At 39.9% G+C, this 144179-nt stretch overlaps 1 protein-coding gene across 2 annotated transcripts; it reads right to left on the reverse strand.

Moving 5' to 3' along the window:
* Window positions 1–9801: 9801 nt before the first annotated feature.
* pcdh1a (protocadherin 1a) lies at window positions 9802–100662 on the reverse strand. Of its 2 annotated transcripts, none has more exons than XM_068601356.1 (5): window positions 100141–100662; window positions 91878–92692; window positions 88776–90962; window positions 30759–30978; window positions 9802–13822 (listed from the first exon to the last, which is right to left on the reverse strand). In XM_068601356.1, the coding sequence occupies exons 2-5, from the start codon at window positions 92670–92672 to the stop codon at window positions 13452–13454; spliced, it is 3573 nt and encodes a 1190-aa protein (XP_068457457.1). In that variant the 5' UTR covers window positions 92673–92692; window positions 100141–100662; the 3' UTR covers window positions 9802–13451. The 2 variants fall into 2 exon arrangements, with proteins under 2 accessions (XP_068457457.1, XP_068457455.1); XM_068601354.1 differs by lacking the exon at window positions 100141–100662 and adding an exon at window positions 99771–99843.
* Between the last annotated feature and the right edge of the window lie 43517 nt (window positions 100663–144179).

Consider the following 144179-nt stretch of genomic DNA (forward strand, 5'->3'; position numbering starts at 1 on the left):
CAGTAATATAAATTGCTGAGTGTGATCAGACTTAAAGACTTGTAGCCGTCATTCCTTCCACTTATATTTCTGATATTAATCATTTATATAGAAATGGCCTTGAACGGATGAGCAAAAAAAAAAAGAGTTTCGTTCTCTGGTACTTGAAATTGTAGTGCACACACAAGGATGCAGATTTGGATTGATCACTCAGGCATTTTTCTCCGGCTGTGAAATAACCGTGACAATGTCTGGAACATTGTTTTGCTTTTTCGAGCACAGAGCAAGCTTGAAAAAGCATCGGAGTAACAAGGCATTGTCTGATCCGTGTTGCATTTGTATTCACGTAACTAAAAGACATGCATTTTGAAGTCATTCATCGGTATGGGAACCATAGAGCAGACTTTTAGAAGCATAGCTCCCAGGTGCATGTTGTATTATATAGAGAGCAGATGCAGTTTGAAGAAACATTGCGGTTTGAAAGTGTGTAATTGGAGACTGCATTTCCAGACAGCCATCCTTGCCGCTGGTTTTATTCTAATTGCCAGCAGCAACGCACTTAATGAAGCGAGTGGTGAAGAGTGTGGGTAAAAGAGTGAGAGTGACCAGGTTTCCACGGCAACAGCAGCGGTAGCCGAGTAGTGTTTTCATCTTAAGGAAAGGGCTACAGGAGAGCAGTGATTCCCTGCAGTGCTTCCTGGAGCTCTAAAAGAAACTATATTTATACAGTAATACATATATTGGTGGTAATGCTACAAAATGTAGCTGAGAAATGTATGCAAACCTGTAGAGCGAGGCCTCTGCAACCCACAAGAGGAACTATTTCCCACCAACCCGCAGAATCAGACGTGTTTGGGCCCCTGCTGAAGCACAATAGTGCACTGCCTTTAAAAGCTATTGGAGGACAGCTTTGCAAAGATCTGAACATCTGAAGGCCAGTTTTAAGGAATCCAGAGGTTGTCCTTTTGCACTATTTCAACCACAGGGGCCATCAATGGATCATCATTGGCCATGCAGTACAGTTGTGCAGACTGACGCGATTGCTGCGGCAACATATCATCTTTGGCGCTCTCCAGCCTTAGGTCACGTTCAGGTTTGGTTATTTTCAAATACCATTTTGAAGCAAATCGCTCTCCCTTACTTTTTGCCAATGGTCTGCATCTATGTGTGTCATGTGTTCCAAGTAGGACACACTATGCCCAGCAGGAAAAAAGAGAGGCAGAGCGTAGCCGATGTGTTGTATTAGCCTAACGGTCAGTAATGGATGAAATAAAGCAACAATGTAGCTAAATGGAGTGTCTCAAAATCCCCAATGATTCAGGGAAGGCTTCTTTACTGTAGGAACATCATGACCTCGCATGATTGACTATGTATTAGGATTTTATAGTTTTACGTGGATTTCTGTCTGCTTTAATCCACAAAAAATGACATTTTATTGTATTTTTTTGCCACTTCCTTTCTGATTCTCAGAGGATTGTATAAATCCATAATCCATAGTCCATAAATCGTTTGGCACGACACTACTGAGTTTAAGATGCTTCTCATAGTAGTAGTGCAACAGGTCATGTGGCTGTCAACCTCTGAAGAGATTCCACAGATGCATGCAGGTCGTTGAATAGGTCATAGCATTTGAACTGTCAATCATTTGACAATCCGTCCATCTTTCACCTCATCATTTTGTTTTTAGCTGTTGATGGAAAAAAACACATTTCTTCATCATTCTTGAGTTTAATGCTTATTTTTTTTAATTTAGTTTTAGTGTCATGTTTTAGGCTGGAAAAAAAGGTCATCAATAAATATTCTTCATCATAGTTTCTCCTGATGAAATTGACATCATACAGATTTATTGATAAGCCTGAGTTTGACATTCACACTTGACATTCACTCTTTAAAACAAGCTCAAATGTTAGCACAGTTGATGCCAACCTACTGTACTACAATGTTTAAAAAAAGAAGATCCGTAAAACTGAATTATAAGTCAGGCTGCACATGAGATATGTACAGAGTGATTGATTCAATTTAACGTCTTCAATTCATCATCTTCCTGGCCCATCTTTATTGCATTGTCAATTACCACATGGTCTCGGGTCTCTCTTGTCCAATTCTATGTGACTCCCCTGAATAGCAAAACACTTCCATGAGTCAAAAAGCAGATAATAACCATAATACTGAGACAGCATATCCCTCAAGTAAGAGGGTCTCCAGCAGAACATAGACATATTAATAATTGATAGACAGAAAGCCAGGCCTACATGGCAATTCTGTGAAGCCCAGCGCCTGCCATCGGAGAAATTTCCAGCAGCAAATAGGTCTTGAAGGTGCCAGTTATGTCATCTTTCACTACAACAGTAAAGTGAAATGCCGAGCAAGTCTAATAGAGTAATAAATTAAAAATTGGAGCCCCTTACCCTGGAGTTAAAATTCAATGGAGAGCAGAAATGTTGTAAAACCTCAGTACCAATCTAACCAGTATTACAGAGGCAACAACATATCTGCCAATTCTAATTACACAATTTAAAAATTAGCTGACAAAAGCCTTTAAAACTTGGGTAACTTGGTAACAGTTAAGCCTTTGAGCAAGTAGCCCAACACATGCCAGCACACTACTTAACCTCTTGTATGATATAGAACTGCATCCTCAGTCTACCACTCTCTTCCTGCAGTTCGGCATACAACAACTTGAATTGGGGTGGATGATGAATGCACAGCAGGGGTCCAGGTTATGTCCAGGGTTACATGCTATTGATAATATTGGCTTCTTCTCACTCCCTGTGAGGCAGGGTGGGCTCAAACTAGCAGCAAGTTAAGCACAGCATCAGAGCTGATAAACTTAGTAAAGTAACTCATGCAGTTTTCTTTTACAAGATATCAATTGGAAGAGCGCCTTGGAGTGCACAATAGTGTCTCCTTAATCTCTAGAGATTCTTAAAACTCCACTTTGCTGTTTGGAGTGAGAGCGAGGCAAACTAATGATGTGAGCTGAGCTTTCTTTTAGTGACTATTATTAGTGAGTTCACATACGTGAATAAGGAAGAAAGTAACAGTGGATGATAGAGTTGTCCCAACAGCACATACAGAGACTACAAAGAGCAACTTAAGATGCAAATGTTGTATATTTTGTATAGTGGAAATGACCGAGAATATTGTACTGAAGTAAAATATAGATGTATCTGTTTCACTCTCACAGTGAGGGAGTTGAGAGACATTCATTGTTGGCCTCTGCCATACTTCAGGAGATGTCCTCCAAAGTTGATAAAAGCAACATGATTATTTATTCTTTTAGATTGTTGGAATTCTGGGTTTAACAGTTCTGTAATATTGTTTTTGAAGCATTGGTGGCATTTTATGGAGGACCTGATCAATGCCAATTGCGTGATATCTAGTTCTAGCATTGTAATCATATTTAACAATCTTTTCAAAATAATTGTTCTTGAAGTAAAAATTCATTTTTTTTATTTAACATTACGGTCAATTCAAATTCTTATCTCCTCAGTTTATTATTATTTTCCTCTGTGGGGTTGTAGCACAAGCATTTTCAGTTCCAGGTTTCAATATATTGAATACTTCAAATTATTTTTGTGAGATGAGAAATTATTTTCTTCCTGTATTACTGTTGTTGCAGTTCCCCTAAGTACTGCTGGCGAGTTGTTCGAGAAAATCATTTATGTCTATGAAGGATGCCCACTTACCTGAAGAAGCTGTCAAAGTGTGGATCTCTGAGGAGGGAAACATTACAATGCCATCTGGGAGTCTGGAAGTTATTGGAGAACTAAGGAGATGGGGGCATGGTCATTATTACAATTGAAGGGATCGGTGTATCAGTGATGTCCTGTAAAACTGACTTGCTCGTGAGGGGAAAGTCAATGCTGGAGAATGAGTGAGTGAAGTGGCAGTGAGAAATATGAATATTCATCTGCTGTTGGATTATTCATACGCCAACTGTCGCTAAGTCCTAACTCCGCCATGTACTGGTTCATTGTCTCAGTGGATTGCAATTTCCTGCTAGTTGCTGTGGATCGGTCTATTGTTGGGTTAAGAACTTGTGTTCAAATCTCCTTCAGTGATGATTTTAAAATCTCTGAAAAGGATGTGAATAAAATCCGGTCATCCATGTTCAGTCCAAAAATATTTGCAGTGCTGTTGATTGGTGTGTTAATGACAATGAATATGCCCTCTGCATCCGCAATGGGTGTATTCCCGTGACTGTTATCTATAGTTGTTGAAGCTTTAAGTGCGAGTTCCTTGAAGTAGGCAATAGGTGTTACGTTTCCTTAACTGGATAAATATCATATTTCAGCATGGGAGCCAATCCCACGTATGTTCCATCTTAGGAATTTAAGTGGGGCAATGATTGAGGGTGTTTGGGATGACACGTCCTGGTGAGTATTTGCCATGAGTAATATGTGTCTGTGTCTGATTATGCAGGCTTATTATGTTGAATGTAAGTGTGTGTGTGTGTGTGTGTGTGTGTGTGTGTGTGTGTGTGTGTGTGTGTGTGTGAGGTTTAACAGTTCTTACTTTAACATGCTGTCAGCTATTATTATAATGTCAGCTGAGAGCAACAGACAGAATACCAGCAACTAAAAGCGAATCAACATATACAGCAACTATGGAAGCCCATTTAAGCACAAAAAAAAGTCTGCTCCCTTTCACTCCACAAGCACCTCACTCGCTCACAGCAACACAGGTCATGAGATCTTAACTGGCCTTCTGTAAATTTCAGATTGTACTCTGACTTTAGGTCTACACAGGTATAGAACATATCTTCATCACATGGAAAATCATTGAACACACTCTTCAAGGCAGATTTAAAACTTCTCCAGGTCCACAGGGTGCAAAAAAACTCTGCCTCCGTACACCGAGGGACTGCATGCAGAAAGTGTTTACAGGAAGAAGTTATGGTTAAGATCGGTTGTTGCAATTACTGGGTTCAGGAGGTCAGTAAAGGTGTCATGACCTGGATAGCTGTGAAACTATCATCATAGCTACCTATGTCAGAGCTACTAACTCACGGTTTCCCCGTGTGACACACACTTTTGCATGTTTTCACACGCACTCAACCAACACAACCAACTTTTCTCGGCAAAAAATAGTTCTGATTTTGGGCCGAGGCGCGTTCGTTCCTTTTCAAACTCCCAGACGATAGATGGCGCTAATGAGGGCATCTGTAAACCTATTTGCTGCATAGACATTCTATTTACCCCAAAGAGTCCTGAAGTTAGCAGCAGAAGAAGATTGGAACTGGAGCTGTCCGGCGTTGCGTATTTGTCGTCGTCGCTTGAGACTCACTGTTGTTCTTCATTCTCTATTTAAATCAGCAGTCTCCAACCCCCGGTCCGCGGGTCAGTTGGTACCGGGCCACACAGAAAGAATGAATGAATTTTAAAAAAAGTTAATTTTAAAAAAAAAGTTTTATTTTGAAAAAAGAAAAAAAAGTTTTATTTTGAAAAAGGACCGGGTACATCCATATGTGCGTCTGAGTCTCTTGACACAGATGCACGGAGACCTCGAAAACAAAATTTAACAGTCTGCTTCAACTCTGCCGGTATTCTGGTCTAAAATCAAGGCAGAATATCCTGAGATTGCCAAAAAAGCTCTGAAACCTGCTTCCATTACCAACATCATGTCTTTGTGAAGCGGGATTTAAGATAAGCAGATCATGACAACAGAAACAATACTTTTTAATATTCAACCCGATTCTGGGGCATCATTCCTATTGAGAGTCTGTGGAGTCGGCAACCAGACTCTGGCCGACGTGTTTTTTCTGGCGTGCCGGTGCTGGGCCCGGTTAGTTTCGATTACGGCCCTGTGACGGAAATGTTGGCCGCCGGAATCGAGCCAGTGTGTTCTGCTTGATTCTGGGGCGTCACTCATGCCAAGTTGGCAACGGAATCCCCAACCGGACACGGGCCGACGTCTTTCTCGGGCGTGCCGGACTCAAGCCGGATAAGTTATAGTTAAGCAGTAGACATTAAGTAGTGGACATAAAGGTCTAAGTTACGGAGTAGACCGCGTATAAAGTACACACGTCGAGTGTCTCTCATCACCCTGACCCCGCTCCTTGCAGAGAAACCAGCTCAAGGCTCCCACTAATTCAGCATAATGGTGAGTTGTATATGTATGCACTTTATAATTGCTTTATGCCGGTCGTATCATTTTTTTACGTCATATTACGTCATATTTTATTGCCCACACCGTGAAGACCGGTCTGTGAAATTATTGACTAACACGAAATTGGTTCGTGGCGCAAAAAAGGTTGTGGATCGCTGATTTAAATGGTATTGTGCTAACACACTTTCCACCACAAAGCGCCTGTCTAAACAACAGAGGACAACACGGTGCATAGTTACAATATGTGTGTTACTTTACAACACACTGCATTAGCGTTAGCATGACATCACAGCTGTGATGACACCACTTCTTGTTTTATGTGGAGTCTGTGGTACCCCTTTTGAGAAACACAACACAACAACAGCTACATTTAAAGCAATGCTATTATTTGTTGAGCTAAAACATCAACAGTTACGCTTGCATAGTTTGCATGGTTAGACCAGCGAGGGGATTTTTAAGCTCATAATTTCAACTTTTCTTTCTCATAATAATGATTTTTTTAAATTATTTTCATTTATTTCTGTGGCGGAATTGGGCTTCAATAGGAAAGGTAGATGACCATAGATACACATTTGAAGGGTTGCTGTTCACATGAGAGGCTGCCTTGTCATAGGCACTGTAGGCGTAATGTAAGAGAAGCCAGTCTGAGGTATTGTGGTCACAGTAAAGCTTTCCTTCAATGTATAATCTGTACAGAATCAAATTTGAGTGTTGGTTGTTTAATCGGCCATTTTCTTGATGCGGGAACGAGTCATTAAGTCCATATTCAGTACCTTTCAGTTCCTTTCTTTTTGTTTTTTTGAGTTTGACGTTTTGTGACAAGCAAATCCTGTCCATTACTGACATATTTAAGGACACTGACGTCAGTTATGGGTTGTCAGCAGATCGCTTGTGTCTGTGGATGACATCTTCTGCTTGTTTGGGATGAATGAAGTTTTGCGGTGGAGTGACAAAAGTACAGTATGTTATGTACCCTATTTCCTTCAATATCCGTCATAAGTGTTGGTTGTATATCGGAACACTGAAATGTCCTAATTGTTCTCAAAAGTTTAACAGTTATAAATTGTTCGAAAAAAGGTTAATCTCAATGCGCAATCAGCTTGAATTCGGTGACAGGGTGCTACCATGATCGATTTTACCTGTGTGTTAGTTCTTGCAATGCTCACTGACGTGTCCTGTCAATATATTCATCTGATGAACTGATGTTTTGGCTTGGTGTCATGGTTGCTGTTGTGTGTGAGTAATGCAACAGATCTGCTGGTATAAGGCAGACTTTTTAAGTGCACCTGTTCAATCTAATTCATCCAAATATACTTCCAATACACTTTTTTTTAGAGGTATTGCTTAAACAATTTTTAGGCTGTAATTAGTGCAACCCAGTGACTAAAGGGCTTCATAATTGTCCAGCACTGCAAATCCCCTCCTTCCAAATAGGTAGGGGTTGGCTAGAGTCTCTCAAGTCCAGGGTGGTCCACTCGGGTGCTTTTCACGACAGAAAAACATGCATCATAATTATGCCCCGCACTTGCCGATCATATTATGTGAAAGAACAGGTGCGCACCTCTTTGTTCGCTACGCTGTCAGAAAGGTAAGGGTGCTGGGCGACGGCATTTGGCAGACCTGTGTGGAGGAGCTCGAGGTCAGCATCCTCCTAGGTCCCTTTTTAATGTCGGTGACCTATGCGCTGTTATTTCCGGCTGGCCTATCCTCACATTTCTACGTAACTGGATCTAATGTTGAGCTGAATGTGATGTTGCATTTGGCGTGTATTCACTTCGTATTGAAAATCTTAACTAGATCCAATTTACTGTGATGAGCCTTTTTCTTTGTGAAACCATTTTATACCCAATGTCACTTCATTCCACTGTTCACCGAGATAATGCAAAACAATTGACAGAAATCTTTATGTAACAAAGACATACATTGACTGGAGTCTTATCCATAATGCTTACTGGCAGCCATGGCTGAGGACAATGTGCTTAATGAGTGTAGATTAACAGGCTTATACAAGGGATATTGTTGCCTTTATCTATGTTCAGAAGAATAAATACCGTTAACTCTATGTATATATACGTCAGTTCTGTGAGACATTCCCGTGGTTTCAGGGTGCCTATAGCATATATTTGATCTTTGAACCACATATAGTGTAGGTACAGTAGGCTGATCCAATGTTACAGGGCAGTGAAAGGAATTTCAAGGTCCTCAGTGCTGCATATCCAGCACCTTTGAACTATCTCTCCCTGCATGGCTGCAGGGATGGAAGTAGGTGGATCCACCACCTAAAAAATCTCAACAGCTATCAGGTGGGATTGCCCTGCCATTTTGTACCATGACATTCATGTGTCCAAAAGATGGATTCTCGTGACATTGACTATCACCTGATTTTTTTCCTCTGGTGGCACCAGTTCCTGCAAGTGAAATCTTTTGGCATTTGGTCAAGATATTCATCGTCGGTTGTGAACCCTGCTGATCCTCTCACTTTTGATCTAGCAAAATCGTCGAATCAAAATGTACTTTTGTCTTATACTTTGGTTTTTGAGCAATTCATGTACAGAACAAAACTACAGGTGTGTATATATACTGTATTTATTTCATCTTTCTGGTTCATTCTTCACGTCTTTGCTCACCCAACACTAGATCTATCTCAAAATCACACAAGTGATTCGACATGATGACCTTCCTGCTTGTACTACCTCTTGTCATCTTCACACTGGATTTTGAAAGTGACCATGAGATTTAGGTAGTGTCCCTCTGTCTGACTTTAACCTTGACTGATACATCTTTTGGGGTTTAAGAAATGCCATTTTGATAATCTTAGAGGACAAGGTATTTCGTGCCATTTTTATACCCCAAGTGCAAAATCCCTTCTCCTGCAGAAACTGCAAGCAGCCATAAGTAAAAGGCATAATGGCATAAGGCGCTATATTCTCTTTAATCAGGGGAAAGAGAAGATACTGAAGGACATAATTACTAAAGAGTGACTCAAGACCCGGTCTTGGGTATTGTTTGTGAAAGAGGACTAGAATTGCTTAATCGCTCATGTTACATTACGGTAGTTCACACATTATTAAATAATATACTATCAGTGCAACAATGATTAAGTCAATTAAGTTCACAGCTTATGCGCTAATGATCAAACACAGAAGAAATGCATTGAGCGTGAACATCAGACATAGAAAGAGTTTTGCTTTCACTAAATGCCTCGAACCGTGGATCATTGTCCATTAAATACATTCTATTGTCCCTTTTAAGAAAAGGCTCACAGACATATCAAAATAACATCACAAGACAGTAGTCGTGTAAGCCTAGCACTAAATGTGTAGCAATGGGCAGCTCATCAATGCTTTAAAGAACTGTTCCGTATTAAGCTAAGTGCATGATGGGGCTGTGTACTTCTGGCACATTGTCTGTCAGGTTGAAGTAGTGAACACAGGTCCTGTGACTCTCCTACTTCAAGCTGTGGGATGCTTTCCTCTCTACATTCTGGGGTTTCCCAACTGAGAAATGAGGCGCTGGTCCACACATGACAAGAATACTAGTTCTTCTTAATGAGCTTGGGTCCTAGAGTGAAACACATTATACACAATGTAGCTCCAAGGCTGCAAAACCTCTTATAAAAATGTAACAGCCAAATCCTTGTTTAACACTCAAAAGCGATGAATAATAATAGAAGGCAAAGAAAACACTGACAACATTCACTTTTTCCCTGAAGTGATTTTATTACAAAGTTCATGAGGACTTACAGTATTACAAGAGAATTTGTCAACATGCGAAAACAGAACGAAGCAGAACACAGGAGTTTAACAAACTGGTAAGATAAGACAATCCACTGTTCACGATAAACATAAAAACTGATTAAGTCCTCTGGAGGTGGGAGCCGGTGAATGACTACAGTGCAGGCATAGAACGGCCACATTCACACTGACTCAGCAAAGGTCAATCCATCCAAGGCAAGATGTGCACATCTCAAGAAAACATGTTACAATTTTTATATGCCATCGGCTTTTCTCAGAACTTTTAGAAAGCTTCACTTGTATGTACATAAAACTGTACAAAAACATGGCATCACGAGCATTTTATCCTATATAAATATACCAACAATTAGGATAACAACTAGATTCTCTCTCTCGTAAAGACATATTTTCAAGGCAATTGTCTTTGTTCTAGATATGAACTGTGAGAAAACGTGAAATGTTCAGTTAATTTCGGTTCCTTTTGGGAGAGGGACTTTTTGAATATGAACCAGCACTGACATTTCAGAAAGTAAAAGAAAAGAATAAAGAGTAAACAGTTTCTACCAATTATCTTTGGAATTCATGCTAAAATCACTGCCTGCCTGACAGCAGACCCAAGGTTGTGGAGATCTATGTACATGACACCACCAAAAGTTTTTTTTTGTCTTTTTTTTTTTTTACGCACAACCAGTCAAGAGTCTTTGATTAGTAAGAAAAAAATCCCTTGCCATTTTCAGTACAGTAATTTGTCCATCTGTCCACAGAAATGATCACCATACAATACACACTACAGAGAGGCAAAAGATACTCAAGTGAATTCAACATTAAATCAATGTTAGGTACAAATTAAACATTATTCCACATACTTTTGAGTGTATCTAGGTGCTTCATGATGTCCTCGTACTATAATCAAGGAAAACCATTCTGTGTTTGAGAGAAGTAAACACAGTTCATTCAGCATGAGTTCAAAAGAAAGGTCAAACCTGGTGATAAATTGTTCCAGGGGTGAGTAGCAGGAGGTCATTTTTGGCTGGAGTGAAAGAGTCCAACTCATTAAAAAAAGGGCATGGGGTGGGGGTATAGGAGCAGGCTTGATCTCATTATTTTGCAGAGGACTTAAATCAAACTCCTGTCATTCCGTTCAGAGCAACAACAGATGATCACGACTTATCTGCTCAGAGTTACCCAATTTATTTCACGTATTGGTGATCAAAGAGACAAATCCAAAGATACCAGATTCACGAAAGCGATAAATGTACTTAGGCTGCAATCTGGCTAGATTTAACCTCAGATGAGATAAATCTGATGCAAAGCAGTTGTGAATCTGAATCAAGTCAAAGCGTTTCAATAGATAAAGTTGTGATTGAGGCTATGTGCCATTGGTTTCGTCACTCATTGCGAGCTTTCTCACTTGTCATTAATTCCAGGTCAGTGATCCTACCCACTGCTTTGAGTGCGTGAGGCGGCTAGCCACAGCTCTGAGAGGGGCGCTTGGAGGGGCGCGTGGGGGTTTAATCACAGTGTATCATGGCTGTTGTTTGAATTTTATTTCAGTCGCTAAATGGCTTTGAAAACGGCATAATGTGCTTTCTCCCCCTCAAGGCAGGATAATCACCCACCTTATTTAATCATGGCCATGTCCAGTAATTTCCATATGTTTTCAGTTTAATTATTTTAAACGCAGTTTCCAATGGCAGCATGATGAGGTAAGTGCTGATAAAAATACCCCTTTTAACTGATTGTAGCTCTGCGGGTGAATTTGCATTATCTGGTGAATGCCTTGTCCTGAGGGTGTGCTCACACATGCCCTAGCTCAGGACTCATTACTCACCCTAATTAGGAAATGTCCATTCAAGGCTCTTCTACTCTTACTCAGACACACAATCTCACTATGGAAATACTCTGCCGGGGTGAAAAGTATCTACAAATCTAATCAAATCAATGATCAAAAATCAAAGACACCGGCCAGCTCTGCAATGTTGTAAGGCAGGCTAGTGTTGTCATCATTAACACCCAATTACGGACTAAAACACTGTGTCCTTCAGACATATCCTTCAGATTCACTTGGAAATTCTTTGTAAAGATAAATGAAGCCCACGGGCATGCCCTAATTTTTGATTCTCTGTTCAATAGCCAGATGAGGAAAAATACCTAATAATTTATTAAGCATGTTGTCCTCAATAGAGGGGAAATCATAATTAGCAGGAGTTGCAGTCGTATCGGAACCTATGTTTATACTCAACAATAATCTGCATTTGCAGATATTGATCACTGGCACGAAATTATATATTTCTCCAAAATCCCCCTCATGCTTGACAATAACACCCCAATTGTCTTAAATTGCATCTATTCAATATAACTTCAAGGTCCACACTGTGTCCCCCTCTGAAGAAGTTTCTATCGAGTGAGACCTGCGACTTCAAAAAAAAAGGAAGGCGATACTCTCGACCCGATATTAACTTCTGCGCATGCTCAATATCTCCCATGGTTATCCTCACTCAAGTGCCCTTTTAATATAAATACCTCTTTATGCATCCATTAAATCTACAGATGTTCCTTTAGATCATGAAAGGGAGAGGGCTATGAGCTTCAGGGTTGTGAGAGCCCGTCTGATTGTCATGACACAGAGGAGCTTTTCAAACTGGTCCACTGGTGTGATTTCATCAACAGAGTGTCTCACAAGGTTTTATATGAGAACGCCAATCAGAATGTGCCTCGCGATTGCTCTGCATTTGGTCATTGTTACTCCGGGGTACTGTGGCCAAGTCAACCGTTTTCATGATGAACCATAGGTCAGAGTGTTGGGACTCAGTGGCGCATGATGTCAGTTTAAATGTTGGCACATGGCTTTCTCCACCAGTGGCAGAGCTCTACAGGGAGCGGAGGTAAAGGCCATTCTACTATGATTAGGGGTCGGAGATGTGTGTGTGTGTGTGTGTGTGTGTGTGTGTAATTGTGAAGAGCGGATAAATGCCTTCCACAAAATCTGTAGCTCCACTTCTGGACAAGGTTTCAATCAAGTTTAAACAGCAGCAGCAACAAAAAGCTCAATATGTAAAAATTCTGAGGCCTTTTTTTTCTTTTTTCTTTATCTTATGCCAGACAAAAATATATGTAGAACACACCATTGAAATGTATTTACAGCACTGTACATTAAGATAGACCGTTTCATTTGATTGTTAGTCGAAAGTGTTATGCCTTCTGATAGGGCCTGACTAGCTGTCTATTAAATTATATCTAATAATGGCACAAGAGCACTGATCACAACTTTCAAATTCAAGAGATCACTTCACAGAATGGGACTTGGCTAACTACAACAATAATTAGTCACTACTAAAGTAGCAATTACCATCTGCATTTCCTTTTTATCTGTTAGAATCGTATCCTTCAGGATTTTGTATAAATAAATGAGTGAGTGCATCAATTAACTTTGTGGAATTCTCAATAAATATGCTAATAAATTAATAATTTAAGAAGGAAATGACAAAAAGCAAGTGTTCATGCCAGTGGTTGAATGAGTCACAGCCTATTGTTACCTACAAAACGGGCATTGGCTTTAGCATGTGGACAGCCTGTTTCTCCTCCTGAAGTGGGTGTATCTCTCCTTTATTCAGATGACAATATTCCTCACAGGTAGATTTCTCTTTTTGGAGTGTGGGCAGAAGGGGAGGTGGGCGGGAACTCCGAGGCTACGCTCAGGGGCATCTCCTCTAAGGGGCAGTCCTGACCGGCGTCGTGACCGCTGTTGGAATAGGCACTGCGGGAGGGCGGAAGGCGCGACCGGTGTTCCTCGCCACCCAGCCTGGCGCTCCCGTTAGCCAGGCGACCCAGGCTCCCTCTCTCCTGGTAAGGCACGAAGGTGGAGAGCTTCGGGGGGTTCCTGGTCTTGCGTACAGGGGATGGATGCCCGGGCATCCAGCAGGCGTCCGAGTGGCCCAATTCACTGCACTCGGTTGTACAGTTTCCGGTCATTGCCACATCAGGGAGGGAGCGGATATCTGAGGAAAGAAGAGAGAAAACTGCAACATTAGAGAAAGCTTTTACAGTGATCAACATTAACATTTATAAAAAATTAAATTGTAAAAAGGGATTTGTGAACAGAAATGGTGTCATCCGAAACACGCCAGGGCCCCCCCGCCCCCGTCCTTGATGTCTTTGCAGCTGTTGCTAAGCAGTCAGCAGCAGTTGCTATGTAGCTGTTGCTATGCACTGTGTAATGATCACTACTGTGTGTGTAGTCCACTCGCTGATGTGATGCATTCGGGAGATGGCATCCTGTGTCTAAGTCGTTTAGAAGTATCCAACTGCAGTTTGTCTGGTATGTTTTGTCATAAATCACTGTATTGTTAACACGTTCAATACAGTAAATGTATTGACCTCTGTACTGTGCAATTTGTATGCTGTAAATGATGCTTCCCATATGAGTCAACATTAAAAAAGACATAAAGAAATACGACGGACACACATGCTGCAGACAGTGTTCGGTTAAAAGGGCGATGGCTGAATTCCTTTGGGCAAAGCCATTGCAGGATGAGTTATTGATTGACAGTGCTGAAATGAGTTCCCTGCCCTTGATTATCATCCATTTTTTATTCAACTGTCCCTAATTAAATAAATGGGTCCACGACCCAGTGACCTCATTTAAATGTACAAGCTGTGAAAGCTCTGAAATGAGTTTGCTTCAATGATCACTCAAGAGTATGACACGGTTTCTGAGAGCAAAATGGCACCAAAGAACCCATGGATTTGTTTACCAGAAATGTGCAGCTGGCAGCTAATAGACTTGTTAAGCGGCCCACCTGTTGACAAGCTAAACACACAGCCCGGATTGAATGGAAATACCACTCAATTTATCTTAGTTATCCTTCAGACTCAGACTAGGACAGACAAATCAATGTCTGTGAGGAGGACAGCAGACAACGAAGATCTGTGAGTCTGAGACGTCAACCCTTGTGTAAACTTTTGATTGCCATGATGAATGCATTACTGTAAAGCCCCGACGCTGTCCGCGGCGCCAAAGAACATGTCCATCACGGACGTCTTGTTCTCCGTGGTTACAGAATGGTGTGCGAAAGGGAGTAAATGTATTCGTCGGGATATAGCGGAGGGCCCGGTGCTGTACGCGCAGCGAGGAGGGAGACGTTGCTGCATGTGAATGATGCAACTACGAGAGATGACGTATCAGAGGCAGTAGTAAGGGTTCACAACTAGTGGAGCGAATGCTCCTTGACAGTAAGTCGATGAGACGCAGTATCGTCAGTATTGTCCTCGTGACCAGTGGCTATAGATGATTACTTCACAAAATGTCAGACCTCTTGACAACGGAAAAATAATTGTGTGATGGAGAGGTATGATTTGACATTTTTAAACTGCTCAATGAAAAGCAGTGGAAGGTATTTGCTTGCATTTTCCTTATTCATGCCTAGAATGCTCATTTCCCATGGGTAATCCATACACAATTGTCCCATTGTTCATTAAAAAACGCATAGCTCAATCTATTGTTGCCGTTAATCTCATTGTTACAATAATCCGAATTGTATGTTTAGGGTTAATACGTTTACCTTACAGTTGAGCAACCCTCACTCTTTATCTCGTTTAATTATATTATTATGCTTAAGTGGCAAATTATTCTCTCTGTTTACAAGGCCAATGTCAATGATTCTTTTCAAATGAATGAACGACACTTTTATGCCTGATTAACAAACCGAACGAAACCGAATTCAAAGCTCAAAGAGAAAGACAAGGCAAGAGTGTGCCTGTGTGCGCTGCCTCATGCATGATGATTGGAGTTTCATTTTCTCAGCTCCGCTAAGAGCGCTGTCTGTATGCATCACTGCAGCGAAGTGGACTCTTGATACAAAAGATGTTCATGGGAAGAGAGTTGGGGGAGAGGGTTGAGGAGTACGCTTCTAAGCACAAGCACAGTCGTGCAGGCATCTACTCCAAAAGGATTTCACACTTGATTAAAACCTCTCCACAGCTTCCAGGAGGTTTATGCCACACCAAGCGCCCCAGTGTAAAAGTCTGCATCGCTCCAAGACTAAAGATCTGTGTGCGGGGGAGGGAGAAAAAGGTACATTTACACATGTTTTTCTTAAAGACTTTTTGTCCCACAGCTGGGCATTTTTCTTACTTTTATAAATAAGACATTGCCAGTGAATGCGTGTATATGAAAGGGCTTATGCACATAGTCCTTACAACAGTTAGCCAGCAATGTCTCACATCTGCCCGTTGAATGTGTCATCTCTTTTAACTCATTCAATCTCACAAAAACGTGGGATAAAAGACATGAAGGTTAACACTGGTTGCCACATCCTCACAGACTGTCAGGTTGGTAATTGACTTTTGGTAGACTGTGTTTTTAGAAAATATAATTTGGACCTAATGTAATAAAATGCCAGCTGAAAGAAAGCATGTAATGCAAAATGATGGCGTGCACCACTGACAGGAAGTAAATCCCATTCTGAACCATGCTCGTCATAATCAAGAGCCAGAAAATCAACATTGACAACTAAATACGCCGTCTAGCATGCCAAAGTCTGCCATTTTCCCCGACAGTGCCAAAATGCATATCACTCGTCATCAACAGAGAACATAGATGCTCTAATGTCAGCTATTTAAGTCGGCCATTACCTTGTCTGTTGGTGTTTCATGAAAAGGTTATATGGTTGTATTTATAAAGGAGCTCTGACATATTGTCTGTTCTGAATAGACAAGTTAACAAATGAGATATATATTTAACTGCAACTTGTCGCGTTGGAGTAATTGTTGCTGCATGCTATCATTAGCATTCTACAGTGCATGTAATTACCAGTCCCACAAGTGAACTCACAAAAACATGAAATAATGATGAATTGGTTGTCCCGTGGCATGTGATGTGTCATTTGTGAAAGTATATGTTTTTACATTGGCTTGCACTAGAAATCAATACTGTAAATTAGACTTTTGTGCTTTTAGCTGTGGCTATTAGCCATCTGTAGCTGTGGTGCCCACTTTCAGTGGGGCCGAATTCCGTCTGCTCTGCGCAATCAAAACACACTCCCACACTGAGTCGAAACGACCATTGTGTGAATATTTGGTCGGACATGAGGAAGCAAGATGAGTCAACACCGGGGTGAAAGGAGCAGCCAAAGGCACGGTGGGAAAATTGGTATTTTCTCACCCACTCAAGCCTGCTTTCTCCTGTACTGTACCTATACCTGAAATAAATCTGCTCACAGTCTGGAACAAACCCTTTAAAGACTATAGTCTTGTATGTCATGGATGGACAGTCAAGGTGGACAATGGAGGACGGATGGGGAAACCACAGCACTATTATGCCAGTGGCTGGAACAGGCTGACTAGGTTTAGAAAGCTTGTGATTTGGTTTTGAAGAGCAGTAAACTCAAAGACTTGTATGACTCTGCACAGCAGAATTCTTTTCCTCTAGACTTGGAGATAAATTACACCTGTAGCTTTCTCCATTTTATATTAGGTCAGACCGATCTGCTTGCTTAAAGCAATATCGTGAAAAAAAAGGGCAGTGTAAAAAAAAAAAAACCTTCTCCCACCATTCAGTACCACATCAACGACTCACAGTGAACCTTAGCAGAGCTTCTAAAAGCATCACCGCTTCAGTAGCATAACATGCACTCCACAGTGCAGTCACAGAGTTGGGGTACACAGAGCTTAACCCTACCCACCCCCTGACAGATACATGTGAGGGGTGGGTTTGCATGCTGCTTGCATCAGGCTGCCAGTGGGAGGTGTTGAGTGTCTGAGGCAGGCTTCCTCATCGTCTGATCCCCTGCCCACGGGCATGGGGGAAGCTGCCTCTTCCTGAGATTTCACACTGCTCCTCTCTGTTTGATTGCAAATGCTGCCTCCCCCCACCGGCTGCTTTCCAGCGTGCACGGCACACCGCTATGATCGATGCCGAACAAATATATATATAAGAGACCAACAGCTCATAGAGGGATAACGTGGGAAAAACAGCTACTATCGTTTGGGAGGGCTTGAGTGATATTAATAGTATATTTGAGGTCCCTGCAAACAGTTTCTTTGGTAAATGACTAAAATGTTCCAAGAAACCAAAGGAAAAAGAGGAAATAGACCACATCTGAGGAGATATTAGCGTCTGGTGCTGACTATCAGTGTAATAACTGGGTGTGAATGCATTCGGTCGCTGTCACACTGTGAGGAAAAAACAACAAGAAACCGGGGTTTTGTATTGCATTTCTTTAGCTATGACATGTCAAGTCTTGTTATTCAAGTGTTCAGAACAGTTTCTCACTCCAAGCAGAAGCTACCAAAAAAAAAAAGGATTTTTTTGTTTCCTCCAGAGGGGAGCATTTTTAACAGAAGGAAACTTTGCTACAAGCACGCAAACATAGTGTTGACGTGCACATTTCCGTGCTCATTGTTATGGAATGCAAAAGAACAATGGCGGAGCTTGTAACCTCAGAAGCGCTCTCTCACATCTCACGAGCAAAATTAGAATGCCTCGGCTCGAAGGATTTGTCACTTCGCCTATAGAGGAAGTGGCATGTGAGATAAGGCTGCACTTTACCATTTATTTACAATACTGCGGCGGTAGTCTGTAAATGATTGGTGCGCAAATATTTAATGCAGCGTGCTTTGTGTACAACGGTTCACATACAGAGCATCGCCTGCTTTGTTGGAAAAGTTTATTTTTAACGGTTAGAAAAACAGCCTCACTTTACACCGCCATGGGGATTGTTCTGTCTCTGTTTGTTCTCCAAGTACAAATGGTTAAATGTTTCGGTTTATCAGGTTAATCAGCTCTTGTCTCCACGGAAGGCGATGCCAGGATGAGAATTGGTAGTGTGAGTTTAAGGCCCATGCCTCCTTTTACAGATTCTGTGAGGTCTGAATCGCGGCAACTTCCTCAGCAGGCGAACCTCTCGCTGACAAAGGCTGATGAGTGGACATGTTGGCCGGAGGCATGTCAGGAGAAGCTGCTGTCGATGCTTCAGTGGGTGACGGTACACCTCCTGTCAGTTCTCTCACCGTCCACCATTTTTGTCTTACAGTTCTTTTATTCGAAGACTGCCTTTTGTATCACTGCATTTGACAAAGCCTTAGCACCTGCTGACAGATCACGTTATGCACTAGCTCCTCCAATTGAGAAGTTGATATGCAATGTGATATGTCAACCAACACTAAGGCTTTGTCAAACTGTGACACGCAAAAGGCATCTCTAGATGAAATAGATTCTAAACATTGGTTGGAGGACAGGCAGGAATCGGCTGTAAATGATGATGTAGTTGCTTTTTTGTAAGTAATATAATCGTTCCTCTGCCTGCACAGAGGTGTTTGTGAAATGCTTGTGTGGAGAACAGCTTCATGCCTCTGCCCACAACAATATGTTCGGCTTGCTGGCCAATTACTGGCGGGAAATTGCCTTCTGAACCTTGACAACACAATATTGATCTGCAACAGCTGCCAATGCAAAAAAAAAAGAATATATATATATATATATATATATATATATATATATATATATATATATATATATATATATGTATGTGTGTGTATGTATGTGTGTGTGTGTGTGTGTGTGTGTGTGTGTGTGTGTGTGTGTGTATATACATATGTGTGTATATACCACAAACATAAGTGGTTCAGGTTCATGATTATCATACGTAATTATCATAAGTAATACAAGTTTTATTTTTGCAGTCAGTAAATAGACGCGCACGTCCACAAATATGGAGAGGGTTGGTCCGCAGATGATCAACCTCTCCATTGCATTAAAACATTATACAACCTACAGTCCAGAATGTCTTCAACAGAGGCGTCCTGTTCCTCAAGTTAATGTTGCCTTTAGAAGAAACGATGCCTACATCATTTTGCTTGAATCTTTTATTCGAGCAGTCAGCCTGGATAATAAATAGCAGTACTCTATATGCTGTATTCAATCTCATATTCATGCAGAGAGGGCTTCAGGGGGAGCAGAATGTGCATGTTGAGTTTGAAAGACATTAGTTAGACATCATTGCTTCAATTTAAAAATGTGCATTTGTTCTTCGGGCCAATGCAGGTATTGTATTGCTGCTCATTTAAATCGTCATTGAGAGCAGCTCCCTAGTTGATGTAGGATATAATACTAAACAGAGGGATGCTGATTAGGATTAAAATACGATACACATGTTCAGTATGATCTAAATACAATTGAAAATGTAGTTTTTTTTTTACAATAACAGCATGTAAATGTAAATAATGAGGGACATACTGCATAGACACTTCAGCCGTCATAGGTTTATTGGGAAACAGAGGGAAAGGGTTACCGAATTCTATAATCTTATCATATGATAACCTGCTTGCATAATTACATTTACGGCCACTCTGCTCCCTCTTCTCTTTCTCTCACTCCTGAAATAGGAAACCACACACTGCCCATTCAGTTTTCTGTGCAATTTAATTAGAACAGCTCAAAGAAATGTAGACTAAATCCCTGTGGCATGGGGGTTGTGACTGGACGCTCAATAGGGTGATGTTCTTTCTTTCTCTTTGGTGCCACGAAGTGTAACTCCATTACAGATTCTGCACAGGTCAAGGAAGCTTAACCAAACTCGGTCAGAAAATGTTAAGAACACATTTCCAGCCGAACGTCTTGATTGACTTGGCTCCCGCTCACTTCAATGAGTGGAAGCAGAAGTCGGGCTTCTGGAGCAGATTAGCTAATAAACGTGCAAGACTTTATTTGGCTTGATAATTGGAGACGGCGCTGAGGTGGAAAGTAAAGATGGAGCCGAGAAAAGAAAAAGAAGAATACCAAAAATACTTTTTTTGTGAAGTTTATGACGGATTTAATGAAAACTATTGTCATGATAATTAGACAGATGGTTTTATTGCCCAACCCTTCTCTGATTACTGTGACATTTACTTGAAGAGTCACTTGTCTATTCCTGTCTCACACCCAAACACTCTTTCTTCTCCATGTCTGAATGTCTCTTTCTTGGTCCCGGCCTTTGAAGCTTTCTTCCTGCTTTCGGCTTTCACATTTGCACTCTGTGGCCTCTTCTTAGCACAGTGGCAACGCTCCATGGCCTCGTTACCAGCAGGTAGGTGATGTCTCATTTTGAAACAGCAGAAAAGACAGCAGAAAAGGAAACAGGCTAAATGTTAAAATGTCCGTCGCATTCAAGCTGTTTATTTTTCTTGAACCGAATTTTCCACAAAACACTTACTGTAATGGGTTTTTTCTACTCGGGTCGCAATATGTTACTGTTATGTTTTATCTTTATTTGTTGCCCACATAAAACCTGCCTGTAAGAGCCTCCAGTTAACACACTACAAATTTGTAGAATTTTTGTAAAAATATTGTATTAAGACCAGGAGAGAGGTGATACATGTCCCAATATGTTGACTGGATTTTAAATCACACATAATAATGTGGATATAATTCATTTGCAATTTCCTTTTCATCAATACTAAAATCAAAGTCTCCCTTATTTGTGATCTACAGCTCTAATTATCAAAGAGGGAATTGTTTTCCTCGCATGACACCTGGAGTTAATTCCTATGCCCACTTTGATGCTCACTATCTTTCACTCATTGATCTCATTGACATGTAAAACGGATGTCTTCCATGATCCATTTGTTGTCGTTTTCCTTCCCCTTTCGATCAAGATGTTATCTCCTCGCTAATTCGGCCTTTGATTTACAAAGTCAGTGTGCAATGTGAGACATAGGTTAACTAGAGGGAGCTACGCATGCTGGAGATAGAAATAACATGAATAAGCCACTTTGAAATGGTTGTTTTACTCTGTGTGGTGTCATTCTCAAGATTTGTCGTATGTCTTGTGTGCTGTATAGTCTTGCCTATGGCCATTGTTGTTCCAGGACAACTTATCATTCGATCATACATCATATACTCGAACCAGAAATCAAGTGGTCAGCCTCAGGTTGCTATCAGAGTGCAATGAAGTCTGGGTGCATTTCAGGAAAAATGCATATATCAGCCCACATGATATGAAGCGATAACTGTATTATTTAAATTTGTGTTTATTATTATCACAGTCACAGGAGGCACATCATTTAAATGCCAAGTATGGACAAACACCAGCGTAATCTCACAAAATCAGATCTTTAGAATCATGTAAGCGCTTCATGTAACAGTTAAATAATAACCCTGGAGAGGCAGAGCTTTGTTTGACCGTTTACTAGCTGGAGAGTCGCTGCATGACTGACAATTATCTGGGAAAGTCAAAATACTAAACCAGTCGGATGGAAAGCGCTGTACCCGCAATTCTCTGAACAATACAGCCATGTGTTTGGAGCAGGACAATTCGAATTTCATAACATGATGAAATATGAAAATTGCCTTTTGTGTAGCAGATAGGGAAAAAGGCAAAGAACGGCAGCAATTTCCCAATGCTGCTCTACTCGTTCATACCCTATGCCAGGCGGTAGCTTCTCTGACAAGGCTATGCTTAAATGAAGGGGAAAAATCACACTGAATCAAGAACATGATTGAATATATAATTATTAAAGGAAACTGCAGTTTTCTGTCTTTAAATATAAACTTAAAGAGAAACACACAAGGCACCAGGGGGTCATCATATCGGATTTTAAGGCCAGCGTGATTCCACTCCCCCCTGTTGTTCCACACTGATCCACTGCGTTCGGCTGCATGTGTTTGATTGACTTTTACAAGCTTCGACATGGTGAAGATGGGTCAATGTTCATGTTCATGTCCTTTGATGTTGTGGAACCCTTGCAACAGAAAATAACAATCCAACGCAAGAACACAGTTGACCTAAGATTTGCTCGGTTGTGGGAGTAAATGTGGGCGAGAGGCGGTACCACTTAGTATTTTGATTACTCCAACGAAGACCACACCTGCACTCCAGTGCTGTCTGGTGTGTCAAAGGGACATGAAAACGACAATATAAATGTTTTATCGCGTTTAAATAGCATAAATAGACAGGACATCCACTACATTATGGTCAGATGAAATGAAAATTTAATGAATGGGCAAATTGGGTCAAGTAAACGGCGCAGCAGCTGGGTCTGTGTGTGACCCTGGGTGTGGTTAGCTGAAATGTGGAGACTTCTCAATGAGAATTTTTAATAATGTCGGGCATATCCGCCGCATGTCTTTTGTGCCTTGTGAATGTGGCTTGTGACAAGCTAAATTGGGGCTATCAAGTGCAAAGGAGCCAAAGCAATAATAACAATGAAGTGGGAAAGCAGAAAGAAAATTACAAAAAAAGAGACACCGAGCAAATGCACAACAAGAATAAACATTGCTGTCGTTTTTTTTTTATTAGAGTGGATGCACTCGCCATCTGTTTTTTCAGTGCCTGTGGTGGCTGCGTGTTTGATGGGTACCTCTTCTTTAGGCTAGATACTGTTTCAAAGTAGACAGCTCATCAAGATGAGTGACAAGTGTTGGGACCTTGCAACACGACCATCTGAGAGGGAGATAGCCACAGGGAAAGTGAACTAAATCGTATGATTGCTTGGGATAAAATGGTGATGGCCAAGGAGTTGCATTAAGATTTGTACATCTCTGTTAGAGCTCCTTAGTTTGGAACCAGCAAAGAAGTCGGTCACAGTCTCACAATGAACACTTTACAACGCGCTCTAATTAGAGCGGAGATCCAGCAGAGATGATGGAAAGAAGCTACATCATTGTGCTAAATTCTGTCACAATTACTCTACTTTTGTCTTGAGATTAGAGAAAGGAATAGCGTGTGCCAGAAAATGACTTTTAAAGTGACTTTTGAAAGCCAAATGTATGTTTGTAAATGTGCATGTTGTACTGAATGTCACTTTAAATGCAAAACACGGTTACATGCCTTGGCCCTGAGGTTAAGCAAGACAAATTCAAGTAATTTCTCTTTTAGCTTAAGGCATGTAGAATATTGACTGCATGATATACCATGTTAACACAAAACTGCAAATTAAGAATTGATCCTTACACCTGGAGGATATTTCAATTTGTGGAGAAAAAAAAAGCACTGCTGTTTTCTAGTTAGTGAAGACATTTTTCACAGTTTCACTGGATGTAGTTCTCATTGGGTTTGCAAGGTCCTTGAACTGCAGTGAATCCTGAGATATCTTGAGACGCCTCAAAACGAGCGCCACTCCATTCCTCTGTAACTCACTGGAAATAAGGAAATGCGTGTCAGACCCATACAGTACAATTCAACTCCCTCAAGTGCCATCCATCATTGAAGGGCAGAACACTAGTTAGAGGGAGGTTCAGCGGCTCTCGGTCCCCATCACACTGTGATGGAGAGATGACCCCCGGGGCTTTTCTCCGATGCCGGCTTGAGCTGCCCGACCAACTGAGGTTGAAGAGGCTCTGGCCCTGAGCCAGCATTCCCTCCCCGATGCACAGCGCTCTACCTGCTCTACGAATCACATTTGGGGTGAGCCCGGGTAAGATCCACAGAGAGCAACAGAGCTCTACCGCCACTTTCTATTTCTGCCTCCATAATTATCCTTTAAGTTTCAACTGGGGGTCCCATGGACATGCCAGTGGACACTCAACTAAAAAGGAGTGTCTCTTATAGCCACAAGCTACAGCAGGCTAATTAAGACATTTTTCTCCATATGTCTTTATAAACTTGTACTTTAAAGACTGCATTTACACAAACACGCACGCACACACACACACACACGCACATAACCACCCCCAAACCTGCTGCTTCAGCATGCTGTTGCCCAGATACACTGGCGTAGCAGGAGCAGGCAGCGTGCTATCCAATTTTTGCCTAAGTACAGAAAGCCATCCACTTTTGTTAGAGTAATACATGAGCACATCTAAAGCTTAGGGATACTGGCTTAGGCATACTGGCTCACTCATTCATTTTACAAGCTTAGTGCTAAAACCGGACATTTTCTGTGGTAGCATGGTGTTAAAAGCACTATTTATGGAACCTAATGTGTGCTTATATGCGTGGACTTTTCTTTCTGTGCATAATTCAGGACACTCATCTGTTTTTTTTAAAAATCCATGTTATATATGCTACATGTTGATAAGAGCTGAGGAGCTTGTGTAGATCTCAATTAAAATGTGAATCTGTCCTGAGAAAATATTCCAGAAGTCTTCTACAAAATCACTTATGATTATTGCATTCTTGTTCTTTATTATTTAAAGAACATTTAGATACACATTTTTTATTATTTAAACATCAATTTCCTATTTTCTCAGTATTCTCGCCTACTCAGAATAAATCTAATTACGACACATATTAAAACTGTAAGAAGAACAGCTTCTGAAAGTTCTGAAAGAAACATGCTATTATCACAAAATATTTCAGACAGTTGGACACAGTGATGAAACTACAGAGAAATCACTTCTATGTGTAAAAGAAGGTAGAATGAAATTAAATGCAAGATTTATTGGAATAATGGGACTTGGATTTCACATGTAGCTGCAATCTCTGCCAAAGAATAATATGCCAGTATACTCAAAAAGATATTAAGCCAATTGCATACTTTGCTACAGTTAATGGTCAAAGCTGTGATACCATGTCCTTTCTCTCTCAAAGGTCTGGCCTGTCTGCAGTCATTTGACAAACACTGTAGTGTGTGTGGCAAAAGTTTTGGATGAGTGTGTCGGCCTCATTGTTCGTGACCATATGAGCGAAAAGCACATTTTCAGATTCAAATTGGGTGAAGGGAAATCTAGACACATTCAAAACTGTGACATGTTGACACATCATCAGTTCCATTTTGAATTTAGCTGCATTCTCCGATCAAGACATTTGTTAAAGGGCTATAGTTAACCATTGTCCATGGTGCCGTAGAGTTTAATTCTGCTCCAGTTAGGCTCTTCTACTGACCTATTTGCTCTGAAATAAAATTACAAACAATTGTGGTGGTGGTGGGGAACAAATAGCGGCGACTGATGTGTGCAAAGCATAATGCGTGTGCTAAAGTGAGCTCAGAATTATAAGCGCATTACTCATGACAACTTGCCTCGGGGGACCACTTGCAATGTTCTCCCCCCAAAGATGCTACCACAAAACTGCCAGTCCCATGACCTGTCCCTTCTTAGGTGGCGGTAGTTCCAGCAGTGTCTGGCATACATCACTGCACTGGTACAGGCTGAAGTGGTCCGCTTCATTCTGTAGTACAACCGGCAGGGACTCTGACAAGGCACAATGACATCTGTCGGAGGAAACACACACCCCTGCTTTAGCACTACTGGCACCCGGGCAGGGGCCAAACCTTACACCCACAGGACAAACCAGCCCCATCATGCTGACGATCTGCCTCTCCTACTGCACATCATCTTTCTCCACATCTTTCTTTGATCGAAATGTTTCCTTTGCTTTGTACACTTGCAAGCCACACACCAGACATTCACAGGGAACTCATGATGTCAACGCAGTAACGGCTAAACCTGTATGATACTGATATGGCAAGCGCTGAAAGCAGAGGAAAATCCCTGACAGGAGTTCAAAAAGAACAAATACATGACATGCATCAGTGAGGAGATCTAAGGCAGGAAAATCTGACAGTATTACGAAAGAACCTTATCATCATGCAAACGCCATTTACTCTATTTTATCTTAGCCCTCTCAATAGCCCATATGGCAGTGAGTCCGCACAGAGGAAGAGTCAGGAAGACCTCACGCTGGGCAACCGGCCACATTAAAATTCCTCCATCTGTGTTTAATGAGTTATTGTTCTGGGCGTGTGTGTGTGTGTGTGTGTGTGTGTGTGTGTGTGTGTGTGTGTGTGTGATGTGTGTGTATGTGCTGGTCTTTAATCCACCTGTGTCCCATCGGTGCTAACCCTCATATCACAGCCAAGATGCCTAACCACTAATCCCCGGAAGACTGATTATTGTCTAGGTTGGACTGGACATGACGGGATTGCTGGTTAAACTTGCGTCTCAGGGGGAAGACGCCTATCGAGGGTCCCAGGGTTCCTGGGCAGCAGGAGGTCAAATCATTTAAGGTATGTGTTATGTGGCTCCAGGTGTGTGCTGGGGCTCAAAATACGCTTAATGGCAAATAAAAATAAACTGACAATGTTCATTTTTGCTATGATATTCAACTAAGGCAATGACGTGAGAAACAATGTGAAACAAAATCAGACAAGCCAACTCAAGGATTAAAGATAATACATGTTCAGCGTCAGCAATATATTGACTGTTGATATTGAGTGTTAAACACAGTGATTGATCCTTGATACCTCTAAAAGCCCCGACAAGAACAGTTTGGGTGGTTCCCTGAAACATCTTTAAAAAAAATAGGTATTGTCGTTTGTAATTGGCTCTAAAATATCTGAATAATGAACATTGCTGGACATTGTAAAGTTTGGTCAAACTGCAACACATAACAAGGTATGGAGCACCGGGTATTAGGCACACTGTCGAAATCACTTTCAAGCACTAATCAAAATCTGATCAGCAGTGCCTGCGACTGGTCTCTGTCCCATCTGTCCCTTCATCGTGTCTCCCTCTGATTTCACTGTGGAGGACAAATCATGCATCTTGACAGCAAGCATGCACACAAGATAAGCAGTTTTCATGATGTTTGAAGCAATCAATTTAAAAAGAATTAAAGAGCTCAGTGATTATGATGAGAGTCTATTAAAGTAAAATAGCACTGTAATCAAAGTGATTTAGAGATTCGGGGTGTGCGGTAACACCCCCCAATGCAAACACATACGCACGCTCGCACGGCCAATGGGTAAACATTTCTGACGAGATTAACCAACAGTCGAGCGATGTGCACGCTGCGCGTGCGAACATAAGAGTGGAAAATACACATGGGGAAACTGAAATGGAGTGCACTCTAACACAGCCTGAAGACAAGAATTAGAAGGGAAAAAAAACAAAACGGGAGCAGCTGCTCAAGCATACGGAAAAAAGGAACTCAAGAAATTAATAGCTGCAGATCAAGCCGCATACACGTCATATATTAGAAATGTTATTACTGTAGTTTGAATCTTCTCTTAATTCCAATGCCTAGAATCACCGGGGAATATATTGATGTCTTCAGTGAACCAGAGACTGTTAGAGACCACACACTCTTCTTTCTCTCTGTCACCCAATCAATTCCAATCCAACAAAGGTCATATGACATCGGTCTCCAAGGATCTTCAAAAGACATGATATATAATATAATCAACTATGTTAATCTATTATTTGCTGATACGCAATCACTGGCATCAATATCCGTCATGTGACCATGTCTTAACTGTATATAAGATGAGGAAGTAGTTGTTGAAATGTAACCCATTTAGCCATTGTCCTCTTGGATTGCGGCCATCGCCATCTTGTTTTTATGCAACCCGTGAGAGGAAGTGACCATGTTTGGACTGCAAAGACGTGACGTAGCGATGCCATATGGCTCTGGTAGTGACCTGTCAAATACAAGGTAGCCCCGCCCTAAAGCCTACCCTGCTGTATAATTTATTGTTCTCTAAATGGGACCATCATTTACTAAACGAACATCATGCTGAATGGAAGAAGATTTGAAATGAACGATTGAGACCATAAACTCAATTTTTTTATTGAGGGAATAAATCAAGTAAGAAGTAGCATGATTTTCTCTTAGACTTCTATATCATCAGTCTTTTTTTGCATCCAGAGGAGTTTCCCCCTGATGGCTAGAAGAGGTAATGCAAGTTTTAGACATTGGATTTACTTTTGAGAACTCCATGGACTGAGATGTAGTCACACTAGAATGCCTGCTAAGCCCTGGCTAACAGAAGACACAAAGGTGTGACAGACAACATCATTTCATAAACTACATCATTCTTCGCTGCAGACCGGTGACACACTCTCACAAGGTGGACTCCCCACTGTCAAAGTTCAACTTGTACAACAAAACACACATCCATGTTAATATTTCTGGGGCCCAGCGACGCAAAGGCAGACAGTCTTTGGGTTCATATATTGCGTTTTATCCTACTTAAATGGAGTGACACATCATGCTCAACTCTCCATTTTTAGCCTGTCAGTCATCTCTGCTGCAATGAACAAAGCTCTGCACCAGTACAACCTGACACGCTGTCACTCAAACGTTTAAAAAAAAGACTTTATGCCACCATTCAGGTGGAGCCGGAGAGGAATTCCTCTTTCGCGTTTCATTTTTCTGTCTAATCCTTCATTTTATGTGGGCTCTCTGTTATCTCCCTGAAGTGGGAATCACATTTTAATTAGGTCTATCCTTGGTTAGCAGTTCATCTTCACATCTCCCTGGCCTATAAGCTCATCCTATGGGCTTTGCCTCCTTGTCAGACACTCTTAGTCCCCGCTCCCTGCCACAATCTAACATCTCCCCCATCTTGTGCCATCTTTTCATTCTTTAACTGCTCCATCTCCACTCACAATCTTGCTCTCCTGCTGCTCACAACAAATAGCACACTGTCTGACAAAACCTGTTTTTCTGCAGATGGAAGAAACACAATAATCAGCTCCAACAACAGGAAAAAAAGAAACAAAAATGCATATATTACACATCTGACGCGCAAAGACCAAACGGAAATAGTCAACTGTTGGCTGTTAACAGTCAGCCTGTATATGGGTGACTAATTATATGTCTAAACCGGGAGGCAATCTCTGACCTCTGAAGAGCCAGAGGGAACTGCGCTAAAACCAACCCTCCCTCCTCTCTGTGAATATAGTGTCACTAATGACAAAAATAAACAATAAACATTTACAATACAGATGAATTTGCTAGCTAATGAGTTCCAACACAATTGTCTAGTAGAGAGGCAAGACATCACGACGCAACACTCCTACACTAATAATAGAACTTTGTCATCTGCTGTTTTTGGCGTGACGGTGACACATTTTAGCCTTTGATCCTGCAACGTTTTGCAACCCGGGAGTGCTAGAGATTGAAATAGTTTCTTTTCCTTGCTTGAAAAAAAATGTATTTCTTCATTCTAAAGATGTACAGCCCCATTGACAAAAGGTACGCCTGTGTCTTTTTCACTGACGCTCTTGACAAAGTGCCTGTCGATGCTGATCAACAGCTCTATCATGTCTTTGCTGATACATGACATATTTGCACGGGCAGTAAAAGCCTTATTACTTCACTTTAAAATCCATGTGCATAAGAAGCATAACCACTAATGAACTACAATACGAGGAGGCCGAGACCATCACTATGTAAAAGTCTCTAATCCAGAGAGTGGTATGATGCAAAATACTACAAAGGCTGGAAACAAACCATGTGAATCACTTATCGTAGTGTGTTATAAGACACATAATGGATTCTATTTGGCAGCTTAAGGTGGTAAAATTAATTTACTGATACACAGTTCAGAAAATATCAGTGACAGCATTGGTTATGATTTTCTTTATTTCTGATAAAGACCTATGCTGCGAGCACCGCTGTTCAGCCTGTGGATTGATTACTGTGCCTAAAAACGATGGTTCCCGCACACCTACAGTAAGCTGCAGTGTAACATGGGTCCAGCTTGCGGCGAGGAAAATGTTTCGAGTAAACACAGTGTTGTCTGCACAGATGTCATGGTTCAGATTTATTTAGAGGGCAAATGCTCCATTAGTTGGGCTTTTTAATTAGCACACTTGTGAGAGAGGGTCATTAAGGATGTCTGACAGTGGACCTGCTGATGAGGAGGATAGACACACTGCTAACACACACACACACACACACACACACACACACATACGTATGCCCACACACCCACCTACACAAACACAAGTCTGCTTAAAAACCAATAACATTCACACAGTCATCGACAAACACAGCAAGTCAACGTCATGGGTGCCACAGCATTTTCACTTTAAGATGGCCACAGAGCAACAACAACAAATCTACCACAAATGTCTCTATCGTAAACACACACACACACACACACACACACACACACACACACACACACACACACACACACACACACAAAGAGCCTATTAGAGTAATTTACATTTAAATGCATATTCATGGAGAAGGTCGACAGAACGGAGGGGGATTGTCAGCGTACCATTTTCAGGGTGCTCGGTCTCTCCAATGCTGCCATCTGGAGTGGTCCTCTCGTAGTGGTCCTCAGGCAGGGTCAGGGGTCCAATGCGAGGACCAGATGATGACTTGCTGCTGGGAGTCTCCGATTCCTCCAAGCCGCTGTCATAGTAGCTGTGCTGAGAGGCGTCCTGCAGGTCCTGCACGGGGTTGGCGGTGGAGAAGGTCACTCGCCGATGGGGATGCTGAGAAAACGGGGAGAAGACAACAAATGAATGTCTTTGACGCAAGGAAAGTATTTTTTTCAACTTCACTCCTCTCTCATTTGATGCCTCCATGGAGACTCAGCAGGTTGTATGGTAACAGTTACAGCTCACAACATTACCATTTAAGACTACCGTCTAAATTGTGCTGGCCTCATAAAGTTCACTCTTCAAAAGTTGAAAAAATAGTATTAAATATTAAACACTCTTAAATATTAAACAGTCGTTTGCACTGTAATTATTCTGCAGATTATATAAGGTAGAAATATATGAACACAGTGAGGATCCAGACTTTAATAATGAGTGTGCAAATTAGCAGCAGCAGAATACATTCAGAATACATACACTTTGAGACACCCCATACTATATCACATAGTTTCGATACCTAAATATGGGACATGTTTAAATATGCTGTATGATACAGTCCTGTAATTGCAATGTGGGACAGATGTGTATGACAGAAATAATGAAGAAGATGATGTACTTTTCATGTTTTAGATTGTGTCTTCTAACAAATAGTTGTTTTTTTTTCACGAATCCTGGCATGTTAAAACTGATTGGGATGTAACACTCCTCAAACATGAATAACATAGGTTTAGACCCAAGGTACAAATTATGAAGAATTGTGCTGTTGTATTGGTTGTCCTTCATAATAACAGCTCAAAATGAAAGTGGAGGACAGTATGTACAGGAAAAAAAAAGATGGATGAGTGTATTATTATTAACTATGTATACAATCAGACCCAGAACCTGGATCATGGATAGAGGTGGTTTATGTGTAAAGATACATAAATATATTATGTACTGGAGACTGTAAAGACGTGAAACGCACATATTATTAAGAAAAGTATCATATGGTGCGTGAATAAAAATTATTACCGTTATTATCATTATTAATCAGACAAAATTTTCATTTTTCGAAATCTTCCACTGCCAATTTTCTTCTGATGACAATGATTGGTACACTAATCAGTAGCCCCAGTGAGCTACTTCCTATCTCCATATTTTAATATTGATGTTTAACCGTGTAGAAAGCCAGATAATAATTTCTGCAGTTTAACTAAAAAAGGAACACGGCTAACAAAAAGACCAAAACAGTGTTTTGGAAATACGGTCACTATTTCACCAGTGTTGGGATATACCATTATATCGGCTTTTGTCCTTCTGCTGATGAGATATTATAAAAGAATAAAAGAGTACATGAAGGAATAAAAATACTGATGGAATCCAGAATGTAATAGCTTGAGGAGGACCACAGCACCAAATAATAAATCATTCAACATCACACCCTTTATCAAATTGAATGGCTTGTAAATACAGTTAGAAGACCATTAAATTTCCTCTTCCAAAGATCAGTTTACTAATGGCTACTTGCCACCGATCCAAAACAGAAAGATGACTCCTTACGGTGCACGTGCAGGCGCAGTCCTCCCCCCGCACCACCGCACACGAACACCTCTCGTAAAAGTCAGGAAAGCACTGATACAGCAGAACGGGGCTGCCTCGGCTGCACGAGTCAGCCCAGATCAATACCACGGGTCTGTGCTTTCTACCATTCAACCACTTTTCTGGCAAACAAATCCATTCTGGAAATCACTGGAACCATCAGCCTTTTAGTACGTACACACCAGATATTGAGAAATGCTTTTAGGGCTTAGGTAAGTGCTATCAACACTGTGTTCTTCATACTGTTAGTGGGCTTCAAAATATTTCCAGAAACCTGTTCTTCTCCCCATCACCTCAGCTTGTCACATTTGCTTCCACTTCACAGATGCATCTTTTGGGCTTTCATCTATATCATGATTTGCTTGATATGTATGGTGCATCTTATCTTTTTTTCTCCTGCAGTACTACTACATTGCTACGTCCATAAATCATACATAGTATGATTTAAAAAATCTGACTTGTATTTTTCTGTTATCAAAACTAAACATACAAATAAACACAAATATATCAGAACATAAGGACTTTGTCTGTGATTTGTAGGCCTGATGGACAAATGGAAAAAAAGAGGGCAATGAGTTTTGGGGGATGAAAACGTCACGTGTTTTCTTTCTATTGCACTTGCTCTTTGATTGGTGAATCTATACTGAGTAAGTAAATACGAACACACTGTTTATTGTTTCTCACAAAAAAAATGTAAATAACATTGATTCATCTTATTCAAATTCTTACAATACAACAGAACAAAGTGTGAAGGTCGCCCATATTTAACATAAACTTTGGATAGCGAGTTATTCTGCTTTTGTTTCTATGATACCACACTTGCTTTTGGCTGGGTCACCGACACGCTATATTTCAATGGTACATTCCTAAAATATGATTGGGGGTCGCCGAGGCTCCACGGCTATTTCAATGTTAGGGGGCATTTAGTTGTTTAAATATGGATTCTTGCTTAAACTTCTCCTTAAGGCATCACTCCAGAGAGTCAGCATGTTTCCTGGGTATGATAACTAGCTAAGGCTGCAGAGATGGGGAAATAGATTCTCCTTTTAGTCAGAGCACAAATCCTTTGCCAGGCCTTGGGGGCTGCAGGGATGCGGCAAGACAGAAGCATGGAAGGGGAGCCTGAGCAGGAGTGGGGAGTTGGTCAGGCAGACACGAACGGCGCTTTGGCTGGAGGGGACAAGCAGAAGGATTAGATTCTAGGAGACTGGAGGCGGGAGATGGAGATTGTTTGGGCATTGTGGTAGGAGTAAGAAGCTACGGGGCTGAGAATGAAGGAGGGGACATTTACGATGACATCTGAATTCATAGCCCCATTTAGATTGGGCTAAAATGGCCTCATTTATATGCCTTATATTACAATCCCAACGCAGATGGAAAGATACAGCACGAGTCTATCTTTACAAGGCTACCAGGACACATTTCAAAGTAGCAATAAACAGCAATCATCCACTCCCTACCTAGAGCTCCTTTAGCCCTTTGGAGACACTTTTTTTTTCTTCCTGTCAGCTGGCCAGAAATATTGTATACAACCTACTGCCTCAGAATAATTCAGAAATAAAGTCACCTATGGATACAGTTGAATATTCCCACTGCTGATATGCCAAACCCAAACAAGCTCGAGAAAAGCTGCCAGTTAGACAAAAATGCCATTATATAGTATGAATGATATGACGAGGAACAGTATTTCACAGTTAGTGTGAAATGTTTTGTCCTATAAATTGTGTCAACTTCCCCTTTGTACTATTAAAAATCAGCTGTCTTTAACTACATTACATATTTAAAAAAAATGAGAACGGCAGCTGCTGTATGGCCTCTTTTTTGCCTCAAGCTATTCAGAACCATAGATCTTCCGCTTATGTACACACCATCGACCCCATCACCTTAGAGCTGCCATCGTGTTGCTTTACTGTCTTGAACATAACACACACAACAAGAGAGAGCACTGTTTCCCTAAACTGAATGACAAGATACGCCTGTATTTCCTGACTGCAACCTTGTGGTTACACAACAGTTGTATTTTAAAAACACGGATCAGTACCAGTCGTCTTGGAATGACGTACCACGCATGAATCACATTTATGAACAGTTTGCACACACACAAACCTTGAAAATGTTTGGCTCACCAAGTTTGTATCTCTTTAAAAAAAACAACATGTTTTGGGTATTGTTTTTATTCAAGTTTCAACCATTAAGCACTTTGTATCTTTGGTTTCAAATGTTATTGTTAACAATTAGAATTTGTATTGATTATAATAATCATCAGAATGTTTTGGTACCTTATGGAAAGTATACTCTACACAAAGAGAACAGAGTTTAAATTGTGATTGCAACACGTAATGGCCTAGATATTACCATCCAACTGGATGCTTCGAATCATATGTTTTGGCTGAGACATCAAAATAAATATTGTATTTCTCAAATCAGATCCAAACCAGTCATGGGTGTTGGGATCTCTCATTTAGAAATTGCCCTTTCCATCACCTGCAAATCCACACATACAGTAACAGTGACGTCACGTGCAGAAAAGCCCTCACTCCTGTTAGCTGGCTGCGACTGCTGCAAAAAAAACAACATATATCAACCACCGCTGTCACTAATGTTGTCTGCTGTGATGGAGGACTTCTGCACAGAGACTAGATATTGCTATGGTGTGAAGAGTGAGAGGATGCATCTCCATTATTCACCCAGCCTGCGGCTTGCTGTTTAGTGTCTGTATTGGGAAAAAAACAGCACCAGTTTGTGAATGTGCTCACGCCTATGTTGTTTCACAACAACTGACGCAGATGGGTTATTGTTAATGGTTATATCTAATCACTTGCAAATAAAAGTCTGGGTAGTCTGTCCTAAAGATTGGATTTGAAATAAAAACACAAGTAACGCATCTGCCCGCAGCTTGAATAAAGGAATAAAAAAGGGATTCCTGGGGCAAATAGCTGAGACTGAGCAACAAGGATAGGATGTTGGTGGCTGTGGAGCATCAATATTGCCGTTGCAGATTTGCACCACTGAACCCTGATGGGACCGCGAACCCTGGTTCTGTTGTGCTCTCACATAGCACCCAGTTCCCGGTCCACTGTAAAAGCCCTGGGGCTACCTGACACCACTCCGCTGCCAGGCGCCTTGTCATCCAGCCAAGTCTCACTGATTGCTAGTGCACAGGGCTGCCGGTACTTATGCAGATGGGAAAAAGCTTTTCCATCGTCCCTGCCACATTTTGAGCAAGCTTCCAGCAGTCGCAGGTGAGTTAGATTTAGTGTTTGAAACTCTGTCTGATACGTCCAAGTTTGCGTTCATGTTTTGACTGATCCGTACGCGAACGTTTGGTGATCAAGCTGGCGACCGCATTGTCTGTACTTTAACTACCTTGTAGAGAAGATTCCCCGGCGTACTGTATTTCACAGCAAGTGGCGGCTTAATGGTTGGTACATATGGTGGGACTAGACAATCCATATAGTGCAAAGCAAGATATTACAGAATATGTATAAAAACTCAAAAGAGGATATTATTACTTCTATTAATACTATATTAAAATAGTACTCTGGTGATTCTTCTACAAAAGTACCTCTATTTGATGTGAATTTGAATAATAGTACATTCTTTAATACCTCGCCTGAGATTTAAAGCTTGCAGTAGCATTTAATCTTCGATGAATTACCTTTGAATTTTAAACCAAAGTGGTTGATACTCCATTCATAACATTTTCTCTATTTATGTATGCTACCTTGTCTGCTTGCTAAACATGTCAGGATAAAAGTCAAATATTGCATAATTTCTTATTCTTAATGATTAAAAAAGATGTTCAATCAATCCAGTTTTCTCTCAAATTTCAGAGACAAATAAAAACAAGCAGTAGATTGGCGTGGAACAGGGGAAAAAATATAGAAGATGTGTTTATTGCAGTATTTTACATATGTCCCTCTATATTTCATTGCTATGAAAAGAAAATCACATATTTACAGTGATTAAGTACTCCAACACTGTATTCAAATCAAATACCATCTTACTTTTAATGGCCAATGGTTACATATTTGTTACAGTTCTTAAAATGTTTATGAAACAGAAGTATCGTTTAAAGGGTTTCACAGTAACCAATGAATTATGCTGAATATTCAGAATTTTGATTGGAGGCACAAAGTACAACAAGCGCCCGGGTCGCAAACCTTTGAAGAAGACACATGAATGGAGATAATAAGCACCTAAATATAATCATTGCTATGCAAAGACTGTAACAGTGCGCTCTCTTTTTTTGTCATAAAACTAAACTAGTACAACTTCCGAGGTTATGGGATGTCTATATATTTCATTACAGAGACAGCTGGAGAGAGAGCAATCTGTAAGGTTATGAGTGGGAGCTGAATTTCATTTAGTTTACAATGGGGTGCTTTTAACCGGTTCTGAAGCCAAACAAGGCGAGTATAATCTACTAGAATACCCTCAACTTTTCAAGCTGCACGAAACCTATGTTGCCCTGTTTATGAATCCTGAGGTATATCGTATGTGTACTGGAGATGGAAGCCAGACTTGTGCTATTGAATCACAGCTATGTGTCTCTCAGATATTATGAAATGGGTTTTCTGCCCATGTTAAAGGAAACGGCTGATGTCTCAGTGCCCCTGTGATATGAAAAATTCAATTTAAAAGGATGAGAGAAAGAATGGTGCACGGCCTATTTTCATTCCCCCACATTGAGAGATATGAGAATGATGTTCTGTTGTGTGGAGGAAATGATGCCAATCGTACTGCAGAGAAATTCCTTCATAATTCAATTCAATTTCGTCTAAATCCCAATGGCAAGCTGCTCTGCCAAAGAGCGGCAGAATGACTGAGACAAAAAGGTAGGGCTGAAGACAGAGACAGAGGGAGAGCGGCTGAAGATTGAGACTGAAACAATGGAGAAATATAGACGGAGTCGCAGAGGTAGGAGAGAGCAAAACGAAGTGGAGGGGATGTGAGGAGGAGACGTCTATTTTAAAGTAATGATTAATTTTGATTACGGTGGCATTTTAAGTAGTGGCAACTAATTTCCTTTATCTCACTGCAGCGTCTAACAGAAGCAGAAGAAGTAAAAGACTTTTTAAGTTGAGATTTTAACATGAGGTAAGGAGGTGTTCCTGCTGGTAGACAAGACCGGTGGTTCTCAAATGGGGGCACTCTAGGGGTACGTGAGATTCTTTTTGCAATAAAATATAAGTGTACATTCATAAACTGAATTATATATATTCTATATTAAAATCAGACACTCAAAAAAGGTTGAGAACCACTAGTCTAGCATATAGTAAGCCTATAGTAGAACCATTTTTTGTTATTTTAACTCTAGAATTAGATACAAAATGTTCATGCAAACTCTTTGATAGCCCATGAGAATTGTGGGGTGCAGCCTTTCCATTTAGTTAGAATCTGTGAGTACATCCTGGCTCTGGCATTTTGGGCGTGTATGCAGGAATCAATGAGCTGCTGCCTCTGAAGGCAGAGAAAAAATGAGCTGCACCAACAAATATGACAATGAAGAAGTGCACCTCTCAGTGTATGCAGCAAGCATAAAACCATAAAGACTGAAACCGTTGCAAAGGAAATGCATATGGAACTGTTTTTATTTTCCTCTCCACCATTATGTCCTCCATTCTCATCCCATCTACTGCTCTCTCTTCTCTCCCTCTTTCTCTACACTCACACACACACACACACACACACACACACACACACACACACACAGTTGTTTTTGTAGGTGCAATAGCTCCAAGGCAAGCAGCGTGGAATTGGAGTCTTCAAAGAGTCTTGGATTATCAAAGAGACACAGCTACCAGAAAACTAGGGGACACGCTGGAGAGGGGGAGGGAGGAACATAAGCGAGAGGCGGGGAGGGGGAGAGCGCGCAAAGGAGTCAGCATGGGTTTGGGTGGAGGATGAAGTGATCAGACAGGGGAGGGGTGGGGGTTGAGTTGTGGATAAAGACCAGAAGTCCCTTTGTTCGCCGACTGTAAATGGAGAGAAAAAAAGGCCGGAGTGAATGCATTAAAAAACAATCAGATAGACCTTAATGGTCTTGATAGGCAAGACTGAATTCGCATTCTTCACTGTCTGCGCCGCTGCCTATTCTTGAGTATTTCCTTTTTTTCCTTCCTACACACAGGATTTCATTTCAATGGGAGCACTGGCCTTGAAATACCATAATGTTGTCACAGTAAAACCAAGTATTACTGCAGCAGGACCCACCATGTGTGAATATGGCTGCCACATCTAATGACAAATCTGACTGTTCACGCCATTCCGTATGACAGGACGTGGGAGTGCTGGTGTGAATGTATCACCCTTCGACAAAAAGCTCTCTACAGCCCCTCTGTCCCACAATGAGCTATGATGTCTCCTTTTTACCCCATTACAAGAACACCTCTCTCTATAGGACACATTTCAAGTCAGTGTATGAAACTGATTCTGGTCGGTTTGCTGCCATCGGCTGCGGGGCATTATCCGGCAATGACCCTGGCTGTCCCACTGCGCAACACACACACACACACACACACACCCACACTTACCCCACCCTCACTGACCTGCTTTGAACTAAATTACTCATGATGAGAGCGGAAAAATGCTCCAAACACACAATGTCAAAAACAAATCAAAGTCCAAAAAGTAATCTTCCTCTCACTGCACAGCTCTTCTTGAAAAATGTGGTTATTGTGAAAGATGGGTACTTTGGGTGTGAACCAAAAGTGTGCCCGCTGCCTTCATCCATTTCGTAATTTTGGGGAATGCCATGGCATCTTTCATTCCGACAGAGGAGTATGAGTGTGTGAGAGTTGAGTCTGTGCAGCACGGAGTGTTGGACTCTCAGCCCCTTCGATTGCACAGACTATATTTGCAGATGTTCTGTACTGGTTTAATGGCATCAGTTAGCTAAGGCACTTATCTAACTGTGTACATGAAGACCCACAAAATCCTCAACCACATAAACATAATGGAATCTTGACAGCTGTTTCTAAGCTACAGTTTGCTTACATAACGTGCGGGTAAATGCGTGCAAAATTAGGAATATAAATGAATTATATTAATTCTACAACGCTTTTACTCATCTAATCATCACGTAATCATTTGTGTGTGCTGCAGTCAAATTACGATTGATCCATCCCTGAACAGGTTTGGGTGGGTGGAATATTAATGTTGTGAAGCTAATATACATAGTGAGCCCAAGTTGTTTCATAATACGCAATATCTTGTGGTTAATTGGTATTTTCTTTTTTTTGCCATTATGCAAGAAGATGAATCACAAATGAAATATTCTTTGGTGTCATGAGAGATTTAGAGGGGAGGGAGGAGCTTTGGGGAAGCCAGAGAAAGGATCAGTGGTAGAACTTAATTGGAAAGGGCACAGGATTATAAATGTGATTGGTTTAGGGGTTAGATGGTGATGTCTTTCTACCGACACTCTTATTGTGTTAAACTGTGGGGACTATATATGTTAATATAAGCTCATATGGTCCAAAGAAATGTTTAAAAAGGAAAATGTGCTACTAGACACCATGGAGAATAACGAGCCCTGCTCACAGAAAAGCAAGAAAAATGTTGGAGGAACGGAGGACACAGAAGAAAGAAGAAAAGGGAGTCAGGAACAATCTGTTGAGATGGAAAGGAACTACAGAAGCGATTTTCTGCCAAAATGGAAAGCAGTGAAAAAGAACGGAAAGTAGAAGAAAAAAGATGGCAAAGTTAAAAAAGATTTGACCAAATACTAAGATGTGACGAAGAAAGCCAACTAAATAAAGTGAAAACAGCAGGAGAGGAAAATTCCACAAAAATAATACAATTAATATGATGGCAGTGGAACTTAATTGAGGGTTATTCTTTGGGCCAGTCTGAAAAGACTGAAGATGATTTTTCTACTTTTAAGAGTGTGACCTTTTGACCATTGAATGTAATAATGTTTTCTAACGCTTAACAAAAGTTTTATAACATCAACTCTGGGTTTTAAACATTAAATGACTATTAAATTTGAACCATGTTCCTCCATTCCCCTCCAGGCTTTAAAGAATGTGTTGGCATTTAGTGAAATGTTGGTGGATTCTAATATGTCTTTTACAATTATCTGATTGATAAATTGTGAGATTGTGACCTTCAATTTACATTCACACAGCTGTCCTCTGTTGTGCTTTTATTATCTAATATACTGTATAAAGCAATGTCTTAGGGACGCATTTTGCTTTATTTCCCCAATGTATGTATGTATAAAGGTTCACATTCAGGTCGACACATTCAGATTTAAAGTTTCATCAGCTTGCTCTTTGAGTGATTAAAACGCTATAAAAATCTGTTCATTTTAGTTGCTCCTTAGACCCCAACATTAGCCCTCCCTTGGAGGCCAAAGTATATTTGCAGCCTAATTTCCAGCGACCGTAACAACAGTTGCATTTATAGGACTGTTGTGAATTAGAGTGACTATATTGTACCTTGGAGTCAGGCCAGCGCGATTCAGGGAAAGAGGGAAGCAGGAAAGACTCTAGGAAGTAGACATATGATTAGAACCCTGTACTATTTATCGAAGACAGGCCCGTCTTTGTCCACGTTACGACAAAAGGCGGGCTGTGGTTCTGTGTGGAAGGCAACAGTCTCTTATATGCATGCTATGTTTGCCTTTTCCATTTCACATACATAGACATCATAATGTATAAGATGTGACTTTCATGCTCACTTAACAACAAACAAACTGCATGCACCATTGAAAGGCAAAGATAGCAGAAGTTGTTTTTATATCATGCAGTCATGACCATAACTATGGATTCACATCAATGACACATGATCAACATTGTGACAGTGATTTTAATACTTCCAGAAATGGGGTTTCAACTTTAAACATGACACCGTCTGACCTCAGTAGGATATTTTCGGTAGGATATATTTGCACCGTGTACCTCTGAAGCACAAACATCACAAGCTCCTCCAGTGAGAAACCGTCACTGCTGCACTGGTGTTGAGTTCACTATTTTTAACGGGAGTGATTTTAAAAAGGAGCTGATTTAATTGGTTATGATAGCAGACCGTTCTTACAGCAACTATGATATGTAATTCATCCTAATCTAGCCACTATTACGGCACTGCAGGTTAAAAAAAAGATATATTATGGTCAAACTAAATGATCCAACACTGCTAACTTGAGCCAGCATCTGGGGTTGAAGTTTGAAGTCTCTGATTTTGTATGCCAAAAGCAAGAAAAAGTTTTACATAAATGTCTGGAATTGGCCCGATAGTTTGTCAGATCACATCTGGTCATGCTCCATAATGCTGCAGAGCAGACGCTTTGGCAGCTTGGCAAATTGCGATATCTGTCTGTGTTTGGCCTGTATGGGTTCTGAGCCCTCCAATGGTCAATTGCAACTACATTTGCTATCTAAATACAGTCCCTGGGGCAAGTTTCCAATTCAATCTCCAGCAGCTGCAATACTAAACAAAACTGAATTAAAGGCAAGCAGAATTTAAAGGCAACACTTTATTAGAAAGAAGAGTTCTAGTCAATATGAGAGTTCAAACTCATTTGGACTAATTGGGCTGCATGCTTCTGAATTAAACATAATTTTCTACCTAAAAGTTTGGCTTTTCTTGCATTCATTCACATTGTCTGATGTGAATTGTGGCCAATATCCGTGGTTTACAAAACATTTTTCACTGTTTTAACCTACCAGCAGGTGCTTCAAGTTCTATGGAAGCAATCAATATTTACAGTTTTCAAGCCCAGAGCAGAAGTTGCCGAGTCACCACACCTTAATGGCTGTCTGTGGGCTAGTTTACTTGTTGTCAGTGTACCCATGTCAGCAGAGTGGGAAGCTCAATTGAACAAGGTTTACGTCATGTACCAAGTTAAATGTTCGAGTGCTTCTTGAATCACACACCCACAGCAGATTGCCGATTGCCAATTAACTTGTTTTCAATTATTTTGTTCCATAGATCTCCTTTCCCCATTTCCTGCAGTATACTGTAGAATAAACATCTAGCAAACTGTCTCTCTGAAAGACATATCAGCAGTTATTAATGTCAGAAGGGAAAGATAGACAGAAGAAGATGGGCTAATGGGGGGAAGTAAAGAATCAGACATGAGAAAAATTAATCCTCAATATCCACTCCCTGCTGGGTACCTTATTGCCTCTCAAACTTCCCATCCTCAGAGTTAATATCTCTATTGCTGTAGAATCTGGCTGAGAAGCATGCATATACTTCCATTTGTTTGAACTGGAACATAATTGGATTGGGGAGAAGGATGAAAAAGCCTTCAACCATACTTAAAACTTTTTTTCCCCCTCCCTCTAATATGTGCATGAGAGTGTGAATGCAGCGATGCAGCGCGAGTGTGCGTGAGCACGCACACTTATGTGATGCTATTAATAGCATCTCTCATGGTCTCGCTTGTCTCGATTTGTTACCCTACATCCGAGATGTCCCGATTGGCAATATGTTCCCAGAGCTGGATGTTTTTGGGGGAGTGCATCTGCATCTCCTTCTTGCACTCAAACTAATCCTTTCGATGCAACTGGATGGGGAGCCCATCCATGCTCCTCCATCTTAGCAAGGAACAGAAAAATCATGCTTGATTAGATTCATAGTGACCTTTTTCATCTCCCAGTCACTGCCAAGCCAAGATGTGTTCTCAACATTGATCTTTCTGTAGGCCCGTGGATTGAGAAGAGCTCAGTGCAGTGAAACGAGGCAGAAAAACGAGGCAGAAAAACAACATATCAAAAATCATCAGATGAAGAGATTACTCAGTTTGAGTGCTCTGCTCTGTGTTATGGGGCCTTTAGGAGTTAGGTAGTTTTTTTTGTTAGGAGAGCTCCATAATCCACCTATTGCATCTCAATCATAGTGCAAACAGATTCTCACACAAGTATCAAGTCCCTGCACTCAGTCTCACCGCCCATTTCACATGCACATGTAATCCTCCTGCCTCCTCATTACCCGACCCTACCTCCACTTGCTTCTCCCTTTTGTATCCCACCGCCCTACGTTCCCCCTGTCTGCAGCAGCAGCCTGCAACTGAGCAATAATCCTGCTGCAGGCATCAGACTAAGGATGACTTACAAGTTCCAACCTGTAAAAAAAAAAAAAGTAGAAGGCCTGCTGATAAAGCCACTGCGGGAGAAGGCTTCAACATACAGATGTGCATGCATCTGCAGCACATATCGCCAAGCTCAATTACGTCGTCTCCATCCTGAGGATCATTGCGATGCGGATGTTGACTTCTCTGCATCGATGCGGAGACAGAATATAACTGGCTGTTTGGTTTGATTCCAGCTCAGTGTGAGAGAATTTACTGTGTTTTGCTGTCATTTACAGTCACTCTTGTTTCTCTCTTCGGCTCTCCTTTGATCTCTGTGTGTGCGGGCTTCGCACACACCGGATGTGTGTGTGTGAGAGCAGAGAGACTGGCAATCAAACACTCAGCAGTCCACATACTTGTTGCTCTCCCTACCAGTATTGGCTGCTATGTTTAGGCTAAAAAAAAATTGTGCGTGCAGACTGAAATTCTAACGTGGTGTTCCGTCGAAAGATGCCGGAAGAGTCAAGGAGCTATGATTAAGGAATCATCTGCTAGCCGCTAGGCTAATTCATGCAGTGTGAAATGCCATAAGGATCCGGGTTGTGCCATTTCTTAAAATGCCGCTGTGTAAAAACCTTATTTTTGTAGATCACTGCACAGAATTACGCTTTGGCACAATGACAAGGTTTTTCAACTGGATAGTGGTTGGCCCCCGAAAACGGTTCTCACGTGTCCCACGGTCACGGAACGATATTCAATTATGCAACGCCTGTTATGATTGTTACATCTCTCCCTTTCTCTTTCTTTCACCATGCTGCACCACATTGTTGTAGCAGATAAAACCATGTTTTTAAAACATGCCATGAATAGTGATCTAACCATGAGGGGGATTCACACCTCTCGTAAAAAACACCTGATTTCTCATTTCCAAAACTTGAAACGTATGAGCAGACTTCAAATGCTTGTCACACTCCCTTGACAAACACTAATACTACTGTGGGAGAAGAGACACATTTGATACAGATAGGGTATGATATTGATGACAGATTTGATTAATCTGCTGATGAGATTTTGGTGTGTGTGCTCCACAATGGGCATAAGATAGAGCCCCACAGCACCATTTCTAGAATGTATACTAGAATGAATATTGCCATATCCTTTCAGAGCTCATTTGAGTCAAATCTGACATATTTATGGCTCATCATGTCATATCGTAGCCATCAGAGTACAAGCACCATGAACCATTTAAATACTGTGGGCCATGCTGTCATCTCCTGTTAGAAACATATGTCTGATAGATGCATAAGAAGAGGCACTCAACTGGATACTTTCATAGTGCTGCAGAGAATCTTGAGCCTCGACTTGGTGAATTTACTGGCAGGAATGATTTCGTAAGGAGACCCATTTAGCTGAATAAAGAGAATTGACAACTTGGTATCAAGGCGATTGTATGAGGGTCAGAGCTACTGAAAGCTTCGGGAAATACAACAAACAGGCTGCAGCCTCATCTGGATACAGAACGGTACAATATTCTTTTAAAGAAGTAGAAGTTAACGGTTGGACCCAAGCGATCTATAATGGTCCTTTGTGTGCACCTTAACAGAGTTGCCTGGCAACAGAACTCCAGCTCTTCAGTGAATTCAAGTGTCAAACAAAATACATTTGTAATCCAAAGGCTACGAATTAAATTTCAGACAGTAGGAGTGCCTCTCGGACAAGATTTCAATAGCTGAGGTGGGCAAAGTGAATTGGAAAAAGGCAAATGATTTTCTGCACCTTAATAACTTTCACCGCGCTGACTCTACATGAATACGGACAGTCGAAGGTGCGCAAAATAAGCACAATTAATTAACTGTGTCGTTTTAAAATGGTCCGTCTTAATGGACGCTGTTAGTCATCTGCCTTCAACGGGAATCCATGAAATATCACGAGGGTGGACGCGAGGCTGATAAATCATGATAGCATATAGATCAGTGTCATATCTTTTCCTCTGAATTATTGATTGACTCAGACACAGAGCTGTTGCTTGAAGACACATTTCCTCTCTGTATTTGACCACTAAAAGCCACTTGATAAACAGCGCATCAGAAATGTGCTCATGGAGAACAACGCTTCTAATATGCTTTATGTATAAACAAGAAAAATCTGAGAAACCCAAGTCCCCTCCTCTCAGTCTCAAAGGCTCCAGAAACGCTCTCTCTCTCTCTCTCTCTCTCTCTCTCTCACACACACACACCTCACACACACACACACGCACACACACACTTACAAAAAAATAAATGCAAATGTATTATAAGCAGACTGCTCATTTTTCTGCTAAACAATGTTAAGCATTTACACAAAGGGACCCAAATGAGCCTCTGATTGAAGATAAATCAGTGCCCAAGCGACCCATCACAGCGCCTCTCAATCCCACATATACATGATTAATACATCAAACAACGTCAATTCTCCTTCCTTTTCCACTTGTCAATGAGCACACACGCACGCACGTGCACATACGCACACACGTGCACACACACACACGTACACGCACATGCACACGTACACCAACATACACACACCGTGTACGGACACACATGCACATACTCCCACATGCGCACACAGACAGAATGTACCCAAATCCTTACAGGACTGCGCATGAACAAGACGCTGCCCCCTCCATCATGGTTAATACATCAAACAGCATTAGCTTCCTGGATTCCTGAAGCTTAGACAGACACGGTTCTGACAGCCCATGAATCCTTACTGGCTGCCTCCCCCTCCAGCTTCCCCACTTTCTTGATTCCCTATGAAGTCTGTTTGGGTGGTTACAGAACATGCTGCCAAAATAGATTCACTTACATATTACCTTTGCTTTTTGTAAGCGTGTATAATGTCATGTTAGAAAGCCATCTCCACAATAAGATGACACTGCCGAGGAGCTTTTCAGGCTTGGGAGATGTTACAATAATAACCGCGAGCCCCGATCAACAAACTCTATTATTTCACATTATTTCCATATTATTCTGACATCAGCAGGTATTTATAACCACATGTATCCAAGGGTTGCGTCTGTAGCAGCGGTTCATGGAAATTAAATGGGGTCCCAGATCAGCATACGACCGACAGGCAATCAAATGCATTCATATCTAACCTTTATAATTCAAATGTTTTTTTATTAATATTTAATGTTTTTGGCAGACTGTAACATCAATGAGCAGGTGGTCTATTGGATGATGGTCCAATAAAATGGACACTCATTAGTTTACTTTAGCATAAAGTCCTCTGTAATTACCTTGAGAGGCCCGCATCCTTACAATAAAGTCCTGCATAGATCTCCATTTGATTTCACGCTGCTTTCAGTATGATATTGATTGAAACACAAACAAAGTATTAGTCCCAATATATCTCCGATTATATTATTGGCAAGCAGTCAACTTTTGAGATGTTTTCAACATCAAATGAATCAACATGCTGTTCCCTCCAATCTCCATCTGTTTCCATCTCCCTGTGTACCAACTGTTTTACTATCACAAACACTATAGCAGGCCTAAGCTATTTGAAGGCCTTGAAAACAAAGTATTTACCTTATTCCAATACAAACCCCGCCATACTGTTATCTGTAAACTGGCGAAGTATCTTTTGTTATTTTATCTCTTTTTATTTTTCATAAGTGAACAGGTGATTTACAAATAAGTTTCTTGGGCACCAAAGACTGACGCAGCACTGATATTTTGCCACAATACTTTCATTGGCTTAAAGTAGTAACGGTAAGGCACTTAGCAGATTGCCTCATGATTCTGAATGGTATCCAATGAGTATAACTCCTCAATAAATACAGCAAATCTAAATGAAAAGGGGTTGTGTGTGTGTTATGGTTAGCTTACTGGGCTGTTGATAGTGTAGCTTAAGTGCAGAGAGACTCACATGTGGTCCGCTATACTGCAAATCCTCAAAAAGAGGATGAAGAGGCTTTAAAATCACATTTACAGCACAGGAACAGCCTCCCGCAGATAAATACAGATCATGGTATTTGACCCTGTCCATCAGCACGTTGAAAGGCTCTACACTATAGAGTCACAAACCAGGCTTTGCTACTAATAGATACAGGGCAACACTTGCTGACTCTAAATAATAGCAGCAGTTTGTGAGACCAACTGGGGGTAAGTCAACTATGGCTCCGGAGTTCTCCAGGAATCCGTTGAATTACTTGAACTTTCGTTTGATCCATTAAATTAAAAACATGGACTTGATGTTAACTCTCTGTTGGAAAAAAAACAAACAATGCAGAGCCGGTTGTGAACTACGTTGTACGTCACACAGATCGATAGGCTTCCTAAAAGCCAGCGTGTCATATTTGTTCCCTTGTGACATTCCACAACAACCTTAAATGTCAATACTGATCACCATCTGCCCAACATTTTCTGTCCGACCTCAAAGGAATTAACTTCATAAGATTACAGGGGTCCAATGGCAGCAGGAGCATGCATCATGCCCCTCTCGCCATGCAAGTATTGTTCTACTGAAACCAATAACCCAAAGCATTCCTCAGGTCATATGAAACCTGTGACCTTGATTGGGTCACTGTGTCATACTAGGCTTTTACGTTACAAAAATGAAAGTGACTGTGCAGATTAGCTGTGCTTTTTATTGCACGTAAAAATAACCTTCAATTCATAAAAATATTTGATATGTATTGATATTCATACCGCCAGATGGCTGAAAGTGTATTGTAGTTAATTCAGTTGTTCTGTTTTCTTGAACCTTTATAGCCCCATGCCCCACCAAAACCTGCTGCACCCATTATCAGACATGGAAATGATGAAAAAAAAAAGGTCAAGTGAAGTTTCCTACAAGATCTCCGGAACCACAATGTCGATTAACTTCATTTAAATTGCTAAAATACAGTAAAGACTTGTGGGAAGAGATCTATCCGAACAGAAAAATAAAAAAATACTGTTAAGTTTATGTAATTACGTAAAACCCGTAACCCCGGATTTCAATAATAAACACACCTATGTTATTGTGCAAGTTTGTACAAATCTAACAAGGTATGGTAGAAGCTTAACCCATGTGTATTAGTACCTGAAAAGTCCAAGTTAAGCCGGGATGTCTCGTTTTCAAATGCCTTCACTCTTGTAGACTGCAAACTGGGGTGAATGACTTCCTGGTTTTTCTGACGCTTTTCAAACGTGTTACACGTTTTAAGGCGGGATTTTTGCAGATTTTTAATACAGGCTTCAACCAATCAGAGCATGTTTAAGCATAAAGCTTCTAACTTTTCCATTTTTGAACCAAACGACACAGTTTTTTGACGTGAGTAACAGGCCAAGGCTTTGTTTTATTGAGAATTCTCCTCAGATTCCGGTTCTTTAGGTCATTAGCTTTCCAAAGAGAGGTGTTTCAACTCTAGGTTGTTGTTTAGGCCTTTCACCATAAAGTTGAAAACACTCAGAGTGGCTCGAAAACGCATTGTTGGGAAATCTTTTTTTGGTCATGCTAGGTGTTAATAATAATGTTTCAGATTTTGTCAATTTTTTAATTTTTCTTTTAAATCTTTTCAGAAAGGAAATCTTAAATGATATAAAATAACACAAGTATTAGAACTCATTTGGGGTTCATTTCACTACTTGAACACAGATGCGCAAAATTCTCAAAGCTCATGTCCCGTGCAGGGCACTTTGGGGCTCAATACACTCAACGCTGTAATGACAATAATAAATGGGTATGATAGTGTGTTTTAACGGTAAGTTTTTGTTTTATCAGCATTACAGTTTCATTCAGCAAGAATATTGTATTGTTCCAACAATCTAAATGGAAGAAAGAAAGCTGTCTGTCTTCCCGTTTACTATGCACAGTAATTTATCTGATTTTGACCACCAGAAAATAATGCATGTCCTAATTAAGAATTTGAAAGATACAAATGTGTGGCCTGAATACAGGGCATATTTCCAAAATCTTACCAACAGCTACATCTATAGAGTTAATATAATAAAGATCCACATCAACTTGTCAGGGGGGAATTAAATAGTTGAATTGGATGGGGAAAATCATACGTGAGCTGAAATCTTATGTTTATTATTTTTTAAAAGAGACAGACAGCAAAGAATAGTAATTTATAGCATTGCAACTCTTGTTCTTCAATGTACTTTTACATTAAAATGCTATACAGTGCAAAGCCATGAACAATATATATATATATATATATATATATATATATATATATATATATATATATATATATATATATATATATATATATATAACAATGAAAGAATTGGAAAGAAAGTTGCCTGATAGCGCTTCAGAAACAGTTCCAATCTAGCTTTAAAATGTCCCCTGGTAGGAAGGAGTTCTACATATACACCTGGTGGATAAAGAGAATTGCCAAAGTAACTGAGCCAGTAAACCTGAGAGGTTTCACCATGTCACTGAGCACACAGAGCAGTTAGATGAACATTTATGGATACAGTGAGGTTAGTATTGCAAAGTCAACGCGAAGGTGTCGTGCTTAATGTCTTGAGAATATTGTAATAATGAGGTCTTATTGGCTCGCCATCCAAAATCTTTATAGTATGAGATCTGCTGACTACTGATAGTCTTAAGAATCTTGATTATCGTAGAAGGCGCTAGGAAGAACTTACTGGCACACTAAACTAAATGCAACGACAGGCATTGAATGCTGTTAACATAGTGAGATTAATAGTTCCTGATGAGTCTAACATTTACTAAAATTAGCTTTTGTAACTTGTTCACCATTTCTACATTCAAATGAGACTCAAACATTCCCTCGAGATGTCAGTTTTCTGAAACCTGTTTTTAGACTGTAAAAAGCCTGTCCACAGTTTGGCGTCAAGTGTTAGATCTGAGTTTTGAAATCTTGCTTTTGCTGATTAGATTACAGAAGCTGCCACGGTGGTATACAATATGACATGCTGCTACTTATAAACAGCTTCTGCTGCACAGACAATGAAGCAACATTTTCTTTTGAATCTAAACTTATTTACTGCTTTTGGGATTCAAACAATGTGGATGATCAGGAAGGGCTAAGTTGATAGCCGTGTTATTTGATGGAGATAATGAACAACCACTCCAAGACAGTTGTGTTTTCTTCCCTCAGACATTAGAGGCATATGAGGAAAAAAGCTCTATTTCCCTGGTGGCATTTTAGTGACATTTTGATGTGAAGCGTCTCTGGTGAGTTGGAGAGAAATGTTGTGATATATATATATATATATACTCTATGTTCAAATAAAAAATGGTATCTGCTTGATGCGACCTCATATCATCTATCAAATCGATGGCTGGAGCCGAAATCCAGCTGACCAGCCTGGATCAATGAGAGGAAATTAAATGTGGCTGCTTTATCTAATCTTCATAGCGCTCCTCTCATATCTAAACCACGTTTTCACATTGCGCTGGTGGCCACCGCTGCTCATGTGCCGATGGCAGCAGGGGGCGGGAGGTCAAGTTTTACAGTAAATATATCCATGGCAGCTTTTCATGAGCGTGAGAGGTGGTTTGTCATGCTTTCCCCCTTTACCCAAACTGAACGAGAGCAGACCTGGATGACTCATTGGCACTATACAGTAGTAGGTTCCTGCTTTATTTATGAGAACTGGTGGTTTTCTCCTGTGTGTCTCCTAGGCCCAGTGATTCATGAATGGACTAGACAGCCTGAGACTGCAATTGTGAAGGTGCATTGGGAGCAGTGGATATTGAGGATTAATTTCTTTCGTGTCAGACAGTTATTCCCAACCCCCATCAAATCCATCTCTTTCCTGCTCTTTATCTACAATGACTATCCCCATTTCTTAGTTTAATAGAGTGAAGCACAATTATTTGTCCAATGCCTGACAAATAGTCTGAATATTACGAAAGAGCAACCCTGTGATATACTGTAGTATACGTTATGTTGTTGTTTGTGGTAATGATTTAGACAGCAACGGTCAAATTCTAGCTTGTTTTTCAAGCTCATATAGGGCTTCATTACTTTCATAGATGAGTAAGGAAGAAAGAACAGTGAGCCTATTATTCTGTGTATTGTAATTGGAGGTTCAAAGAGCGAATAAAACAGAATATCTGCCGGTGCTAAATAAGCTATGCTCAATTATGTCCCGGCAATAGCAAGATCTGGGCATTTTCCTCCAAAACTGCATTGTCTTGGTGATCAAATAGGGAATGCCCACGAGTTTGATTGGCTTACATGACGAACATCACGCCACATCTTGTCACAGTTGAAACTGGTAGACAGTTAACTTGAAATGTAGCCCGTGTCTCCAGTTTCAGTGACACAGTAGGTGTCCAGAGGAATCTTTGAAATAGATGAATATGTCCTGGTTTCAACAGTACGTGTCCCCAGATATTCAGTTTTGGCAGATTGTTAAATATTCCTTTCTATGTAATGTTCCTTCTGCATCCTGACCCACAAAAATCAAACCATAAAACAAACAGCTATAACCCCATGTGGGGTTATTTCTGCAGCTGTTGATGGTTGCTCTGCCGCTGACATGCCAGTCAATCACAACAGAAATAGTTTGAACCGTTCGCACCACATTGATTCTGAAGCAAACTCCTGCTGTCTGACAGGAGAGTTTGCTGACATTTTGCATTTCACCCCACCAAAGACAAATTGTTCAACAAAGACCTCAAAAAGCAACTATTCCTCTGTCTTTGGTTGATATTCAGGGAACTTATGATATTCAGAAATAACTGTGAGTATATCTCTGTTGCAAATAAAGACAATTTCAACCTATTTTCAAGTCAAACGTGTTTGTTAGTAAGTGAATCTGTCATCCGCAGCAGTACACATCCATGATTTGACCTGCATCGTCAGTTATGCATACGGGCGTTCAAATATTTCATGTTTGACTCAACCTGTGAGATCTACGAGCACAAAGGATTTCTAAAGCCAAAAGAATATTTGCATCAACAACAAAAGAAACAAGTGGTGCAGCCTTCTAAAGACTGATGACACTATTTTCTACTGGCCGACTCAGTGTTGTTATTAGACAGAATCCTGACCGATCAATGTGTTAATTTGATTTGTAAAGAACAAGATGTATTGAACGTACTGAGGGTTGTGCAAAACGACAGCAGAGAACCTTCAAGCAAACCCATTCACTGCCACACTAGCTTTGATCTGCGAGAAAACAGATGCAGATCGGAGTGCATCCTTTCTATTCTAATCCAATTTTATGGCTTAATCTGTTCTCTCGTAGTCAGCACCCATTGTCAAGTCTTCCTATTTTGACTTAAGAGCATGACATACGGTGAGTCTTCCTCAAAGTTGTTCACTCCCGCTTCACATTATCATTTTATTTTCTTAAAAAAAGTAGTGAGGACTTGAAACTCAGTTGAAATGGAGTTTCCAGGCGTTCAGATACATCTCTTTGGCATCGTTAATATAACAAGATAAGCTGCTGGCTTGCAGATAGCTGAAGCTAACAACCCTGAAAACAATCCATGATGTGCCTCTTTTCTTCTGCTGTCACGGTGAAAATAGACTGGTCAGTCCTATGTTTTATAATAAATGAGTGCAAAGGCAAAACTCCTCACAGAGATAGACACCGTAAGAAAGAACCCTGAAATGCAATGTTACTTGCAAACTCCTTTACCAGATGTGATTATGATGGCTGGTGGTTTGAAGGCTTGTAGCTATGAGGCAGCAGACAATATACATTTCAAACTGTCCCCAGACAACCGATGTAATATACGTTTCTAGACTTGAACACATTAAGTAGTAAATATGATACTTTGCTGAGGATAAAGAGAAGGGGGGGACCTAGTCAAAGCTTTGGCTTTGTTTGCTAGTAATACAAAAACAACACATTATCAGTGTTGTAGTTTGCAAATCACAGCTTCATATATGGATTGACATGTTGCTACTACAGCTCTGTCAGATTAGCCAAGTATCTTTAAAAAAAAAAATGGCTTTTTCATTTGAGAAAGATAACTCCCACTGGAAAGAATGAGAACGGCTTTCCTCCGTCTGCAGTCAGACCTAACTACACAGCCAGGAGGGTTATGATGAGAACATAACCAACAGGACTCGGATAGCCCTGGAGCTAACAGTGGGTTTATTATAGGATAAATATTAGAAGAAAGAAATGGAATAATTCCATGCAGTTTGATGGCAGCCAAACAACATGACCCAGCCACTCTTTCGCGTCGTGATATCTTCTTTTCTATAGCCGAGCAAATAATAAGACAGAATTTCTTTTCCGCTTCTTTCCATGTCTCACTCCCTTGCCCTGGTGCTCCGTCACTCAATGTCTGCGGTCTGCTGGGTGTAAGAGCATGTCTGACACATTTCCATTAGTGGGGAGACTATTCAATTACCATAGCTCAAGATATTTAAACCTTGCCAATTACTGAACATCTCTCCTTTAAATTATGCATACACAGAGCTGATAAGGTTGTGTGTAGTGATTTCTGCTTTTGACACGTTCTGCTGTGTCAGACTCACTTCTTCAGAGATGGAGAGAAGTTACATATTTGTAATTCACACGCCCGTTCAGTCAGATTTTTACAGCCACACTGTGGCTCGTATCCACAAGTGTTGGTGGCCGAAAGGTTGTAGTCAACACCTGGAAAGGGTTTCTTTCTGTGTCAAAAATGCAAGGGTGGTCAAATTTGCAAGGCTTTTACAATATACATGTTTCTTTTTTTTGTGGGTGGTAAAACTGCTGATTTCGCAAGCGGGCCTCGCAATCACAAAATTGCCAATACTCTGTAGTTTTCTCTAACACAAGTAATAATCATTGGCTCTAATTTTCTTGATGCCAAATCCAGTCGACAAATTGTGTGTGCTCTCAACGAGCCTTTCTGCGTATCCTAGCAACGCCCTCCATATTAAACAATACAGTGACATTCACACATCCTCCTACTCAGCAATCCCACATACCTCTCCCTGGCCTCTGTCTCTGCACCTGACCCAATCCCCAGGTGAGCAGCTACATCCAACTGCACTATTTCTTCAACTTCACCCCAACCCACTCATCATTGCACTTTTTTTTCTGCAGATACAGATAAATAAATAAATAAACAGAAACCTTGATGCCCCCCTGTTTTTTCTCTCTGTGCTCTGCACATAAACCGTGTAGTTCTGCATTTATATGTTGCGTACACTTTGACACATACCGGGCCATGCTGAAAGCTGCTGCTCAGCTCTCATTCACTGCTCTCACTTGAAAATACACCTGCTTTAAAAAGACATCCCTTCTATTTATAATGAAGAAGAAATGCCCATGCTGCCTTTAGATCATGTGATGAGAGTAACTTGAGAAATACTGGTGTACACACAGAATCTACCCACTGCGATGAGTTTAAAGGAGAATATACTGTGTGTGCTGTGGTTGTGAAAGACAAACTGCTAATTAACACATATTGGGGTGGTGGTATGCCCCAACTGTAAAGGATCTGCTGAAGAGTGCAGATAATACATTTTATTAAGAGGTTTCAGTGGTAGCGGAGACTTTCTAGCCCAATGGTCAATGGATTGCCTCGTTTAAATTGGGCTACGGATTGTGCTTAAGGGTAATATGAAACAAGTCTCTCAAATATTTGTTCTAAATCATCAATTGCAATTGACATGTTATGCTTTGTGTGTGTGTCAGTGCTCAAAAAAGTCTATATTAACAAACTATATACCTTCCAATGTCATGAATCACAAGTAACGTATCACACAGTGCCATCTGAAAGTTTTGTTGCAGATATGTCTGAATATGAAAATATAGTGAAAATGTTGAATATATTGTTGAGTATATTATACCTCCGCGATAGCCTTAAGATAGCAACCGTCTTTGAAAAAAGTATTTTTCATCACAAATGAACAAATGTCTCTCCTGCCAAACATAATACAGCCGGTGTACTGTTTTAAAAATTAAAAAGTGTTTAAAAGTGAATATTATCAACAACAGGTCTAATTATACTGACTCGGATTATAGATTCAACAGAGGTGATTTTATTAAAAAAAAACACTTCAATGATGCAAATATCTAATAATTGGTACTCAGTAAAAAGCTTGGTTAGATTATATATATTTGGCCGCACAAAGGACATTGATACAGCCAGCTCTCAAGCACTGAGTCAGATACAGAACAGACAAAAACCAGATGATCTGTGTCATTTGCACATTAGTCTTTATGAAACAACCGTATTTATAAAATAAAATTCTGCAACTAAAAGTCTCTTCTTTCAAAACAAAGTTTATAGAGAGACATTGCAGCAGCAGCGTACTGCCATTTAGAAATGAGCGTCACGTACAAAGCAGCCCTGATTGGATCAGGCGTGTTTCAAAATGTCAAACATGTTCAATGTGTCGCTGCCACATTGCTGTCCGAGAGCCAAAAGAAGAAAAAAAAGGAGATCACCTTTTGGGTAATTCCTTCTTGATCCATTTGTTTCTGTGAGATCTCAACATCTCCTGGAGCGCTGGGTGCAGTATGAGCTTGACCTAACTGCTGAAAACATTACAGAGACCCTTCATTATCAGAGAAAACGACTAGCCCCGAGGAAGTAGTGGAATCAGTCCTGAAATGCTCAAGGAAGGGGAACAATTAGGAATCCTCTGCAAGATTCTTTCCAACAAGGACACGCTTGGTAGCGGAACTGTAAAAAACTGGGGGGCATCATCACCTCGCCTCGGATCTTATCTTGGGAAAAATTACATACCAAAGGATCATTTCGATAACAGGAAAAGGCAGATTTCAGGGAGGGGAACAGGGAACAGATGGATTTTTTTTTTTTGCATTTTGTCAAATACTGTGACAAAGCCCTGAATAGCATTGTTTCATATAGACTCGTATTACAATATTCAGGTGGTATAGGAATCTTGACATAACAGCAAATGTCATCCAGATGTAGATTAGAGGTGTCAAGTTGTCTGCAGTGGGGTTGTGGCGTATTATTAAATACATGTCGAATTTAAACAGGATGTGTGAGGCGCATTTTCTCTCCTCCACCCATTTAATCATCACTGTTGTGAATGGCAGCAGAAAAACACTTTGAAAGAGGTTGACAGGGGAAGAGGACGAACACACGCGAAGACTCAAAGCATGCTCATTTTGTCATCCTGCTCTTTACTGGACATTTTGATAAACAAAGTAAGGCCTAACTACAAAGCCATGAATCATCTCAAATGAGTGGAGAAGATTAAGGACTTTCATGGAACTGTGTCTCCAAGAAAGCAGAAAAATAGAAGCCAACGGCAATGGTATTCTCTTGTGAAAACCTTATGTCTTTCATAGGAACCCTGTTATGCGTTATTACTTGTGAAATGAAGGAAATTAATTGAATTATATTCAAGTCATAAGGGTAATTGTTTCTGAGTCAATGACTGTTTCCGACAGTGAGGCAGACAAGCCGAAAGACACAAACAAGCTCCCAGCTGGAGAGATGCATGCACAGATTCACAGAGTCGGGCAAATTGCAAATGGCTATAATCAAATGCATACCCTGGCAGTATTAAAAACACTCTGATCTCCAACTATGCTTTTATCTGATGAAGTTATTTTATCTAAACTATGAACCAAATGAACTAATCCGGCCCTTATTATCACAACCAGACATCTTGAACACCTGTGCAGCGAGTTGACATTTTGGCTGAACCAGATATAAATACGGGGAGAATGGAAAAGGAATAGTTATTATCAAAACCTTAGCTTTTCCCTTGAGGGAATAAAACGTCCAGTTTGCAATGCTGAGCCAAGGGCACCGCTCGCATTGGGAAAACTTTCTTCAATTAGAGGTGGCTCGTCACCGAGGCATTGCAGGTGTCACATAGAATTGGCGCGCTTGGCAAAACTTTGGCCAGGTTCAATGTTATGCCACAAGGTGTGGGGGCATTCGGGTCCACGCAGCATAAACGCAACGCACCTCAGTACAAAGCACAGTTATGATACTCTGCCACCAATAATAACCCGTGAGCTGAAAGAAATGTACACAGTTAGGATGACTTGTTAAATGCACGGATGACACAGCATCAAAAGACACAGGCTTTACAGGGAGCTACAGCCAAATATAAGGCTTATCACACACTTGCAGCACTTTGATTTTAGACTTATGCTTATCAAGCACACACTGAAACACTATTCAACACAAGAACTCTTTCTGACATTGCTTTGTCAAACAGCCGCTGAAATTTTCACATTTCTGATATATTGTATTCGACCTTATCCATCTCTGCAGACGGTCTGCTACCCAGTTAACAAGGTGGAAATAGTCAAAGGAAGCACACAGCTGAGAGAGGATTTAAGGAGTGGCGTATTGTCAGATAACAAATACGCCAGGGTGAGTGTGTATTCTTCACATAGAGTATATCACCTGTAAAATCGAGTAATCATGGATCTGTTTTTCATTTATTTATTTGTATTCACCACGAGCCCAAAAGCCGAATACTTCGTTTCAAGCATTTCTGGCTTCAACAAGCCGCACGGGGAGAACAGCAATACCTGCCTTTCTGTTCTGCTGCAGGTAGTGGAACCTTTCAATAGCTTTTTTGGAATCATCAAAGTGCTGATTGAAACTGCCTCTGGTAGGGTACTGTAACTTAGCACCTGATGACCGGTGATACCTTCAAGCGCTCAGTAAAACTACAGTTCGGTCTGAGTGCATTCAACATGAATGGTCACACAAAGACCAGGGTTTTGTTTTTCATGTAATTTTTTTTCTCATGTCTCAAAGTTCTAAGTCTGGTATTTGTTTGGGGATCGATACAGGGGCACATGGAGCATCACTTATATTTTACTGCAGAATCATTTGACCTGTAGCAGGCATGGACAACAATCCTGTTTGTCCATAATTGTGTTTGCTTTTATAATGGCGCAACTGGAAACAATTATTTGAATATTCAAAGAATGGTTTTGTTGCTAGTTTCACTAAATTCAGAAAACATTAGTTAATTGTTCAGGTTGCATTTAAGGGAAACAACCTAACAGACACTTTACCATTTATAAATAAACAGAACAATAAATAAGCTTATTTAAGAATATGGTATTAAATATCCAGCTCTTTTAACCAGAGTGTGGCCCACAGTGCTTTGCTCTGCCTAACGTGCATCCACAGACACAAGCATTCATGCAGCGGCCATGCCAGGTGTTGGCCCGCTCTGCCACCTGAGCTCCTGTCACCCCACAAACGAGTGCATCATTACTCATGAAAAAAAAACGGTGACTGCCAACATTCAGTGTGTCAACAAATGTGAGTTTGACATAAAAAACACCTATTTTGTCTGTCCGTCTGAGTGTGTGTGTGTGCGCCCTTCGAACTCTACATGTTTTATAAGAGTACGATAAGGAAAGGTGTTTCCGACTCTCCACTCCTTTACCACTGTCAATAATGCTTTTAAAAGGAGATGCAGGCGTCAGTGAGCTATTTTTCTTGCGCCGTGACTCGTAAAATTAGCGCCCTATAAGTTAACATAAGGTGGATAGATTTACATTGCAGATTTCCACCTTCATCTCAAGGGGCCATGTCTTCCTACTTTAGCCTCTGCATGCTGATGACACAAGTACTACAAAGTGAAAATAGAACGTTAAGGCTAAAGCCTGTTTCTTTTTCGGGTGATTAATGGTTGAGCTAATGAAAATGTAACTCTGCCTTGCCCCAGTGCAATGCCTCTACAACGATGGAGCCCTTTTTCGGTGAAGCATCATTGATAGGACAAAAGTCAATTCAGAATATATCTGGATATATTTGGTCTGTTAAAATTAAAAGTATTATGCACATTTATTTCCATCAATTATGTTTCTATCTTCATCTCACCCATCATCTGTTTTCCTCTTAAAGAGCTCTGGGGCTAGTTTGACAGTAAGGGATTCAGGGATTCACTTCCACTGTGTAAGCCTTTGCAAAATGATCATTTTCTACAATACAGGGTGAGACAATCCCATAAACATGCTGCATGAGAGAGCAAAGAAAAGTAAACTTGTATTTTCATGGTCACATAATATGCATTATTTATGATGGCTAATCCTGTACTAAACATACCATTCGGGATTAAATTATGCTGAACTACATAATGTGGCAAAAGTAGTGTCTCCATGTTAACGTCATTAACAACTTGATCCTCGGTTGTGGTGAAAAAGTCTTTCCACGTTGAGTCTCCGTACAAGCTTTTCACACTCACTAACATGTGGTTTCATTTCAGTTCACATCATGAATGGCGTGAAAGTGAGATTTTTTTTCAGCACCATACGAAAGAAGTAGAAAACTGCTGATGTGGCAAGCTGTTTTGTGGTAGAATTTCTTTCTCCTGGTGAGTCTCCATTTAACATGAATTTATTGAAACGTAAGATGCCTGAATACATTCTGCTGGCGTCCTGAAGTTAAAAAAGTACCAGTATACTTTCCATGTTAATTACATGCAGGCACACACACACACACACACACACACACACACACACACACACACACACACACACACACACACACACACACATGCAATGACAGCATAAGCTTGCAATGTCAGTAGAATCTCAATTTGACAATGTGAGATGCATAGTTGTCTGATTATAACGGGGGGATTCACAAATGTATCTTTCAGTACGCAACAGTGACTGCAGCTGCAGTGGATGCATATTGTTTGAACTAAAGTGGAGGCTGGACAATTGTCCTAGTGTAGAATGCCCTGGAGCTCAAACTGTGCAACCATGGAAATGTCAATGTGCTGGGCAAAAGAAGCCTTTAGATGCAAACCCACTCCAGCTGTGCCACCGAACCTCTCAACAGCTGTAACCCAAAGCTCGAGCCTTAACTGGCCTGCTTTTTTTGGTGTGTTTTTTGATGCTTATTTCCTGCTGTATACGTACGACTAGTTCTTCTCGGGGGGCAGGATAGTTTGTGAGCGCATGAAGAATACATTATTTAAACAAATACAATAAAATAATAAAACATTAATGGTTTGAACGCTGGAAACTATTGATCTTTCCTCTGTGAACTATCAAGAGAATGCTACAGATGCATTCATCAAAGAAATAGCAAGCAATGATATGATATGTGATATATGATCAGGGCTCAAGCTCCTGCTGAAATGTAAAGCACAAATGTGAGCAAGACTTCAAAAGAGAAAAAAAGGAACGTTTCACAATTCTAGTTGTTGGGTAGATTCTAATTAGATTGAACCACATCTAGTCTGTAGTAACAACAGGGATAGAAGAGAATGGACAAAGTTAATGTTAAAGCTACTTATCCATTTTCCTTTGAAATGGTAAAAACAAATTCAAAAATACACAATCTAGCTCAAGTTAGTGTAACTGTGATACAGGAGAACTTTTTTTAACTTTGCTTTTGGAGCCACATTCACATTGTGAGAGGCTAAAGGAGTGCTCTAAAAAGACTTGCAAACAAAACATGAGCCATGAGCAAGTTGAAGAATGTTTTACATTGCAATGTTCATAAGGAGAATTATACAAATAAAATGTTTGTTTTTTCAGTTTTCTTTGCATTTTACAATGGGAATTTAGAGCTGACATGAATAAATAAAAAATGGAAACTGCTTGGCTTTGTGATCAACTACACTAACAGCACACATTCTTGGCCTGTATGATCTGTTTCATAGTGTACAAAGGCTACCAGCTATTCTGACCTCAAGACAGCACACTGCCCATAATAATTCTTTGCCAAATAATTAGTTTTATCACACAATGACATGGGTCACCCATAAGGGCTTGATTATAACAAGAGAACAATATAAGAAAATGTGCGCTTCAGTGGAGCTCTCAAAAGGGATTGCTTCTCCATATCTTGTCAAGTTCCAGATGACATTTCATATGACTGCAAACCAGAAAGAGCCCTTCCCTGTATGAGCCGCTTCAGCCTCTGAGAGTCATTACGCTGAGAGCTGAAATTCCACACTGCAATGCTTTAGTCCTGCGCTCTAAGTGCTTTGTTTGTACTGACACTTAGCAGAGAGGAAGGGGAGACAGCAATCAGATTTTTAAATGACTGTTGTTTGAGTGAAATATGCAGATATTATATGAATATAGAAACAAAATATAGAAATAGTATAACGGCAATGAGGGCAGCCTCGTTTGTTATTAATCCTTATTTCTAACTGATTGACCGTACTTATTCGTGGTTGTATAATTCATCACAGATTCCATTACCCGTGGCGAGCTGTTCTCTTAATGGCGCTGCATATTGTGCCTGCCCAAAGGAAATGGTGTGGCAAACATGCACATTTTGCTTTTATTTCACTCTCGACTCCAATCGGTATGGCATTGACCATATGTTGAATAATATAGCCTACTATTTGTTATTCCAATTACATTCGGTACACAGTATTTTTTAGCTCTGCCTGATGGATTTGCACTCATCTAATGTGCACAGTGTACTGCTGCTTTACAGACTCAGAATTTGCATTATAATGATTTAGAACACCAATGCATTTTTAATGCTCATAAACAAGAGTGGGCACTGTGGCTTTTTTTCACGGAATATGTTTACTCCAGCATTTAACTGTGTGTATAGTCGAGACATTTGTAGCAACTCCTGGTATGAAATTGTCTTTGCTTCTGTATGAGACTAATCATTATGAAAATGTGTCTTTGCTGAAATACAAAGACATTTAACTAGAATTTGAGGTGAGCCACAGTGTTATAATTACACTGGCTTTGGCAAGAGTGACGGAGCAACTGTGATCGCCTTCAAGAGAAACTTATAATTATAGTGCGTCTTTACACACACACACACACACACACACACACACACACACACACACACACACACATATATATATATATATATATATATATATATATATATATATATATATATATATATATATATATATATATATATTAGTTCTTCCCTCTTAATATCTCAGATTCCACAAACGTATTTACATTTTTTAAATAAAACTTAAGGAAGTGATGCATGTCGACACTTCATTTGAGAATTTTAAAAATATGTGGACAGATTGGCCCAAGGGTGGGTGTTATGCTTTCCATTTGGCTATCCATATATTAATAACCTGTCACTGAAGTACATTTATAAAGATTGCACAAGGAAGGACAGAGCATGCATGATACATTCACCCCGATATCAATTTTGTGCGCTACTTCCGACATTAATATTCAGAACTGAATCTATGTGCACTGAGCGGCAAAGACACACAACTCAACCAGTCATATCATATTATTTTGTTATAGCAAATGGTGCTGTAGCCTTATACAAAATATTTCTTGAAATTGTGATTGTGTAAAGTAAATCTCCACATGAAAGTATACAACGTCTATTCAATAAATGTTCGTGTTTTTCTTTTTTTAATGTTCGCTATCAGTGAAAAGTACACCTGACAGGAGACTTCAAATACCAACACAAGGCAACTTAACTCAGACAATACATCCACAAGAAATGCATGATAGTCACACAAGTCTCTTAAGGTATTAGGGTGGCCTTAAGCCTTTATCTTATCAGGTTTCAGTCCAATACACAGGAGGATGGGGGTGGGGACAAAAGGAAGCCAAGCAATTAATTGTCTTCTCTGCTTGGCATCTCATTTCAACACCCCAGAAGGTCTATTACAGGAGCAAGACAGTCATTAAACCTCAACAATAATCACTGCTGAGCTATGCCTCTGTCCTTCGTGCTACTTCAGTGTCTCCTGCTTAATGGCAACCAGCTATGACAATTCCACTCAAAAGCGATAAAATGTTGAAACATGTGAGGCAATTTATAGTAATTTATAGCAGGTTCGTCGCATTGGTGACATGAAACAGAAGCAGGGAAGTAATATCATTGCGTGCTTGAATCAGTCTATTAAACAGAATACACACTCCACTACAATGACCTTATAATTGAATGCAGCAGGACCTCCTCAGATGCAAAACCAACACACTCTCAAGCCACCAGAGCACAAAAGATAATAGGAGAAAGAAATGGTGGGAGGAAGACGAGACAAGTCAAGTGAAAATGTAGGACAGAGGACAGTGAGGCTGAAAAAGAGCTTGGTGGATAAAAATGAGGAAGATAGAGGTTGAGGGCGCTCAAAAAGACACTGGTGGGGGTGGGAGTAATGGGAATGGGAATGAGTTTGAGGGTGAGAAAGAAATTTGAGAGGAGGAAAACTGGCAGTTGGGAAAGAGGAGATGGTTCATTTGTCACTGTCAGATCAGTTTGTTTCTCCTTCATAACAGCAAGGACGAGATCTGGCCTACAACACAGCTCCCATAGCTCCCAGTTCTTTCTCCAACCACTCATCACCATCTATCCTCCAACCTCGCCCAGCACCTGCCCTCCCTCCAATTGTTGGAGATGAGGGAGCGATGCAAACCATGCTACAGTGCACTGCGTACACACACAATTCTCTCTGCCTGCGTGGGCATGCTCACTGAGCTTAATCCAATGTATGTCCCAGTAACAGTGGCAACCTATAGCCTGGAGTAAAATCAGCTATCCAGAGGCATGTCTGAATGATATTAGCCTTTCCTTCAGAAGCTAAATTAATAAGGCATATCCAAGCAATTGTCTTTTACAAAGCTTGCATTCTAGATAGAAGATGAATGTCTGATTTTGCCTGAATATTGTAGAAATAAAGAGCAGCTGCTCATAACTCAGTTTGACCATGGCCCCTCTTTCTTCTCTCCATGTACCTCCTGCAATGAAGCGGAGGCAGCATGCTGATATAGCACTCCTGGAGCATCACAGGCAGAATTCGACAAACTTTCATTGGCTGAGTGTCTGCTCCAACCTGAGCCCTGTAATGAGTACCGTAGTGGTGCTTCCTCAGTAAAAAAAATATCTCAGTTGGAGGTTAAAAAACACTTTCTTTGGCTCAGGAAGCACGGTGTGGTAGGCATTCATATTGTTCAGTCCCCGGTGGGTAATGTGTCTACGCATCCTTCACCAGGTGTAATTAACCTGAATTGTCCGTGGTGTGTAGGTAAGTCGGCAATTACTGCACCTAAATGCGAGTTGCTTCTGCTTGCTCATGCAGTTATCTGACGAGCAAATCAGTTTTAAAACAGTAAGGATACACTTTCTTACTTTGGAGTCTTTTCTTTTACTACAACTGTTTCCAGCCATGTTGGGTTTACGACTGCCGGGCTATTTATGCCTTTCTTTCCTGCTGTATATTATCTGCCATCTCCCTTTCCTTATTTTTATTTTTTTATTTTTTACCTCCATAATGTTTCCATCGTGCAATTTATTCATCTGTCTTCCGCGTATATTTTCCACCCAAACAACATGTGACTATACCAATCTTGACGAGAGCAAATGACTGTTAGAACTACTGAAGCTATATTTAACAATGCCAAAGCCGTTATCATTCAGAACATATTAAGTAATTAAAGGAATATGGACTATTTTCAGACATTTGCTTGGTTATCGTGAGTTAGATTAGACAATCAATAATATTCAGTGATTGTACTCTGTGTGTGATCAATACGTCGAGTATATAGGTGTCCATGGTGTATACACTACCCTCCCACAATGCAATGCACCCGATTTTTATAGCGAATTTTGCAGCTGTTCTTGATCGATAAATAGTTCCATAGAGTCTGCTCCACAAACTTTACATTTACTGTATCTACACATGCTCGATCAATCATTGTGCTGGGCCACAGATGCACCTCCTGGTGCTTCCTAAACACATGGAAGTGACACATTTCTTTGTAAAGTTGAGAAGCTGGAGCAAGTTAGAATGATCACAGGGGATCCTCTGGCTGTTGTTACGATTCAAAAGCTGTCAGACGTGTAGCATGTGTCAAAATGTCCCGTTAAAGAAAAATTCACCATAATTGTAATTGTCATAGAACATAAGAAATGTTAATGAAATCTTGACTATTTCAAGTAAAATCCTTCTTTAATTGAGAGATTTTGACCTTTTTGATTCAGATTTAAAACGCCTAACACATCAAACCTAATGAGATTATTACCGTTTGACACTGTTCTTTTCTTCCTGTGAGCAGTGAGGTCTGTAAACAGAAATGTAAATGGCTTGGCCACATTACTGTTGTCTTAGCCCCATTCTTTTGGCTTTCACGACTTTACAATGCATTTCAAAACAATTTTTATAACTCTAAGTGCTCATCTTTTTTAATTAGACGCTGGTATGAAGTCAAACTTGTCAACACTCTTTTCACAGAGCCATCCACATTATTCTTACTTCTCACTTTGATTGCCAAACCCCATCATTCCTCTATTTAGTCATTTTTCCACATCACAAGATACACTGCTAAATGCCTTTATGAAGGTATGAAACACAACATTGCAGATTCATAATGATTTAAATGCACAGGAAATATTTCTCTGCAAATGACACTGCAAGAGAGTGTGAAAATAAGAAGGTGATACAATAATGCAAAACTCAGAGAGCATAAACACGTGTGATGTAAAAAGAGAAATTAACTCCTTGTAACACTTCAGGTAACGTGTGGCGGCTTCTTTTCTCAGAAAGTTCCTCTCAGTTTTTTTTTTTTTTAAAGAAATTGAAACAATGATATTGATATAAATATGAGAATATATGTTTTATATTGTATTAAATTTAGAGGGTTATAAATGGAATTGTTTTACTTTGCAACCTTTTTGGGGCAAATTTTACATAACACAATTGCATAATCCTGCAAGTCAAATATATAATTTTATTCTGAGCCGCTGCCGTGCTATGAAAAACTAAAGCAATAGAAGTGCATGACACGCAACATGTACAATAATCAGATATAACGTATTGCATAATGTGTGTTAAGTACATAAATACAATTCAAGAAATGCCTTTCATTTTCATGTGTTCATGGATCATTCATCATTGTAAACAATTAAATTAAAGCGATGTAAAAAAGAAAACAAATGCACTTGGAAGTGAAGCTTTAGAAATAAAAAAAAAGATTAAAAAAGAAAAGAATTGGGACAGATGTTTTCAATGTACAACTTTTATGTTATCGGGGATATTGAGAGAGGTTCCACCTGTGAGTATCAATGGTTGAAACTGTGACTAGAAATGCCCTTAAGGTGATTTCATTCAATGTGAAGGGGATCTTAAACCCAGCTAAGAGAAGTAAAATATTGCCAAAACTGAAAATGGAAAAGGCAAATCTTGTGCTCTTACAAGAGACACACCTCACCCCATTAGAATATGAAAAAAAGAATGGGGTATATTTTTCAAGGGTATATTGTTCATCTTATAAATCAGGCCGCAGGAGAGACGTAGCAATTTTAATATCACGAACAGTATTATTTGAACTACTTTCAAAAGTAACATACAATAAGGGGAGATATATAACAGTCAGTGGAAAAATAGATGGTGTTACAATAACTTTATGTAACATTTATGCCCCTTTGGAAGTGATTTTGGTTTCGACAGAAACATATTTGATTTAATGATAGAGGCCCCAGGAATTGTCGTATGTGGTGGAGATTGGAACATCCGGCTTAACCCAAAACTAGACTCTTCAAAAAATATGAAAAAAATAATAATAATATAAATATAAATTAGTGTTCTAATGACAGAACTGGGCATATTAGATCTATGGAGAGATATGTACCCATCAGTCCGTGACTATACATTCTACTCATGCCCTCATGATACATACTCAAGGGTAGACTATATTTCTTTGTGCTAAAGAGAGATCGCCATAGAATGCATAGTTGTGATATCGGTAGTATTGACTTATCTGATCATGCACCTCTGTCCTGCACTGTGCATATTAGCGATAAAATGGAAAAAACATTGTGGAGGTTGAATACAAGTATCTTAAACAACCCGAAATGTAAGACCCAAATGAGAAAGGAAATAAAAATGTTTCTGGAAGAAAACGATAACGGGGAGGTTGACTCAGCGATAATATGGGATGCCTTAAAGGCAGTCATCAGAGGGAGAATTATATCTTTCTGTGCCCATGAAAAGAAAGAGAAACAATTACGACTTGTAAACCTTAAAGAATTAAAGGATCTCGAGACACAACATAAAAGTGAACAAAAAACAAATTTATTGACAGAAATTAAGAAAGTTAGAAATGAAAAAAATATAACATACTCACAGGAAATTGAAAAAAAAGATGATATTCCCAAAACAAAAATTCTATCAGTCGGGCTCAAAATCAACAAAGCTCCTGGCAAAAAGGCTGCAAAAACAACGAGCGGATAGCACAATATACAAAATAAGAGATCCGGTTTCTAAAACTATATAAACAAGATGAATTGCAAAATGCCTTTAAAAAAATACTACAAATCTCTATATACACAACCACAACCAGAGGGCGATCAACAAATTAGCGAATTTCTCAATTCTCTCAACCTCCCTGTATTATCAGAAGAACAAAATCGGATATTAACAGCAGCAGTAACTGAGACAGAACCAAACAGCGCCATCTCCAGACTTAAAGCCAATAAATCACCTCGTCCGCATAGCCTCCCTTCAAAGTGGTACAATGCATTTCGATTTTAGCTAACATCAAGCCTGCTTAGGGCCTGCAATATAACTCTAAAAGATGCCAAGATGCCTCCATCTTGGAGCGAGGCAGTAATCTCTGTTATTCACAAAGAAGGAAAAGATCAACTAGAATGTGGATCTCAGTGTTAAATGTTGATTACAAATTATATACAGCCATCCTGGCCAAAAGACTGGAACAGATTCTCCCCCAAATTATACATAACGACCAGACTGGCTTCATCTCACAAAGACAGACTTACGATAACATCAGGTGATCGCTGCACATACTAAACCACATCTAACAGAACAACCTTGAAGTCTACCTAGTCAGTCTGGATGCTGAGAAGGCCTTTGATTCAGTGACCTGGCCTTTCTTATACAAAGTCCTTGAACGATTCGGCATGCACAACACTTTTATTAGGGGCATTCGTACACTATATGTTGAACCTTTGGCCTGGATAAAAATAAATGGACATCTCTCAAATACCATTATATTAGAGTGTGGAACAAGACAGGGATGCCCAATCTCTCCACTGCTTTTTGCCCTCTACATAGAGCCTCTTGCGCAATGGATAAGACAGACAGAAAGCATCAAGGGCATTTGTATAAATGAATCAGACCACAAAGTGGCCCTGTATGCTGACAATATCCAGATCTATTTAAGTAACCCCTCTAACTCCTTTTTTGAGTTAATGAACCTGTTAAAAACATTTGGTAGATATGCAGGATATAAATTAAGAAAAAAGAAAAGAAACATACACTTTTATTAATCCCCTTGGAAAAATTCTTCTCCGCATTTGACCCATGCTTGATTAAGGAGCAGTGGGCTGCCCTGTAAGGCGCCCGGGGAGCAACGAGGGGTTAAGTGTCGTGCGCAGAGACACTTTGACGTGTGAACTCTGGGGGACTGGCGATCGAACTGGCTAAAAACCTGCAAAAAACACAAATCTTGACCTTTAATTGTACACCTCCTAAACACATTAAAGATAAATTCCACCTTAACTGGGACCAGAAGTCCTTGGAATACCGAGGAATACACCTACGAAGAGATATCTCAACATTGGCAGAGATCAACTACACTCCCCTCTCAACAAAAATTAAAGAGGATATACATCGATGGAACTCTATTTCTTTCCTCGGATGAAGCCATAGAATTGACTGTTAAAATGAACATTCCCCCACGACATTTGTTCCTATTTCAAGCACTCTCTGAAGAAATTCCCCCGAAAAACTTCTCTGAATTGGATAAAATCATTTCAAGATTTATCTGGCAAGAAAAAAAAACAAGGATTAAATTTAAAACTCTACAACTTCTAAAAGAAGAAGGAGGAATGGCCCTACCCAACTTTAAAGATGACTTCTATTCTGTCCAGATTAAACCCAATTAACATGTGTACCTCATCTTATTGTGCCAGGTGGAAAGATATTGAACTCTCTATTATGAATGACCCCTCCCCCCCCCCCCCTCCCTTCACCTCCCAATTCAAGGAGTATTGGCCCACAAAAACCTGGGAAAACTTATAGACAATTTACAAAACCCATGGATCAAATTCAATTTAAAAAATCTGGAACATGATGAGAGGAAAATATAAACTAGATCATAAACTACAAATACTTCAATGGTCCGCCTATGACCCAGGGTTCAAGCCAAACGAAATGGATCATCGATTTAAAACTTGGATCCCAAAAGGTATAACAACATTATATTCTCTGACAGAAAGAGGACAACTAAAGGACTTTGAACTCCTAAGGGAAAAATATTGTCTTGAAAAATCCTTTATCCCTCTCTCTCTTGCTTGTCCCTCCTTATCTGATGTATTCCTCTGTTTAAGTATACACTCTCCCAAAATGTACAATGTACATAATTTGAAAAACTGGATGATATATATTGAATACTACACTTGTGCTGATGTATACTTTGTAAATTAAGCTACTGTCCAAAAACAAAAATTAAAAAGAAAAGAAAACATGTAACACAGGACATTAATCATAATTCCACAACAGTTTGTCACAAGAAGAAATAATTCCCCAAGGGTAATTAAAAAACATTCTTTTGGCAATGCTTCCAAAACTGTGTGTGGCTAACTTTTAGCTTGATGTGAGTGTTGGGTTGTGACACTTCGGATTGCTTTAAAACCTGAAGTACACATTTAGCTGTTGACTATGTTTATTAAACGCCATGAAAATGTGCCAAAAACACCAAATGGTTTGTGGGGATTTAACAGCCGCACAAGAAATACACCAGAAATGGCAATTTTAGCCAAGTCAGGGATTCACCTTTGACTTGATCTTGGATTTAGAATTTCAAACTCACTGTGAAAAATGTGCCACTAGAAAATTTGGGTCAGACTCATCAACGTAATAAGCAGCGCTCTGATCTCATGAGAGGCAGTATGCCGAATCCTCTCAGCTGTATGCAATTGTTCCAATCGAAGAAGGGTGAAAGAGCCGCTGTTTGCTGAAAAGTGTTTTCAGGCGGGCTACAAAAGACGAACCGAAATCTCAGCTAGGATCCGCTTTAGCTCAATAACGCTTATGCCAATTCATATTTCTTGTGGTCATTTGCATTATGGGCTAGTTTGCTCCCTTGAATAATGAAGCAATAACTGTATAGGTGAAATGGCTGTCACCAAATTTGAGGATGATTAACACTGACACATGACAATTGCAATTAAATGTCTAAAGCTATTTAACTATGTCTCCTAAAAGGCCCGACACCAAGACCTTTTTTGTGTAACAATACGTGACACATGGCTCTGAATGACAAATCAAATAAGTTTTACACCATCTGTAACTGTGCACCTTTGTGGCTGACTGGCCTTAAAGGTGTCTGTGGGCCAGAGCACTACCCTAATGGATCTTAATGGGTTTTATGGTGCACTGCAGGCTTCTAATGGGGTAGTATGTCTGATGGGGATGCTGCACTCTGGCCCTCCTGGGCCCTGTCTAGGTTCCTAATGTGACCTGAAGTGAAGAATACATAATGTATCACTGTCTCTCTAAGTCAGAGGTTAATACCCAGAGTTAAAGAAAGTGGAGATTTTTTTTTGCTTTTGGGGAGGAGGGGTTAAAACAGGAAAATATGAGGTTTTGAGAACTATGTAAGAGCAAAAGATACAAAAAGGAAGCCCAGAAGTCAAAGCAGCGGGAGAAAAAATAAGCATGGTATATTATTGAGGGACACTTTGGTGCTAAGCTGCTTATTGATAAAAGCACTAATCTGCCTGGCAGAAGGTAAGGAGGCTGGGTTGTGTGGTGATATAATATCTCAGCTAAAGGCAATGCCATCAGGCAGCTGAGCCTCCACACAGCTTTACCTAAAAGAGTTACTCATTTTATTTTACTTTATTTTTTTACATAAAAGACGGAATCTGACCATGTGCCACTGGCAGAAAGCATATGCGCCTAAAGGAAATATCAGTGTGAACCACTGGCTTTTCATCAGACATTTCATCAAACTTGATCGAGGGAGAGACCATCACTTTTTAATATGTATATAGATCACAAGTATCACTTTAATTACTTTCCCTCTCCGTCAAAGAGCAAGTCAGCATTGCCGGGCATTTTGATGACATCAAGAGGGCTGGCAGTCAGGGGCGAGCTGCACAGAAAGTTCAATCACAGTTGCCATTCATCAGGAATACTTGTGTTACGGGTCCTTTGCCCTTAAATCAATACATTGTTACATTATTAAAAACTGTTTAATGCATACTCACTGTATTGAAGCTGACATGAGGAAACAGTTTTCATGAAAACTGCTATGACTGAAAAGCGTGGCTGGGGTTGTGTTGGGGCAAATGCAACCTACCATGGTTACCAGGTATATATGCTTTGAGCTGAAAGCGTCATTGGACAAAAACACAAATGGGGCAATTACCTTGATTTCGGGTTGCATCCCGCAGCCGGCCAAATACATGGATATGCTAGGATACGCTAAGCTCCGACACTAACGAATCGTTTTATCTTTCCTTGTTATTTTTGATGAGCAAAGACTGATGGTAGAAAAAAACGAGCAGGTGACATCCGTAGGTTTTACATTTATAGCCATGGCTGCCGTTGCTTTGGTTTGTTGCCTAATGAGCGCCCTACAACTGCTCAACCAAAGATTTGTTTGTGAGTGAGGAAAAAAAATCACTCTGTAACTGTGAGTGAACTGTGTTTCTGTTCAGTTTAACAGTGCTGACTGTTTCCTCTAAGAAAATAATGGAGCCGATTTATTCAATATGGGCACGTTAGTTAATAAACCAAGTTTTGAATCAGGCCTTCCATTATTTGGATCAAGTATTTTGTGAAAAACAAGTCAGAATACTATTAGTCACTATCAAGCCACTTTCCACATTTTCAGGTTGTGGAAATCAATTATTATTTAGATTTTATTATTCAATGTGAAAGTTGATAATCTACTAGCCACCAGTAAAAACTAACATTTCTAGCTTCTCGCCCAACAACAGCTGATCACAAAACACTGAAGACTTGCAGTTATTCATAACTTTATGAAAGCTAAACTAACAAGCAAGCATACTGAAAACTAAAATGTTGGGCTGGAGGCATCATGCTGTTGAAAGTGTTAATCACCCTGCTGCCATCATCGTGCCACTTCATGTGTACAATGCAAAGGAAATCTGTTCACAACAACAGGCGGACTGGAAGTAACAACTTTTACACTGTCACTAATTGGGTGCGCCAAAATCAGAAAAATAAGCCTGATGGCATCACACTTCGGTGCCACAAGTCGTGTGATGTCACGACTTGCCACTGTGAGGAACAATGTGTGGAAAAGTTCAAAATTTTAGCAATGAATCGAGTGAGAAGATAGCAACGGACGTACACGTTAATTATGCCTCACAGACTGAGAGGTTTACTCTGCCCTCCTGTGCGTGGTCTGGCCAGTTATCTATACCTGTCAGTCTTGCCACACTGTGGCCGGGGCAGCCGATCTCAGAGGGCCAAATCTAATCATTCAATCTAGACTGAGGTGCAATGGAATCAATCCTAATGTCCTAGTTCAGAGGATGGTTCTCTCATTAGGGCAAGCCTGTTAATTGAAGTCATTTGCCTCTCTGCTGTCTCTCTAGCCCTCACCATGTTGATCAACCCACCAGTTAGAGACTTTTTTCATTGGGAGCGTTCTAAATCAATAACTCCTCTGTAGCTTGAAGAGGGGGATCTCTATGCAGCATCTGCTTTGTCAGCAAGTGCAACTGGTTGACAATAATATCGCAAATTCAATTTGTTGGGACCATACAATACGTTTTAATTTAAGTTCAAATTGATTGACATTTCTTTAAAAAATAAAAAATGAGAGAATATTTTTGAAGAACTGGTCTACTACTGCTACTGATGCTGATGTCTGGTAATCCTGTTACACATCCTCATACACAACAATCCTGAAAACCCTTTGTGAGAGTTAAAGAGATTTAAGTGATTCTTAATAACATGGAGTGAGGCTCTGTATGTTAAAACAAATACATTAAACAATACAAAATGAATAGGTGACTATATGCAGCATAAACCCTCCAATTCAGTGCCAATTTTGCCTAAAATTGACATATAATGTTAATCTTACTGTAATTTCAATATCTCAGACATTGAAAAATTCAGTTTTTTTATTTGAAACCCAATTTATACTTTAAAGACTGAAAATAAGCATCCTCCTGCCTGATAAGCACATGTGGTGGTGAATATGTGTACCCAAGTGTGTCAAACTTCACATCAGGATACATGGTTTCTGACTTTGAGCGAAGTCAAATTTTAATCTTCTCTCCTCAACTACCTGGAACTCAGCAATAAGTCTGGCACTCCAACTCGCCTGCTGGTGTAAAACCAGAAATCTGCATGCTAATGAGAACCAAATGCATCAAATAGGATTCAACTTGTTCCATCACAAGAACTTAAAGGAACTCTGTTGGGACGGGTGATTGGCCTCCGAATAATTAGGATGTATCCTTATATCAAGACGCTCTAGTATTTAAGTGAACATGAGACAAGACGGCATCAAAAGGGTACACGGAGGGTGGCAAGACATTGCGAATGTGCTGAGTATAGCAGGAAGCCTGTGCACCCGGCGTTTCCGCATAAGCCTTGATTATTGAGCTGTGCCATCGTTTATATTGTGCAGAGCCAGATCGCACAGCTGACATCCGTCTCCGTCTACTGTAACTCAAGGTAACGCACACCCTCTCTACCCAGGCAAGATACTTCAAAGGATGTCTGGGGATGTTATGTGAATATTTTTGGCCTCAATCTCCACCTGCCTAGCGCAGTTTTTAATAGCAATGAGCAGACACACCAAAGGAGATATGAAGGGGTGGAGTTTAAGGATTTTCGGCTCTAGCCCGCTAGATTTATGCAGAGGAATTACTACTGCAGTAGAATTAAAGTAATATTCATGGAAGAGCTTGTTGTGGCTGTATTCATTTTAATTTAGTCATTGGCTTAGACCTCGACCCTTTCATGTCTGTTGTAGTGTTGACTTGTACGTACATTATCCAGAACCAAAGTAAAGGAAATAATTTGAGATTGTACAGTCTTTTCCAGGCTTCTATAATCTGAATGCAAACTTAGTCTTTTTTCTTTATTCATGGTGGATGGAGTTTATTTTCCAGAGGTTGTGTGTGTGTGTGTGTGTGTGTGTGTGTGCGTGTGTGTGTGTGTGTGTGTGTGTGTGTGTGTGTGTGTGTGAAAGGGATTTGTTTGTAGTGCTGTTTTTTTCTGGCTGCTGGAGCTATGGCAGCAGTTCCAATGGACAGGCCTGGGAAAGACCCTGTGAAAAATGAATAACGCAAATGTATTTTACATGCTAAATACATTTTGTTGTAGATTACTGTAAGTAAATTAGCGTGGCTTCCCAACTAGTAGGCGAAATGATGCCTCAGAAAACATCTGGGCTACTAACATGAAGCCTAATCTACAGACCACTGGCACAATGATTTCTCTTGCTATTGATCTTGTAACTTAAATCACAAAAATCATCTAAAACGTGACTCAGATTGATGTCTGCCCATGTGACAGCTTCGGGCTAACACTGACATGTTTTTTACTTGAGATTAATCTATTACTCAATAAATCCTCTGGGTTTCTCCCTGGTGGATTAGCTCATACTGACAGACCACCACAACATTCAAACAGTATCCAGCAACCTCCCGAATCTACTATAAATGATATGCTATCCACTCAAAATTAGTTTAATCTGGTATGTGTTCACTTTAAAGTTCAGAAAAACTTGAGGTAGCTAAAGGACAGATTCATAATTGTAAAAGCTTTGCTTATACGTGACCATTGTTTTCTAACAATTATTCCCTCGGTATTTGAAGAAGGTCTGCTGATATGAAATGGTTGCATTCTGCCTACAACGGCGAAAATAGCAGTTACTTGATGAGCAGCATCATTAGGAAGACAGGCGAGTTGTTGTTTATAATATGGACCTGTTTTTCTATACAACTCTTCAAATTCATTATTTCATTAATTTAGCGAGCAAATTTGTGTGAATATTGCTTTGTGTAGAGTTGCTCACATCATTTGTGGGTGTATAAAGAATATTTTATTATGCTTTCGTTTAATTATTGTCTCAAGGGGAGGTTGCCAGTTCAGTGTTCCTGTTCATCCATCCTAAACAAAATGAAATTAGAAGCACACAGTATTTAAAGGCGATGCTTCAGCAGAAAATAATGAAAATTCTCTGGAGTCTTTGGCTTAATTTTCTTATGGGGGGAGGAAACTAAAAGTGTGGATGTAATTCAACAGTGTAATGAAGGGCTGCTGGTGTTTGCTGTTTTTTCACAGACAACTTGTGGATTACACTCAGCGTATTGTTATACGGAAAATCCAAGCATATATATATATATATGACATTGTCGTTTCACCGTGGCACAACCAGTTTAAGTAACATCTCAATGCGAAGCATGCAATGGTCGGTGAGGGGCGTTCAAGAGGAATGCGTCAATCCAGCCTCACTGAACAACCCCTCACTAAGTCTGCCTGTGACAAGCTGAGTAGCACAGTTACGGAATTAATATTGTTGAGGATGAGGGTTCACTAAAGTTTTGAGAGCATCAAAGCACCGCAAAGACGCACAATCATGACAAAAATCCACCAACTGTATAAAGCTGGAAAGAACAAAACGGAAAATGACTTGGCTGCTACGGATCATGTGGCGCTGACAGGGGATCACTGGACTTTTGAGAGTAATGAGAATTACCTGGGTGACTAGACGTCCTCTTTTTCCCGGATATGTCCTCTTTTTCGAGACCTAAAAATGCATCCGGCAGGGATTCCAAAACGTCCGGGATTTTGCCTCGTTGGATATTTGTGTTTCTCTGAGTCTTTCACAAACTAGTTTTTACGCTCTTACAAGTTCTGAAACAGTATCTTACGATCCACCTTCTTGCGCGAGCTCTGATGGTAGAGAGAATTGTCATTGGTCGACCGATCTCAGGGTTGCCAGATGCACGACAATTATCCTCCAAATACAACCATTTTGAGCCTTTGGTACGATACTTCGCCATCACCAATCTGGCAACTCTGAGCACCTTGTCACCTCCACTTGCGACGAATATCCTGTTACGCTCTGAAGAAACTAGTTCTGCATAAAACATCGCTGCATCAATATTCGACTGGAATTTTAGCGACAAACTTTTTTTGGGTAGTTTAGCACGACTCGTTCTTTTCTCATGAGCCAAAGACCACGTAGATGCTCGACTGTGGAGCGGGATGAAACGATAACGGGGTTCACCTTACGGCCTATTGTTGCATTGTTTACAACAGCAGCACAATGTATAAATGACAATGACAATATCCATCTTTTATTATAAATCTTTGTTTTTACAAAAATATACCGATAATATCGGTAATATGTGATTAATCATGATTAATCCACAGAAACCTATGATTAAACATTTTAATCATTTCACAGCCCTAATATATATATATATATATATATATATATATATATATATATATATATATATATATATATATATATATATTCCTCCCAGTCCAATTCCTCCATTCACAAACACTTGTTTTGCTTTGATCTTATTTTGAATGCTGACAGCAATCTCAGTTTGGCTCACACACACGCACGCACGCACGCACACACACACACACACACACACACACACACACACACACACACACACACACACACACACACACACACACACACACACACACCGAGAGTCCTGGTACTCACTGCATCATCCTTCTCTGTTTCCTTTCAGGTTCACATTCAGACAAAGCCTTAGACTGTCTCATTCGTGTCTCAGTGAACTCTAGATTTGTCCTTTTCCTGTCAGTCCTCCCTTGCACACAGTTTCCCTGCACTGTAGATAACCTGACCCTATCATCTGTCTACGAAGTGGCTCCTCATCCTCAATTAGTCCCTGTATTTGTGGGAGGCTGCTAACTGCCAGGATATGTTACCGCTCAGCACAGCCATTTCTCTTGTTCCACGACTGACTTGCAGTTGTTGATACGGTGCATATCCGCCAATTCTATTTAAACTGCCCTTGGACCACTCTGTTGTGCATTGGTGTCCGCATTTGATGTGTCAGTCACATAAATGGTGACAGTATGACAGTATTTACCATAGCTGGGGTGCGGGGCAGCTGCATGGAGCATCAGGATGAACACGTCCACTTCTTATTTCGTACCCTTGAGTTATGTGTTTTCTCCTATAGTGCCAGATTCCCAATTAAAAAGTACTCAAACCTATGAAAGAGTCCTCCTGAAAATCTAATCCTGTCATCTTTATGACTATGTTTGATCCAGCAATGCCTTGGCTCCATCAAGTATGGATCAAAGTACCATCCATTCATTACTGGCTTCTGCTCTTTAAACAGCCTCTCTGTGTTTGTTGTGTCAGAAACTTCCCTCTTTTTTCAACAATCTTTTGGGTTGATGTTTGAAAAGAAATGATAGCTCCTAGCATATGAACTTACTTTGTTTTATAAAAATTAAAATGTGAGATATTTTCAAATGAATGTATCTAATATATTAATGAAAAACATGGGTATATGACTGTACGAGCAGATAGATTGATTTTAGGTATAATAGGATATGAACTTAGGTCACTTTTCTTTATTCAAGTAGGTTTGGCAATCCCAACAAACTTAGTACAGTTTGGGCAAACATTTGGAAATAGTGCTGTTAAGATGTGAAATGGAAGCAGTATTGTGACTAAACAAAATAATGTATGTTCAATGCAATGCAGTGTACATACAATGTATAAAATAACGTTTTTACACAAAAAAAAAGAAGAAAAAAACCTTTAAGCATAACATGCAGTACTGGCTGGGTAGATTATTCCAGCATCTAAAATGCGTTTTACCCCACTTCCCTTCCAGGCTTCTTTTTCTGGGTAATCAACCAGGGCAAATATGTGGTGCACAAACAGCCGTGTGTGTGTGTGTGTGTGTGTGCGTGTGTGTGTGTGTGTCTGTGTTGTGCCTGTTTGAAAAATACTGTGAGGCAGATTGAAAACCAAGATAAGAAAACATCAGGAAAATAAGCCAGCTGTGCTACTTGCTTTCCCAGCTATTGACCAAAATGCAGATGACATATTTTTAGAGGATTTCTAGGTTTCACTGGTCTTGAGTACAGATAAGAAACAAAAATGTGTCAGCGTGTTGGAGAACAATTGTATATTTTGCCTCTGGTCTCGACTGCAATACACCTCTGCTGAGTTCAAACAGCAGTTTTGGGCTAAATTGGGCTAATCCCAGCTCAAAGGGATGCCTCAAGTTCACAAAGCGTGGGCCCTGTTTAACAAAGAAGCAGGTTAATTAAGACTCACAGTGACTCACTCTTCCCACTTTCCCGCTCTCAGAATCTACTTAGCTTTAAGTGTCAGAAGACAGAAATGGAGATGAATGATTGGCCCACAGGGGGACAACACATCCATTTTTGATAAATAATGCATTTTAATAGTGTGAATGTATATAAAGGATAAAGTTACACCTTGTCTTGAATGCTGATTAACACAAAATAATCAGTGTTTCATACCACTTGCAGTGAGTCTCATGCAAAAACCACTCATACTAACAGATTATTTTTTAAGTGGCAAGTGATGATTTTGGAGAACTTGCTGATATCATCAATTTCCTTATATTTTGAATTTTCTCTTTGGTATGAGCACAATTTACGAGTGGTCCAGACCTGTCGTGGGAGTCACGTGCAATTAGCCTGGTGTAATCCAAGTTGTTATCTCATGGATTGTATATTTAATTATTTTGAAGCCATTTTTGAAAACTCCATAAATAACACTCCATTATCATATTGATATAACCCTGTTCGACTGGGAAATTAAAAGTACAAGCTGGTATAATTCTACATGTATTCGTAAAACCTAACGCTATCAACATATTTTAACTGGCTATTGATGCTATTGTATAACAGTACAATAGCTATGTGAGTATTACAACATATTTTACCCCATGCAGTCATCAATTACATTGCTGTGGTGGGGCTTTTTTAATATCAAATATTTGTATTTTTTTTATTTCGGTGACGCTGCGACCCTCAGGTGACACAGCACTCATTATTTTTAAGCATTCCTTTAACGGGCCCCTTAATTTTGCTGCTGAAATCGTTACTAATTATACACTTTCCTTTATGGATCTCTAAAAGCAGGTCTTCAATAACATGGTGCAGAACGGGCTGCCTTCTATGCCATTATTTAGATGTTAATGCCAATGTGCAATTCTCATGAATGCCCGCTCATTTGCGCTCAACTGGCATTCATCATGTTCATGCTTGTCATTTTCATGCTTACCTGAAGTCAGGAGTGTGTGTTAAATCTAATGTGACAGACTCCTCCAAGCTTGGGAAAAGTAAGAGAGAGTTAAAGGAACTACATATGAGATTGGGAGCAGTTCTATTGCCTCTACACATGGCAGCTAACGGTGTTACCCGCTATTACAGTACAGAAGTGTTGACGGAGCCAACAGTGTTTGTCTGCTTTGTCTGCAAAGAGAAGCTGTGATTTTAACACACACACACACACACACACACACACACACACACACACACACACACACACACACACACACAATCTATAGCGTGTACCACACTATTCTATATTAATGCTCTGAATCACATATATTGCACCTTTTAAGATAAGAATATGAAAACGTCCCTACATGCAATTCGATATGTTTTGCTCAAGTGCAGGATTCTCATTAAGCGATGTGTGAAAAAAGGTGCCAGCTCTTGGACCCAAAAGGGCTAATTATCAGTTCTAATGGCTCATGTGAGTCACTGGTTTCTCCAGCAACCACCATGCAATATCACACATCCAAAGGTGAGGAAAGAGGGATCTTTTTTGTCTTGGAAATGTAAAGCTGAATGAGTAAAGGGGAGAGTGCATGATTGTCTACAAATATATAAATGTGTATATATATATATATATATATACATATATATATATATATATATATATATATATATATATATATATATATATATATATATATATATATATATATATATGTATGTGTGTGTGTGTGTGTATATCTATCTATCTATCTATCTATCTATCTATCTATCTATATATATATATATATATATATATATATATATATATATATATATCTATCTATATATATATATATATATATATATATATCTATATATATCTATATATATCTATATATATATATATATATATATATATATATATATATATATATATATATAGGTCAAAATTCAATGATGACGTCAAAACTAGTGTATTGTGCGCTTTTATTTTAAAGTAATGTTATCAGAACAATATAGCAACACCAAGTTAACATAATATTTTTCTTTTTTTCATGAACTGGTAACAGAAGAAACATTTGTCTTTTATCAGGGACCATAAACAGCCTGTTCAGTAGTAAGGGTCCCCGGTAAACGACACACCACTCCTTATTTTGTCTATGTTCAGTTTGTGCTTACCTTAAATATGTATGTTAGGCAATTGATGAACTTTATACAAAAGCAATGAGCGCTTTTGTTTTCCAGTTCATGTTTTTCTTACTCAGTGTGCACCTAAGTCTGGTTGAATGAGGTGGAGAAGATGTGAAGGACAGCTAGGACAGATCTGATCTGGATATGTTGATCTGTTCAGCCCCTCCCTATATATATATATATATATATATATATATATATATATATATATATATATATATATATATATATATATATATATATAGGGATATATATATATAGGGATATATATATATTTTCACAGACAACTTGTGGATTACACTCAGCGTATTGTTATATGGAAAATCCAAGCATATATATATATATATATATATATATATATATATATATATATATATATATATATATATATATATATATATACTGTTAATATAATATAGTGGTGGATTTTAATCACAATTCAGGAGCAAGTATTATTTACAATGTCTACTTGAATTGTCTACACAGCATACATGTATTCCCTCTTAATATTGATTAATTTTAAATATCTGTACATTTGTGAATGACTCCCTTGGCTCAATAACTCAATAACTCAATAACTAAATTGTGACATGCAGCTGAAAGAGGTGTAACTCGCAAAGACCCTGAGAAAATCTCAAATGTCCCCACTTAAATTATAATATTACCCAAACAGGTGCAGACGTTATAAAAGTAACCGTAGGGCACACATCTCAGGTTTGTTTCAGACATATTGTAACATCAACACTTTATAATTGTAGTGTTTCAAACATTTAACTCTGCGCATGATGCAATGGTACTCCAACTGCACAGAGGCTTTGGAACACTTGAAAGTAAAAGAGCACTGTCCATGGTTCCGAATTTCATTGGCTCTAGACACATACAGTAGATGACAACCATTGGTTACAGTCGTGGTTAGGGGTTTTGGATGCCTTTGTCTGTTCCTGGCATTTAGTGGTTTGTTTATTTTTTTCAAACAAGCATTTTAGAAAAAGGATTTGTTTAGAATTTTCTGTGAGGCATTGGTGTTTTTTACCCCACCCCCCAACTGTTTTTAGAGGCAGTGTGTCTGTTGCAATATACTACAACCCCAAAACCTCCGGCATTTCAGGAATTCTCTGCCAAAGTGGGTTAATCTAAAGCAATTAAAAGCTACAAAAAAAATCTCTATAGAGTCTTGGGAGAAGATCAAAATGTTTCTGAATTGATAGCAGTTCTAGCTCCTAGTGTACAAAACAAATAATGCTTTGCACATATAGCTGGCACATACTTGAGATAATCTTGTGATTAAATTAGGACATTTGAAACATCTGTTTGGGTTTTGGCAGTGTCAACAAGTAAGTAGTTCTTGAGTAAACAGTCTTTAAATATTCTGCTATTCAGCGAGGATGTTCTCAAGGCCAGCATTTATAGGTGCACTGTATTATGGCTCGAGTAAAGCAGATGCAGAAAACATCTAAACAATTGTGATATACACTACTATGTACTGTGATAAACAGTACAATTTGTCTAACACTTGTCTCTAGTATTAGTATTTGAAAACATATATGTCTCCTATGTTTATTGTGTATTCACCTTAGACTTTATCTTGTAGTATAACTTTGGGCCCTATCCTACATCCGGCACAAAGCGCCAAAAAGCTCAACGCTGCGGTCATTGCTAGTTTCAGGCCGACGTAATTGTCATTTTCACTTCCAGCACCCACGTTGTATAAGCAGCAATTGTGCCCTTCAGTGCGGCCTTGGGCTTGTTGGTCTATAAAATGTGATGTCATTTTTGGTGCATTACTATCTTAAGGCAGCAGGAAGCTCTTGAGCCATTGACTAACAAAATCCTGGTAAAGTAAAAAGCAGCCCATGATATAACTATTTGAAAAGTGTATTACATAAAATGGTGATAAGCGTCTACGGATATGGGTGCAACATAATTTCATTTACTGCATTCTGGCGAATATTTATGCACCAATTGATGATGGAAATGTTTTTATTCGTGTTAAGAAAAAAACTAAATCCTCTGTACCACAATCTGTGGCTTCCCCATGACCAAAATGTATCACAACACATGTGCGGTTTTATCTGCTCGGTGTGGACAGTGGTCCCCTCTACTCAACCTTGTATGTGTCTGAGTATAGAAGTTGTCTAGTTCAGCGGTTCCCAAACTCAAGAATGCCGCGGCCCAATTTGAAATCTGAAAATCTTCTGCGGCCCACCCAAACCTTTAATTACAAATTTGATTAAAACATAAACTAGGGATGATTAAATGACCTTAACAATTTAACCGATTAAAAATGTATTAACCGACAATGTGTGTTTTGTATACCATTTTCGCCGGAGCTCATATATATTTACTTTAATACTACGAGAGGGCGCCCCATTGTTTTCTTCACGTCAGTTAACTGTACTGGTCATACAGAAATGTTTTAAAATGTTAAACAAATGTACGTCAGTGTCAGCTGCAGCTGACAACCCGACTTAAAGCAGACCGGACCCGGCAGGACGGGGGCTGTTACCGTCACAAACCCCACGAGACGGGGACTGTTACCGTCACAAACCCCACGAGACGGGGACTGTTACCAGCCCGAACCCGGGGGGCCGTAACGTCACAGACCCGGCGCGAAGGGGGCTTTTACCGGCACATTCGGGCAAGCAGAATTGGTCTGACAGTTCAAACCGGGAGTTCTCAAAAAAAGTCCTGACTTCGTCACACAGTTCAAAAAGCCCCGGACTTCAGTGTGCAGGAGAAGCCGCCGGTGGTCGCTTCCAATCTCTGCGCATAATATGGCAAACAGGCGTGATTGCAGTGGACGACTTTTGATAAAAATGTACTATTCTCACGGCTTCTTCCAAAACTGCCTTTAATTCCGCAGGCATCGTCTTTGTTGCCAGTGTAAGCTATTGTATTGTGTTTCTGGGGCTTTTATTTTGAAGGAGGAAAATGGAAGGAGAGGTGAGGAGAAATGTTGGAGGTGAAAAGGGAAGACGTTAATAGAGAAGTTGTCGGCTTGGCTGACGAACCAGTACCACACAGTATAGGCACACAAAAAAAACTCAGTTACGCCAGTAAAACAATAACACGTACTTTAAATCAGTGGTTCTCAACTGGTCCGGCTCCGGGACCCACCATCACCCTTAATGACAAGCCGCAACCCAAATCGAGGAACATTCTCAACATCTCCAATGTATTTAATGAAAAGATGGTGCAGTTTGAACCTGAGATAGTATGGAGACAGTAGTGTTGCATGCTGGGTGTGTGATTGTGTGTGCGTAGGGGTGTTGAAGGTGCATAACAAAACAATAAGATAAGTAACAGAACATAAACTAAAGCTGCGGCCCAGGTGCATAATAGTCACATGGGAATAAAAAACAATATCAGTATACTCCTTTAAAAGATTTACATTTTGGTGCCGTGCAGTTGAGTCACGCTCAAAAACGTCTTCGTCTGTGAGCGAGTGACGCAATGTCGCCTTGGTGTCGGGCCACACAGAAAGAATGAAAAAAATTAAAAATCAAGGGTGGTTTTATTTTGAAAAAATGACTGGATACATCCATCTGTGTGTCTGAGCCGCTTACTCTTGACACATGTCAGAGGCTACGTGAGAACGTTGCCCCAAAAATTAAACTCAAATGTACGTTTCAAGTCTGCTGGAGTGCCAGTGTGCTAGATTAAAATCAAGGCAGGATGTCCTCAAATCGCCAAAAAGCTCTGAAAACCTGCAAGAAACCTCCAAAACATGAGTGTGAATACAGACCGCGATTAGTAGTGTTGCATGCTGAGTATGGAAACCATGAGTGTGAGTACAGATCGCGAGGAGTAGTATAAAAGTCAGTCAGTGAAATATGAACTTCAAGTTTTAGAGTCAATTTAACATGTTCTGTGGCAAACAGAGTGTCGTCGAGGCCTCGCATATTAGGGGGAGGGCTGGCTGGTGATGGAGGTGGGTTGGACCCAACCCTGTCGGTCCACCGGGGTTTTCCCCAGCATCCCGCTGGTTTGACCCAACCTGGAACATGGTGGAAAAGATGACACTGGGCTGCATGTCCCTTCAAAATAAAACCACAGGATTAAGATATATATTTTTTAATTAGTTTTTTTTCCAAGCAAAGGCCCGCAACCCATTAAAAACAAGTTCAGAACCACTGCTTTGAATGAGAAATGTTTTTATATTCATTTTTAAAACGTTTAAAAATTGAAAACGTTTTTATTTATAAATGACGTCTCATGGCCCACCTGCAGTACCTTCGCGGCCCACCAGGCTGAAAAGAACAAATTGGAAAATGACTTGGCTGCTACGAATCATGTAGCACTGACAGGGGATCACTGGACTTCTATGAGTAATGAGAATTACCTGGGTGACTAGACGTCCTCTTTTTCCCGGACGTGTCTTCTTTTCGAGACCTAAAAATGCGTCCGGCAGGGATTACAAAATGTCCGGGATTTTGCCTTGTGTGATATTTATGTTTCTCTGAGTCTTTCACAAACTAGTTATTACGCCCTTACAATCTGTGGAAACGGTATCTTACGATCCACCTTCTTGCGCGAGCTTTGACGGTAGAGAGAATTGTCATTGGTCGACCGATCTTGGGGTTGCCAGATGCACGACAATTATCCTCCAAATACAATCATTTTGAGATTTTGATACGATACTACGCCATCACCAATTTGGCAACACTGAGCACCTTGTCACCTCCACTTGCGACGAATATCCTGTTACGCTCTGAAGAAACTAGTTCGGCATAAAACATCGCTGCATCAATATTCGACTGGAATTTCAGGGACAAACTTTTTTTTGGTAGTTTAACACGACTCGTTCTTTTTTTATGAGCTGCAGCCCAATGTATAAATGACAATGTATATATCCGTCTTTTGTCATAAATCTTCATGTTTTTACAAAAATATACCGAGAATATCGGTAATATGTGATTAATCATGATTAATCCACAGAAACCTGTGATTAATCTGATTAAAAATTGTAATCATTTCACAGCCCTAATCATATATATATATATATATATATATATATATATATATATATATATATATATATATATATATATATAAATACAACTGTGTACAACCTATTTGTGTGAGTGTGTGTGTGTTTGTATATATATATATATATATAAATATATATAAATATATATATATATATATATATATATATATATATATATATATATATATATATATATATATATATATTAAGTGCCATTGTTGTGCAGGAGCTTGCTGTTAATTGTTGTTCACAGTGTTGGAGTAGTAAAAAAAAATAAATATATATATATATATATATATATATATATATATATATATATATATATATATATACATACATACATACACCCACACACACACCCACACCCACACACTCACACAAATATGTTGTACACAGTTGTATTTTTTTAAAGATTGTCCGTCCACTGCTTATTTTGGACTTTATATCTTCATCATGAATAGATGCAGGTTGTGTAGGTGGCTGGTTTAGATTGGCATCCATCTGATTATTACATCTCTAAATGCAATCTAATTATTAACTTAATCATAAAAACAAGTCCTTTAAAGAAGTGTCTTTACTCACAATGTCTTAAACTTGTGCTCAGAGAGACATGTACAAGAGCCACATGCGCACGCACACTTTGTTTGTTGAATACTTCCTTAGATTCAACAAAATACTTAAAAAGGAACGATAATGCGGCAGATAATTACAGAGGAAGACTTAAAAAAAAAGTAAAAGAAAGTTTGACAAAATAAACGTATTATATTATGCTGTGAACGGTCAGACTTAACATGACAACGTTTAATACAAAGCTAAACACCTGACCACATTCCTAATGACAAGCAATTGTCAAGTACAGCAGAGTTAATTAAAGCAAGGGCAGCACTCTACATCTGTCACATCACTTGGCAGTTACTTTAATTATATATTTTGGTCAATCTGTTCTTCCTGATGTGAGAGGGGATGCCATACATGGAACAACATCTGCTGAGGTATGTCACATGAGCTTCAACATCTGTCCATGTTTTTACGCAGCCTGTCAATCAGTTGAGTTTTGTCTCATATGCATTTATGTTATCATATTGAGGAACCACAAACACCATGAAGCGCTTCGTACTTACATCTGTACCGCAGTTACAATTAACACTCTTTTACGGCGCAGTAAAACTACACACAAACACAGAGATTGGCACTACACACAAATACCCAGACACACCCCGTGGCTTGCAGTCATTTTGGTCCCTTATGTTGTCCATCAAGGAGACAGTGGTGACTGTTCTCCAAACTTACTCCACCCAAAAATGCTTGTGATCACCTAAACTGTCAACAAGCATCTGCCGAAACTACCAACGAGCCCACTGTGATACTGGCTCTGAAGATATCTCCACAGAAAATGTGTCACCTACACATGTTCAGAACTCAGCGGCATATTTTCCACTTCCATTTTTGCTAATTTTAAAGTGTCAAACTTTATCTGCAATGCCTTGGAGAATGTCAAATTGTTGAGACCGTATAACACTGTGATTTGACATAATGGAAGCTTCTTAAAAGCCAAAGTCAACATGCCTTGGCTGAAAATAAGTTCTTTGCATCACTGTTGAATATTTTCATTATATTATTGACGGTCGTTTTTGAATACCACTGTAGCAATATGCACCTTGCATTGTTAAAGCTTGTCATTTTTGTGTGATTCACAAATATATGTTTATCACCGAGAGGTGGAGAGAACTATCAGTCAAGTGAGACTGCTGATCCAGACGCACTACATTTGACGGCGAAGGAATGGCCCTGTAGTGGGCAATCTTTTGATTTGGGTGCTATTTGGAGTTATCTAATGTTCTTTCAACATCTCAAATTTTTTACTCAAATAGAATGAGGGAGGTGCATTACAAAAGTCCGTCTATAGCTGTCGTAATAAACTGTTTGGATCACAATGGTATTATTCAAGGATAATGGTAGTCTGCCTTATCCCTCTAAACACACATGCACGCACGCAAATACAGGTCTACGCTTGTCTAGTCCTAGATGCACATTCACACACTTGCAGATGACACAGAAACCTAGAGACACAATAGCTTTCTATCCCTAGACTCTACAATTTTCCTTTCGTAATCCCCTCTGAGTCTATTAATATTTCTGTTTCCATGGCGATTGGAGCCTTGCCCAATGTTGTACAGATAAGAGGAGATAAGAACATAAGGAGCAGGGAGATAAGAGCAAGTGACCCGGAGAGATCAGAGCATTAAAGGTCAGGCAGAAGAGCAGAAGTAAGTCACTGAGAAATGGACCATCCCAGCTTAACTCCACTGCCCACCCTAGGAAAAAAAAAAACTAAATACAAAAGGCTGTAAGTTCTCCAGTATTGCAACGTTTGAACAACAACTTAGAGGTGATTTTTGCAGCAACTTTCTTTGTGTACCAAATTGAACCCTCAAGAGAAGTAAAATGCGAGCCAAATAGTCTGACATCCTGTCACTACGCATAAATATTGTGAAATATCACTATAACTAATTGGATAACTGAAATATAATTACTCCCAAAGCATATTCATGTTGTCAATTTGACCAAATAACTGTCTTAATGGCAACAATAATACAATGAATACCTTGTCATTAATTAACCTATAGCTTTGCAAGTGGAAGTATACATTTTGTCTCCTCCTTAATCTGCCATTACACTCATTATATACTGTTCTGCAGAGCTGCAGAGAATAACATTGTGACATTTTCTTTATTTTAATTTAAATTTAAATTTGAACTGATGGCAAACCATTAACAAAAGTCTTTACATACGTCAAAATTGATATGTTACTGTCTTTTAAGTAGATAATGGCACATTATTGAGTACTAAGAGAGGTGTTCATTCTCGCGGATATTTTAAAATTGCACACTATAAGAATAATATCAATACAATTTCTTAAATTGAACTATCCATCTTACCCTAAAACAATGGGACACAACAACTATCTACTCCTCTAACAGACCATCAAGACAGAAGTTGTATTTTGTAGGATTTGACTTTACCTGTTTGTTGCTGTACTTCAGTTGGCTAGTCTTGTAGCTGTAATCTGAATACTGATCTGAGCTGGTAGAGTTGTCATCTCCTCCCGTTCCTACAAAGGTGTTTGCGGCAGGAAGATCCTGGACAGCTTGATGCTTCTGTGAGGCTGAAGGGGATTGGGCCTGCAGCTGGATGGAGGGTAAGGGGGAGTTGGAGCGGTAGTGCCGGCCTATATCTGGGCTTCCTGGTGAATATGTTAAGGGCAAGTGTATCCTGGGGCTATCATTGACTCCATCAAGGTTGAACTTTAGACTCTTTTGAAGACTGACTTCCTCATCTTCCCCGAGTGGTTTTGGGGACTTTTGGGGTTTTCCTTTCCTTCCTCGTTTGCCTTTGGCATGCTTTGGCACCTGTTTGGGTGCATATAAGTCCTTTGTTTCCTTCTTTCCAGCCTGATACCCACTCTTAGTTTCTCTCTGGATGCGGTGTCGTACAAATACCACCACCAAGATCAGCATGACAACACCTGCCACACCAGCAAGGCTTCCAAACAAAATGTTACTACGCTGTGCAGCAAAACCATTGTCAGGATCACCAGCAATGTCTCTGTCCAGTGGAGTGTAAAGACTGTGTCCTACTAGGGCCTCCACCAAGCTGACATTGGAAATAGTTTCATTGACATAGATGTGTACCAGAGCAGTTGCATGACGTGCTGGCTTCCCTTTGTCACTCACTCGCACCACAAGACGATGTAGTCCGCCATGTTTTCGAGTCATCTCTTTTGCAAGTGTGATCTCCCCACTGGAGGGGGAAATGCGAAATAACTGGTAAGGGTTTCCACCAGCAATGCTGAAGACCATCTCTGCATTAGGCCCACTATCTAGGTCTTCAGCTTCCACTATCTCAACATGGCTGTCTGGGGAGGCTAGAGGTGACAAGCGGCTAAAAGAAGAATTGGAGGGCTTGGTGACTACAGGGTCGTTGTCGTTTTCATCTAGTACATTGATGGTAACGCCCACATATGAAGATCGAGGTGGCTCTCCTCCATCCACTGCTTTTAGACGGAACGTATAGCTGCTTTCTTTCTCCCGGTCAAATGAGATACTTGAAAGAATCGTGCCTGTTCCATTTTGAACAATAAACTTCCCTCCATCGGGCTCTACAGAGAGTTGAATTTGAGCGTTATCCCCTTTGTCCACATCCACAACTGTCACCATGCCAACTGGACTGATGGGAGGCATGTTTTCCAAAACTGAAAAGCTGTAGCCACTGAGCATGAACTTGGGGTCATTGTCATTGCGGTCCAGGACATTTACTACAACAGTTGCTGTTCCTTTGTGAACAGGTGACCCTTTATCTGCTGCGGTGACCCGGAACTCATAGCGTTCTTTATGCTCACGGTCAAGCGGGCTACGGGCTCTTACTTCGCCCGTATTTGGATCAATCTCAAACAGACCTTTGATGGATGAGTCTGCCACAATAGTATAGAGGAGTTCTGCATTAGTGCCAGTGTCAGCATCCGAAGCTATAACATCCAAAACCCTCTCTCCTGGTTGGTTTTCTTCGGCAAAATCTACCTCAAACAAGGTTGGGGAAAATATTGGAGAGTTGTCGTTCACATCAGTCACTTGCACCTTGAGAGAATTTGTACTAGACAGTGCCGGATTTCCAGAATCCACAGCCACAATCTCCACTCGGTAATCCCTAATCCTTTCGTAGTCGAGGGGAGTGGTGGTCTGTAGAAAATACTTCCTCTTGTTGTCACTGGATGAGTCGCTGGCAGGGCGGAGCTGGAAGGGCACATCTCCTGCAACCACACAAGTGACCACGGCATTCTCTCCCTCGTCCTTGTCGGACACTTGCACCAAAGCAACAGCTGTTCCAACTGGCATGTCCTCCGAAATGTTAGCCACTCCTTCATTGTGTGTCACAAGACCAATGCCACGAATCTCCACCGCTGGAGCGTTGTCATTTTGGTCAATTACCTCTATAGTTACAAATGTCTTGGAGCTTTTAGGTTGAGGACCCTTATCTCTCGCCACCACATAGAAGGACAAGCTGCTGATTTCCTCCCTGTCCAGGGATCCTTTGACATAGATAATGCCAGTGGAGCGATCAATGCGTAAGAGTTTCGGCACTGGGTCTACTGCTTGGTGAAGGGTGTACTCAATTTCTCCGTTAGGGCCCATGTCAGAGTCATTTGCTTTAACCTAAAATGAAAGGGATTCTGTGGTTAGAAGCTTGATTTATGCAAAACAAATTGGGGTTGGAAATAAAGGACACCAGTGTAGGATTTTCTCTGATGGTCAATGAATTAATTAAAAAATGAATCAACGGATGGATGTCTGATGACTTTAAAGCACAGCAAGTGAACAACTTTATTTAGGGATTTTCATTATTGCCTGTCATGTCTGCTTTGGATGGTTGTGTCTTTTTTTTCTCTTTGTCCCATTTCTTTTATTCCAAAAATGAGGGTGAGAGAAAAGGTCCACATAAATACATATTGCTATTTCTTTCATGACCCTCTCTGTACAGTTTCACAGTGGTATGCAGAGAAAATCCTGCAGAGTGTATCTTCCTCCTACACTACAACGTTGGGAATCTCTAATTCTATTTTCACAAGTATAATAACACAACAAAATAAACAAGCAGCTTAATATTATGAACAAGCATAATATATTAATAATTGTAGTATTTTTGTGATAAGGCATATTAGAGTAATAGGAGTGAATAAGTTTGAAGTAACACATTTTGTGAAAATTTAGATGATGTGAGCTGACAAGTGTGGCTTGTTTTGTATTAGCGGTTGAATTTTGAACATTCAGACTTGTTAGGATTTAAAATCTGAATTGCAGAATACAAATATATATCTTTGATTCATGTTTTCACATTAGGACTATATCTGAAGAATAAGCGCTGCACACATATAATGCACAGACTACTTTTTGAAAAACATCTTGATAAATTGGCTGAGCTTTTTTTGTGTGTTTTTTTGTTGCTGAATACAACATTTTAAATGGTACATAAGGACAAACAAATTTGGTTGCAATTTAACAATTCACTTCAAGCTGCACTTTGATTTAAATTAGTTCTTATGAGTTAGTATATTTGCATCACAATCTTACCTGCAATACAGAGTGCCCCACTGGACTGTTTTCCAGCACTTCTGCCTCATAGGAGGCCCTTTCAAACTTTGGAGGGTTGTCATTGGCATCAGTGACTACCACTCTCAGCAAAGCACTGCTGTAGCGCTGTGGGTTTCCTCCGTCCACTGCTTTGATGGTGAGGTCATAGGAATCCTTTACCTCACGATCTAGGTTACCCAGGACAATGAGCTGTGGGAGCTTGCCCCCCCTGTCTTCAGCCACCTGTAAACCAAATAGGGTTGCAGCATCTGGCCCTGCAGTCAGAGCATAATCCGCGACTCCATTCCTTTCAGAGTCTCTATCTGTAGCTAAAGGTATGGAGAATAGCGCCCCCATGTTTGTATTCTCAGGGACAGAGATGGTGAGCACAGAAGAGGGAAATTGTGGAGTGTTGTCATTGATGTCCTGTACCTCAATGCGTCCTTCAATGAGTCGTGGACTCTGGTTCTGTATCAGATCCGTCACCGATACTTCAAATTCCAGGTAGCAGGGCTTACCCTTAGCGAGGGATCGACAGTCCCTCAGGGTCTCTCTGTCTATGGGAATCTCTGTGGTGAAAATGTCTCCTGTCTTTCCATCAACACGAAGGTATGGGGCCCCCACCTCCAGCTTGTAGAGGTGACCAGAGTCTGGCAGGCCCTGGTCTGCTGCCAGGCTACCAATGAGAGTGTTTGGAGGCTGCTCCTCCTGGACTCGGTACAGGATACTGCCTTCAGCAGAGCCACAGTGCAGCACCAGGACCCAGAACAGCACTACTTGTAAGTTTAGTTCCATGAGGTCATCAGAAGATCTGCCTGCAAAATAACAGAGTATTTATGTCAAAATGGTGTTTCCTTTCAGAATCATATGTAAATGTATTGCAATAAAATGCCTGACAGCTGTCGCGAGCTTCATAGGCAACAATTGCTTCACTCTTATTTAAAAGAAAACACAGAACTCACATCAACAAGTCAGACTACAGAAATATGTAGAGGATTAAAAACGGTATCAGTGTATAACTAAAGCAGCAACTGTAACTATTTCCCAGCTTGGATTCTCTCCTGTAACAGAGCTTCAATATCTTCAATGAATGTCTCAGCTTTACACATTTTATGTAAAAATTATTTTAGGAAGAAATTGTATTTTGTGAGCTTCGACACAAAACAAATGTGAGGGCCAGTGTGGACTGCATTGTTTCAGCAGCATAATCAAGTAAAAGTGTAATGCAGAATCAGATTGCCCAAGAGACTCATTATTTTGGTATTACACTACTAGACATTGAGTGGGAAAGCAAAGCAGCTCAAAAGTAACCGATATAAAACACACCCTCCAACATAAATCCTGAAGAAACCCACCAATATGGTGTCCAAAATCGGCCTGATCTGTTTCATTACTGGAGAGGCCTCTAACAACAAGCGCTAGCATACTAAAGGTTGCGGTGGCAATGAGATCATCATGTAGATTTTGCAACTTGACATGCAGCTTCAAACAATGCACAATGCCGAAATTTCAATCCATGTTTCATTGCTACTGGCGAGCTCAAACACTGTAATCATTATGTTTGATTTTGAACCTTTCAACTCTGTAATTACGACCCATTACTTTAGTGTCTGCTTTGATCTGTATTCCCTCTAGCTAAAGAATTCTGTCTTTTTTCATGCTACAATGATTTTAGACGACAATTATTTCCTGTGTGTGTGTTGTGTGGAGTTCTATTGGTAATTGAAATGAGAGGTTAAGTATCAAGGTCCAGTACTCTGGAAAACTTATTGGTGGCAATATTTAACCAGTTTTGTGTGTTCGGCGGATCTATGAGTGTCTCTAACGGCCCCATTTTTTTTTATTAAAAAAAGTGTTCTGTAGTTGAAGCTTTGTGTTACCTTACAGATAGAAGAACTTTAATAGAAAAGAAAGAATACATGTACTGGATCTAATCTCGGCTGGTACCCTGAGGGACCCTCAGGGGAAAATAAGCGAGATCAGTGCAGCCTTAGTTTGTGTGCTTGTAAGAAAGATGAACATGGTCAAATTGTGTTATACTGAGCTCAAATCACTACGTTTTGCATCTCAAAGGAAACAATGTTCCAAAGAGGAGTAAGGCAAATATGTATTAAGCGAGACAGCAGAACACAAATATACAGAAATCCAATGAAAAATCCAATTCCTTTTGAATACATTAAAATGGGAAGTGCAGGTTATTGATGTACTAATTGCTCAGTTATCGATGTGTCCCTTTTTACATTTGCGCGGGGGAGCTTCAAGTCAACGTGGCGTGAACGGTGAATGTGCTTTTTGTGTGTCCATGTGGACAGGGAAAAATAGGCAAGCAGGAGTAAAAACATAATCAGCGGGTACATTGCAAAACTCATTTATTGTACCGACAGCTGACAGTTCAATTCCAAACATCATTTGCGGGAAAATTATATATGGTCATTCTAAATCAAATGGTTTTATGTTGCAAACCCTGCTTGTAAAAAATGGTCAGATAACGACAATAGATGTTTCTCCACTGTCATTTAGTTAACGTGATCATACTCTTTCAAAGATGAGTCATGAGTCTGTATACAAACGGGTCCAGAATGTTACTGTAACATGATGCATGCTTTAGCTTCTTGACACTTGCATCATCTTTTCTTACTCCCGTTAAAAACAAAAAAGCACTGTTGAATTTAATTTTACAATATGGCGATTTCAAAAATGAAAACCATAATTAATGTCATAATGTTTTGTCTGGCTGTAACTGTCCCCCTGCCATTAGAGCCACTTCTAGAATGAACAGGCGTGCTTTGATAGTGACATGATTGTTATGCTTGATGACACTCATGACTTAATGTCTTCTAGTTGGCCTCATGCCTGTCTTCCAGATGGCACCGTGCCTGGCAGCCACGGCGAATTAGTGTTCTTTTTCCTTTGTTTACATTGACATTAAAATTCATGTTGTTTGTGAGACATGCGTTCTGCCATCACTCAGTGAGAGTTTTTTATCGGTTGAATATTATTGACACCACGCCTTCCGGCTTCTAACTCACATTTCTCAGCTATCTCACAAATATTTTAGCAGAAGCTTGACAGCAACCTTTTTTTTTTCTTTTTTTCCCAATAAACTAAAAACACTCTGGAGATGGTGGCGAAAGAGGAACCAGTGCTAAGATTGTGTTCACTACTGGGCGAGTCTCACTATGGTGCACTACCTGAGCGGCAAAATGGATGAATTAGAACTGCTGAACACAACTAGGCGTGACATTTACTGCATCTCAGCACTTTTCCTGTGAAAAAACGTGGGTTATCATCTGCCACTCCAGATGGTGTGGTAGACCCACAAGACTACAAGCTGATTCAGGCAGATCGCGATCCATAACTCAGCATAAAATCAAAGGGAAGAACAAGAAGTTAGTTCTACCAGCGTGTTCAAATGTGTCTGTCACATTACAGTTCTGGTCCACCACTCTAACCACTGCTTCTGTTGCATTTCACGGCGTGGGGCAAATGCTCGACTGGAAAGGGCATCGGAATCGTTGAAATCTTAAGAAAGTGCGAGGCTCAGCAAGTGAAATCCTTTTTGTCTGTTGAAACTCACCCAGTTAACACCCAAGAACTGCAGCAGCACAGTGGTGTTAAACCAAGAGAATTGCTGCAGAAACTCTCTTCATCCGTGTCCACCCATTATAACTACAAAAATGCTACTTTGTGGTAGAGATGCCACAGGACAACTTTAAGCTGGCTAATGTTTGGGTGACCTCTGTTGTACTACAAGTTGCATGAGTGCAGTGCACACTGTACATCCTTAACGTAGAGCTATTAGGGCTATGTTCGGCTTTAAGGGCCCATCTTGTTAGTCCCTTTGGTGCCGTGTGCTGCAAAATGTATCCTGCAGAGATAGACAAACCAACAGACACATTGCGCCACACATCTATGGAGGCGCAACAAATATTCTGAAGAAATATCTTTCCAAATACCATCAAGGCATTCACTGTCTTACTGTCGAGAGAACTTTAACTCGACCAGCGAAGCAGCATTCAGCACATTGCCTCACGCTGTGCTCATGCAATGGTCCAGATGGTTCCAACATAGAGAAAAACTGAAGGCAGCCTGTACCACAGTTTGAAAGTGGACCTTCAAAGACCGTTATAAACGGCCTGATGGGTTTCCCATGTTTAGCTTTGCAACAATAAATCAAGTTGTGGCAAAACTGCTCAGCAACAGAGTTTAAGACCCCGAGGAACACCAGGGAGTAGGCATGTCATGCGGCAAGAACACTTAAATCCAGCTCATTAAGACCATCAGGGGTGTCAGGTCTAAGTACAAGACTGGACTAGAGAGTCTGTGTTTCATGACTCATTCTCAGCATGGCCATCACCCCACAGACTCACAAGCTGCAGTGAAAACTCACCCAAGCAAACCCCTTCACCTGCCAATGACCCCATATAGATAAGAGCGGCTCTCAGAGACTCTCACTGTGTCACTTGGGAGTCAGTTGTCACTTCTTGAAGTTTCATTGAAATGTAGAAGTGTCGTGATTGACACATGACTGCAAAACTGCCCTCGCTATAGGTAAATAAAACATATTCACGACCATTTAAATATATATTATTTGCATATTTTGAAAGGAAAATGCAAATAATATATATACATATACGCTGTAATAACCTATTGTGTGAAATGTGAGTTTAGAAAACAGTATTGCACACCTTTCTTTACAACCAGTGTACAAATATCTGATCCAGAATGTGCAAGAATATATGTTATCTTTATTTATACGACCAGAACCTTTAATAATGAAAGGAGATAGGATTTGTTTTGTTCAAAAAAACAAACAAAAATGCAAAAGAGGACAGAGCAAGGAGCAAAACGCATTCACAATGAGAATATCAGAATAGTTGCAACAACTTCAAAAGGAACAGAGAGGAGACTTGGATTTCACCAGCGGAAGCAGAAGTGAGGGGATGTCTCTTCATGTTGTTGCTCCCTTCCTTCAGATCTCTCCCATGCCTCATGGATCTGCCCATTTTCTCTACTGCCGTTTCGAATAACAGTGAACTCCCAAATTCCTCCTAGCAACTGCCTGCAATACTCCATCCATCCATCCATCCATCCCTCCACCTCTCCCTCAGGGCTCAGTGCCGCTGTGCTCCTCACGGAGGAGACGGGGAGAGACTTCTCTGGAAGCTAAACATCAGTCAAACTGCAATGTCTGATTGAGTCTCACCTGGAGCCCTCACACGGTGCACCAGCCAGCTGACCCCACGGGGCAAGAGAACATTTCAACTCCTGCATGTCTACGATCAACTTTGCCCACGCGGTTTCACTCATTCCCCAGAGGGATTTAGTTTTATGCCTTAATGAGGCCAGGGGTGCTGAACCCAGCAATAACTATGGAATGTGAAAAAGTGGTACCACCCTTGCCTTAAAAAACCTGGAAAACCCACTACTGCACCACCTGGAGTGTGTTGGTCGGTGGAGAAATGCAGAAATATATGCACCTGTACAGCAGGATCATTTTATATTTGCTCCAACGTCAAAAACCTTCATCGTTAAACTGTTCTTTGTGTGTTTTGCCAAAGAACCTTTTGCACCACAGGCAGTTGCAAAACTGTCTTTGGGAATGTTGACATTTCATATTTGGTAGGAATGAAAAATAGATGGTTAACATTGCACTCTACACTCCAAGTTTTCATTAGTGGAGTGGTTATAAGAGTGAGGACACATTTGCAGTCTGGACCGACGGGTCCTGTTTTATATTAAATCTAATATTAATGATTATAAGGGAACATATAGGGTGAGAAACATAGAACTAAAAGAACTGAGAATAGATGGACATACATCCTTTGTCATATATAAATTTGAAGTAGAAAAGCAGAAATTATTAAATTAAATTATTCAAAATATTAAAAGTGGGTAATATCTGTTAGATCATCCAGTATTTAGTCAGTTATCATCAAATTGATTAGGATCATCAATCTATCATCACTATTTCCTCTGTGAGATGAATATTTTACCTTTTTTTGCAAAATAATTTCCAATTATTGAAAGAGATTAAAAGTGTTGCTGTTTTTCGTTTTGTTGTTGTTTAATTTAAATAAAGGGGCAACACATATTTGGTTTGATGAAGAAGTAAAAGAAGATAAAGCTGCATAGCACATGCAAGCGTTGTCATAATTTTTAAAAAAGGTATGGAAAAAATGAAAAAATACAATTGTGTTGCAGAGCATGTACGCCTGTCCTGGTTACCATAGAGACAGACTATCTACTGACTGAGTCAACACAGTGACTGACTGGGTGACACTTGCTCTTTGAGTTGACCGCTCCTCAGGTCCAGCAGAGATGACTCATGTGTAGAATCAACTGAGGTATAATTTGATATTAATAATATGTCAAAGGTGTGGGGTTGTGTCTGGGGTAAAATGCATATTCCTGATCATCACCAGGCGTATAGTGATGAAGATTATAATCCAGCAGCACCCACGGTCCTCTTGTTCCTCTGCAGAACCGGCTTTTTCACCTGTTACTCTGTATAAATCAAGCTCCTGAATGTCTACTATAAGATGTGATCTCCACTGCTTTGCTCGAGTGTGGAAAGATAGCGGTTGATGTAATGATTTTCTCAACTGAGGTGATTTGATATATTGGCTGACTCTGCGCCTTTAGCTAGTATAACAGGTAAAACCCATTACCCTCCCACCAGCATGATTTATGATGGGTAGTAGCACAGCTTAGGCCTCCCTACAGCTGGTCCACCAATACAATTTACTGCAAAATGTTACACTGCACACATCCAGAGACAGTAAACCTTGGCTGTTGGTAATGGGAGAGAAATGGGAAACACTTTGGCTATTCATGTAGGCTGACCCAGACCAGAACACTCTGAAACCACCACAACAAGCGGCGGCTTTCGCACATTGTTTAACATGAGTTATGTTCATACTAACGGGTCATGATCTTTAAAGACCTTGTTGGCCTGTGCTCGTGTCTAAAACCAGATTTCCTCAAGCTCTGAAGAAGGAATGGCGGTTTGAGCAGTCAGTCAGAAAGCCGCTTAAGCCCTTTCGATGATTTGATATGTTTACCGGATGGCAAACCGATGGCCTTCCTCCAGCAAATATAATTACATGACTCACATGTTATTGCACATTATTCAGTAGAGTGGAGAACATAGTTCACCATTGATCGCTATGCCAATATAATGAGTGAAAGAATTTAGGGAATTAAGCTTGCAGCCTTTCCTTTTGCTGATGTTATAGATCGATAGATAGGCACAGGCTACTTGTTGACAAGAATTATTGGCAGAACTGAGTCTGTCTTTTTCTAAACTCCCATCTCAACCGTTTCATAATCGACAGGCAGATACATCCTGATCACATTCCTCAGGTTTATGTCTTTGGGGTAGCTGGGCTATTAGGCCGCTGTTGATGGCCTTTTAGCCCACAGTATGTGTGGGAACTTCGACCGATGTGACTCCGTGGAGCAGACTATTAAAATGTGGAGTGGAGAGAAACAACACCCCAGACTCTTGCTGAAGAGGAGGGGAAATTACCCGTGCGGATGCCCTGATCAAAGGTGTTTTTCCCCCCTCCAATTATTTACGTGACTCTCTATTGGAAAAAAAACTGCCAGATAATTAACATGGTAGGAAATTTTTGCGTCAAAAAAAATAAAATAATCATCGTTACGCATGAGTAAACCGCTCCAAATAAAGATCCACTAATGAAGGCAATTAGTGTGATATTTGCAGATATAATACAATACATGCCGAATAAGGGGTGATACGAATGGATCACATTTTCTGCTTGACAGAATCCATGATGGTATTAGAAGATGCAATTAGCCGATCGTCATATATACATGAGATTGAAGCGTGTATGGAAGCACGTATGGGCAGACTCAATAATGACTCACGGAGGCGAGAGCACTCCGCTCGGATGTGTTTTAATGCGATGCCTCGTCTCATCCTTTACGGGGCGCGTCATTATCGTGGCTGACATCCGTGACAGTTCATCGCGTCCTGATCAACCTGTAACACCATCACCCGGTCTGCTGTTAAGTGCCTCGCGGACAACTTGTTGTAGGCTACAAAACAGTCCACGAAGGACCTCGGGCCGCGCTATCAGACCGCCTCCTCAACTCGGAAACTTCGCACACACACACACACACACACACACACACACACACACACACACACACACACACACACACACACACAATTGCCAACAGCTTCGGCCATTCACAACAACTTTCTTGGGGGTAAATCTATCAGTCATTTCAGTACCTGAGCCAGAGACTTCTCCGCGAGCGCCTGTCGCGTCGCCAGTCCGTCCGACAGCTGATGCGCGTCCGCCGGTAATCCTGGAGGCAGGTGTCTAACCCTCAAACCTCCACCGCGGTACCGGCGTCACGAGAACTTCAGCAGGGAAAAATATACAAATTAAAAATATATTTTAAAAATCCGCTCACCGCGGTTTTTTTTGTTGCAACTTTCCGCACCAAACAAAACAAAAAATATCTGGTTTCCACCGTCGTCCGTCAGGCTCGTTTTCGTGAAAATGTGAGAAGTTGTGAGCTGTTTTTTTTTTGCTTTTATGTCTCACTCCACAGGGACGGGCAACTGTGAGCCATTTTCCGAATCCTCAACAACTGATCCCTGCCAAGATATGCACTCGTTGGCGCATCCCATTCGATCCAAGTTTCTCGAGTGCGTCAGTCTGACACAAGTGAGCTGCAACGCACTCCTAAGGATGTCTAAGCGACGGCAACATGCATGGCATTCTTGCAACGTGTGATTGTAACAGCTAACCGGTCCTAAAGCTCGGAGCCCGTCTGAAGCATTTCCAGAGAGCAAGTGGTGAGATGCTGTGGGTAGGTTAGTTGCTCCCCTCTCTCCCTCCCTCTCTCTCCGCTCATCGGAGCGTGGGAGGAGGTGGGGCTCCCATCCACCGCAGCACACAGCAACTTCACACTCAACATCACATTACGCCTGGGCTGCCCACCAGGAAATTGTGTGATTCCGACAGTTTGAGATCTCATCAAACTGGGTCACCTCAAGTGTGTGTGTGTGTGTGTGTGTGTGTGTGTGTGTGTGTGTGTGTGTGTGTGTGTGTTACGTGTGTGCCTGTGCGTGCGTGTGCCTGTGCGTGCGTGCGTGTGTGTTGCACATTAAAGAATGTGCGCACCATGCAGTCATGTGTTGCTCTCCTTTTGCAACGGGACAGCTGTTTCTGTTGACACGCAATGTACCGATTGTACAAAATGTCGAATGTTAATGTAACAGGTAGGCTTCACAGACAGTTTACTTGTTGATATGTATTCCATGTAGCAAAAAAGGAATGGCCTAAAATGGAAGCTGGTTGGATACTGTTTATGCATCTGGCGCCACCCTCAGGCAGTTATAACAGGGAAGGGAAGTAATACAGGCGACATCAGCTGAGGAAAAAAGGAGAATTTAATGATGATTTTGCTTGATGTTGGACTATGTTAACGTTGGATTGTTTTTTGTTCTCCCATCGTAGACAATGCAAAATGCTGTGCATGTGGATTGTAATAATTTAGTTGTGTCTAACATCATCTGTTAAATCTGCAGCAGTGTAATTAAAAAAAAAACAATGCTTTAGCTCTAAGCTATAAATCAGCTTGGCACAGCAGGGAGCAGGATCCATCCCACGCCACAGTTGTTGCCTTCCTTTCTTCCACAGCACTGATGTCAGTGATCATAGCTGCTTAAGCTATAAGCAATGGACCAGGAGCAATGAGTCAACCACGGGTTTTGTCACAAAGGAAAGCCTTCAGCAATCGCCTCCGGAGAAAACTTGATTTCCTATCTTCCCCAGCCATTCTGAGGCAAGAGTTTATCAGAGTGTTTCCAGTCTGTGATCCTTTACTCCTCCCCCATCTCTCATTAGCTGCAAACACACAGCTGTTGGGTTACCTCTCCAGGGCTCCCATTAAGGGCTGCCACTCAGGCTTACAGTGTCCCCGAGCCAATCATATTAGAGCTCCCGCCCACGCAATGCCGCTGCTACGCTGCTCTTCACCAGCCATACTAATAACGTTTAAGTATTTTCACAGGTGGCCTATAGGTCTTCTGAGAAGAAAACAGGTTTGTAAAGAGGGGAAACAATGTGAGAGGAACAGAGGATATAACAGACACTAACAGAAAGATCTAATAATTAGGAAAGTCAGTGAGTGACCAATCATTTCAGCCAAATCAAAGTCCCATTTATGGGACTGAAAACCATTTCAATGTGTGTGTCATGTCAGTTAGCAGAAATGGATTTTGATCATCGTTTCAGGATTAAAAAAATGATTTGATAAAAAAAAAGACAATGTAAGGCAGTGTCTCAGAATACTATACTCAAACTGACACATATTGTCAACATATTATATATATATATATATATATATATATATATATATATATATATATATATATATATATATATATATATATATATATATATATATAATATTTAATCTGTGTCTTACTTAAACCAAACCACGGAGACGGACTGAGGTCATGTTTAAACATGCGTGTTGTTCATTTCAGGTATGACTAAAATAGTGTGGGCTAAAATACTGCGTCTTTTGATGTCTTTAGTCGGTTTAAAGATCACAGGCCCTGTTTGATTCCCACTCACCTTTTCCCAATACACTGCTTGTGGCCAGTACCTTGAATATTACAGCCTCATACATGAGGAAAAGTTTTTTTTCAAGTCTGATTGAGTCATATAAACACATTCGTTAAGCACCAATTAAGCGTTTGGCAAGTTTTTCATGAAAAAAATCTAGATAATACAAGACCCATCTCCATTTACGTCAATTGATGCTGAAAACTTTGAAGCTTGGCATGCTTGAATACTCTGTAGGCAGACTAAATGTTTTAATTCTAAGCTCATGGTGTGTTAGCTATTGCCGCACACAACAACACTGCGAGTGTATGTGATTTGTATACATTTACATCTCTTCTCTTATCACATTTACCACACCTGGGCACCTATCCTCCCCCACAGACAGGGATATGCAGACGTCACAACAGACAGACGCAGAGACACACACACACAGACGCACAAACATTATGCAACACAAATGGGGATACATCTAAAGAGAGGAAAACGAGTACATAAATAAATAAAATACTGCAGCAAAACTCCTCAGTATACACTTTGTGGAGTAAAAAAACAACAACATGCTGCTGCACTGCTCTGTTTACATACAAATGTTAATGAGGGCTGCACCTCTGGTCACATCCCAGCCAGTGATGTCACAGTGGGTGTTTTGCCTTTGACAGCTGATTAAAAAACATCCACTGTGACATCAAGGGGTGTGGCCAGACATTAAAAAAAGACAGTCAAGCAGGGCAGGAGCATCTTTCTGTCATGCGTGATTTGATGTAGATTACCTTTTTAGAGATTTAAGTCTGGAAGCATCCAAACCTGTGAGGGTAAACAGACACTGAGTTGAAAAACGTGTTGCATTAAAATTTGTAGGGTATCCACCTGTGGAGCATGAGCAGTTACAGATGGGTCAACGGAGGGACGGAAGGAGCAGTGAGGTAAAAAGGAAAATGTATTGTTGAACTGCTCAGCCCCGAGGCAAAGCCCAACAACACCGTGTCAGCACTTTATGAAGCAAAGTACTAAACTGATGTACTTTAAATCTGATTAGTGAATAGTTTTCATCACTACTAAAATTAGGTTTCCATTTACTTGTGAATCCATACAAATTGAAAATAATATCTAATCATATAATATTTCTGAGTGCAGGTATTAATTCCGTAATGGGAGTCATACGGAGTGAAGGCAGCCGGGGGAATACTATATACAGCAGAATAAACGCTAATAATTTGCAATAAATGCAAGTTTATGGATGAACTCAAGTGAGACATTTTGATTTTACCCAATGGGGTACTTCCACTGTTTCTACAGGTTACGTGGAAAGATTGTAGAGTACTTCACAACACAAAAATGTAAATTACTATTGATCAAAAAAAATGTGTGAAAACTAAGGCGAGGAGCCGAGAGGTCAAAAGCATAACAGTTTTTAAAAATCTCAAAGTACCACGTAAAAAAGTTGAACTCTTCTGCTAATCCGAGTGGTAGACGGCTACACATGAAAACTGCAATGCTGTTAAAATGTAAAATGCATTCATCAGCATGTCTGAAAGGTGCTTTGACCCGATTGGGAGGGTTTCTGTCGTCTCTCTACGGCTTCCAACATGGCCACGCTTGAGCTGGTGGCTCGCAGCTAACGGTGTGGCCGGAGCAGCTCTGTGAACAAAGCAAGGAGGAGCTCGGGTCACAGCCCACACAGACTTTATTCCCTATTCAGGAAGTTCAGGAAGATATTACTTCTGTTTTAACATTGCAAATAGCTGCTATATTCATTCTCTGAATCCTGCATGTTTAATATTTGTTTCAGAAAATCACAATGTGAGATTTACAATGGGAGCAGGTTAACCTTCTTAATAAACATGTTGATACATCATTGTTGATTACCTAATGCCACTGTAAAAACACAACACAATACATGTTGCCTTAGTAACAATACTTTTAACATATTTTATCATATCATAGCAATACTATTACCATATCTTATCATATTTATCCTAGCAATACTATTATCATATGTCTGTGCAATACTGTTACATCTTTTATATTTTGTGCCTTATTTTTTTAAGTTTATTGTGATTCTGTGTTAGGAGGACAGAGCAAAATAAACTTTTCATTGTATAGAATAACATAATCTGTTATCTGTGCATATGACAGTAAAAACATATTGAATTATCTTAAATCTTAAACAGTGCATATTCTAGCTTTGTCTCCTGTCTCATTCTATACGTAACAGTCAATCCAATGCAGTACTTCTATTCTCAGGTGATGTCAACATGTATCAAAGGTAGTTTAAGTTTGCATGTTTAGACACCTTATATCTCTTTTCAATATGGGGATTCTGAGGGTTTTTTCACGTCAATAAGAAATAGGAAAATTCAGTGTGTGGGAGAGGGGGGGACCATCACTTCCTGGCAGAACTGTGTTAATGGACAACTGATTTCCTAATGGCCCTGCATGGCATCTGAGGAGATGTAAAAGAGGTGTGTTTATAAAGCTGTCAGCACCACATGGACAATTTGCTGTCATAGCTGCCACGATGTAGCTCGGTGTGTGTCTGTGCGTGCTTCTGATTGGCAGTTACAAAGGCTGAACAATTTACCCGCTTATATTTCCACCAGCAGCTGTCCATTCCAGTTATCACTTCACCTCATGAACACCTGTTTGTCTTCTCCAAACAATCCCATGCATGGGAAAAGCTAGGGGCTCAGCAGTAAGGCGGGCACTGATGTGTAATTAAAAGAAGAAGACAGGCAGTAAGGTGACAAAAGAGTAGGAAGACAAGGGTGGTTATATTAAGTCTATACTTGCAGCGGCACATTTGCTCTTTCTCTATGAGGTCTGACCCTCAACTCCCCTGAGCATCCCACACACGCAGGTATATGTCAGATTTATTCTACGCGCAGCCGCTGCTGCTTGCTCACCGGGAGAGTATACAGTGAACTTAAATCAAAACAAGTGAGCATTTGGCTTTGTGTTTGGCCCCATGTGGTTTGGTTAATTAACAGAATGGGTTCTCGAGAAAGCAGAGAGTCTTAAGAGGTGGGAGGATCTGAATCACTCCTCCCTTTTGTACAGGGATGCAACATCTTAACTTGGGAAAAGAAGGTGCTTTAGAAACACTGTACGGCCTCCATTCTCACACAAGCAGACTTCAAAAGAGCAACCATAAATATATTTCTTTTAATTAATATTCAAACTGAATGAGTATATTGCACTGTCGGGGTAGGTAATCCTGTTACTGTCATGTAAACATGTCTCTATGTCTTACACTCCTGCCTCCTTATCATATTCAAAGCATTCCAGATTATATGCAGCAGGGCTGGCTGTCAGTATTTCTCTTAAAGGGTTGGGGGGTCGTAGCGTGTTTGAACATGCCAGAAGCTACATTAGATGTTTTTCTTCTTTTTTTTCTTCTCTTCATTGTTTATGTTTGCCACTGGGTTGGGATTATACCCCCATCATTCTGACAGTTAGGCACGCAACCACAGCAACAATAATATTCCTGATAGGGAAACAGTAGACTTTAAACACTCCTGCAGCCATTTGCTGCACAGCACAGCTGCAAACCTGCTACACCGTATAAAGAGAGCAGGAACGAGAGGATGTGTGTGTGAGAGGGAAGGAGAGAGTAAGTTAAGCTATTTAGCATTTTGGGCTTGCTTTTTAAAAAGATTAAATTATGCACAAAGTCATAAATAAATTCTATAGATTGGAATGGATTAGCAAGTGGTAGCATTCATCTAGGTTCGCAGTGTGAATCAGGGGCAGAATTGAATTGTTGATCAGTAGAATCTCATTTTCCAAACTTGAATTTTCTTCTCTTTTTTGTAGTTATTTACTGTGTATTGAGCCAAAACCATTCAGCTGATTACAGACTAAATCTAATGGCACTGGAAAGGTTTCAAGATTTCTATCTCCAAGTTGATGCAATTGTAAGAACATCACAGTTATCTGAGCTCTGAGATTTAATGTAAGTAAAGCATCATCCACTTGGCTAGATTCTCACTGGGTAACTGCACAGCCAAAAAAGATGGAATAAAGACAAAAAAAAAAAGAAAATTCAAGTGTATATCATATGGTTAAAAGACTTGCCATCTGGCTGCAGATGTCTATTTGCTCATTCTGGTCCGACCCCAACGAGACAACTACAGCACAGTAGCATTCATAAAAATAATACAATATGATAACAGAAAACAGACTGGGATTTAAAGGTATCGCAAGGTCTCTAGACAAAAAGGTGTTTGCATTTAAATTCATATTCAAGTGAGTAATATATGAATGAAATGCCTTTATTATTAAAGATTTCAAAATGTCATGGCTTCAAATCCAATATAACAATGAAAATGCGATGGGTTAAAGTTCCATGTGGTGCAATATACAAATTATTTTATATACAACTTTAAAATATCTGGAAAATATATGAGTTTAAAAACGAAAGACTCTGGTGGCCATGTGAAATGCCTCGGTATTAACTGTATTGTAATTTCCATTATTAGATGTTGGAAAAATGGAATCTCTTTACCATGAGTTTAATAATGTTCAAAATCAGATTCAGGCCTCTGAAGAACTTATGGCAAGGGCTACAGCAGGAAATCACTTTTTTTTTTTATCATTTTCAAATTATTACAATTCGACTTAATGAGCAGTTGACAACAAAACTGCAGCGAGTGCATGCGTGTGTGCCTGTGAGTCGCTATCAGTAAGCCTGTCACACAGACACCGTAAAACAGAAATAGAGGAGGTTGTTTTTCTTCTTTCAGGACAGCAGCCTTAGACCTTCCCAGTGACAGAAGTTGAGCCATTCACTGGTTCACTGATTTTAAAAATGCTACATCCACTAATTGCCTGAGCTAGATGTGGATATTGGCTGAGGCGAGAATTCATTATCTGATGGTTGCTAAAGCTTTACCACTCAACTTTATTCAAATGCATTGTAGCCAGGTATATATATCAGTGGCGGGCCGTGGTTTTAGACCTAGGCCTTCAATGTGTGCCGTATAGTCCACATCATGGGCGCATTGGCGGGAAAATGTGTCCCTGGAGTTACGGTCACAGATCGAAACCACTCAATACACGGCACGTTCATACAGTCCACTATGTGTGGACCCACTCGACCGGCAGACCCGACCTGCGGACCCGACCCTCCGGGGACTCCCCGGCACAGTACGGCATAACATATATCTTTCAGTTAAGCGACAGACTGAACATGGAACAAAGAAGGAGTGATTTGTCCCTCACAGGGACCCTTACTACTGAACAGTACCTGTTCAGAAGAATAAAAGAAAACAGATTTATTTACATAAATATATTTTTATTATTCATAAACTATATATTAGGGCTAGGCAAAGGTGAAAAAAATTAACTGATTTATCGCATGATTTTTCTGTGATTACTCACGATTAATCGCATTAGGAAATTCAATAATGAAGTAAAAACTAGTGTATTTCAGGCTTTTATTTTAAAGTAATGTTATCAGAACAATATAACAGACACTGTGGAGCAACAACAAGTTAACATACATACATATATAGTTTATGAATCTGTTTTCTTTTCTTCTTTTGAAGACATACTGTTCGGTAGTAAGGGTCCATGTGAAGGACAAACCACTCCTTCTTTGGTCCATGTTCAGTCTGTTGTTTCACTTAAAGATGTATGTCAAAGACCAGCAATTGATTAAGTTTATACAAAAGCAATAACTGCTTTTCATATTTTTCAGTTCAGTTTTTCATCCTCAGTGAGAAAAAAACAGTCTGTGTTGGCTTGAACAAGTGCATTGAACATCTTGTTATGCAGTTAACGCATGATCAAGTAGTTATCGCCGTTAAAGGATTGCCCGATTAATCTTGCTTTAACGTGTTGATCTGCCCGGCCCTACTATATATGTTAACTTGTTGTTGCTCCAGAGTGCCTGTTACATTGTTCCGATAACATTACTTTAAAATAAAGCCTGCAATACACTAGTTTTTACTTCATTATTGAATTTGTCGCCTAATGCGATTAAGTGCAATTAATCGCAGAAAAAACAATAAACCAGTAACACATATACTGCTATAAATACACATCTGAACAAATCTCAAATGTTTTTTCTGTGTATTTTACCATTCAAATTATTCAAATAGGCCTTGGTTGAGGAGATAATCAGAATTTAGTATTGGTACGCAAAACATTTGTTATTTTTAACAAATGGACATCTACAGTCATAGCCTGGCTAACTGTGAACTATATCATCTGCCAGTAATTGATATGGCATTATAACATTCACATTGAGAAGATACAGCATAACTTGTAATACAGTGCATGATTAGATGTTCAGACGTCTCTTGACAAGGTTACCATGAACATACAAGCTCCCAATATCCCTCTTCATATAGCTAGCTACTCAACTGGTAAGTTAACTTGCTAAACACTGGCTATGCATTAGCCTCGACAACATAATAGTGTCATTAACATGTTGGTATTGATTGCTAGCTTGACATTATAACCATCACCATGTATATAATACAATAGGCTATGTAGCCAGACCCAGACATAAATTATACATCAAGCTAGTAGAAATCTGTCACACTCGTCAGAAATTTTGGGCGACGCACGCAAGCAAGCAATATGGCTGATTGGACTACGCAAGGGCCCCTTGCTTGTCTTGCGTGCTTGCGTCTCTGCGTAAAACCAGAGTATAAATGACCATTAACTGAGATATATATTTCAACTACAAGTAACAGAATTACTGCCCATCTCTGCTGGTAGCGAACACATTAAGTCAACCCATAGGAAATTTAAGCAAGATCAAGATAGATCAAAAAAATTATACAACCGAAAAGATCGTGCCCAGCGCTGCCATATGTTTCAATGGAAGTAGCTAAATATGAGCAGCTCAAAAAGTGTCTATGTATCCGTCTATGTAAGTGTCTAAGTATATTTACTTAAGTAGTGTACCATTTTCAGGTACTTGGAGCCTTAAGTGTTTCCATTTGATGCTAATTTATTTACTTCTAGCCCACTACACCTCACCTCGTCCACATTTATTAGCTGCAACATTAAAGTGATGAACACATGTATGCATCAATAATTATAGTCAAATAAATGTATAGGAAACACTAGCCAATCTCTTCAGGCCTTCTTCCAATGCGTTTCATCTGAATGATCTATATGAAGGTAAACAGCTAATATTGTTAGTGTAAGTACTCACAGCTGTCCCGCTAGCAGCTTGTAGAAGACTCCAGTGAGCATGAGTAAATGGGCGTTCAGAGAGTCTTGTCGGCATCAACAAAGAATACTCTGAATTTTAAATCAAAACTCAAGTTGCAGTGTGGTGTCTAATTCATTTCATACCATCATTCCTGTGGTTGTTCATAGAAAACGAAGAAAAAAGCCGGTACATAAAGTACACCTTTTTTACACAGACATTTGTTCATGTACATTAGCACATACACATATGTGCAGTACATACAATAATGCTTTTATGCGAATGTGGATCTCTCAGATCAAATTGACATATCTCACTTCATAGATCTTGAAAACCCATGTCATTGGCTATACATGTGGAGAGTTGTACCTGCTATTCATTTTCCAGTTGAAGGCCAGTACTACTTCAGTTGATGTCTAGACAGAGTTAAGTGGGAAGGGTTGAAAAGTAATAATCATTTGTACTTAACAATTAAGAGACTTATGTCTACAAGTTTGCATAAAGCCATATGTGTCAAATCTACAGCAAGTATCAATCTGATCCACTTGCAACACGCATTACCTTGGCAAATATTACACTAATGTCTTGTTTAAGAGAGGTGGTGATGAGACTATATGGACATTATGAGGCTATTGTTTTCCCAAAAATAAATAGCTCAGCAAGTCTTGACCTTTAATATTTGGATGTCTCTATGATTGCGAAAAGGTCAAACATAATAGCTCCAGCTATTCCTCAACACCATAGCTCAATGAACTAAAGGTTTGGTGTGCTATCTCGTGAAACTAATAATTATACCATTGAAAGAAATTGGTTTCCTCTCCCCATTGGAGCCAACATGGCCAACATCCAAGAGAAGAGAAACAAATCCAGTGTTATTATTCGTCTTGACCGTGCTGGTAACAAAGCCAAAAGCGGAGCAGACCTTTAACAGTGCACCCTCATGGTCATATAGGGCTTTTTTGATGAAAAACATTCAGCAAATGACGTCTATATAAGAGTATCTACTGGCTGAAAATGAAAGACATTTTTCTTGCTTTATTGTGCATCCAAATAGCTTCTTGAAAAATACAGAGGCTGTAGGCTGCCAATAGAATACATTAGGGAAAAGAGAGAAGGCAAAACATCTGGCCTCCAAATTTTAATTAGACTAACCATTGGGATTTCTTTCTTTTTGCGGACTGGGGTATTTTTTTCCTTGAGGAATATACTTGACAACATGATGTGACATAAAATAATGAAATATAAACTATTCATTGAAAGTCTATTTACTTAGGAATTCATGTAAACTCTTATTGGAGAAGAAGAACAATCAAGAACAGCCATGCTAAAAATCTCCACATGCTGCAATAGGTTGCAAGGATCTTAGTCCAGTGCGTTGCTTCAAAACTCAAGATGAAGACTGGAGCGTTATCATGATGTCTGAGGCTACCATGTAAACAAGCCAGTCAGTGTGTTTGTTTTCATTTGAGACTTTATATGCTCAAATTAGACACGTTCAACTGAAGTGCAATAGGCATTAAAGCAGAAAATGCACACATTGTTATCTTTAGAGAATTGTAGGTTTTCATCACTCAGGCTGGCAAACTGCTGCATCACTGCTCTTTATGGGTTAAACGTTTGAAGCATTGATCTTCCTCCAAGTATTTGTACAGTCACTCAGTCAGCATTGTACATTGTATTTCAAGACTGGCCAAGCTTGCCCTTGCATAAGCTTAAGTGGGGCATACCTAGATTTTAAAGGGAGATCCTGGTACAGAAAGCTTTGATATTAAAACGGGCAACCCGATAGAGCAAAGTCCTGTGAGTTTTTTTTTCTTCTGCTGACTTAGGGACACAGTAAAAAGATCCTTCATCAGCACTATTCCCTGTGCCGCAGCCCCCTTAAATACATGACATTTGAGTGACAAATATTTCTGATCTTGGAAGCTTGTGACTTTTTGGCTCCAACTGACAGTGTTGGTACTGGAAATTTGATTTATGTAATATGTGGACAGGCATTAAAATGAGTTTGTAATATCATATCCAACACGCAGCTAACCAGCTGGGGGGCTGACGATGCTTACCATTTCTTCGTCCTATCAGTGACTTGGGCACTCCCTGCATTACTCCATGTCATGATTCCTATCAGGGAGTAACTTATAGAGAGTTGTACAAGTACACTTGTTAATTAGTTGCAGTCAGTTTAGATATTTTGCTGTCATAAAGTCTGGACTCAAAAAGTAACACGGAGAAGTGGAAATCAGTGCTTAAGTTTGCAAACAAAAAGCACAATGGGTCTTCCAAAATTACAGACATCTTAAATTCCCTATGAAGTATAAGAAACCATATGTTGGCTTGTTGAGAATAGTAAGGGACAAGCATCTGTCAGTAGCAGACCACAGAAGTAGCATGAGCGTCTTTTAGCCAAGTAGGAGGTAAGATATGCCCTGCTAATGAAAATGTCCTCACAGCAGCCTGAAGCTGAAGATACCATTTACACTTTTAAAACAGGGCTTTGCATTTGTTTCTTAAATAAATCAATTAATAAAACCGTAAATGCCACTTTACAGAATTACAGAATATTGCAATACTAATTATCAAATGTAGTAAAGGCTTTCTCTGTGCATAAAAATGGAACTAAGGAAACCCGAGATGCACTGACCTCTGCAATGTAAGCTCACTAGGTAGGATCTTCGAGAGCCTTAGGGCCTAGAAAGCAACGGCTGAAGTGTCTTTGGTCTTTAATCCAGAGTAAAGAAGGGCCAGGGGGGTCCCAAGGCTTCTGTAGGGTTACACAACTGCTTCAGTTAAAATATCAGACAATGCTTCACTCGGACATACCAGAGTAATCGGAACTCCAACAGAGAGAAAACGGACACATTCCTAGACATCCAGACCGGAGAAGCTAAATTAAAGGTTGTATGGTCTGTGTAGTCGCCTTTAACGACTACTAAAACCAAGAAGGAAGTAATGATGAAAGGATGATTGGATACATCAACTACAACAAGCAGTTATGAAGTAGCACTTTTTTTTAACAACTTCAGTTCCATAAATCTTTGAAACTGGGCATGAATAGCTTGTTCTTGAATGCTCTATCTTGATTTGTGACATCATTTTGCATTAAATGGAGTATTTTCATATAATAAAAAAATATTCATGCCTTTTAATGACTTTGTGAATACAGATGAGGCATTAGGATGTTTGTGTAATTTGTGCCAATAATTATGTGAGAAAGACTTGTGAAAATGTTAACAGACATATGGAGGGAACCATAGCAGTTTTTAAAAGTGATAATTGTTGGGGCCTTCACTGAGAAAGTGACAGACTAGACATCCTTGCATGTTCATTTTCCTCTACAAATTCAATACGCCAATCACTTGTCTTTGTTCTGCTGTCACTTTTATATCTTTCCTTCAGTTCTTGCAGACTTTCTTAAGTGCAAATGCTGTGAGAAAGCCTTTTAAAGGAAACAATGTATTTTCCAAAGTTTCAGTGCACAAGACGAGAAATTAACCTCAAGTTTAGTTTGACAGGACTAAACTGTTGGAACTGTGATGGAAATACAGGTACAATGAAGACTTAAGCACAATGAGCAACTTTGATAATGATGAGAGAGAGAGAGAGCGTGTGAGAGAGAGAAAGAGAGTGCAAGAGAAATTTGCATGTCATCGGCAAACTGCCGTTGATGGGGTTATCCAAATTGTGCCTTGTTTTGCATACGCTGACGAATAAATCAGGGTAAAAACAAATGTGCTGTTGATAACTGAACTTCAATGGAAAAGGCCCATATCGAAGTCACTGGCAAAATAGAGGTTTGTGATACATGATGTGAGACATGGATATGTTTAAGTCAAACCTTGGACTCATAGTGACCAAATAGGAACCGGCTGTATTGTGCACATAACTTGTGTTGTATGAATGTACAACAGCACAGGAGAAGCATCTCTTCCATAAATACAGAAATCTTCTTTTTCATGTTGGATTTATGTTGGGATATTTTTAGAGGTAATTTTGACAAATTGGTTGCCAAATTGAAAATGCTGGTTTGCATATAGATTGCAAAGACTGACATCAGCAAAATGAGTCATATTTAAAGTGGCAAGGAAAAAAAATGTTCGCTGAAACTAAGGCCAGCTTTTTAACTGTATGAGTCAGGTGGGTTCTCCAACTGTAATTCCACACGATTTAAAGGCGACAGAATCAAGATGGTTTCAAGATGCTTTTCTTTGTAAAAGTAAGGATGATGGCACTTCAGCTTTTGACTGATAATGAATAAATGTGACACGCCGAGCTAGGTGGTGAACCTCAAGGATAAAGACGGCTGCAGATGCACTCAGACAGTCATCACGAGCAGACATTTTGTGGCTGTTTTTCCGCTCAAGTCTTCAAGCATCAGTCGGATCATATTTTGAGGTGCAGGATATCATGATGGAGATTGTCATTACCATGAGAAATGTCACTCTGTGCTGTTTTGAAGTAGACGCCAAGATACAGAGGAAATGAGAAGCTTTTCATGTTTAATTAATAATGCTAATGAAACTTAATTAGAGCAGCTTATGAAAAATGCATTCAAATGAGAGATGAGCTTTATCCTTAAATAACAAGCCTCCTGTGCTGGATTTGGTGTCCTATTACATGCTAATTAGACTGCACCAGGGACTGTTAATGAGCATAGATCATTTCAATCTTTAGGAAGGCAGGGGCCCCACAAACTGCTTATGACCAAATATATGATAATCTCTTTTCACATGTATGTATACAGCAAGTTTTTGGTTTTGCCTTTTTCTAATGAAAGACTGAGAATAGAATAGAATCCACTTCCTCTGGTATATCTGATGCTAAATCTTTTGTAATCTAACACATTCTAATTTTAATGATTTACATTTGCTGCACTGAAAACAAGCCAAGCCAAGACTGAGGAGTGCATCACACATCGCCTCAGAGCATTTGGGCATTCTATAATCCTTCGGGAGTGTCTATTAAAAAGACCAAGCAGGCTGCAGGCTATCGGTTCAAAGTTTACAGGTCTGGAAAGAAAATGTCTTCAAACAAGCCTGCGCTGTTCATTTGGTGTTGACTGAACCACATCAAAAAAGTCATTTTTCAGAGACAGTATTTTCTATTCTCGCACACAATTTTCTACGTTAGTCACGTCAATTATCCACATTTGATTTTTTCTGCTCTTTCATGTGAATGTAAAATGTCAAAGATAATAGATTTGTGATGCTAAAAAGCATATCTCCTGATGCATGTGGTGTGCTGAAAGTACATGGTTGGTGTCTACGTAGAAAGACAGTGCTGAACTGTCACAGTGTGTGTCATCTCCAGCTTTCTAACATCACAGCTCAATTGTTGAAAATGCCTGTATACCCTGCAGGTAAGGGTCTATTAAATCCTCCTACACAGATCCTGCTCCTACGCCTGTTTCCATCTCAACCTGTAAGGCTTTTGGTCAGCAGCACCTATTGGAATGCACTTCTCTGGAGAACGAGGAACAAAGCAATCATTGATTGTATAGCTTTCATGTGATAGTTTATAGCAGTTGATGAATGATACATATAATACGTATACATAAACTAATTAACTATATAACTGGTGTCTCTGTGCTAAAGAAAGAGGGGGTTGGATGAATGGGTGGATGTGTGCGCTCTGTTTTACACTGTCAATTTGGCAGACGCCTGCAGGGGCTGGTGTGTTGCCATGGTGATATGAGCGAGGCATGAAAGAGCAGCAAGGTTTGCCTAACAGGACCAGTCTCATAAGGACTGATGAAATGAGAACCTTTCTTTAAGAGTCTCACATACTCTATATGCCTTCAAAACAACCCAGAGCGTCCCTCTTCAGCGCACAACACCATTTACAACACAACTGAATCAGGCCCGCCAATTTAATACTTCCCTTTTAAAAATTTGCCTGCATGAAGACATTAGTCTGCCTTCTTTTCCGTGACACCATCCATTCTCCAAGTATCATGTCATATTATAATATTGGTTACAATTTATACCATTGGCCATAGAAAACGATTACCTTTGAGCTGAGGGTACATTGTGTCCACTAACAGCTGACACTGAGGATGCCTTCCCACATTCTTAACACACAGTGCTGTAGTGGTAAAATCAGAGGTGGGTAAATTATACATTTTGTGATCATACAGGTCTCGACACGATGCAACGTGATGTGAAGCAACGCAACACAAAGCATCGTGACTCTGTAAGGCTGTCCTGGCTATATTGCATTATGTTTTCAGTTAAAAAAGTCATATACAATCAATGACAGTGAATACATGTGTTTGTAGTTTATTAAATTTAAAGAAAACAGTAAAGAAAAGTATGTCAACACAACAAGACAATTGCTAGATTAAGAACTATCGTACCCTTGTGTTTGACATATAAAAACAATTCTATACGACCAGTACAGTTAAGATGTTTGAATGTGGTCAGAAATGTTCCGAACACATCCATCATCCATATCAGTCATTTCTTTGAAATCCGGATGTTGTGTCCCGTGGCTCTTTCCACTCGTTTGATTTCACGTTAGTGTCAACTGCAGCTTAGAGAAGCCTGGACCCGGCGTGACGTGGGTCGTTACCGGCACCTTCTGGCAAGCGGTCTATAGACCGGCCCTTTTCTTTTCCTCCACAGAGTTTAGAAATTCAAATATGCTTAAATTCAGCGGAAAAGCAAGAAAACAATGACACAAGCACACGATTATAAACGTTATTATTCCAACGGAAGAATACAAGGCACATGGAACTTTGAGGTGCATAAACGCGACTCAGAGGTGGGTAAACGCTATTTCCAAAATTCCAGAGGCGCGTAAACAGTGTTTACCCTCCACTACAGCCCTGTATATATATATATATATATATATATATATATATATGCAATATATATATATATGCAATATATATATATGCAATATATATATATATATATATGCAATATATATATATGCAATATATATATATATATATATATATATATATATATATATATATATATATATATATATATTGCATAATGCGATTAATCGCATCATGTGTGAAATTCAATAATGAAGTAAAAACTAGTCTATTGCAGGCTTTTATTTTAAAGTAATGTCAGCGGAACAATATAACAGCACGCTGGAGCAACAGCAAGTTAAAATACATACATATATAGTTTCTAAATCTGTTTTATTTTTTTTCTGAACAGGTAGTTTGACAATAAGGTTCCCTGTAAGGAACAAACCATTCCTTCTTTTGTCCATGTTCAGTTTGTTGCCTCCCTTAAATATGCATGTCATGTTTTCCTGTTCAGTTCAGTTTTTCTTCTTAATTGAGAAAAGTTCAGTCTGTGTTGGCTTGAACAAGTGCACTGAAGTCTGGTTGAATGCGGTGGAGATGTGAAGGACAGTTGACAGGTATCAGTGGTGGCTTTGTGCACGCGCGATTAATGTTGAATTCGGGGACACTCAGCTTGCAGCGCGAGCCTGTGGGTAGACTGATCGCTTTATGAGGTGAACGACTCGCTCGCGCGGTGCTCGTTGAGAACAGAAACTACAGAACACATCAGGCTCAAATCGGCAAATAGTCCGGTGATGCTACGGAAGCGCGAGGGCGCATCTAAATTAATCGCCTTCAAGGTAAAAGCCCCCATATAGCCCTCCACATATACTGCATGTATTATAATACTGTTTTCCCTATTAGCTTATGTTGCCATTGAGCAGCTCCTGTCTCCTGTCTGTTCCTCATGGCTTGCTGTTCAGGCCAGCGAGCTGCTTTAACGCTCTTCATACAATCAGATCTCACCTCTGTCTCTCTGTAGGTCTCTCTCTCTCTCTTATTTCTCTCTTCTCTATCTCCGCAGGTTAAACAGTGAAGGTACGGGGCCTGGCCGTCACTGCTGTGTGTATCCAGGCGCTGTGTGTTCCCTGCACAGTGCACACACACTACGGTACTTTAGGTGGCGCTGTATGCTCCTAGTCGGTTGCGCTCCCATAATTGGTAGAAGAAGAACAATTTATTTTAGAGCAGAAGAAGAAGAAGCAGTAGCTGGAACACTGCAATACAGTGCACTAACATATGTAGTGCACTGTGTCGCTGATAAGCGCTGTATCAAATGGAACACTTACGTTAACCAATTGGCGGAAGTGACGGACGCAAATTTATTCGCGGCACCCGCGAAAATTAAGCCGGAAGTGATGTCCGCAAATCTGCTCGCAATACCCACGAAACTAAAACTGACAAAATGAACACACTTCTTACCCTAGTTTTGTCCCTTGTGTTCCCCTTTCTCCAAACTATGTGGAAACTGCGACACCTCCACAATTGCAGCAGGAGGATATAAATAAATTAATAAAAAGCTGGCGAAATGGCTCCTCCTCTTCCGCTACGTATCCAAGATGGCGCCTGTTCAGTGCGAGTAGTGTCCATCGCTTTACACTACATTTTTTGACCGTTTGCAGTGCGCTATCCGGGTACTTTCAGTGCACTGAATTCTGCTGGTTTTGTCAGTGTAGCGCACTAAACACTGAAATTCAGTGCTCGAAGTGCGCGGTAGTAGACACGACCTCTGTGGTATGTTGAATACAGTTAGACCTACTGACAAGAGCAAGTGCGATGGAAACTGGAAAGCAGGTCTGCATAGCTCGTTGTTAGCTCGCGTGAGCTAACTAATGCTCACGAGCTAACAGCTACAGATTGTAGCTGGAGATTATTCTGCATCTCACCGTGCTTGTGAAACATGCGCGATGGAAACTGGAAAGCAGGTCTGCTTAGCCTGCTATAACCCCCCCCCCCCCTCCACCCCGTACAAGCCTGTGGGGGCAGTGCTATGATCTGGGGTTGCTGCAGTTGGTCAGGTCTAGGTTCAGCAACGACCAGGTTCAGCAATGACCATGTTATTCCATCAATGGATTTTTTCTTCCCTGATGGCACAGGTATATTCCAAGATGACAATGCCAGGATTCATCGGGCTCAAATTGTGAAAGAGTGTTTCAGAGAGCATAAGACATAATTTTCAAACATGGAGTCCAGACTTTAACCTCAATGACAAACTTTGGGATGTGCTGGAGAAGCCTCTGCTCAGCGCTCAGACTCTACCATCATCAATACAAGATCTTGGTGAGAAATTAAGGCAACGCTGGATAGAAATAAATCTTGTGACATACCAGAAGCTTATCGAAACAATACCACAGTGTGTGTGTGTGCCGTAATCAAAGCTAAAGGCGGTGTTATATTGTTCTGGTAACATTACTTTAAAATAAAAGCATGCAATACACATAGGTTTTTACTCATTGTTGAATTTGGCGCATAATGCGAATAATCGTGATTAATTTTTTTTTTCACACACACACACACATCCATGTGGGGAAAACATATGTTGGATGCCACATATTTTGATGGAAATTAAAAGTTTAAGCCTACAAAGGGCACCTCCAAAATCAAACTGAAAAAAATATTTGGCAGGCTATTCCGATTTGCCAAAATGTAATTTCTGCAACTCGAAATGCTTCTCAATATCTTGTGTGGCCTCCACATGCTTGTATGCATGCTTGACAACGTCACGGCATTCTCCTTATGAGACAACGAATGGTTTCTTGTGGGATGTACTCCTAGATCGGTCTAAGGGCATCAGAGAGCTCCTGTAAAATCTGAGGAGCAGCCTGGTGGCGTCTGATGGACCAAAACATAATGTCCCAGGAGTGTTCTATCGGGCCATTCAAGTGCATCAATTCCTTCATCCTCAAGGTACTGCCTGCATACTCTTGCCACATGAGGTCGAGCATTGACGTGCCTCAGAAGGAACCTAAACCTCTAAAGAAGTAAATACTGTATATAAGGAAATATGGAAATTCATACAAATAGCCACTCCACCTTATTTATTATCACAAAACTCAAAATTGCGTGAAAATAGCATTCCATGTCAAGGAAAAAAATGGTGTAAAGTCTGCAGCACCATCGTATCGAACACTTGTCAGGGGAGAGGGGCAGGGTTGGTTTAGTGAGTTATGAAAGGGATGAATACATTCAAGCAATGAATACATTCAAGCAGTAAAGCATATAACACATCACTAATAGGATTTGGTACGGTACGTCACCAGACAACATTTTTGCCTCGACAATTATGTTGAAGTTACTTCCATTGTTCGTCACACACGCAGTCACTTCATAGTTATATTCAAATAGAGAACATTTCAAATTAGTCTAATATGTGTCGGACCCTGAAACTTTGACAAGCTATTGCTCTCTCGTTTAAGGCACTTGCATCAATCCAGTCCTTTATCTGCCTGCCCATCCCTCTGTCCAAGGCTTTTTGTAAATTTAAAGATGATGTTTAATACAAAGTGGCGATCACTGCATGCATGAGAATGCATGACTGGGCCACAGCTGCGCTCTGGAGGAGAGCCTTCATCAGGCTACACAATATCGCCCACCGCTGAATGTATAATGACTGCCATAAAAGTGTGCTTTGATTATCCGCGATGAAACATTAGCCTCTTCCATTTTACAATGACTGGTTGTACGTCAGTGGTTATTTGGTAAAAGTAGCACATGTGTATTGCAGTCAGGAACACATTTCGTTACAGGCAGAGTTACATTGCCGATCTGTTAGTATGACTTGCAACTTTTGGGCGGATCGCTGTACAATTTGATTCATGGCTCACAGAGGATGAATCCTGATAACAAACTAATGGTATTACTCAGTTTTTAGTGTCAATTCACAAATATTTTGCTCACACACTAAGATTGTAGACATACTAAACCACATACCTGCTTAGTATTGGAATGTTAGCATTGTCATTGTTCGCATGTTGATGTTAGCATTTAGCCCATAACGTTACAGTCCCTAAGCAGAAAAAAGAAAAGTAAAAAGAAAGTTATCCTTTATTGATAGCCACTAGCTGGGGAGTGGCTAGGTGATGGGTGTAATCTATGGGGGGACTGGGGATCGAATCGGCTACCTTGTGGTGACGGGACGACTACTTATCCCTCTAAGCTACAGCCGCCTCTAAGCACAGCTTCAGAGAGGCTGTACTCTTTCTTCTTAGTCCTGTTTTCTTCTCTAATTCAAACATAATATGGCATCATTGGACAAAAACTCCGAACCTTCACACTGTTGATATTTCATTCCATTATCCAAACCGCTTAGCCAATCCCAGCTGTCATTGGGCAAAGGCAGGGGACACCTTGAGGTCACCATTCTATTTCAGAGCACATTCACACCTATAGGCAATTCAGTGTCTCCGATTAACCAGAGCTGCATGTATTTGGGCTGTTTGAGGAAGCCGGAGAACCAAGACACGGAGAGAACATCAGACTTCAGAAGGACTGCACAGACCTTTTCCAAACCCAGGCCACTCTTGCTGTAATGCGACCACCGTGCAGCCCCTGTTGATATTTACTTTTACAAAATATATCACCATTTACAGAAATGAAAATGACTGCAATCCCAATGCTGATTGAAAAGAAACAGTATAATATATCCAATTGTATCCTGTTTGTGTGTGTATTTAAACTGTGCAGGTGACCCAGAACATAATGGCTGTAATTGTTACCCACTTAATCTAAATGTGACCCCAATAGTGCCCCAGAGGAAAGGTTAGGGCTTTACAGAACATTTTAATACTTTATTCTCGACCAAAGAAGCAGACCGAACAAACCTGCAGATATTGCCATCCCAAAAGTGACACTAAAAACAGGCAAACTAAAACAATCACAGTAACATACTACTGCAAATACCATGGTTCAGTACCCAGCAGAAGTACTTCTTGCTTTGCCAGACACCGTAACAAAAACTATTGGCAGTGTACGTATGTGGGAAGTTAGTGAGGGATCACATCCTCTTTTCTGCACTCACTACTTCTACTGGACACGGAACGTCAGTGGCGGATAGTGCGTCATAAAGCCCTGTGTGGATTAGGTCCTCCCAGTCAAGCTCCTCACAGTCGGATGAAAAGAAGCAGCTAATTCAATTCCACGGCTGCTCATACCATCCACAGGCCAGCAGCGGGAGTGTTCAGTGACAAAGAACACATGGCACAGTGAACAAGCTATTCCACACTTAGAGAAGAAAAAAAGGAAGAGAACAATTCTGTTCACACATGGACATAACAAATTAGCTTCTGTACACAAATACACTCCAGTGCCCTTTGGTCTCACATTGACCCCGACTGCCGACAGCATGCGCGGCTACATCTCCACAAGTATTGTGATGAAAACGTGCATTTCAGTAGAAGATCAAACAAGCAGGATGACACATTCCCTTTTGATGATTATAATGGTAAAGTGCATGGCATACTGTATGTGAGTGAGGTTGAGGAAAATAATTGGTGTAGTGGTTGCATGTGGTGATCCGAAAAATATATATATATATATATATATATATATATATATATATATATATATCTGTGTGAAATTTGTGTTTGTCCTTCTCTTCCTCTCTTTTTGGAGCTCTAATGAACAGTGTAGCATTAGCATTTTTTGTCCTTTTCAGATAACTGTAGTGGATGCAATTATTTTATTTTCATTTCCAAATATGTATTTTCTCTGAATAGACGTAAGTTTCCTGCATTTGTTCTCTTGTATTTTCTAATTATAGGATTTGTCAAGCAACAATGTTATTAGATTGACCCATCAGGTAATTTTAATATTTTCTGTGTTTATTTATTAGAGAGCAGATATATTCCTGAGCCAAGACCTTTTCCTTTCTGTGTGCGGCTCCTTTTTTTCAATCTGATTAGCAACTTAAAATGAGTGACGACATAAATGACCGGATTGTTTCACAATCAAGCAGCCAATGCACTCTGCCTCTTTTACTCCCCACACTGACCGTTTACCTGCATTCAACCCGCATGCATGATTGGTCGATACAACTCAGGCTACAAAAGGAAAGCACGCTTCCAATGCCAAAATCGTGTCCAGTCGCCCACAGATTGCGCATAAATATGCAGCATATGTTTAAAGAGATTAGTTGTGTTATGTCTCCACTTTTATAGTTTCTCAAAGGCTAACTTGTTGGAGCATAAAGTGTTTTCGGCCGACAAGCCATTAACCATGAGCCTAATTGTTTCCATGCAGTGTTTCCTTCTTTTTTTTTTTTCATGGCACATTGCATTGCCATCTCCATGCTTTTTTTTAAAAATGTAAATTGCTTTTCTGTAACAAACTTAACCTGGTGTCCCTTACCATGTTAGGTCTGTATAGCAATCCGACCCAGCTGCAGCACAACTTCTTTTATCTCCTGGCCATACTTTGGAACAATTGACTGTTTACTGTTCTCATTAGGGATCCGCTACGCTCCAGTCATTATTCCAGCTGACAGGACAGTGTACCCTTTGGGGAAGCCTGATTCGTTTTCATGCGTTAGCCCAATCATTAATTCAACCAGCAGACATGGCCTACAGCTTTAGAGAAGACAGAATAGTGGGTACTTTATGCTGCCTTTCAGCAAACTCAGAGGCCGTAATTAAGAACTTCCGACCAGGACGGATACACATGGAGCGGCATGCTAAATCGGAGTTACGACCGCTGATAAAATCTCAGATGTCAAATTCTGCTCACATTACGAGCAAGATGAAAAGGTCTAAATAGGACATTTCTTGTATTCAGTGAATATCGATGGCCCATCAATCATTCTCAGCACATACAGCAATGATTAACACATCCACAGATTTGATGCTTAAACCCCACGACTCAACTCCAGACAAAAGCATGCTCCAGCATCTTCCAGGAGCTGCATCAGCCACCTCCTTGTGTCAGCTATTTTCAGCTGCAACCCTCGAACCAAACCAACTGTCACAAAAGTGGAAAAAATGGTCTGGGCTCACAAAACGACTCCAAATGCTTTTGACAATTTTTTTTTTTACCCGAAAAGAACCTAAATCTACTCTGTGATTCACACATCCTCAGACTGAGAGAGCATATTTTGGCCCCTTCATAGACATGCGTTGTTGATACATCATCTTCCTTCATGTGTGGCCAATTGGACAAGCTCACAGTAATCTCACCGGTACAGCAGTGGTACCTTCAAAGTTATGCAGGCTTGGAATGAAAAAAAAAAAAACACGAGTCAGGAAGACAAGGTTGCAACTGAAAGCATATTATTATGTGAGGTTATACGGTAGTAGAATTCCGATAAAGACGACAATGGTAAAGCATTTCAATTGCCCATTATTAAGAGTTTTACGTCACTATCAAGACAAATTAAATAAATTAAAAAGAGCAAAGAGAACTCTGGTTTTTATGCAATATGTGTGCAGACATTCTTATTACTCACAAAAAAAAATGGAAAGAAAAGTCGTAATTTTTTGCACTGCTTGATTCAAGAGCTTCCTACATAACACAAAAACATACTGGAGTAATTCCTCCACCTCACAGAGTATAAATGTTTCGAGATTATTTTATTTTACTGATGACGTGTGCTCCTGGGCTCGTTTATAACATTCACAAGTGTTGACTCACAACTTTTCAACCTCTTGCAGATTTGTAACTTCTGCTTTGTCCTTCATCGTTTGTTTTATCTTTGTTCTCACTTCCTTTCATTTCGTCTCCAACGTCTTTTAACTTATTCTATTTCACATTGCTTCCCTTCTCTAATGTATAAGTTTGGTTATTGATATTTCTTTATACATGCTGGATGTGTGTCTTTACACCTCTCCCACTATCCTCATATTGTAATTAAGGTGATATTTTGCTCTTGCTTCCTTTCATTTTATTGTATTATTATTCATCTCTCTTCTCTTTTGTTTCCTTCTGGTTTATTCTTCACCTAGTATCTTTCCTCTGTGCCTTTTACTCCTGCAATTCTCTCCTCCATCCTCCCCTCTCCTTTTGTGTTGTTCTGCTCCTCATTTATTCCTGTCCTCCAGCCGTCTTTGTGTTCATTACTATGCTCCTAATCCTGCGCTTCCTTTTCCCCATCCTCTCAGCTCTTTACATGTATTCTTTCATTTCCAACTTCATAATCTTGTACCATTAAATTAACACAGTGAATGTAAGCAATAACAATGAAACCATTGCATTGGCTGTTAAGCAATCCCTCACCCTGTTTTGGCTGTTTATGAGGCAGAGCCACTTGGAGGTGAAGTTTGCTTCAGAACTGACGGAGCAAAAACAGAAAGTAATATCAGCAGCAGCTCTTTTATCAGATGAGCACTTGAGAATATCAGGAGGTGCTTCATAGCAACTTTTGGCTAAGAGGTTTCCACAGAACATATGCACACTTGGCCATCAGGATCACGTCTTCTTGACAGAGACGGTCGAGGGAGCGCTGAGTGTGACTTTACTTACTGTAAAACGTGGACTGTACTGTAATAGGGTGACACTTCAAGGTCAACTCAAATGGATTTCACTCTTCTCTTGGCCAGAGTTTTCATGTGTGGAACACAAACTGCCAAACTTGCACTGTGCAATGTGCATCTTTGAAGATAACTGGCAAATAAAATGATACAATTTGCCTCAATTTATCTTGGAGCTCATAAATTACACTCACAATTGGTCCTCAATCTGTCAAAACTTGATCTGTGTTTACGTATCTGTCCCTTCTCTCAAATCTTAACGTGAAGGCTGATGTCAATTAAAATGTGTTGCCGGACATGCCTAATAGTTCTGTCATTAACAAGCATTCACAGTTGACAGGTACTGGATGTGTTGCTTGGGCTGAATGATGCATTCCGAGTAGACATTTATTTTTTGAGGGACACTTTCTATCATTGGAAGCTACTTAGCAAGTTTAAGCGCTGAAATAAAACTGTCCCCTGTCAGGTGGAAACACTTTTAAAAACTGGCTTTTGCTTTTATCTGCTGATTTATACACATATTTCTTCACTTTCCTGCACTGTGTGCAACTTCAGGCAGTAGTCACCTGGAGTGATGTGGACTTGTGACAATGCTTTTAACAGAAAATCAACACTTAACATCACATTTGCATTGTAATTTGAAAACTTGAATCTTAGCCGAGGACTCAGATTTGCAAAGGGCACTTTCTCTCTTTATGTAGCTGGGATTGTTCAATGACAGCAAAGCAGATGATGACATGACCAGATGAGTCACCGTAGGGTCGAACTAAAATTCTGGATCAGTAAAATAAGCAATATACCAGGAGGCTCGCAGGATTTATCTCAATGTTCTCGACCTAGAACAAGTTGTTAATTCCACACATGAATGCCAGTAAATGAAGCAGCACGCCGTACTCACTATATGTCGGCATCTGTTGCACAGCAGCTTGTTTGCCTATGCACACCGTGTACTCCGAGATGAAACCCATCAAAAGCTTTTTAGATGTTGCGAGTTGTAAAATCTACATTGGTTTGTAACTTTTGTGAGTGGAAGATCATCATCATGAGGAGGAAATTATGATTGAATAGGAAAACTGACTGTTTTTAAAAGATGGGATGCTAACTATTAAAAAAAAATAATTAAATCTTTCAAAACATGTCAATTTTGTGTTTACATCTTGTTGGGCTTCCCCTGAGTGCCCCCACTTACCCCGAAATAATAAATCAATCAATTAATGCAAGTTCAATCCCAAGTACTTGCCATTGGTGCAGCCAACCGTTCAGTTCCCACTCTGGCCCCTCTTCTCATAGCGTGTGGATGCCATCTGTTGGAGTAAGGAATACTAATTGACAATTTTAGGGAGGAATTTGCAATTTACTTCAACTCTTTGATACGTTCCTCTCATGAACAGGACATGCACACATATTTAAAAGAGAAACCAATATGGAAGGCCTCCCCTGTGTGAGCTCCGAACAGCAGCTCAAGTAATCAAGTCCTTAATCCCTGTTGTTTTATTAGTTCTGGAGCGCATTAATGTGTGCCCTTTATGGTCTTGTATGTTGAGTTAATGAGACGTGGAATTAGGAGGAGTGTTCAATAAATAGCATCTATCGCGTGGCTCAGATTTCAGATATTTCACTATGATCAAAATCAATAAGTTTGCTGACTGAGTGAAGCCTGCTGGCTTGTAGGGCATATGCCATCTTTTGGACGGCTGTCACCGCTGATAAGACAACTCCAGCGAATGGCAAATGGTAATATGGCTACTTCATTTTACGATTCTTAGTTAAAAGACAAACACCGCTGGCAGTGGATAATCAACATTATACTTAATCACTTTATTAAATAAAAATGTTTCATGAAAAAATCCAGAAATGTGGAATATGACAAGTTTAAATGTATTCATTATAAAGGAAGGGAGTGCTATCAGAAACATCATGTATCTTACTCATATGCATCTGCAAGTCTATTCGGGGCACCACATTTAGTTAGTAAACAAACCTATTTACTAACAAGATTCATAAGACTAAGTGGTACTAGGTGGATGACCTATTTTTAGTTTTTGGGGTTAATTTTGACAGTTCTATTTGATCAGTGGCTCGTAAAAACACTTCATACATACTTGCTGTGAGTACTCCATAATTATATCAACTTGTGTCTTGAACAAGAGAATATAATTCAATCAGTAAAATGTCTAGCACATTCATCCCAAATGATATGTATTTTGTAATTAGAAATATAACATCTTTAAAAGGTAATCAGGACAAATAAAAGTGCAGCCGATTGTGTAAAACCTGCTGTTGTTGATATTATAATTAAACGTAATCGTCAAATTCTGCTGAAGTTGGCCTTTTTGGGCTTTGAAGCAACGATTGAGCCGTCAGCTAGAATTCAGTCAGCCACCGGTCTGAATAAAATAAGGAGTAAGGAGAAAAAAGCAGCAGCCGTCACAACCAATCCCACAGACCTCTGGCCCCCCCGTAGCTTCCCTGATAGCACACACACGCAGACAAAAGAAGACAAAAAAGAAATACAGCTATTGGTTAAACCATTTTCTTATCATTTCAAGTTAAACTAAAGATTGCGCTAACAGCACCAGTGTGCTTTGGGGTGTTAGCCCTACGAGCACAACGGTGAATGTCTGACAACATAACAGTAGATAATAGCCTACATTTCTGTTGAAGCTATAAGCATCTCACAATGTCTGCAGGGGAAGTCAGCAGAACAGCTGTGGTGCCGACTAACAAGCTGGTAAGTAATTGGTGGCAGTGCTGTGGAGCAATCCATACACACAACAGCAAATGATCAGATCAGATAACCACAATGTGTTTGTCCACTCAGTCGCTCCGTATGAAAGTTTTGCTCTTTGACTGGAAAGCAGAGAGATACGTCTCGTATGATGCACTCAGCCTATTTCTGTTTCAACATTTCTATATTCCACGGCTACATGATGAATTAATCAGAATCAGAGTGAGCTTTAATGGCTATGTACATTTTCACATACATGGAATTTGACGCTGTTTTCTCTTTGCTCTTCGTACATATACAAAAGATGAAGATAAAAAGACAAAAAAAGACATTAAGAAAACAGAAAAACAGTAAACAGTTGTCCAGAAAGTGCAGATAGTGCAAATGGAAGTGTCTGATTAATTGTTCAATTGTTCATCAGACTGACGGCCAGTGGGACGAAGCTGTTCTTGTGTAAAGGTGGTTTACTAACGACATTTGATAGTTGACTCTGTTGGTGTTCAATTAACATTGACAGAAAGAAAACGCCTAAATAAAACCCAAAGTAAATTGCAAGCTGTACTTGAACCATTTGAGTAAATCCATGGTCTTGGTATCTTTTGAAAGAAAAAAACTCTTAATCTTTTCCCCCTCAATAGTCTCAATCACAAGTGCTGCTGACACTGAGTTATATAAGTTTGAAAATAATAAATATAAGATTTTTATTTCCGCCTAAACATTTATTGGCAAATATATGCCTGCAAATGACTATAAATGGGACATATGAACTAAACAACACAATGGGACTATAGCCTGAAGCCTTATCCAGTCTAATCTAAAAGAAGATCCAGACAATGCGGAAAATTTATATTTTACACAAGTTCTTCTAATAAAATATCTAGATGTTTTTTTTTTTCAATTTCAAGAATAAACATATTCATTATAGATATACTATTTGTCTATTAAAAAGGCTTCAAGTCTTGCAAACTTATAAAGGTACTATTTATATTTACTTTAAGTATGGTGGACACAAAGAAAATGAAATATAAATGCATTTTCATACTTATTCAATGAGAAACTGTAGCTGTGCAGCTTCATTCTGCTCTCAAGACTCTTTGAGCCTGTTCTGCATACCCCAACTCCCACTCATGTATATGCAAAATTTAGGCCAGCTCATTGGCTATACGTAACGCCTGTCATCAGAGCTGCAGCACATGACAGGCTTGTCCTATATATTGGAAACATAGGCAGACCCTGTTCTTCATCGCTGACTCTCGTTGGCTAAATTCGCTTGTCAGTCGGGACATGAAGCTCCTATTGGCTCAAGTGAGGATTTATTGGAAAGCTTCGTATTCAGCCTCCATCTTGAGTACATGTTTACGTCTGTGCTCGAAAGGAGACGCGAGTTACAGCCAGACACACCGCTATATTGTTTTATATCTCCAGATGATATGACGCAATGCAACACCAGTCCGTGAATATTTATGGGGAAATCACTTGTTTTGGACTATATATATATATATATATATATATATATATATATATATATATATATATATATATACTCTGCGTACCCTGCCTTCGCCCCTTGACAGCTGGGAAATGAGGCGTCATCGGTGAGTTGCCTGCATTTGCATATTGTTTATTTGCTGGTTGTTGTCTGGACAAATGTCAAGCTGTTGGCGGCTGTGGGGGTCGCAGCTTGACGTGGTTAGGCTAGTTGGACGCACAAGAATTGGACCTTCCCGTAGCACCGCCACACTCATATTATTATTATTTTGTACTATAAATAGCTATATATCAAACATATTGTCCGTGCTCGTCCCGCGGACGCCCCGGTGTGCACTGTGAAGTTAATTATCTCATGCATTTCATTTTAGATAAATAAATAGATAGATAGATAGATTATTTATCCCCAAGGGAAAATTAGTTTGTCACAATAGCAGCAACTTACAAAAAAAAAAAAAAACACACAAAGGACAAAGAAAGTATCAAGAATGCAAAATATTTAGTATACACAACACAAGTAGTGAGTAATAATTTAGGAAACAACAAACATAGAATAATAGAAGAAAAACAAACAACAAAACTTCATACAAAGTGGCATACAGTTTTCAATTAAAAAGCATGCATGGGAAGACAAAAATCCCATAAAGACTTAAACTTCCCATTACTGACCAAGTATGCCCAAAGAAAAATGTTGGGCATGCTAAATTCAGATTGTTTTCTACAACTCTGAAAACTATATTTGACTTGTGACTGTGCAATATGAATAATAACAGGGAAGTAGGCCATGCCTACACATCACAGCTGAGATGTTGGAAAGCCAGAGCTGAGGACAAAGAGACACTCTGTTGGACAAAAAAAGATTCCCTCCTTGAGCAGCAGGACCAGGTAGAGCACAAAGAGCCACCATCAACCACCTGCTGAATGTCTGTTTGTTACATTTCTTTTTTCTTTTTTTATGGGGATGCCAACTGATTATGCATGTCCTTTTTCTAAAAATGTCCTGTTTCACACTTACACAAAGTCACATATTCACACCTGCCAGTTACAAAGCGCAGCTGCAGTCGGATGACGACAGGCTCACAAGGCACGAGAATACAATGAGTGCCCTGCTGTGGGACACAACAATAGTTGAGAAAATATTGCCTATGTTTACTTTTTGGGACCACATTTCCCAGATAGCTGAGGATTTGAAATAGTACATCTCGTTCATAAGGTCTATTCATAAGGTTGATTTATGTATATGTGCACAATTACCAAGGCAAGCTGACCGTGGCTACATTCATAGTACCTTTATTGCCTCTATGCTTTCCTGTGTCTGCGACCCAGCTGGCATCGGGGACAGCAATCCGTGGGGACATGGCTCGAGAACCAGAGTGTGAACTGGGAGCTGCAGAGGTATGAGTCCCCCTCCGAAGCTCTGCCGAGTTGCCCTTGCGCAAGACACTGGTCCCCAGGCGCTGTATAGTAGCTGCCTAGTGGATTAAATGGAGAAGGTATAGACAAACACATCCACACACCTTCCTCGAGCTAATCATGTCTTCTGTTTTCCTCCAGGTTACATGGCTTCCGACAAATATTGAACCAAGCAGCCGAGCGAGCTTGGTTGTTAATGACTGAAGCGTATTTGTCAATCAAGCCGAACACTGGTATGCACATGGCTGTACATATCCTCCCCATGGGAGCGTCATATGGGGGCATGCATTCAGTGTATTTTGCAAAGTGTAAAGCGGTATGCTCTCACTGGTGGGGACATGCCTGTCACTGCCTTCCCCTGAGGCTGTGTACGGTAGGAAGCCATCTGTTTACTTTGTCCTGGCATTACCTCTGCTTACAATACCTTACAGGCCCATTTTTTTCTGAAAAAAGTATGAAATGACTTTTGGATACAGCATGTACCTTTTTTGTAGTTATTTTAACATAGAGAATAGTTCTGAAATGTATCTTTCTGTTCTATGTATTTAGCGTCCATGCTGTGGATTCACAAAAAATCAACAGCAACGGCTTCAACAAAACTAAATCATTATGAAGCCTCCTTATTCCTCATCTATCTTTAGCCCACGTGGCATGGTGCGATTGTGTGCATTGTCATTCCACTCACTGTTGTCTCATCAACAGACTCAGACCTCCAGATTTCTGGGAGTAATTGTAACAAAATCATGATGCAAAGAAACATTTACCACACGTCATGGAACTGAATTTAATTGTGTTTTATCAAAAGGTTGACTTTCAATGTATCTATATCCATAAGTGTATTGTCGAGTGCAGCAACAATAAAGAATTCTTATTTGGCTATGTCAGAAGCCCAGATTGTGAAAAACTGACTCTTACATTATTTTGGTTAATTCATTTTTATGCGAAGTCACAGTGTCAAACACAGAGTTTAGGTTGGAGCACGTTGCTACAATTGTGAAGCATTATTTTCAGCAGATATCATCATACTCAGCATTGTAAATAGTCAAAGTTAGGCTCTTCTAAAGAGAAACGCATTCCAGCAGTCACAGAGATAAGTCATTATGTAACACAAGTGGTTATCTTGAATTTAAAACGGATGATGCTCCTACTCTTAAAAGACCTCTATTAGCCTGCCAAAAAGGGCAAAGATTGCCAAAGATGATGGAAAATGAATATCAAGAGCAATATATCATTCTTGTCTGCCTAGTGATATGGCAAAACCGGGTAGAAAATTAATTTAATTTCCACTACAGCCTGACATTGCAAGATGAGCAGCAGGAGCGCTCTCTGTATTTTCTGCCAGTACTCGTCGTCACAGTGCCAAGAGTCCCATTTATTCAATATTTCCTTAGATTTCTTTGTGTTTTCCAGTGTCATCTCACTTTAAGTTGGTTCTCTTCTAAGTACTGCAGGTTAATGTGACGTTATTATTACGTTTAAAATGCTATAATATTGAGCGGGGTTCATACACATTTTGACCAATGGATTTTCATAACTTTTCCATGACTTTAAACCATATTTCCATTTCATTTCTTTTCCATTTCCATAGTGTTTAAACCAACACTGAGAATTCCAAAGCATAATACAAACAAAAGTTTGATTAAAAAACTACTCATTTATATATACTCAGTGTATGCCTGCTTATATTTAGATTTGATACATTTTCTTTTAAAAGCATATAACATAAGAGTTTAAAAAAAAGTTTAAAAAAAGGAACAAAAACATGTTTACTGTTGTGTAATATTTACCTAGCTCGATTTTCTCTCCAAAACTTTTGGAATTGTATTATTTTCAAAGACTTTGCCAGGTCTTGAAAATACCATTTTAAAATCCATGACTTTTCCAGGTTTTCCATGACAGTATGAACCCTGATTGAGGATTTTCTCAAAGATGCCCAGAATACAGGCTGCACATGATTTGCAAAAGACCTCTGACCGAGTATCAATAAGCCAGAGATTGTGATTGGTATTTTATGTGTGTATGTTTGTATTTGAGGCAGAGATAGTGAGGAGGACGGGTCAATTTAATGATGTCAACAAGCTGTTATACAATACATAATCTGCCTGAAGCTACAGCTTTGACCTTGTTTACCTTCAGGGACTGGGGATGAACATACACTTTTAGCTATATCTCTGTCTGACGATCAGATTTCAAGTATTGAGATTTATGGGGTTATTATAGGCTACCGGATCACCCCTAAAGGTTCTAAATGAGATATTCAGAGCAATAATATGGCAGCAAATATCGATTGGCTATGTAAATATATAATGGAGCAATTTTTTCCTGAGCAGTGAATTAAGTCCCTCTCTGTCTCTCACTGTGTGTGTGTGTGTGTGTGTGTGTGTGTGTGTGTGTGTGTGTGTGTGTGTGTACTGTTGACATGGTATTACATTACAACATACAACAGTTACAGCTGATGAAGACCTCCTGACCAATAGCGTCATAGCAGAAGCAGAGCCCTCACCCTCTGGTTTCCCCTCATGTAAACACTGTTTGCTGCGTCAGCACTTTTGACGGAGTTTGCGCTGTTATCACTGTCAGCTGCGAGCTGCTGGATCATCTGTCTCCAAGTATTAGAGTTGTAGAAAGACCGATCTTACATTAAGCATCTTTAAAAAAGAAAAAAAACTGTCAAATTGGAAAATTCTCAATTAATTTGAAAACAATGTTGTAACCGTGTGGTGACAGAGCATGCTATATAATGACTATACTTCCATGGGTTTAATGCCAGCTTTGGGACCTTTGTTGCATGTCAAACCCCTTTGTTTCCCCCAATTCTACACTGTCCTCTGTCAATGAAATAAAAAAAATGCACCAAGTAAATCGTCTTTAAAAAAAAGCAATCTGTTTACCAGTATTGAAAATACATGTTTTGTTCTCTCTATTGTTAATTTGTAAGTGGAAAAACTCAAAGGGATGGATTTCTCTCCTTGCACTGCTTGATACAATACAGAGAAATTTCCATTCTCTGAACTCCTAACTATATAACAATGATCAGTCAATCACACAGCAAAGGCAACACACAGAGAAGCAAACAGGCAAGAGTATAGCAATCCCTATTTAGCGAATTACTTATCAATGACCAAACAGCAGCCAACTCCTCAAAATAAAAGGTTTGTACCAGGAAATAAAGATTATAAAATGTGAGGAGGAAATGTGAACACAAACATTATTTTTGAGCTATTAACAAATGCACACCGTTTGAGAAATTCTATTAAAAGTATTGGTGATAGAGTACACAATCAAAAAAAATGACTGAACCGACACGTCAGTTATGAGTCATGTAATAGAAATTTTGTGTTGCAATGACTCGCCTCTTCATCCAGTTTGTTCCGGTCAAGAACCTCAGCCATTTTAACCTGCCTATCTGAAACCAATAGCATATGCAGTTTTTATGAGAGGGGTGATGGGATAAATGAAGATATGTTATTACATTTTCAAGAGTCTTGTTTATGCTAGAATGATAGTAGGTGGTCATGTCATCAATTCAGGCAAGGCATGAGTCTGCATTTGATGTTGGTGTTACTTCACTTTTCTACCAGAGTTTTTCTACCAGCTCCAAGTCCATTTCACAAACAGAAAGGAAATTAATCAAAAATAATTTGGATCTAAATTAGGATTTCAGTTAGATTTTCACACCAGCTGTGTAGCGTCTAAATAGTGTAATGAACTCATGGAAGCAGTGTGCATGCGTGTGACACTGGCACCGAGTGACAGAGAGAGGAATGACTAAAATAATTAAATTCCATTTTCAGCTAGCCTTAATAACTGTGCTGTATTACTGGTGAACAAGTGTGCTGCTTCGAGGCAAGCAGAAAAGCATGATGAAAGAGACAATTAGTGCAATAAGAGGGAAACATATCAGCAAACCCAAAAGAGCACAGGCTGATTGGAGAATTTATTTTTGTCATTAGAAGCTGGCAAATTACATCAGTCCTTTAGACTGGTCCTTCAGAGCACCTCAGAACCCAGCTCCCATTCAACCGACAACATCTAAAGGTCCAATCTTGCCAGCCCCACAGCCTGCAGTCGGGGAGAGCCACTCCATTCATATGGTTTTTAAACTGCATCTGTGACACTAGAATCCCCAGGGCGTGCTCTCCACAGATGCTGCTGCCAGACTAGCTCCACCGTCTACTTTCCCTACTTGGAAGGAAGAGATATATGCAAAGGGGAAAAAAAGAGAACAGTCTTCTTTATATCCCTGACAGCTCATTACCACGGAAACAACCCTGGCCTGGCTTCACTGGCCAACCCCCCCCCCCGCCCCCCCTCGTCACTTCCTCCCTCACTGGAGGAATGAAAACAATAAAAAAAAGGGGAGTGTTGAGTGTTGGGGCGAAATGAGAGTGCAGTATTACATACACTAACTGGACCTTTAATTAAAAGATGCTTAGCTGCAGAGTGTGGAGGTCTGCTATATTTTGAACTCCATCAGCTTTCACTCGTGTGGCATTAACACTCAAATATGGTAAAGGGTAAAAAAAAAAGAAAAAAAAGTGTGCCAGGGAGCATCTGGGATAACAGATAAATGTGACAAATTTGGCACGAACAGCGTCACTTTGTGGGTCCTATCATGGTTTGGCGCACTCTTCATTTTTGATAGGTTTGTTCTCTTTTTAGGAAAGGAAATACACTAACGAGGGAACATGGTCGACAGGTGGGAAAGACTTAACAGGATTCAGTCCTGGCACGGTGAGATCACAGGCAGGTTTTTTTTTATACACATGCACATACTTTGACCTTGATTGTATCTGGCCAAACAATGAGAAATCTGTTTAATTATCCATGTTAAAGTCGAGCCTATAAGTATAGTAAAGTCTGCAAAAACAACTCTAATCCCCAATGTTTGTGGATACCAATGTACATGTTCTCACAGTATATTAATGGAAAAATGGGGCAGGTGGTTAGGAGGAAGCCAGCAGTGTGCAGTGTGTTGCATGTTTAGACGGGTGTATTGTTGCCACATCGGACTGGAGTTACATGGCTGATTTAACCTCAGACCTCCTTAATAGAAGTTTTAAAGACAAAAAAAATGTTGTCCACCTGTAGTTTCACAGGCTTCCGGGGGCTCAGTGAAGACTTAAAGAGATGGAGTTACAGGTAACAACCATCCTACTGGAAAACTGAATTAACACCTTTGACGCATCGAAGATGTTACTGGCCTGGGGTAATGTGGACTTGATACGACATTCTTGAAGTTATTTAGAAGCAAACATTGGAAGACCTGAAAAGAGTATGTGTTTGTCAGTGGACTCTACCAGGATCCATCTAGACTTCAGAAAACAGTCCCGTCTGCTAGCTTTGGAAGTAGGTCAGTTTTTTAAGACCAACACATGCAAAGCTTCTCTTACCAGCTTTTGACCATGACTGTATCGTTTGGTTTGGTCACTTCCATTTAAATAGATGCTCATCAAGTGAAATCTCTTATTCACCACGATAAGAAGCAGGCGGAAGGATGCTCAGCTGACAGTGAGTCAAATTATCGACGCTGCATTCATTCACACTTGTCACATGGAGAAGTAGAAAACAAACCGATCAGGTTTAATTGGGACTTTTGGTTTATTTAAATGTCTTTCCCAACTAAAGGTAAATGTATGGTTTGTGGTAAAGTATTCAAAATACAACCATCATGACAAATGATGCATATGTTCTAATTTAATCATAAATGACTAAGTCAAATGAATAATACTCACACACGAGTTTTTTAAATGACTGATTTTTCAGTTTTAATAAAATCTGTATGGCCTTAAAAAGCCTTTGTCACAGTTCTTGTTGAATGAGCATCCACAATGAGGGCCAATATAAAGAATTACAAGTCGATGGAGAAAAAATGGATCCATATAGTTCACAATGCAATTGTGTGAATGTGAATCATAAATAGATGCAAAGGAACACATCAAAAATGTCTGTAGCCGAATATATGCAAAATTTAGAATGGAAGAGAACCATCACATGAACTTATGTTAATAATTACTTTTATTAAAAGATAGATTGTCTGCTCTGTACTAATTGCAAACCACTTCTCACATAGTTCACAATCTTGTGGTATTGTTTAACAAATGGCATTTTAATACAAGTCTCATTAAAGGAAGATGTTTAGGGAATCAGGAGAGCACGTGAAAATAGGTTCTCATCTCAGACCTACGTGTCCAGCATCTCTTCCTTTAGGCTTTTGCTCTCCACATGGTCTGTTTACCTGCGTTCAACCCAAGACTGCTCGAACGTGATTGGTCAATACCTCTTTGCAGGTTCTGCATATTAAAGCAGAATCTGTTCAAAGAGACTATCGGGACGGTAATGTTAGTCTGTTTTTTGTCTTTTCTTTTTGGGGCCAACTACGGTGTGTATTCAATACAGAGCATAAGGGGTAAGCATTATGGGAATGAAAAAGAAAAAAAAAGGTCCCAACTGGCATGACCTCATAACACTAAAGCTGAGAGACACAGAATTTGTTTTATTTCTCTCTCTTAAATCCTGACAGATGACACTCCCCTCACAGTGCATCAGTTTTCCAGAGAGAGTAGATTGAAAACTGTAAGAAGAGAGTTCCCAAACACCTGGTCAAAGTCAGGAAAAACTAGAGCATAGCAGGCTATCACACATTGCTTTAGAGTGGAGTAGTACAGGGCTTACAGCATAAGTGAAATAAGCAGCGGGCATTATCGAACAAATGTGTACATGTACAAAAGGCATAGACTAGAATAATAACAACCAGCTGGAACTGACACAAGTAAGATCGCCCGGGGGAAAGGGAACGTAAGGGGCCTCGATCTCATAGGTATGATGATGGTTGCAAGTTGAATCAAATGCTGGAAAAAGCAGAAAACATCAGGAGTGCAGAGGAGCTTCCTCACATTTTATCACGGTGGTCAGTTTCAGTCAAGCTCTACGGCAGAGCAGCAATGCGGCAGGTAAGGGAGCCGGATGACCCTGAAGAAAAGATTCCCATTGCTACAAGAGAGCTGATAAACAAGGCCAAGGTGCTGCCAGTCAGGGTGATCTTATTCGATGTTGGAAAAAGATCTAACAGAATCTAATACATTCGGTCACGGATTTAGTCTTCAAGATGTATTATGTTAATTAACGCTGTGCACGTCGAGCACATCTATGTCATAACATAATTTCAGCAGTAGAATGAGGCCATTTGCATGTGTGTGTGTGTGTGATAGTTGTTGAGTATTTAATCTGCATTTTCAGATGGTTGTACCTGAATTCTGAAGGTGTGCTATCGGCTCTTTTCTGTGCATATGAAGAGCAAAGTGGTGAGTTACCTCCGATTAGACTACATCAACAGGCAACAGTTACGGCAGGTTTAAGTCAGGAGGGTGCGAACCAGAATTTAAACAGTATTTTGTGACTGTGTGTTTGTTGTTATCCACTTCACCACTGTGGTCGCTGCCGTTCTGCAGCACTGTCAGCAACGAGATGCATACATTTCATAATCCAAAACTCCCACCCAGAAATCTCATGAACCTATGTCTTAATTTCCCTTCACATCAAAATCTCTAATATTGTCAGAAAGCTGTATTTGCCAAAGGAATACGTTGAGTACACAGCAGCAGCAAACGTATGACCGTCTCATTTTAATTAGCCTTTACTTCGAAGTGGGCTTTTCTCCATCTTGTGTCATGAAATCATTTCTTAAAAAGTCTGAAGATACCTTTTTTGAGAGATATTCTCAAACATAAAATGTTATGTCTAATGTTTTATGGTTCAAGACAATCTTGCATGTTTTAGTAATTTGTTTTTCAGACTAATTCAATATGAAAAATAAGTATCACTATTAACTACTATCTCCTACCTTTCACATAAACCAATTACTTTTTTTTAAATTGAAGTTCAGTCTGTAAGGGCATTTACACACCTCTGTGTTGCTGCATAATATTCAAGTTGCATGCAGTATATGAATTTGGACATCTTGAGCAGAGATATAATTCCACTTTATATTTCATTCACCTTGATACTTTGAAGCAGTTTGTTTGCTACCGAAGACACGATGTAACCTGATATCAGTAGTGGCAAGCCTTGAGTTTGTTTGCTGTGGTATGTTAAAATGACCAAAAACATCACTTTTACAAGCATTATTACACACTGACTTTCATTTATCCTAGTACACCTTTGCATTGTGTATTTAATTGTTTCATATGGACTCTATTTCATGATTATTGGAAGTGAACATTGGAAATGGACAATATCATTCTTACTCTTCCTCGTTATGACGGTCTAGGCCCCGGTCAGCCAGCAGTCTTTAGGGTGCACCATATTTTTAAAAGAAATTGAGAACATAGTTGCTCGCCTTTTCTGCAGATTTCTGCCAAGTAGTTTTAGCCTCTGTCCATTTGATGTCATTTGCTATAGGTATTGGTTACCTCCGTCTACCTGAGTCAGTCTGCCCACTGTGTCACTTTTGAAGAGCTGTGGAGGTTCTGTTACACAGAATAACACTGACTGACAGTTGACAATAACTCCCTTTTTCCTTTTATCTTTATTCACATTTAAACACTAGATTAAAGTTATGAATGAAATATGAACCCAAAATAATAATCTTTTGATTGAGCAAACACAGAATATAGGCTTCTGAGAACAACAATTATCAGAATAAAGACGCTTAAATCAGCTGCAGATAACGATTCTCTTTTTTGTGTTATAATTGGACCAGCTTCTGACATTGGCAAAAAACAACACATTTATACATTTCCCTCGGCGACAATGATGCACCATTACTGATTGTGAAGTATTCCATTTCATTACAAAGACACCTGCTCACTGTATTGTATCTATCCAAGAGCACAGGTTTTTATTAAAAGTTGAATTACCTTGTGGTGGCTGTATGCCTCTGTCAACCAAGTCGAGTTGCGGTCTACATCCATGTCTGTCCAAAATGACGTCACTTCCATCATTTATTCTCATTAGACATTCCCAAAAATGTCACTGTGACCTTGACTTATGACCACCAAAATCGAATTATTTCTTCCTTGAGTTTAGGTGGACATTTGAGCCTATTTTTAAGAACTTGGCTCAAGATTTGCTCCAAAATCTAATCAGTTCTTTCTTGTTAGATTTATGCCAAATTTTAAGCACTCCCCCGGGCCTTCCTGAGACGACATATTTACGAGAAGGCGCCGAGCGTACATACAGATGGAGAACCTGGAAGCGAAATGCCTCTGGCCTCGGCTATCATCAGCGTGGATTCAGTGGTTCAGGAGTTGCTTGTCCACCTGTTGAGTGTCCAGTGGAATGGCCATTTCAGCTGTGAAAGTAGACAGAAGAAATCTTAACGCGTAACTTCACATAGATTGTGTGTTGAGCCATTTTCCAACCATGAAATAGAAATTTAGTGAGAAATTTTAACACCAGCATTTATGCATTTTATCACAGTCAGAACATTTAGTTTATAACATTTTTGCAATATATACTTCTTACTGCTTCCCCGCTAAGATTTGCTTTTTTTCTAATACCAATCTGTGAGAAGACAAGTGATCCACGTCACTGCATCAGTCGCATATCGAGTGTGGATCCAAGCACATCGGCAGGTTTCCTTCAGTCAGTGTTTTCATCCAATGCATATGTGTCAAAATGACTATCATTATTGCCTTTTGTCTATCAGAATCCTCAAAATCATGCCTGAAGCTTGGTTAACAAAACTAAGGCCAGAACAAGATGGACATAAATTAAAATATGGGCCACAAGTAGGTTTTCTTTCTCAAATAGAATATATATATATATATATATATATATATATATATATATATATATATATATATATATGTGTGTGTGTATTTTACTTTCATCCTGGGAATGCAATTGAAAGTGCAAATTAATTTAGTGTATCAGAATGTGTAACTGTATGCATATTGCTCTGTTTACTGCAGGGCTTCTCAACCTACTCTGATTGTAAAATAAATAACATGACAAAATAAAAAAGACAAAACTGGGCTCTATGTGTATTATAGCCACTGTCAGCTATGATGAAAAAAAGAGCTTTTTATTTGACATTCAAAGCTTTGATTTTCAAATGAAGCTTCGTCGTATTATTTTATGATATCAATGATATTGTTTTATTGCGGTGGTATAAATGTTGTGTATGGTGTTCAAATTAATTTTGACTTTTGGGCTGAAGACAAACAATTAAACAGAAGATTGACTGAGCGCTGTGTGTGATTGAGTGAGACAATATGGACTATTGTAAGCAATGTATTTGTAACAACTTATTAATGATAATTACTTCTTCCTACTATTCGATAAAGCCCTACTGCTCACAGTCACCCATCAATGCCTGCTGTCATGAATCCAAATGTAATGTATTCAGGGTCAGATTTCCTCACCACATACTTTGGATTATTTAGTGGCACACGGTTGTCTCTTTTTCATTTAAAATTTTTTTGAAAGATTGTATATGTGTCTAATACCGAACACGTTACAAAGTGCACTGCAATACAGTGCACTAACATCTGTAGTGCACTCCGTCGCTGATCAGTGCTGTATCAAATGGAACACTTACGTTCACCACCTGGCGGAAGTGACAGACACATATTTGTTTGCGGCACCCGCAAAATTAAGCCGGGAGTGATATACGCAAATCTGCTCGCGATACCAACGAAACTAAAAGCTGGCGAAAGGGCTCCTCCTTTTCCACTACGTAGCCAAAATGGTACCCGTTTAAGGCGAGTAGTGTATATTGTTTTACACTGCATTTTGCGCCATCTGGGTACTTTCAGTGCACTTAATTATGCTGGTTTTGTGTGGATCCCTAAGCTCTGAAAGTCAGTGCTCAAAGTGCTCAAGTGTCTGGTAGTAGACACACCCTGTGTCACTGCATCTGAGGGAATGTTAGCCAGCTAACACTGGCAAGAAACATGTTGTTAGAAAAATTCACTCGACCCCTTAGGGTATAATCATTAAAACTGGAACATTTATTGGTTGCAACGAAGGAGTCAGAAGTACAACGTGATAGACAAATTGCATATCCAAGACTGCTCAAAGAATGAGCGAAGCACTACCTTCTTAAATAGCTTATGGTTATCAATACACCGAGGCCACCATGACTTCTTCATGGCTCCACCCCACCATTACGTCTTTAGATTGGCCTTGGCATGGTATAATAACAATGGAATCGCACGTACTTTAAGACAGAGACATACAGATTCCCCAGTCTCATGGCTATCAGGAGACATGCTGAGTTTGTGTGTAAGATTAAACAGAGACAGTAAGATGAGAAATCTGAATATAACAGTGAAACAGTAAATGATTAAGAGTGAATACGTTTTTCTTCCAACACGTGTCTACCTGTTACGGCATTCAAACCTAACTGCTCCTTAAAATCATGCATTTATTTGAATTATTAAACACATTTAGATTTACAAATATCTATCTTTGTGTATAACAACAACAAAAAAAACGTTAAAAAAATTGAATCAAACCATTTGGTAGTGCCTCTGTGGCCGACGAGGTGGCGTATCAAGGCCTCCTAATGGGTTTCGGGTGTTAAACTTGATCTTATGGAAGTAAAAGAACAAGCTCGGTCCTGTCTTCAGTTGGTCAGTCTTGGGACAAGTCTTGCTTTACCTGACATCTTCTCATATTGACAGAACCAGACAGCCATTGTCATAAACATATGCACCAATTACAAAATCCATTAATATCCATCATGTTCTGTCATAAATCATATAGCTGGGCAGCCAGTCCGACTGTAATTACTGCTGAGCAAAAAGCAGAAGTCTGTGATTAGGTTTAGTCATTATTTCCCTCCATGTGATTAATCTCAGCTTTGAAATAATAAATGGAGAAAATGAACCAGTTTTATGTCAATGCGTTTGTAATTGTGAATTTGAGCATGACATGTTATGAAGCCAAGTTTTGACAGAAATCTGTTCCTGTCAGTCTCCTCTCCCCCACTCCTCTATGTCTGTGACAAATACAATGATCAATGCTTTGCCATGTTGTTGTTTGTATCACAGCATCTAAAAATATCATGAAATGAACTGTCAAATTGAAATCCAACCATTTCCCTGGGTCTCTGTTCACTTTAAAGTATTTAAAATACTTTTGCTGGGAGTCGAAATAAGAAAAAGAGAAATGCACCAATGAGAAAACAATAAAACACGATATAAAACTTTGCTTCAGTAAAATGTATTTATTTCACTTGTATCTAAAGATGCATCCACATTAGAACACTAGTGTTAATAAGAAGCAATGCACGCTTGTATATTACCCTCGGTGAATTGCAACAATCATTCTATAAGTTTGGGTACACCCACGTAATAGTATTTCCCGTTTTCCCACATAATATTAATTCCACGTTTTGCTGGAACACTTATTAAAGCAATTCTTTTAGCTCTCACTAAAATTACGCACGCCTTAGTGAATTATATGTGAATCACACTTTGCCTTCAAGCTTCAGTGAGCAAGGGATATCTTAAATACTAATTGTTAAAGGTTCATGTTCTTGCCACTTAGTAGCAGGAAATCTCATTTGGATGCTATAAACCCCTTTCAGCAGAGGTCCTAATTCAAATTCAGTGTACAGTTCTCATCATTGCAGATGTTTGTGCATTTAAAATCATATTGATCTGTTTGTTCAGCAATTTCTCTTCATTATGAGAACAATCACATTTACTAAGGCTGCATATATGAGATTAAAAAATATCCCTTACCTTCCAACAGCAACATGTGGGGCCCTTTCTTATGTACACCATTGGCTCAGACAATGCTGACTAATGTCTTCTGGCACATGGGGTTTTAGGGAAATCAATTGTTGCACGATAACTAGCCCAGGCAAGAATCTGCCCTGTGGAATGAAGGAAAGCATATTACTTCTAATGCAAACCCTATTATCAAAGACACACAGTCATACATTATTTAGTGAATGCCAGTTTCACAAGGCTGGTTCAAAAACAAAAATGAATTATTCATCCATACCCAGATTTTTTCTTGGCTTTTTTAAAAGTAATTAATATTGAGAACAATCAGCTCATCACAAATCAAACATTGTGGCTTTTTATCTCATGAAGCAAGTTTCTAAAGAAGAAAACAATAAAATAAATTCCATGCCTAATGGTTGTTTTTTACGGTGGTGCTCCTTCACAATAAAGGGTGTGGGCGGGGTGGGATCCTGCAGGTTTATTGATTCAAGTCCAGGTTAAAGGTTTAGCTATTATTCTGCAGCTAAAAGGGGATCACCCTTTTTGGCTAAAGATCAATGAAGAGCCTGCAGCTATAATTACCATGAACTTAATGATGTTATTATTACTATGGCATTCGCTGGTGAAAGTGATTAACATCAAACGCATGCTGAAATGTACGCACTTTACCAATATCACTCCCTTAATGTGCAGTAATAAATGCCAGTGCCCACAATGTTGGACTCTTTTTTTTTATTACAATTTGGGAATTGAGGAAGATCAACGAATCATGCATGTGACATGCTTGTCTGATTATATTAATTTTTTGGATTTAGTTTCAGTAAAACCGGTATTACTTTACATCCTGCCTGTGCAACTGCAACTACTCGTCCGATCTTTACACCAACAAGCAGCTGTTTGCCTAATTGTCCCAATAGGCACTCCTTGATAAATCAGGCAAATCAGGATCAC

The sequence above is a fragment of the Clinocottus analis genome, unplaced genomic scaffold (assembly GCF_023055335.1).
Source record: "Clinocottus analis isolate CAN_PGR_092001 unplaced genomic scaffold, fCliAna1.0.p SCAF_5, whole genome shotgun sequence".
Taxonomy (NCBI): domain Eukaryota; kingdom Metazoa; phylum Chordata; class Actinopteri; order Perciformes; family Cottidae; genus Clinocottus; species Clinocottus analis.

Excerpts from the sequence above, each read along its gene's own strand:
- pcdh1a (XM_068601354.1), bottom strand. The coding sequence starts at position 99,822 with ATGAGACGAGGCATCGCATTAAAACACATCCGAGCGGAGTGCTCTCGC. Across the intron at positions 92,693-99,770 it reads AGCGGAGTGCTCTCGCCTCC|GCAGATCTTCTGATGACCTC; the intron begins GTGAGTCATTAT and ends GTTATTTTGCAG. Across the intron at positions 13,823-30,758 it reads GACCGAGCACCCTGAAAATG|ATATCCGCTCCCTCCCTGAT; the intron begins GTACGCTGACAA and ends TTCTTTCCTCAG.